This window comes from Sturnus vulgaris, chromosome 13 (genome assembly GCF_052056855.1).
Source record: "Sturnus vulgaris isolate bStuVul1 chromosome 13, bStuVul1.hap1, whole genome shotgun sequence".
NCBI lineage: Eukaryota > Metazoa > Chordata > Aves > Passeriformes > Sturnidae > Sturnus > Sturnus vulgaris.
This window is the reverse complement of record NC_142255.1, coordinates 7,618,783-7,745,491: the sequence shown is the minus strand read 5'-3', so window position 1 is coordinate 7,745,491 and position 126,709 is coordinate 7,618,783. Positions and strand designations below refer to the sequence as shown.

Sequence of the window (126,709 nt, the reverse complement as noted above, 5' to 3'; positions counted from 1 at the left end):
AGCGCGGCCCCTCCCGGGCAGCACCGGCACCCGACGGCAGCTCCGCCGAGCCGGGCGGGCTGAACCTTCCAGCCGCGGCTGGAGCTGTGCCGGCCATGCCTTCCCCCGAGACGCCGGGCTCTCCCGGGACACCGCTCGGCTCACCGGCATGGCGAGCATCGGCAGCACGTGCGCTGGATCGGCCCGGCGTTACCGAAGGGCTGCGCCAAACGCAGAGCTCCGTGCCCAGAGCACCGAACCAGGGCAGGTGCTGAGCCCTGGACCCCGCACTGCTCGGCGCAGGTGCAGCACTGTCCAGGTGTGCCAGAGCATCCTCACACCCAGATAAAACAAGCCTTCCCACACATGCAGACAAACGTTGACTTGAGGATGGAGAGTTGATCAAAATAAAAAGCCAGTTTTGTTAGTGATTCTCACTGAACCCCTGCTACAGCACCAATAAAACCACTTCCAGCTGGCCACATGGGACAGCGCTGTGCTGTCGAGGATGAGCTGCCCTTTACTTACATCCTCAGAAAACAGCCTTAGCTTTACATCTGCCTCAAACTAACTTGAAAAATGCAACCTAAACTGCAAACACGGCTTGAGAATTTATGCTATCAGCACCCTCTGGATAATGCGTGTGGGAGATACCATCAAATGCCGCAGCTATCATTTAAGCTTTCAGTTCCACCCCTGATTTCACTCCATGCTTGCAGCCAGCAATTTCTAGTCTCTTTTTTTGTCTGTTCAGATTTCTAAAGTTACCGCGTAGGAAGGCATCTTCTTACTCAGCAGATTTGCCCTATGTTTGCATTCATTGTGAGAGCTGCTGACTTCAGTGACAGGCAAGTTTTTACTGCTTTTTGTTCCTGCCAGCGCTGCAAAGCTCACAGAGCTGAGAGCTGGCAGCCAAACCAGTCCTTTCTGCTGCATCATCACCGGCACTGGCTGCAGCCTGAGTCAGTGACTCCTCTGAAAGTCTTCGGGAGAAAATCAGAACTACCAAAATGTGATGTAAAGTTGACCTACATCACCTTCCTCACTTGTCAAAAATACACAAGCAGACTTTTCAGGGAAGATAATTAGGAAATATTTGCTTTACATGCAAATTACTTACCAAAAAAGCATCCAGACAGTTTCACAGTCGCTTTGCAGAGCAGAACTGCACATGCACTGCTTTGGTGTCCAAATACAACCAAATACAGCAATAGGATCCACTTGACCCAATATTTTAAAATTTTTCTCTGTGTTTTAATTTATCTTACCAGAAAAGTATAAACCATGAAAAAAAAATCACAAGCAGTTTTGTTTATATTATTTTTGAGCATTCATGCCTAAATATTCCTTCTTTCTTGTGGTAAACTCACAACTTTCATCTGCACCTCATGCTGGCACTGTACTCTCTCCTGCTAAACACTGTTTCATCAGTGTGACCTGCATTTGAAATTGGCTAGAGGAGCTCAGCACACCTAGAAAGAAAAACAATAGAAATGCAATATCCAGTAACATTTCTATGCCAGATGCCTTGGTCAGTTGGTGCAGTGGCTGGAGCTGTCCCTGGGAAATGGAAGGTCGTTTCCTTGCAGACATGAGTAGGTGGCTGAGCTGTACTGCCCAGCACTGGACACTATCCCACCTGCCCAGGGGGAACATCTTGCCCAATTCACTAGCCTTTTGTGAAGGAAGAGTTGGTCTGAGTTGACCAGGGGACAAAAAAAAAGCGAACAGAGAGAGTTTTAGTCCTGTCCTGCTTGTGGGCTCAAATGCAATATTTGTCTTTAAATGGCTTAACCAAGAAAGTGCTTCCCTCTGCAATGCTCCTTGTGCCTGTGTCTAGGCAGCTACAAACACCAATATTTTCATTTTGACATTTCTTTTAAACAAAATAAGTAATACAATTCCTACTAGAACTAAGCAGTTCAATAACTAGATGAGTATAAACTCTCCCTCTTTAATTTGTCAGGATTCATTATTTTAACACATTTCCCAGTAATTAATTGGGTAAGAGATAATGCAGACTTGCGATAACATATCTAAATTCATGCATAACTGATAAACTCACTGAACCACAGTTTAAAGGTCCTGCCAGTTGTAACTTTCTCAAATACACTGTATTTGTAAATATGCAGCCAATGAACACAATTATCTACTTGGCCAACCATTTTAGAAGCATTATCTTGAGAAAGAAAGGCAGTCCAGGAGTACAAGATCTTGCCAGCCAACATAAACAAAGCCGTGCCTACTTTGCTGCAAGGCAGCAATTTTTCTTCTGTCACCAACACAGACTTTTTTTTGCTTGACTCGAGCTGTGTTTTTGGTTATCCAAACTTCCCCAGTTTTTGTGGTTCTTTTCATCCATATAAACCCTTTTCTATGTAAGAGCTCTCTTTGAAGTGCTATCAACAGCTGGAACAACAGTATGCTGTCGAGGTTGCTGTCTGTAAATAACCTAATTTACCTTATGCTGCATTTCAGCCTCAGCCCTGGCCAGACCAATCTATATGCTTCCTAGAAAGAAAGATTTTAAAAATCAGATGGACTTGAACAGATCAACGTTTTCCTCCATGGGCAGCTGACAATACATCTGCTAAACTGAGCTAGGGCTAGAACATCCAGAATTTTGATACTATTATGAACCAAAGAGAGGAATTTTCCAAACATGAATGAAATCTCATGATCGTGGTGCTTATACGCTTTGTCTCAAGTGTTACCAACATCTCTAGGAAGGAAAATTATAGCTAGGAGTCTTCCCTGGGATGGAATGTAGCAGTCTCAGAAAAAGGAAAGAAGCTGAAAATTCATTAATTGGACCTTCCCAACGTGAACTCTGTATTTATGAGATCACTGCCCCAAAGCCAGGATGAGAGAATGCAGTTTCTTTCCACATTACAATAAGATTTTTCTGGTGTTAGAACATTTACATCTCATTCAGTTTAAACTAGAAACAGTCCTGCTTGGTCTGTCGTGAGTTTTGCACTGAGCATTTCACCCCTATCTGAGAAAATGAATAGCATCATGTTAGTGCTTTCATCCCGGTGGTCTGGAAAAAGCTGTCACAGCAGCATGGATGGTGTTTGGCATGGCCACAAATGGCCTGAGCTGGATTCCCACATGCTGATGTGTCCCACCTGACCTAACAAGCTCAGAAATGGGAAAGTGGTTTTGTGCACATGATGATTTCTCTCATTTTGGCTTCATATGCTGTGTTCTAACACCGTAATGTCATGGAACAGAAAAGAAGGGGAATGAGCACCTCTGAGTGGGAAACAGGAGAGCTGGGGAGACAGTTATTTACAGCAGTTTAAAGTGTCCCCATTGGAATATGTGCAATCACTACCCTCAATTAGCTGTAGCTCATAAGATGTGGTAGTGGGGTCCCAAAGCCCAAATCCATTTTCAAATGGACATATAATCATTATCCTGGTCCCTCACAAGCTCAGCCCTCCCCAGCTCCCAGTGCCAGGTCCCAGCTCATCCTCCAGCTCTGCTGGCAGAAGCTGCTTGGTGTCACTGCTGGTGTGAAGGAAGCTGGAGCTCCAGACACCGCAGGGCAGCTGAGGGTGGCTGTGGCAGTACAGGAGCTGCAGCCCAGGGCAGGCCGGGATCAGTGGTAATTAACTGCAGGGGAATTACAGCAATTTGCACCAGCCAGCTCTGCCTTCAGACAGGAATCCCCAAAGCCCAGCTAAGGGGCTGCCACAACACTGCACTCCTGGCAGGGTGTCATTAACTCTTCTGCTCAGGGTAGCCCCTTTTGTCCTTATACTTCTTGCTCCAAGTGTTTTTGATCTGGTGTCACTGTAAGCATGTTCAGTCACTTTCTTGTTTCTCATGCCAAACTCCTGACCCAATTAAAACCGTATTCCCAGATTTTAAGTACATTACACTAACTATTAAGACCCACCATAAAAATGTTTACTTTTGGCACATTTGGTCACTTAGTAGATTCTTGTTTCATTCTAAACCTGTGTACAGTTACCATCTCCATTGCCTTCTCAGAGGAGATTCACTCCTTCCTTGAGCAGATGGGCAAGCACACTTCGGGCTGAGGCCTTGGGATGCTAATGAACTTTCTCTCCAGGGAGCCTTCCTGTAGAGTAAAAGCATACCTTGACAAAGGGATTTTAACACAGATATCATCTTGTCATTAAGCAACAACTTCAAAGTGAAAGCAATAAAATTATTTGCTATATTAGCATTTTTTCCCCTTCCAGCCACCTTCCAGTGTTTCACTGGCCCAGATCAGTGGTGTACCTTTGCCAGGTTGTTTCACAGTGCCCCAGAGGCAGCCTCCAGATGTTTACCCCCACCCTTGAAGGCTCATCACACCAGAATGAAGAGGAATCCTGCCATGAATTTCAGCAGGAGATGGATGACACCCCAACATCCTCTCCCCTGCTGCCGGAGGTAACCACAGGCAGTTTGGAAGAGCAACCTCACAGAGATTTGGAAAATGCATTCCCTTGCTCTCTCATGCCCATTTTCTGCTACTGGAAGGTCTGAAAAATACCTAAATATTTTTGCTTAGTCAGCCTGCTGTTTCCTAGATGCTAGCCACCAGATCTTGCTGGAACTTTTAACAAACCACACAGCTACAGAGAAAACAGCCTACCTGATCCCAGATGCACTCTTGCTCTCACATACAGTGTAAAGACTTCATGGTGTGGAGTTTGGATTTATTGCAGCTCCAAGCTCTCTCTTCTGGCCTTCATGCCACAGCTGATGTTCCTCTGCTTCAGTGAATTTCTCTGAACACATAACCTGCCAGAAAATCCTTTCTGTTTTTCAATAGGGCTTGTTGTCTTCTGGTTAATCTCCCTAGCCTGGCTCTTAGATGTAGAAACACCAAGGGCTGCAACATGGAGCAGAAGATATGGCAGTAGCATGGGACAGTGGCTCAGATCAGCCAAACCACCATAAACATTTCCCAGGCCAGGGAGCCTGCACACTTCTGCCCTGGGCTCCCAAAGGAACTAAGCACCATTTACTTCCTCTGAGCTCAGTGGTGCTCAGCACTCCTGGAAGGAAAGTCCTCACCACTTGGCTGGCATGGGACCAAAGTGACATCAGACTGGCAACAGCAGCTAGAATTTGCACACTGAAACACACAGAATATTTTCATAAAGGTTTTATGCATATGTAGAAATCGTGAGGCACAGGAAGAGCCAGCAAGTGGGGACTCTCATTTTATGGGAGCTGTCCCATAAAATGCATTTGCAATGTATATATTTTTAATTGGCTCAGTACAGTCCCCTCTCTCAACCCTTTCCCCAATATGGAAACAAACAAAATCCTGGAAATGCTGCAGTACTGTACTCTGATTTTATCTTCCATAAATAAAAGTGTTTAGGCAGTGGGTCAATACAATAAGTATCAGACCAAGAATAACTAAACAGAAAGAAAATATCTCCTAGGTTACCCTTTTCTGTGTTTGAATCTACAAAGGAATCTCTCAGAGGCAGCTTTTTGTTAGTCTGTCCTGCTTATCATGATAACCCACTGTTCTGCAGCTATTTGTTTTGCAACAGGCATGAAATATGGTCTCCTTTCATCCCTATATAAGTTACCTTCATTCTGCTGTTACGACAGGAAACAGGCAAATTATTTCCTCCTCTTTTCCTTTATATGTTTACAATGATAAAACAAATATTATAAATAAAATAAATGAAAAACAAGGCAAGTCAGAGGCTAGCTGAGCCATTTGAACATAATGCTGGATATACCGTGCTACAGATACCTATTTATTTTTGCTGTAAAAGATTGCCTTTCCTTTGTCTTTGCATTCTCAGCATGTTAACAATGCGGTCTCTCCTCTTATCTACAATTTATCCCAAAGAACTATTAAAAAGAAGGATTGGAGGAGGCTTCCTGCTGCTCTTGTCCCATTTCATCTCACAGAGACATAAGGGATTGCTGGTCAGGGAGAGGCCACTTGGCCGAAGCAGGCTGTGCCCCCTCGGTTTATCTTGGTGCTGCCAGCGCTGCTCGGCCAGCGCACTGCGCTGTCACGGGAGAGCGATCGCCCCTCAGCAGTGTGAAGATAAACAGATTGGAAACCTTCAAGGCATGTTCCCAGCACCTCCTCCCCCTCACATGCACACAGAGGCTTGGCCTGCAAATGCCCCTGTGCACAAGGTGGCTTTAGGGATGGAAGCCGAGATGTTTTTGCAGGGCCACACGGAGCTGTGACTTGCACCAAAACGGCTTTGCCAAGATTTTGGGCTGACCCGCTAAAGGCAACACCGTGGTGCAAGGAGCGAGCTAAGGGGGGTGAACCCAGGGGAGCCAAAAGCTGGGCATTGCAAGGCTGGTTTCTTTTGATGCCCAAATTGCTGCCTCCATCAGCTGCAGTTGCTGGGATTTTATCTCAGCTGGGCTGCAGGAATCACAGGGGGCCTGTGGGGATCTGCCCTGTCTAAAGGCTCTGTCAGAACTGTCTGCCCGGTGCTAGACAGGAATATGAAGGCTGGACACACAGCTGGATCACAGTGCCCTGCATGGCCCAAGGGGCAGCAAAGCAGCCCACACCAATTCCTCCTTCCCCTGCACTGTTACCGACCTGGCTTAGGTCTCCACCCGGCCTCTGCCCAGGCACAGCAGAGCAGGAGGAGATCAGAAGCCCTGTTGGAAGCACATCCACAGGTGTCCTCAGTTTAATGCAATACAGCACTAGCCAAGCCAGCATAGGCACTGCCAGCTGCAAAGAGGTTGTGTGGTCAAGCGAGGAATGAAGAGAACTAATCCTGATGGAAATAACTTGGGGGGGGCAAATTACAACTGTCTTTTTGTTTTGCTGGAATTAATTCCCTGGTTCAATTTAGTGTGTGGCATACACAGGTATGGCTGCATAATGCATCAGAAGAGCAATAAGCTCATAGTATAACTACTCATAGTAAAACTGTGCTCTATCCAGCTATCTGTGCTGCTAATCGTTGTCCAGGATTATGTTTGCTAAATGCTAAATAACATTTTGCTGTCATTTGTGTTCAGATATCTCTAGAAGATCACAGTGGCCAGATGCTGGCACATGACAGAACTTGTATTGTGTAAATAATACACATATGGAATACATACCAAAATGTTCCAAGTAAGCAGGGGAAAAATGTATGTGTGCCATGTGTGTGGGGCAGTTATGACAAGTTAGGGAGTTAAATTGGTTTAATGTGCTCAACTAAGGAGCAGGCCACCACAAATCACTGGGTAGAAGTCCCATCTGGAGTAACTGGGGCCACCCCACCCAGCCTCAGCAAGCTGCAGCACCCAAAGCATGATGCCTAACCAGAGCAAACCTGCAAGAGACAGCAGCCCTCCAGAGCCTGCCGGGTTTTCCAACTCCTGCTGGCTTCAGGAGGAGCCTGCCCCGTTAACACCTCCAGTGCAGGACACCCCAGTCATGCTGGAGCCCACTCCCCAGCATGGCCCAGCCCTGCAGCCCCACACCAACTGATTGAGCTGTTTCAATTCAATACAGTGTGATCAGGATTAATTTCTTTCTCCAGTGAGAGATCAACTGATCCATCCTGTTTGCACCTTATGAGTCAATTAAATAGCTGGACCTTTTCCAGTACAGAAAAGCATTTATGTGACTGAAATGTTGTTAGTTTTTCAAATTCAGGTCTATGTAAGCATGCAAAATTTCGGTTCCACCTCTTATCTTTACAAAATTGTAAACATTTATATAGATGAAAATCTGATCTTAGAAAGGCTTACAGTCAGACTCCAAATTCTCAGTGTGGAGAATAGCAAAATCAATTAATTTGCAAAATAATAATTTTTAGCTACATGTTAATAGAGCTCAATTATATTACATTGGATGAACCAGCATCTCACATTTTGATAGCTAGTTTTTAATTATGCTAAGAAAAGCATTTCTAACAATATGATAAAACACAGAGTGTTACTTTTTACTAACCTGTGAAATAATTATTCTGTGAGTCTTCAGCACAGGATGCCTATAACTACTGGACTGAGACCCAAAATAGGAATGAACAGCTTCTCAGTCCCCTGGTTTTGGGCCCATTTCTGTAGGTCTACATAGAAAATCAGGCATTTATTTAAAACTCGGCATTACAGCAAGCAATAGTGCATGAACAACTAATTAGGAATAAATCTATTAAGGATGGACAACTAATTGCTGGGCAGCAATACACAGAATGGGGGGGCTCATAACTCTGTCAAACACTTTCTGAAACTGAATTTATTATGTATTTATCATAACTAGAAAATAATGTGTTGCAGCTTTTCACAGTAAATAAAATATATTCACATCAACCACAGTTTCAGCTAGTGAATAATTTCTAATATCTTCTGTAAGGAAATTCCTTTACTTGGGCAAAGGAAGAAAGCAGATTTTCCAAACAAAGGGATGGCATGACATGGCCTGGCCAGGGTAACTTCTATTAAAGTGGCATAGTTTGTCATATCTGACAACCCACTGAAGAAAGTTATCACTAGTTAAGGGCCTGACCCTGCATTCCTTAAGCAGACAAAAATCCCTTTGAAGTCAATGAAGCATCCTGCTCAGATAACTATATCAAGATTCGGCAATTAATGAAAACTTCTAATTTCTTAAGTAGATTATAAAAAATTTTCCCTGAAAAATAGCTATTACATGTTACTCACAGTAACTCCTCCACAGTTTGGGTTTGCTTCCAGCAGCTCTTGCAGCACAGGAACTGTTTTTCACTAACTAGGAATTACCAAAAGTCAAACCCACATTGTTTTCTATTTGCATTGATCTGCCTTAAGTGTTCTTCTCTAGCTGATGTCTAGTTGAAGGTTTTGACAGCTTTGCATTCAAAAGGTCAGTAAGCAGTCCTAAGGGCAATTTGATTTAAACCTTTAGCATTTTGCATACTCCCAAGCAGCAGTGCATAGAAGGAGGTGTATTTAGAGCCTCTAAAAGGTCATACTTCCCAGCCCTCAAAACAAAACCCCAATCAGAAATATTTTAGCTTGTAGAAAATATCAGAAAAGCAAACAAACAATTATGGAAACATTTGCCATTAAATTAAACTCAAAATGGGTTAAGAAAAACAAATTGTAATGTATGTTTTTAGACTGTGGTGTATTTCAATGGGAAGTTTTACATTCTGTCACATTTGGGAAGGCTGCCTTATCTGTCTTTCCTCAAGAGGCAGGCTCACTTACTTAATGTCTGTTTCGGTTTTCCAAGCTGCTTGGCCTCCCCCCCTCCCCAAAATCCTAAGCCTCTCTCTGGGATGAGAATCTGAAACCTACAATGCAAAATTTGTTTGAAGTCTCATTAAGCAAGAAACCTCAAATTAAGGACAGCTCAGCAAAACAAAACATTTTTCTACAGAATCACGTGGACCTAAACCAAGCATTACATGGAAGTTCTCACAAAGGGGATAATGAGGGAGTTGTTTGTATTCTGATTAGCGTGCTAATGATATATGTTCCACAGAGAAAAAGCAATTAAGTCTCCACTTCAAAGAAAAATGATTTAGTGTAAGAGCACCAAAGCTTGTGCTTACATCTCCTACTGATTCTGTGATGCTGCAAAGCAAAATGGCAGCTGTTAAATGCTTAATTCCCATTTATAACCATGGAAGATGGTAGGTGTGGGTTGTCTTTTAAATGTATAGATATTTCAAAAACATGCTTCTATGCCACCAGAGGAATGGATCCTTGGTGGTGGTCAGATGAGTTCCTCTCAGTTTACATCATAAGAACTGCACAGTGAATTTTTAACAGTTGATTAAAAAGGGGACATAATAAAATAAACAAAATGCCTGATAAAAAGCAGAATCTCATAGAAAAATAATGTCATAAAACCCTATGTAAAGAACTCAAGCACCACAACAAACTAATTATTGAGAAACAAAGGAAAACACATATGAGCAGACAGCAGGAAAAATGACAGAAGAGTTTAGTCTCCCAATGGCTGACATTATTTTTGACCACATAAGAAATTAGTAAAATGAAGACAATACTTAAAAGTACACATATTCAGTTTTAAGCATTTCATATGTTCTAGCATGTTACCATTGTCACAATGCAGTGCCCACCCTAGGGAATTGATGAGTATCATATATTTGGTAAGTAATGCTGAAAAAAGTAGACAAGAAAAGGAAATCTGTGCTGATCCAGGACACACGTTCCACATTGAAAGTATGCCAGAGGCAGCTGTGGATTTCAAGGACACATGTGCAGATTTTTGCAAAAAAGTAATCAATTAATGAAATACAACCAAACTGTGCCATGGATCTAGAGAACAAATCAAATGTCAAGGCACTAGGTAGCTTACAAAATAAGTGCATGTACAAAATAGTGAGGCTGGAGGAAGAGAAACAGGACAAAGAAAGAAAATTAGTAGCTTACACTCCTGTATTTTGCCCAGGTTTGATGCATTAGTCCTAGTCACTAATAAAAAAAAAAAACGCACACAAACTTGTTTGATACAATACAGATTTAATTTTTGTGATTTTTAAATAGTAACTTAAAAGAATTTAAGTCGTGTCCTTAAAACTGTGTAAGTGAGGAGTCAATGGCACTTTCTATAGAAATTATTTTTAACTTCCTCTTAACCTACAGCTCTACTTCATGATGCAGCCAGAATGCTGAAGAATCATCTGTACCACTTTGAGAAGTGAGAGACTTGAGACAAGTAACACTCAGCCTAAAAACCTATCTGTTGAGAGAAATTAATTTTGAAAGGAAAAACCCAGAGCATCCACTGCCCCAAGCCTCCAAGTGAGTGTTGAATGTGTCTCGTTCATGCCTAAAGTCTCATTTCCCTACCAGCAGGCTGCAGAGTGGTTACACAGACAGAACCTTCAGAGTAAAGGGGCAACTTTAAAGTTTCCACTACAAGTCTTTGTTGAGGTTAATCTATATACTTACCTTTTTTAGGCTAAATAAATTCTTTTCTTCAAAAGCACCATAACCGTTTACTATATACACTATGTACTGTACTTTACTATATAACTGTAATAATTAACACACAAATAAACACCACCACCAGCCTTGCTAAACATGCAACAGAAATAGTTGAACTTCCCTAGGAAGTTCAGCCCTTGAAGTGTTTTCAGAGGTTTCACACCATCCTAACACATGTAACCCCTGTGCCAGCAGCTCACATCCCTGCTGTGCCCCATCACCCACTGACCCCAGGGGACCTGGCCCAGGGAGGCCCTGCAGCCACTCCCAGCCCAGCCAAGAGTCCAAATCCTGGCAGAGCCTCCACTGGAGTCTCCATGTTCTACACAAGATGGCTGGAATCACTACCAGGCTGCAGAAACCACAACCAACAGGAGGAAACTGTTTTGCTTACAGCTCTCCAGCTTGGAGCAGCCCAGAAAACTGCAACCACAAACTCCCCTAAATTTTCAGTGTGATGTTTTTAAAGCTGAGGAAAGCAATGCTATTCCTGTTGCAGTCATCCTCTCACTCCCATTGTGATCCATCCCCTGTCCTAGAATGTACATTCTTCTCAAGATCTTTCTCATCTCAGTCTCTTCATAAATCAATGTTTCTTAACCAGATCTGCACAAAATCTCTTATCAAACATCAACCCATTTCCCCCCCACCAGATTAGCTCTTATCTACCTAAGAAACTTTTCTTCCTTACCCCTTACCTGGCACTGCTGGGTGGTAAGAGCAATGAAATCAGTGGGACAGAGCTGGTTGTTGGCTCACAAGGAAGCAGCTGTTAACCTCTCCTCTGCAGTGCCACAGTAAGAAGGCTGCAGCTGGCATTAAGAACTGTTTCTGGTGGAAAAAAAATTGGCATTCATGGGAGCATCTCTGGAGTTCCTCCTCTCTCTGCTTCAGGGAATACAGAGGTTGATGTGCAGAAAATACAAGTACAAAGGAACATGCAGCAGATCCCAAAGAGCATCTCCCTGGTTGCCCAAGACCGTACCGGTGTTTGGCTTTCATGACCCCCCCACAGAAGCCTCCCGGGTTGCTCCCCCTTGCACTGCCCTGCCCACAGATGTGAGGGAATTCAGTCTCCCCTAAGAGCCAGGGTTTACAATTCTAGAATTCCTTTAGAAGCTACAAAAACCACCCTGCTCCCTTCCTCATGACGAACAGCAGCCTAGGGCAGGTCCTGACCAGGATGTTCCCACAAGGGTCTGCACCAGCCTCTTGGCCCCTTCTGCAGTCCCCCCTTCAGCCAGCAATAGGAGCCACATCTTTCACTCCTCCCTAGCTTTTCCCTGGCTGCCTCTGTGTTCAGGCACACCAGGCAGGCCCCCTTCAGCCTGTGGCAACCTCCACAAAGGCTGCCTCACTCGACCAGAGAGTTGGAGCACCTCTCCTCTAAAGAAAGGCTGAGAGAATTGGGATTGTTCTGGAAAAGGGAAAGCTTCAAGGTGACCTAATTGTGGCCTTCCAATACCTAAAGGGAACTTACAGCATAGATGGGGCAAGGCATGCAGTGACATAACAAGGAGGAATGGGTTCAAATTGAAAGAAAGTAGGTTTAGATTATATATTAGGAAAAACTTGTTTACTGTGAGGATGGTGAGTCACTGGCACAGGTTGCCCAGAGAAGCTGTGGCTGCCCCATCCCTGGAGCTGTTCACAGCCAGGTTGGATGGGGCTTTGAGCAGCCTGGTCTAGTGTAAGGTGACCTTGCCAATGGCAGGGGCTTGGAACAGGATGATCTTCAAAGTGCCCTCCCCACCTCGGCCATCCTGATACTCAGCACCACCAACCTCTCCTTTACTTAAGCACAAGCTGCTATCACCACTCGCCCACAAACCCAGTTTAAAGCCCATGGAAAGGACGTGCTGCTGGGCACTCCCTGCTGCTGGTGCAGGGTTTCAGAGCCCCTGTCCCACTCCCCAGCAGCTGTTCTGGCTGTGCACCTGCTGGGAGGGTTCCCAGAGCAGGAGCCTGGCCCTGCCTCACCTGCTCAGTGGCCTTGCTGAGGGGCCTCCCCACAGCCTCTCTAGCTGGCCATGCACTGAAGGCTGACAGTGACCCAGAGCTTCTATAAAAACACAATGTGTGTTTTTCCAAGGGTGCATGTCTCGGCAACAGAACACCAGGGAACAGCACTGCTGCATCTTCACAGCTCTGCAGAAGTATGCAACATGTTGTGGTGGAATTACTGCTGTGGCCTACCAAAGAGTACAAAAATTACTCAATTCTTGCTATTTCAAGATTACTGATTTGCACTTCAAAAAACTGAATCACAACTTATTAGAATAAACTTTTATTTACTGCTCTCAGGATCCTTATTTTATACTTTAAAGTATGCAACAAAACCTGCTACATTCAAATCTATACAGATTTACTGATATATCATTCACGTTTTACAAAACTGCATATAGATTTGGGAAATTTGTATAAGTTACCTTTATTTACATGTAATACTCTCAGTCCTAATGACCTAGTCAAAGGATAAAACAAACCGGGATTTGAAATATCCCTTAAGACCCATTAACATTTGTTACATAATTTACATATCTTCAGAGAGAGATGTGCTACACTTCCTTCTTGCATATTTATAAAGACTGTGACTAAACAGAAATTTGCTGGCCAAAGCTAGGTACTGTCATTTCCTCAGATCATATTGGTAAATAAAATGTTAAAATTTGAGCAAGTCAGGCATAAAAACCAATTTTTTTCTTTCAGAACCAACTTTGCTAATAATTTTAACCAGCACTTGCTCAAAAAAAGTGTTAACATTAATACAAAAAATACCCACATTTACAAAAGGAATCAAACTAATATTTATATATGACAAGTTGATCTACAATAAATTGCACATTGTTGGTTATGACTTTGGTTATACTGTATTAACAAATTTGGTTTCTAGACTAACACTGGAGGAAAAAATACAAAAATGCAGCTGTAGAAACTAGCAACCTGTAAACATATCACAGAACCAAATTCTGCACCTGATCACATGTGCACAACCTCCACACAGTTCAGAGGAGTTTGCACATAACAGACTGCTGAATTTGGCCCAGAAAACCCTGTAAACATGTTCTTTATTGTTATGTAGTGCAATACTGCAAGAATGGATAATAAAGGCCTCTAACTATCAGTAAATACTGAGTGATATCCATACAAATTTCACTTGAAGATTGATTTGTTGCAAAAGGCTGAATTGAAAATATTATCGTTCAACTACAAATTTATCAAAAACAGTGATGAACACTCAATAAATCAACATCAGTATACAAATTCAAACAAAAAAATTGATACAATGTCTCATTAAAACTCAGAATTATGCTGCTTATCTGTTTCATATAAAAATTTTGGGTTTGTTACACTGTTTTAGCAAAAGCAAGTTAGAAACAGAAGTCTAAACTGTGTCATCAAGTCAGTGTTCTGCAAACAAATGTTTCCCAATGTTTCATCTAATATGCTGAATTATAAGGTGCTTTGAGCAGATTTGTTGCAAAGAGCCTGAAGCAGCACAGATTATGATACTGTAATGCATGAAGTTTGTTAGGTTTTTTTGTTTAGCTGGGTTTTTTTTAAAAACAGTTTAACAATTTCAGTTGTTCATCTTAAAGCAGAAAATCAAATTTAAATCCTCTGCAAAGATTTCTTCCCAGCTTTACTTCAGTAGTTCACTGCAGGACAGTCTCAAATATTGTACAAGAGGCAATTGCTAAAAACATTTCAGTTTTTTACTCACTTGGCACTGGTTGATCCAATGTGTATATTGCATGTATCAGCAAATACACAAAACTATGGAAATGACAAAATACATTTTCAAAAGTTAGTGATTTTTAATACTTAGTTATTTTACACGTGATACTATGAAGATTCAATAGCCATGTGACTATATACAATGGTAGTCCCTGGAAAATCCAAATTTGTTTGTAAACCCTTGAAATGAAATTGCAGCACTGGACCAACATAATTTTTGTCTGTGTCTTAATCAACCCCATCAAAACCCTGAGTGTTTTCAATCGCTAGAAGAAGTTTGTCCCATAAATCTTCAAACGAGTCATATGGAGGCAAATCCAAGCGATTAAAGCTGAAAAACAGATGAAAACTTTTAAGTATTTTATAACTTTTAGTAGAGATCATAATTTATGTGAATTAAATACTCACCAGGTATGAGCTCTTGGCAGTTTTTCAGGGGTACCCCACTGTTCAACTGTGAACAACTGTGGTCCATTTGAACCTGAAGAAAAGAACACATCAATTTTCACCCTATTATGAAATCCTTTTATAATCAGATTCAAATTATGACATATTTGGGGGTTTTGTAATCCAGTTCTGGCATTAGGAGCTATCTATATGAATAAAACACATAGGCAGTAATAGTCAATAATCCCAATTCACTTGTATTTTAATTATTTCTTGCAATACCTCAGTTTCAAGAGACGTTTACGCCTTAAGCTCAGAAGCCTAAGATCTAAATGTATATGCACAGTAGCTGGCATTAAAGTTTTCTGGACAAGACAATTTTATACTGTTATAAATTTTGCATAAAAACTTATATACGTTTATCACCATGTGCCAAGTTTTATAACCTGGTAGAAAATAGTAAAAGTCCACCTTGACCCATGCAACAACAAAGCAGAGTAACTGAGAACTTCTAGAAATATGACAATCATATGTGCACTCCCAGGATGTTCTTATGCACCTGAGAACATTTTTTGGCTAGCAAAGGCAGCCCCAGCTGGCTCCCTCTATATTTCAACAACTGTCTTACAGAATCTCATCTCTAAGTTTCTTGGACTTTATTGATTTTTATCTTTTTTTTTGCTAGGGTTGGGATTAATAGAGCCAGATAGTATTTCTTGTTCGGACTCAGATTTTTATTAGTTCTTATTTATATTACAGTCTCACAAACCTTGAGTTCTACAGTACTTCAAGTTAAACAAACTAAAAATGGAGTCGTATCTCTTTTTTTACAAGGCCTTTTAAAGATAAACTGTCCAATTAAGAAACGATACTTAAATTATTTTTACTTTTAACTCAATAACCAACCACCTGTGGCCCACAATGTGAACTTTTTTATCCAATTATACAATATCACCCAAACCCATGAAGAAGGTGAAGAAGGACTAGCTTTCACCCTAAAACCTCCCTCTTGCTTTACATATATAACTGTACTCTGAACCTTAAACTCTAAGTTTTCCACTGTGTGATATTACACAATTCTATTCAAACCACACCCATAATCCCAGTTCTATTATTCAATTTTGGAAGCCTTCTCCACGGCCTCAGGTCAAATACAGTGTTCTTCTGGGGATCAGTGCCTGTCAGTACAGAGTCTAACATTGTCAGTTGCCAGAGTTCCAATAGGACTTCTCAAGTCTCATCAAGTAGCTACAAAGAGTATTTCCTATCCGTTTCCTTAAGCTGGGAGAAGACCGTGAAGTTGAGAAAAAAGACAAAACAAATTGCCTGTCTTGTCAGAGAGTATCTGTTCAGTGTCCCAGTGCTCCAGCACGGGTGGGTTTGCTCCCAGCCTCCGAGCGCTGGTGCTGGAGGAGCAGGAACGCCCGGCTGTGCCACGAGAGGGAGATCTGCGCTAGGAAGCGGCTCCAGGGCTGCAGAGCAGGCGGGAGGAGGGAACAGCCCCGCAGCAGCAAAGAGCCACAAAACGCTGAAAAACCGCTACAGCTCTTTGAACACAAGGTACAGGAAATAGAATTGTTATCGGGGCTTAGTAAGTTTACGAGAAACAAAGCACTGTGCAAGACAACTCTAGTTGAATTTTTCATTGAGTGAATACAACTACAGAAGACTGTCCAAGGATATCCTAATCCCTGGGCAGAAGGACGCCAAGAACTTCAGCAGTTTCTTTCCCTGTATCAATTCTTAGTTCTGTCCCTAGTAGTGCTCTTAGACAAACAGCAGAGCTCCTGAGGCAGCAGAATTCTGACTGGGTCCCCCTGTGATGAGCATGTGCTGTAATATGCCAAGGCTCAAGAGCAGCAGCAGACACTTGGCTAAGCCTGCTGAGCACACTGTTCTCACTGGAACTCAACTCATTTACTGATGGAACAGAAAAAAATAAACCAAGTGTTTACGTTGAAAATTAAGACATGGAGAAATAGGAACACATGATGGGTGGTTTTGTTCACAATCCTTTTGTTTTGTAAATGAATTAATGTCTTGTTTATAAAAAAGGAAATGTTTAATCAAAGAGGCAAGTTAGGCTATTCAGTCATTTGCACAGCATCTCAAGCACTTTTAGCCTTAATAAAGTAGTCTAGCAGAAAACCTAATAGCTGATGGCAGCTGAGAACAGACTTGCCCTAAGCCAAGCATCCCCACCCTTTGTGGGCTGCTCTATCTGCTTGCCCCCAGTCTGCCCACAGTGGCTTTTTTGACTCTGCTATTGAAATTGGCTCCCTGCTGTCCTCTGCCTGTTTCAGCCTTTGCCTTGTAAGTTCAGTACTTTTCTTCTGACTTTATGTTTAACTCGTGATATTTCAGTGGTCCCCTTTGGAGTATATCCTTACAAACAACTGCATCTGTACAACCGTGCCCTGTGAGCAGATAAAAGCAGTTGTGGAACTGAAGTTAACTGCTGATGCCAGCACGTCTTTGTAATCAGATCTTGGATAACTGAGAATTTTCTTCAAGCTCAATCATGTGTTAAACAGGGATTTTTGCAGCTCCCGAGGACTTTAAAAATCCACATTCATTTGAGAACTTCTATACATTTAAAAACTTCCAAAGCCAGAATTAAAACAATATGCTCCCATATAGAACATGGGAAATGTGATATAAGTGATTCATCTCTTTGTTTCTTATAACTGCCAGTACATACTAAATTTTAAAATTTGAAAAATAATTTGACAATGCCTGAAGTCAAACATCAGGACAATGCTGGCATCGGGGTCTTTGTTACTTAATTGTGAAGATAATCTTAAGTACTCACCATACAGCTCAGCAAAGCCATTCATGGGAACACGTGATGTGCCAGTAACAAACTGAAGTAATCTTATTCTCTTTTCAGAGTCCATCATTAAGACTGCCTATGTATGATAAGGATTACAATTAACGATTTATTTTTAAATTAAGGTTTTAAGCTAGTAGACTTATGCAACAAGGTATCTACCTCTAAATCATTATCTATGATACACGTGCATTTTTTTTAGTGACACACAATCAACTCTCTGCCTATTGCTTAAAGCTATGAAGTCAATTTTTTAATGGCACTGTAACAAGAGTATGGTTACTGGCTTAGCAGGCTGTTAAAATGCTTCCCTTGAAGAACTGGCCCCCTACTTTCTTTGAAGTTTCTTGATGTTATGAACTAGAAACCAAATTCCTGTAATTTATTAAACAGAAGAGTTTAACACCTCTTTAGTGTAACCATGCCAGGAAAACCTACACAAATATTTTTAACCCCAGTCAGACTGGGATTTTTTTGAAAAAGCAAGCATCAGTATTGCATTTACATTCTTACCATGCATCTCATCTTTAGTTTTCTCATTTTCTCAGGAATTTTAATGGTCAAATAATATTTACTTAAACTTTTAATGAATCAAACTATAAACTAGCAGAAAGGCAGCAGCTTTTGAACATGTTTTCAATCAGAATATATTAGAACTTCATTATACCTTCCAGAACCACTGTATTACTTGATGGTTTATGTTGTAGCCATTTTTGTATTTTGTGTGTAGTTTCCAATCAGCCACGTCCACATCTCCCAATCCGCACATTAATAACTAAACAGATAAAAAAAACCAAAACACAACACCAAAGGTTAAGTGAGTAAACTAAAGTTTCAACGTAATTTCTTTTCCATGATACACCTACCTCTAGCTCATTTTCATCAAAAATTTTAATCAGATCCTGTGGTATTAGTTCAAAAAAGCCCTAAAAAAGATGAAGGAAGTTTTTTTAAAAAAATCAAGGCAACATTATTTTAGCATTTTTAACTATGGAAAAGGATATTTAGAGACTTTGGTAAACACAGCCAAAGAAATATATCAAATACAGATGTTTGGATACCAGTAGACCTCAGTTTTGTTATAGTACTTTTAATTTATTTCTCACATCTTTATTGTGCCACATTGAGTGATGAGTATGGAAGTCTCAATATCATCTACATAATATAATTTGTACAAAAAAGGGTAAATTGCCCAGTTTAAATCAAACTAATATAATTAAATTAAGTTTAATTTCTGAAGAGGTCATTAAATAATTTGCTCTACAGCTAAAGCTGTCAGTCAGGATTGAGAAAGAAGTAAATTTTTCAAGATGAATTAAACACCTCAGTAAAGACATACTGAGATATTTTAAACTCTGAAATTATTTAAAGCTGACACCACAAACAGTATCACTGCCTTTTTTATATACTTTTAACAAAATTATTAGTGGTTCTTCAGGGTGTCCAAAAAAACCTTACTATCAGATGCAACAAACTCTTAAAAGCATTTATGATGTAATTAAAACTATACCTCTTTAAAGGCTGTCATTTGTTTCTGTACTCGGCTCACAAATCTCCACTGAATTACAAGACTGTAAAAAAACAAAAAAAGAAACCCAAACACAAATCACATTTAAAATAAGTGATTTATATACAAAGCAACAACTTCCTTTTATAAATAAAGCTAACACAGAGCCCCTGTAGTAGAGGACAATGCAGTGAGGTACATTGCACAGCAGTCACTACTCACTGAATGTAGTCTCTCTTGTTCTTGTTGGTGACAACTATTTCTGATCCACCACTTTTCAGTTCATGTTGATGGGTCTAAATGCAATGCACAGAACAGGTCTTAAATAAGGTGAATATATAACAGAATTCCTATGTTAATATTAGGCAACTCATGTAACTCTTGAAGATGGCATAATTTAAGAACTATGAGAAACAGATCCAGTCACATAGGTCACCTAATAAATAAATGTGGTACATTTTTTTCTTTAAACCAGATGTATTATTGAGGGGTGCAATGGGAAACCTCCATTTTTTCTGCTACAACACATCACCCAAGACTGCACACAGGTTCAGAGTAAGGCACACTTCTCTAATTGCATATTCCATGACCCAGCCCTCATTCCAAATCTCAAGGAAAAACAATTACAGAAACCACTTCAGCAATGATCCCAGTAAGTGAATCAATATACATCTCTCTTACAAACTGAGTTATACTACTAGAACCTCAGAAGAAAAATCACATTTTCAATTATCATGGATGTACATTTTCATTGCCTCTCCTTAGGATCACTGCTGTTACACAAGACCACGAAGGTTATTATTCTTAATCTAGCTGGCAGCTGTAATTTGGAAGTTTTATTCAAGACCTGTGGTATTTCTACATGACTTATCTTAAATAGCTCTGTATGCAATAACAAACTTATTATTCTAAAGGTTTCTAGTACATCTTAAGAGAAAGGAAACGTTATCTCCCAGTGATTCCAGCCAGTTCCAAAGGAGCTCATCCTTTGCAGCCAATCACATAAACCCAACCTCTACTCCAGATCAAATAATGGACTGTGGATATCTGAGCCTAGGTTGCCTTACAGCAACAGCTACATTTCAAGTAGTATTCAACAAAAAAGCACAAGCAATTTTTTTAAAGCTCTGCTTATTTCCAAGTCCTTTATCACACCACATTGAAAGCACTGCATGACTGGAAAGAGCTGAGTGAGCTAAGGGGTTTTCTTAACACCATACATATAAAATCCCCTAATTTCACAGGTCAAGTATTTTCTTTCATGTTTTGTCTATTCTGCATTACATGAATATACTAACCTGACCAAAAAGTTCTTCATCAACTATGAATCTGAGGTCCAGTTCTGCTGGATCATTTTCAAGAATCCATCTCAGAGAATTGTAATATTCACTATCCTAATAGGGAAGTACAAAATAGTAAGCACTAAATAAAGTAGAGCACCTTTCAGTATCAATACAGGAGCTACAGAACAGATGATGAGGGACTTTGTATTGGGGAGTGTAGTGATAGGATCAGGAGAGCAGATTTAGCTTGGATATTAACAAATTATTCCCTGTGAGGATGGTGAGTCACTGGCACAGGTTGCCCAGAGAAGCTGTGGCTGCCCCATCCCTGGAAGTGTTCAAGGCCAGGTTGGACAGGGCTTGGAACAACCCAGTATAGTGGAAGGTGTCCCTGCCTTGCAACCCAAAGCACTCCATCCTTCTAGAGTACTGAACAAAAACCAAATCAAAACAAAAACAAAACAAAAAGCAAACAAAAAAACCCCAACAAGCAAGCAAAAAAATCAGGACACATCTATAAATTTATTACTCAGAAACAGATAGCAACTACATGCTGTAATCTTAAAGGGCAGCAAAACCAGTAACAGATTAAAAAGATAGAATAACAATCACTTTGTCCATGATTATTCTAGATAAGAGCCGTTATCAGGGAGCCAACCAAACAAGAAAAAAGTCTAAGGGACACATTTTTCCTCTAAAAATGGTACAATGTATCACTCAAATATTTTCAGTTCCTGAAATTATTAATTAAAAAAAACAGGTTAAGGTAGGAATCCTAAAAGCATTTATATTCAATTTTAACAACCTCAGTGTCTAAAATATTTTAAGAAAACATCACAGAAAGTTTAGGTTCAAGTTTCCAGTACAGCTTAACTGACTTGAACCTGAGTCTAGGTCTTTGATTTTCATTGAAAGTTGTAATTCCTATACAATTTACATATTATAAAAGATGTAGCCTAAGATACCTTTGAATAATGCATTTTAGACCTTCAAAATGTCATTAAAGATATATACATAAAAATTATAAGTTAACATGAAATTTATCTACATGATAAAGCAAATTACATACCACAGATTCCATATCATGTAGTGTTATTGGTTTTTGGAGCATCATCTTGTAAAAAGGACGAATAAAAAAGGCTTGAAAGAAGAAGAAATAAATTTAACAGATGTAACTTAGGACTCAAAAGACGAGCAATATTAATCTGAATATCACATTTACATAAGATAAATACTAACCATCCAAAAGTTTGCCATGGTAAACAGCCATTCCAGCCACACGACCTATAAACTTGAAATAAGAGAGATGATCTTCATTGCAAAGTCCAGAGTTTGGATTGATCTGCAGAGTATAGTTATCTCTGAAGTTGAAGGAGAGAGCAGGGAAGAGAAAGAAAAACAAAACTTGTACTATTGGTTGCACTACTGGAACAGTCTCACATTTGTAGATCTGAAAGATATCACTTATTAAATCAGTTATTGCTGCTCATGATGATATCTAATATTAAACAATACACAATGGAATATTATTAGCATATCAGAAACAACCACCACAAACTACCTTGGTAAGAGATAAACCAAAGAGAAGGGATTAATTCCCATTCATTTTCAATTAGAATTACATTCTCTGCATTACTGGGTACATACTGCCTCTTCTGTATGCAGGAGATGGTTGCAAGCATACGCTCATCCATGCAAAAATGCCATGGCTTACGTTAGACTGCTGTTAAAAAACCCCACAAGGACTGTCTCCACATTACTCTTCTGTCAAACAACTGTGTGCAGATTGTGGCAGTTATTCTCAAATAAACCCTCCCATACATTTGCAAGGGTGGCAGGAACCCCATTTTTAAAGAAGGTATGAGAAATACAATTTCTTTTCCTAAGTCTTCACGTCATCCAGAGCGGTACTACTTACGTAGCTGAATACTCAAACAATCCATAGTAAGGATTAAACATTTCTTTAGAGAGAAGGAAGAACCATTCCCTGGCTACTCCTCCATAGTCTAAGCCTTTTTCACCATCAAATTCAATCCAAAGTCTTGCTTTAAGGAAATCTGCTCTCTTTACAGCTATAATTCTTCTGTAAGAATCTTCAAGGATTGTTGTGCGATGAATTTTCATTTCAAACCTATTTGGAATATCACTCTAAAAAAGAGAATATGAAAACAAAGAATAATAAAACAAAACCCAGCATCTTACAGTTTTGCAGAATATGCAGATTCTGAAAATAGACAAAGAGGGCACAGAAACCTTTTCCTTACATAATCTGAAAACATAACACAATATGATTGAAAAGAGGCTCTATCTGCCTACAATTCAACTAGCAAAGAATTTCAGATACTAACTTCTATTTCATGCTAAGAAAATACAGTTAAAGTAAGTTCTTACTAGTAACAGTGTATGGGCAGTTGTTCTGCATGCAGCATGGCATGGAGTCTCTTCTGACACTGAACGTTTATCATATTACACACTTGATTAAAAACAGCTCACAGTTGACACAAAGTTATCTGGAACCGTTTTACCTGACTTATTTCACCTTCTAGTTCAATATTCTATGAGCCTAGGTGTCCTGTTCTCTTACTTAAGACAAAATCTACAGTTGTATTTAATTCCTAAACTACCTTAATTGTATTGTGTGGCTGAGCTCTCTATCACTTCTCAGATTAAGATACTGACATTTGAATGAATGTCAATCTTGTTTGACTAGGAACACAAAAAATGAGGTGCATATATAATTGTGTGCAATTTCCATGTCAGCTCAAAATACATAGGCAGACTTGGAAAGTAGAAGGTAAAGCATGGATCTAAACTCAAAGGCTACTATTATATATGTAAAATATCTCCCAAGGATGTAAAATGTGATTGAACTTGTGCAGACTCATTGTTATCTGGCTGTCCAGATGCTATTTACAGTCTTTTATGCTACATGTTATAAATATACCTGGCACTGCCACTTCAAATTAGAGCTTGGAAACAAGATTCATAAACTTCAGATTTTAAGGCTGTAGCAATTTATTGCAGTCATCCAGCTTGATCATTATGACAGTAGAGATTTCTACATAGATTAAAATCTGAGACTTTCTATATTCTGACTTCCAAAAACTATTCTGTGCTTGATCAGTGATTTCCAGACTTCGCTGTTGCCAGTCTTATTTTCAGGTTCACGACGTTTTAACCTCTGAGAATTTCTACTTTTTAAATTAGATTCCTTGCAGTCTCATCTATGCATAAAGTCACAAACCCTGCTGTTAAGAGTAAATGCTAATTGTTACCAAGCTGCTGCTTCACAAACACGTTTGTGATCAGACAGTAAATTTACCTTCCCTGTAACCTAAAAGTTTCCCATGTCTAGGGGCCTAAGTTTCAAAACTTTCTGCTGGATTCCTGTTGATTACTAACCTGTTTCTTCAATTTCTTCCTGAAGAATTCATACTTCCGCTTATAGTCCCTGGAGTAAGGCACAGCCTTTGGGGGGAAAAAAAAGAAAAAACCTCTTGTGTGTCTTGTGAAGCACAGACAACCCATTCAAATTCTGAGATAACAGGAGTGCATGCTTTACTGAGTGCCAGGGGAGACTTCCAATTTATAAACACCAGGAATGAAAAGCACTTCTCTGTCCAGATCAGATCCACAGAATCCATGCAGTACTTCCCCAGGAGCTGATGTAACTGCCTGAGATCCCTGAGTGGCCCAGATCAAAGTGACCAAAATGCCTTTGGTGACGTCCATAACACGTCCATTTCCCTGCTGTATCATCAGAGACCTGGCTACAAACCCCTCTATTTTCCATGGCCAGGGAAGGTTGTTTACATACGCAGGCTATTAATAGACACAGATATCAGCTGGACACTAAAACCCATCTATAATTATAATGCAAACCATCTTTGCAATTAGTTCTGGTAATTTTGCACTTCAGTTTAAGTATTGAGGCTGGATAATTATTTTTCAGTTGAAAATTAATTCCTCTTTAAGCGCTTTTTTTCTTTTTCTTCTTTTTTCTCAAATTTACTTCATGAATTGAGCTAGTGTGGACAAAAAATAAAGACTTTTTACCCACTTCAAAGCCCTCCCCCCAGTCTATAAAGAAACTTTCTTACTACCATGGGAACTGCTTTTTCTTTCTGGCATTTAAAGACCATTTCCCCAGAAAGCTTTCTAAACAGTCTTTAAAAAAAAAAAAAATGTTTTGCTCAGACACCCTGAAAGTTGCACCTTTTAGAGCGACTAACTGATAAATGACAAGAGTTTGTTTATATTCTATTAACAGTACTCCTGAAAAACATGAAAATCTACATTAGGAAAGCTTACTGGTCCAGTTATTGCCACATTCTGCAGTCGAGGATCCTCCCATTGTGTTCTCTTCGTATCTGCAAGACATTTTTTAATTAGTTCCATTAATTTAAATAATGCTCACAAATAAAATGATGAGCCAGGAAGAATACTACACTGTACATACTGTGGTTTATGAAGAATATTCTTCCATCTGTGTGAGTTCTCTCTTCCCATCCTGGCTGTAAAAAGGCAACATTTTTATTACACATTTTTATGAAATTTTTACTATAAACTTCTGATCATATAGTGTGCATAGAACTCAAATGAGCTGCAGTTGTGGACATTCGTCCCCCATCTACTGTCAGCAGTGAAATTCAGAAGAGTATTTTTTGTAGGAAAAAAGCAGGCTGCATTTTCTCATGTGCAAATTTTAATAATGCTAACTTAACTAGCTAAATTGTTTCATCTGCAAAAGAATGTACAAGTACAGAATGGTTTACTTACTGGTAATGGGCCCAGATCAACTGGATCTAGGGAAGTCTTTCTCCTCGGATGAGCAGAAATTTTCAGTCTTGGATCTTCCTTTGAAAAGAAAACAAGCAGCATGTTAAAATCCTTTAGCTGTTTTTGCTTTTAATTTTTTCTTGGCTTTTATTAATGATTTTGTAAAGACTATGCCTAGTACCAATTAGGCAATGGTTGCATATTCTGCAGCCAGAGGAATCCTTGTGGATTCTCAGTCCTCCAGTAATTACAATCACCTTCTAGTAACCTTTCACTCCATTTTATTTACATACATATAAATATAAATCCCTCATTCAACTCAATTTTTGTGTAATTGAGTTGAATTACTCCTTCTACACAATTTCTGACACACCTTACACTTTTTGGATTTGGTGAGGTTGTTTGGTTGGGGCTTTTTGTGGGAGCTAGGATGATGGTGGTTGTGTTAAATGAGTTCTTTTCATCTACCTGGAGAATAGAACACCCATTTTGAATCAATTTAATGCATTTCTCTTTCCCTTTCACCTGACAGTAACACTGACTTAGTCTTGAGATGCTTAAGTCCATCTAATAGCAGTGCCAAGGGGTGTGCAGTGCCCCTCTGTGGAACTGCAGCTGTACAGCTCTCTCCCCCATATGGTGCTTGCAGCTGGTCTGCTTTTCTAAGCATTCACAGAAATTTCTGTTGCACCCTGTGATAAATTGAAGGGAATGGATTTCCTGTTGAAGGTATGCTTACAGAACTCATTTCTGTGAACAGCTCCTATAAGCTACCACAGTTCTGCAATGTCATTTAGGAGGGGCTTTACATCTGCAAAGCAGATTCCTGTTTTCCTCCTTCCAAGCTAAACTTTCAAGTACCAATACAATTAGTAAAATTGATACTCTTCTACTCATGACAGGTATTATAACTTGGCATTTTTACTACATATCACGAGACTCACACAGAATATTCAGGGTTGGAAGGGACCTACTAGGATCTTGGAGTCCATCTCCATGACCTATATAGGGATTAAATGCCCCATCTCAGCTTTATTAGCACCATGCTCTGGCCATGCTCCTGAACAGACAGACACAGCCACCTTGGCACTAAAGTAACATACAGAAGCTTGCTGAAAGCAGCAATGTTTTGATTCAAGAGGAACCAGAATTCCAGTTCATGAGAACAGTTTTCCATTACCCATGTTGTGGTTTTGGTATTGTGGTCAATAAAGAATGGTCTCCCATTGGGTGCATGTCGGACTTCCCAGCCTTTAGGAAGAAATCCTTGCTCCATTTCAGGCTGCTGCTGAGAAGACTGTTGTGATGAATCACTTGATGCTGCCTGTGGCTGCCTTCCTATAGAAATACCTTGTGCAGCTGACACCTGACTTGCTTCTGCAGCAATCTATGGTAAATGACAAAAAAAACATTGTATCAAATCAAAGCCCTGTAAAGCACTATCTTTTTTTCTATTAACCTATATTCATGAAAGCTGTTTCATAAAGCAAGTCCCTGACAGATTTCATAACATCAACCACATTGACTAACAATCACTGATTGTGCTGAAGGTTTACAGAAGGGTGAATGCCTTGCCATAAACATTATTCCTGTTCCTAACTCTCCATGCAGTGTCTCAGATATTTTATGTGGTACTTTACAGTTTATGCCTTTTGCACATTCTATTTCAAAGCCGTCTCTCCACTTCTATTACACAAGATGTTTAAAAGGTTCAGTGAATACAAACATCAGTAAATTGAAGACAGGCAGTACCTGTACAACTGGTTTTATCCAGGTAGTGGTTCTAGAATTGTGATCTATATAATATGATCTTCCTTTTTCATCTTGTCGTTCTTCCCAGCCTGGGGGCAATCCAGATGAAGTAGGCAGTAACTAAATATTAGTGATAACAGATGAAAAGCAATTAAGGAAACTATGAAACTTACTGTGAAAAAGTTTTCCTCTGTCAAACTAAAATAGCAAAACTATATTCCAGAAGGTTCATCACTTTTATGAATTGGATAAAGTAGATAAGAAGTATTTAAGTCCTTCCTGAATAGTATGACGTGACAGATTTTTATTTGTTTTTTGTTATTTGTTTCAAACAAAATTCAAACTCTTCATGTAAAGGATGCATTTACACACCAGGTTTAGGCTGATCCAGCCTTGTATTTCTGGCTATTAGATCACAGTTTGCAGTGTCACCATAAAAAGCATAATGGAATGTGGTATAGCTTTTAATTCTAAGTAAGTAATTACACAAACCATTTGAAAAACGGAACTCATATCAGGGCAAGACTACTTCCTTCTGCAGGCTATGCATCAAGCTAATGCTAAACAAAGCTGAAATGTGAAAGCTTTACAGCTGAACTAGACCCATAATTGCCATTTTGTCAGGACAGCTGCTGGGCAAGGAAGGCCAAATCTCATTTAAAATGTCAGCACTTAACACAGCTAAAAGCCCATGTTTTTTGAAAAATGACTTACCACTGGATGTGCAGGCTGCTCTTCAGGTCTGTATGTTTGCAGACTACCTCTTCTGCTGGAATGGTTCTTGAAGGAATGGAAAGAAATGACACATTAGCTATTACTGCAGCTTAAGGATGGCAACAAACAGCCAACAATGGTTATCCATCCTGAGCAAAGTGATGCATTTGTTTTAAAACACGATTTAATATATTTTTCAAACTCTCATTTTAACAGCTAAAAATATCAAGTTCACAGAGTCTATTATAATCTTAGGATGACAGAGGCTTGTTAAAGTTCAGAAAACCCTAGCAAGAGATGTTTTGGCATGTAAAACATTAATTACAAATAGTTACAGTACAATTGAGTTTACAGTATACAACTTCTTGTGTTGTCAGTAAAGTATGTGATAGAGAAGAGCTAAGACAACTTTCCAGAGAGTAGATTAGGCCAATGATGAGAAGACATGAGAGTGTAAGATAACCAGTTTGAGAAGAGCAATTCAATCCTTGGACTTCGAATAAATGTCCACCTTCCTGCCTAAAGGCACATTTAGATCTCACTTGCTACAATTCGCTTCAGAATTTCCCCAAGTATTTGAAGGATTTTTCCCTATCCACATACTGTTTGAGTACTTCAAAGAAAAAGCTGATTAACTTTTAATTTTTTTTTTTTTAGTGGAGGCAGGGTGGGGTATAATGCAGGTATAGGAAGGCAAGACTGCCATTCTAGCTGACTCCTGCAAATAATTTGAACATCTGCCTCTTTCTTTGCTCCAGCCACCCAAGCAAGCTGAAATAACAGTTTCCTTGCTCTCCATCCGATGCTGAACAGCAGAGATCGAGTAAATTCTTGTTACTCTCACTTGACTGTTTCCAGCAACACCAGTGATACATTTGTACAAACTCAGATAAACATTGTCAATTCCAAATTTACATTTGGAAGGGCATTCTTAACATCACAAAAACTAATGATTATTTCAATACCAAAATCTAACAGACTAGATGGCCTGGGTCACCTCTACAGGCTTTCCTCAATGGACAGTGGATTTTTCACATCATGTGTCAGGTTACAAAGCTGTTTGTGGAGCTCGGGTTTCACAGGACAGCTGAGCTTATTTAATTGCTTGCTACCATCAAAAAGTCGAGTTTCACCCTGGCTACATACTCCTGCTGTTTTCCCTGCTACTGCAGCATTTGTCAGACAACCTAGCATGCTGTCTCAGTTGCTCAAAGTGCAAAAAAGCAGTTGAGGAAAAGAGAGTAGTTTTCTGCTGGGTTAGCAAGCTGAACAGACTCACACAGAGGTCAGGCAAGTTTCACAGCTGGCACAAGGGCTATGGAACTGCAAGCTCCCTTTTTTGCTGCTAATGAAGCAGCAGGTTTACTCAACCCAATCATAAAACCTTATCCCAATACCCACAAAGCAAAATGGTTAATCTTAAAACTTGTTCTAATGAGAAAAGTAAACTTTCAGGATACAGATTTTTTTAATTCATGCTTTTCAGCACTTGACGACACCACACTAAGAGGTAGATTTACAGACTGAATAATAGTTCACACAAATCTGTATTCACCTCAGACAGAAATCCATATAAGCAAAGCAGTGAGCAAGAAAATGCTTGCTTAGATGGGATTCTACAGTAAAAAGGCTATTCTTAAAGTCTGTGCATTTGAGATAAAACTAAAAATATAATTCCTAAATAAAGTATTTATGGATCTAATTCTATCAGAACAAGGAGAAAAATAATTTACGGTGTAGGCTGTTGACTGGCCAGCAGCTGGACTTCCAGAGGTAGTAAGTCTGTTACTCAATTCTTCTGCAAGATGACTCTGTATATCACAGCTACTCTGTGAGAGAGGTATTTGAACATTCTGATTGCTGTACATTGTTGCCTCATCCTCAGTTATAATTTCCCAGCTCTTTAAAAGGAAAATAAAGGAAAAACATTTTAAAAAAGTAGTTCCAAGTTACAATTAGTTAAGACAAGCTTTTTGAGTAGTCTAGATTAAAAAATCACTTGTTGCACTTCAGCAACATTTCGAGATTTATTGTTTTACCTCGGGGGAATCTCTGTTGTCTGTGTTTTCTGTATCCTCTGATATCTGTCGCCGGTGAGTGAACACATGCTGGGCCTCCAGCTGCACACTGCCAAGATCTGCAACAGCCACGCTGTCCCTGGTGGGGCAGGGGGGGACAAGTCAGCAAACAGCAGCCAGAGTTTATCTTTCAACAGTAAGCCAGGCTAACAGCAAAAACATACATCACAGTCATTTTGACAGAAGAAAAAGAAACAGTCTGGACTATATAAATGAATGTAAACTGTTTCAAATGAATAAGCATTCATGTCAATGTGAAGTGTAAGCTGAAGAACCAGGTACCATTCTGGGGGGGGGAAGGGGAAGCCCAATGAAAAAAGTAAGGCAAACAATTTAACGAAGGCCCTGATGGGAAGAAAAAAACCAGGGTGAAAAAGGAAAGATTTACTTCCATTCCTACAGTTATCTCTCCAACTGCAACCAGTTTCTATTTGAACACATACCTCCAGAGCACAGTACAGTCAAAATGATCACTGGCCAGTGACCACTGCACGAGGGCTTCTAAATTAAGCAAGGGAAAGCTCTCTACTAATTTTCAAGCTGTTCACTTTTTATTTCTCCTTGCTTTCAATCTAACTAGGGTGAATGACACTCGCTAATATAAGACTTGAATTTTCAGGCTAAAAGACATACTGTGCAGTTGGTCTTTTCCACTGTGTTCTTCTGAACTCATGATTGACATAGTAGGTCCTGCCGAGGATGTCTTGTCTTTCTTCCCAGCCTGAAGGCAGAGGAGGAGATTCCTGCTGCTGCTGTTGTGGCTGGCTAGCAGCCTCTGGTTGGTCCAATATAATCCACCCAGGCTGAAAGACATAATATAACTACCTTTAATACTACAGAAGTTGAAAAACATATCTTATCAAGCCACTTTTAAGGTGCAGTTCCATTATATCTTAAGTCACTAAATTTGACTCTGGCTTTAGTGTGTTTATTTCTAAAAAATGACAGGGCATATTTTGCATGCAGAAATCTTATTTTAAAGTCAAAATACTTAAATATATTAGTACCAGAAGCTGTTCATTCCAGGAAAATAAACAGCATTCACAGAATACATTAAAAGCTTAAATACTGTAATTTTGTACATATGCTGCAAATATATCAGGCAGATGAACACACCCTTCTGTAATAAAGTTTAATTACAGCAAAGGTGGTAATGTTGAGTAGAGTTAAATCTGGAAAAGAAATCCATGAATCTATGTTAGATGTGCTTAAAAAGATTACATATATATGGTAGGTAAGATCAAAATATCCCTATGGATTGGAGAGAGTTGGAATTCTAAAACCAGAGAGATGTTAGTGTCTGTCTGGGGTCAAACAACATTAAACAGTACCTACAACAGAAACTTAACACTTTAAATTGTATGCACAACACAAGCAATCACTTTTAACTGGTTTGTTTCTAAAACACTATTTATAGCTTAGTGATTCCTAACATTCATTTTTCAGCAATAAACGTATTTTTTCCCCACCTCTAATTCTTCAGCCTGTTCTGTGGTTTCTTCTTCAGACCCATTGTTTTTAGGTAAATAAGTCATTTTTAATCTAAGGTGGCCTTTAACTCTTGATTTATGGCTGCAGAAGAGAAAATAAAATTATTTTATTGTGCACTTGTAAAACAAAATAGCTGAAAAAGCACAGCTAGAGGATTATTCTTAAGTGTTCCAACACAAACTTGACTTTTAATAAACTAAATTAAGTTCTATAATGGCACTGAGGCTTTGGATTTCTGAATACAGTAAATATTTAAAATAATGCTGACTTTTTAGTAGAACATCAATATCTCAGAAATGGCTGCTCAAATTTCTTTGATGGAAACAAATGTTGAGAAAATGCATACATATTTACAACAAATTACATAAGACCATTGTGTAGATATAAAAATTAGAATTTCCATGTGGTGTTTACTAACCTTCTTGGATGAAGAACAAAATCCTTAAATGTATATGGTCTCTCCATACTTGGATTTTCTGTCTACAATAAGAATTTTTTTCAAGAAAAATCTTTATCAAGCACTTGAAATCAAAGGAAACTATTAGAAATTTACATCTGATTTCTTTACAGGTCTTATAACATTTTAAAACTTAAATTAAACAGGTTCAGGTACAGTAACAGCAATACTAGCTTTAATCTTAGCAGTAAGACCAGTACTCTGGTTCAAGAAAATAAAAGTTACCTCTCAAGTATCTATGCATATTACAGAATGAAAGAGCTGCTCTTGGAAAGGGCTTGCCATGCTTGCTACCCTGTTTTTAAGACAGTTTCTGATAAATCTGTTAGTATCTGCTAATGTTTTGAGACTTCAGAAGAAAATGAAAAAGCTTATTTATTTCAATGTTCTTGGTGATATTTCTTTAAAACTAATTATCTGCTGTGCAAAAGGAATACAAGAAACAGAAAAAAAATTGACCAAAGCAACAGTAGCTCTATTTCCCACTCACTCTCCTTTTTGTCTCTATGTGAATAAGGAACAGTAAAAATAAATTTACAGACGTGAAAGAAATATTTTAAGACATGACAATAATTACAATCTCTGCTTATCTTTAAGACTGTAAAGCCATGGAAAAACTAAAAGCACTCCAGTATTGAAAAACAAGGTAACCTACATTGTTCTATAAATAACAGCACTGAAAAATCCCAAACAAATGTACAAAATAAAACAAAGAACCCACAGAGCAGGAGAGTTTAATTGCTTTATTATCAGTATTGTTAACTTACTTAGATGACTAATAGAGTGCATATAGAAATATTTTTTCTCTTTTGTAGTCTTAAAAACAAACAAAAAATACAAACCGGTAACTGATAAAGAGGAATATCCACTTGTCCAAGGAAATCATCTCGAGTCTACAGAAAAGAAAAACAAACACCACAGAAAGTTGAAAGCTGCAAAGTTTTAAAAACATTATCCCCACATCCTGATAGCATAGCAATGCTTCCTTAGAACCTGAAGGCACTTTTGAATAATAGGCAATAACTTGTCCTGTACAGAGAGCAAGTTCTGACTGATCCAACACCCAGCCTTGGATGTTCTGCCTTCCTCAAAACAAAATTTGAGCGAGTTGGGGTGGAGATTCAGACTGTTTACTAAATTATACAGACTAATGTTAACCAAACAGGAGAGTTGTTCAGTCTCAGTCCTGATGCTGTTAGCATCCCCAGCAGAAACATTGTCCTAAAGGACCCTCCTCCCAGGAGGACCCAACAATTTCCATAAACCTAGACAGCTGGTTAAAATAGGCATGTATCAATATTTTTTTATTTTCCAAATCATACAGCTACTGTCAAAGATAACAAGAAGCTAAAGTAAGTGTAATCTGTGGTAAGTGCTTTGGAAGTTCCAGCAGTTCCACTGGTCCCAAGCTTGGCATGAAAACCTGTTAGAACTATGAAAAAATACCTTCTGTATACACACATTGCAGAGTTTAGTTTTAATAACCATAAGATTTAACCCTGGCTTGGACATCTGGACTGTCCAGCTGAGACCAGACTATGAACACAGTGGCTGTCAGGCCAGGGCAGGGGTTGACAATACACAGTAATGCTGCACACTTCACTTTTCATCATGGATTTTTGCTTGCCAAATAAATTAAAATTTCAGTAATCTACATAGGTAATTTCAGTATTCACCAATAATCACCACCAGCAGTACTTCACTTTACTTCCTGCTGGATTACTGGAGCGTGTGCTAAATTGCTTCAAATTAATTCATGATTTGAAATCTTTGTGGACCTCCATAAAAACAGGAAAATATATTATAAGGGTCATTTAACATGAAGACATATCAGTGCCTATGGAATAAACTCAGGTCAGCATGGAATTTTTTGAAGGTATGTTTAAGCTTATGGCTTAAAAAAACCCAAACATACACTACAATAAGACTACACTTTTTTGCACAGACTGAGTAAGGAGCTGTAAAAGTCTTCAACTCTGGCTCTGCAACCTCAGAAATTCCAGGCTTCCTGATTTCTCCAGCTAACAATAGATTTGGGGCCTATTCTTTGCTAAATCTGTTGTTCACATATTCAAAGTAATCACCCCAGAACTTTAATGTTTGTCCATAAAACTTTTCACCACAAGGCTCTGCAGCTTGCTGACATCTATTTCCTTCACCTCAGGGCAAAACCACGTATTTCAATTTTCTCTTGGAAAACTTACTTTAATTTTCAATTCAAATGTTTTACAGCATTAAAACTCCAGTCCAATTCTATCCATTTTCTGGTCCCTCTGACATTAAAGTATAAGTATTTCTGGAAGTAGATCTTTTTGCCTTAGTAATTCTGGTACTTTTTTTTCTTAGCCCTGTTGTCCTAAGTTCATCCATTAACCTTTAAGTCATATATGTATTTGGAGAAACAGTGTCTTACATGGGCCTCTAATTTTCACATCTGCAAAAAGCACAACCAGATTGTCATAGATGATAAAATGCTAGAAATTTGGAGATATGTCACTTGAAATTCAATTTTCAGCGTGGATGCCATTTTCAGATCTGAAGAGGACAAAAAGGAACATATATACAAAAATCCACCTTTTTAGTCCACAAACTCATTTGAGATAGAAAGTTACAATAGGTTTCATACCTGAGGAAGCTTCCCTGAACTATTGAAGGAAAACTTTCTGTGCTGTTATAGACCACAGGAGTCTGGAAAAAATAGGTTATCATTTTTGCCTGTGAGGTTCTTTTTAAAATGGCACAGCACATACCTCAGACATGTTAAAAGGCTTAGTATTTGTAAAGTTCTTGGCAATCCTGAAGTGGAACATGCCTTCCAAATAAATTATTGGAATGTGGGACAAAAGTTTGCTCTATTTTAGAAACCCTCAGAACATTGTGTTTGTTACCAGCATAATTTAAGTATGGGCTCCTGTTATTCACTTTATTATTCTGCTGTCTCTCCTGCTATTTTTAGCAGAGTTAGAGTTGATAACCACCTCTTTAACAGTACTTTCTCCTCCAGCTAGAAAGCAAAACTCTGAGTGGAGATTTTTGTTGACCTCCAAACAACTAACACATAAATCAGATAGCAGGAATGATGTGCAGTGATGTGCCCCACTGTGACAAGCTGACTTACTGCCTGCCAAGAGGTGCCAAAGCAGCTTCGCAACAGACACCGCACACATGAACAACCAAACTGCCAGTGGAGCTGAAACTGTTTGGATCTCTGCTTCATCAGAGCAGGCAACACACACAAGTGGGTCAGTTGTTCTTGTCAACTTCTAATTTCTTACAGCCAGAGAACTCAAACTTGCTGTTTGGCATCAACCTCAATTAATGATATATACTGCACTAACAGAGAGGCCTTGTATTTTACTGATTCACTGGTTTAGTCTATAGAAGGTTATTAAAAACAGGTGAGGACAGACAGCTGCTGTACACAATTCATTTGAAGAACTCCAGTGCAATGCCAAAGCATTCAAAGAAAAGCACCAAAAGACAGTAGTTCTGTTCAAAGCTCATTTTCATCTATTTTATGAATATATGATTAATAAGTTTTAGATTTTTGACCTGTTTTTCTGCAACTCCCATCAGAAATTGCAGTAGATTTTAAACAGACACGCTTATCTGAGTTATACGTTTAAGAGCAGCACTGACAACATAACCCAAGATTTACCAGGTTTGAAAATGGGTCACTGAATTTAATGTCCTTCTTAATTGCTGGATTCACCACACAGCCTTTTGAAACAGATCTTGTATAAGACTAGGGTGTTGAAATAACAAGTATTTTACGTGTTTGGTAGTATTAGCGCATTAATTAGAATCCAAGTGTATTCCAGTCTTTTTCTGAATAAACTGGCAGCTAGTTGTACACAGGTTGGTCTTTGCACAGAAACCCACAGCTGTATGGCAAAACAAGAAAGCATACAGCTTTTATTGGAGGGAACATAAGTATCAATTCAAATTGAAAAAACAAACAGTGATCTGGACTATCGCTGCTTAAGAAAACATGAGCTCAATAGATGCCTTATAAAACCAACATTCTTCTTGCTTAAACACCCAAACATCAACATTACTTACAAGCTTGATGAGAATGAAAAAAACTTTCCTGAGCTACACTAGCAAATTCAAGTATTTTTCTTTTCATGCCGCACTGAGAGTATTATTTTGTTCTCTTAAACTCTAAATTGAAAAAAGTGAGCCCTTTTTTCTTCCATAAAATACTGCCAGCATATGCTATTCATCATGGAAAAGTAACAGTTTCAAAAAAACAAGATTCAATTATGACATTAAGATTGTACCAAATTCACAGATTCCACAAGTAATGTTTTCTCTATCTTGCAATGCAATAAATACTTGGTTGCATGGAATTCATTACAGTCCCAGTCTTCTGTATTTTTAAGGGGGACCTGTGGATTGTGAGATTTTTTTTTTTTAATGACACATAGGCCACGTAGGCATTTCTTTAGAGTTGGCATCTATGACAGATGTAAGATCCTATCAGCATTTTCAAAATAGGGAGAATACATACCGTTAGATCAAGGGTTATTACACAAGATGTATTTCTGCAGGACCTTCAGCCCTGCTGGCTGTTTCAACAGCAAGGTGTCAGCACAACGTGCCTCAGCAATTTTACCATCTGCTTAACAGACAGCATTTAGAAATGACACTGAGGTTATTTTCACTAATTCTCACTCACTTCCAAAGATATTTTCAGACTACTGCTTATCTAAAGACCAGCGAAAAAGCATCTTCTGTTTCTCCATTTATAGCTTACACATTTTATATGGCACCAAAATCTTACCACTTCCCTAAGAGTTCATGTTTAGTTTACGGTACTTTTACAACATTCATATATTAGTCCACTCTATGTGTGCTGCTTTGAGAACTTGTCCTTAAAAGTTAATTAACAATGCAATTTAATATAGCTTTGTTTTTTTTTTTACACAGTTCACAGGAAGGCAAGTTGTCTAATATAACCAAAGCATACTTCAGAACAACATAAACAAAGAACACGCCAAAAGTTATTAATACATTGATTTTATTCATCAGGACTTCCGAGTTCCTTTGGTTTGATGTATACATGTGCCAAACAAACTATCATATAAAAAGCAGATGTATTACATTTTATGAAAAGTTGAAAGCCAATCCAGACTTGTCCTCCTGTGTTAAATCTGCCAATATTCACCACAAAAGATTTAGAAAACAGTACCAAATATTTAATTAGGTACTATTTCAACAAGTCATTCTTGACATCAAGTCAGTTAGCTTCATAATAGTATAAAAACATAAAACTCTTGCCTCTATTTGTGAAAGCTTTTTCTCTAAGTCTTAAGACTTTAAAGAAAGTTTAAAAACCAAACTCTCATAGTAACAATTCCAGGCTCACTTTCACCTCCTCCATTTAACACTATAAAGTTTAAAGCACAGAAATGTAAAACTTCACCAAATGTTAAAACTGCATGTGTAATTTGCTCCCAGAAGTAACAACATATAAACCAAATATTGCAGATGTTTGCCACAGTGGCTAATTAACACATCCAGCTGAAGGACTTGATAAAGTCAATCAACTTTTTGCTTTTGAGAGCAAAACTTCCCATGAAGTTCACTTGATCCAGGTCAGGATCACCCAGAGGCATAAAGCCAGGTTGAACCTGGAAGTTGCTTTTCAGCCCTAAATTAAATTAGTTGGCCAGGGCTGTATAGGTACCCGGCCACTTCCTAGAGAACAAGCAGGGCTGGATTCAGGCTGCATGGCCTCACCCTGCTGCAAACTCAGTCCAGCAGTTTTCAAAAGCATTAAGTGTACTGTTGGTGCAAGTGCAGCATCAACACTAACTCGGGACTGCCCGGTGCCTTTGCATCAGCACACAGCTGGCAGCCAGTGCCAGCCCCAGGGCAGCTTTCCCTGCTCTTCCACACTCAGCTTCAGTCCTCAGCCATGGCTGAACACGAGTCTCAAACCCCACCTGTGGAGAGACCTCTCCCAGCCCCAAGCCCAAAGCTCCTGCTGCCAGGTGTAAAGGCAGACACAGGACCTGGCTAGAGCAGAACACACTGGGTGGGTTTGTCTTAAGGTCTGCTGTGCTCAAGCTATAAATCCCACCTGTCCAAAACCAGTCTGCATGAACTGGCCTTGGATGTGTCAAACTCTAATGACAAAAGGTGACCACAACACAAATAATCCAACCACAACTACTTTTCCAACAAAAAAGCATTACAGTTTATTTCAGACAAGCTCAACGACACTACCAAAGCTATATTACACTTCCCACCTCAGACATGGTTTTATTAGCCTATAATTTGCCAGATGTTAACCACTTTAGATTTCTCATTAATAAGCTAAATATTTGTCCAAAACCAAACTTAATAGAAACGATTATTAGAATAACTGGCTAATGTAGAAACTCTATTGAAAAATGAGTAATGTTCATAAGAAATACTGAAATTCCTTTTCCTTCAAAAAGCCCTTGTACTTTCATGTTACCAAGCAGGCTGTCTCCCTTATGCTAGGAAAATCACTGATGGCCAGAAAAATCATCTAGGCCTGAAAGAATCCAGTTCTGCGTTTCTTACCACATTCCTGTTACTGAGTAGCTGGAGTGTCTCATTTGCATTTTAATACGCCCTAACTTCAATGACTCCAATTCAAGTTTGTATGTAATTTCAGCCAGGAACTTGCTGATGTCCTTCTTAAATTGTGTTTGCTTATGTTACACTTGATACAGCTGAAAGCAGCCCAAGGTCTCAGACAATAATTGCATCTATCTGTAGACTTTTTGGTTTATTGTAAACTATCATGACAGAAAAAATGATGCAGTCTCTTGAAACAGAGATGATTACAGATCCATAAACTAACACTGCAATGAGCTACAAACATTTTGCTGGCTGCATTCCCAAATCAGCATGTTCCGTTTGTCACAGGGAATAAGGAAAAAAGTACACTTGAAACAGAGACACTTAACAGAAATGCAGGGCAGTACCCTTCAGACAAGGGTGAAAGTCAGTCATAAGCAAGTGACTTGACTGAAAAGGCCACTCAGTTTTGCTTACTTGCTTAATCTGTGAAATTCATCCACTTCTGGAAGTTGAGAAAACATGTGTTAGAACACAGAAGACAACTCTCTGCCAAAAGTGAGGGGAGAGATTTCTACCATTTGATCCTCTGTGGCTGCAAGGGCTGAGCAGGCACCAGAGAGCCTGGGGGTCAGATTAACACTCTGCCTACCCTTGTACCCTTTCCATGTAATGGCCAAGAGCAGATGCTTAAGGAATAATAATAGTGGCAATTAAGAACAGTACTTCCTTTGATACAACCCCCATTTTCTAATGAATAAGTGGTCATGGGCCTCTTGATCTTGACATTAAAATATATATTGAAAATGTAATACCCTTTTGATGGACTTTTCCTCAACTTAACTTCTTAAAATCTATTTCTACTTTTGATATGCAGATCTTGAGACAATTTGCTCAGCAACACATAAAAGAACACCTTTTTTAAAAAGTGGAATGGAAAAATTCCTCCCCTAAAGTATACTTTTATAAACTCCGCCTATACCACCTTTTTTTTCCAAAGCTGAAAATGTCTTGGCCTACTTAGTGTTTCTCCTCACACAAAACTCACCCCAATCTTGCAACTCTTCTTTTTTTAGTTCTGTTATCCATGCTTCCTGAAAAAGGACAACCAGAAATATACATGCCATGCACCAATGTGGATTTGTAAAATTCCACTATGGTGGTTTTAACTTTGTTTGCTTATTTCTTCCCTAATAAATCCTAAGTTTTTATTTGCCTGTCACCAAGATCTCAGCTGACATTTTTAGCTAGTCTTTCCCCATGACACAAACCATTTCCTGGCCAGTATAGGAGGCCATCACCAAGTGTGCATCATTAGCTGCTTTTCATGCGTGCAATACTTGGCATTTTTCAACACAGATTTCCAAATTGTCTATTTGGGGAAAAAAAAAAATAAAGCAAGGATCATGATCTCGTATCTGAAAGCCTGCACATTCTTCAGCTAGTGAGGAGTAAAGCAAGAATGTCTCAAGCTTGTCCTGTGAACAAGTTTTACTTTAACACATTCTTGTAGGTATAACATGTTTTAAACAGAAAAACTATAGCTTGTGGCAACATTAAAGAAGCCACAGCATCAACGCTTCCCACTCTCTCGTGGCAGATTAAAAGGACATGAATCACCCTGAAGGCTGGATAATTACATATTTACATAAGCTGTTTCAGGAGGCCTGCTCTACATGGTTTTGCAGTTCTAGTTTCCCCATTTTTTTCTGGCATGAGAAACCTGCCCAAATTCAGTTCAGCTGCAGACTATAAACAGAATTAGGCTAATCAATCTCCACAGAGCACAATCAAATAAAACTTCTCCTTAATACATACATGTAATGTTTGCTGAGGACTACAAAGCACTAGAGCTTTAATATACTGGTATATTCAACTATCTGCTTCCTTACAGTACGATGATTTTCTCAAAGTTACATATGGGTCATGGTTGCCAAATACAACCTGCGAAACCTGAAAAACTTCAGGGATCAAGTTGTTACCAAATATTATTTGATCACTTCCTTTGCTAATGCATCCACATTTTCACAGCCAGGCTGTAAGATCTATCCCATCCTTTGTGTGCCATCTTTTTCTTCCCCCAAAGGACTGCTAATCCAAAGCTAAAGCACGAAGAAAGGTAGAGGAGGTATAACTAAACTCTGCATTTCAAGCAACATGAAAACCAGAAGAAATTAGTACCAACTATTAAAGCACTACAGGTCACTGCCACTTAAAGCACAGAAGCATGAAATTACCTACAACTAATTATAAATGGTTCATTTTTGTGATTAACACAGTTTCCACTGTCTTCCCTTCAATGTATTGAGGTATACTTCAGCTACTAAAACTTGTCTGAGACACAACTCTTATGTGATTTAAGTCTAATGTGGCCATCCCAGGATTGCTCAGGAAGATACCACCTTCCTCCCAAGCCCAACTCTCCCTGACAGACCATGACACAGCAATGCACCACATGGTCCTGCAATAGGATCCCTCAAGATACACGATACTGAATGAAAGTTAGGAGATTATGAGGCTACCATGGTGCACTAGCATCAAGTGATGCCAGTTTGTGCTTTGCCTGGTATTGGCTCCATAATCTGCTTCTGCTGTTTCTTTTCCACCTCCCTTCCTTGCACAGATGTGGGACACTGATACACACGCAGCCCTTTGCTCCATGTGCAAAGCTGGAGCTAAGTCACAGCTACCCTTCCCTTGTCCTGGTGCTTCTCCCTGGCTGGATCACTATTTTCTGAGAGGGAGTTACACTATGACAGGAGCTCTATGCCTAAGGAGAGTGCAAGACAGAAGACAGCCTCGGAATATTCAGCACTGACTCGTGGTGCAGCACTTAGCAAGGGAATCACAATCTTCCAGACACAGGTTCTGGTCCCCTCAGCATGTTCAGATCAGCTGGAAAGTTATTTAAGAGAGAAATCCTCACACACAGCCCCCTTAAATTACTGTTTTACTAAAATTATATTTAGTACAGCAAGATTCAAATAGCATCTCTTATGAAGGCAAAGTTCCAGAGTTTGGTGAAAAAAGCTTGAGAGCTCCAACTAAAAGGTTTCCCTTACATGAATCTGACAGTAGAAAAACAGTTTGGTTATTTTACAACATCTCTCAGGTTTGGGGTTTTATTTTTTGCTTCAAAACATGTCATTTTCAGTAACTAGAGACAAAACTTGAGCAAAATGACTTGTAAACAAAAGGTCTATAACACAAGTGATTCCCTCAATTGTATAAGAAATTATTTTAAAGGTATACAGCTGCTGAAACAGATTTGCAAGTACATTTACAATATTCACATTATCCAATAGAGTGATACTGATGGGGAAGGAATAGCTAATGTCAACAGGAATGTCAATGTGATATTCTTGTGGAAGAGATTAACAGAACTCTTATTTTTTTAGAGGTTTATGTTCTACAAGAACTGGAACTGCATTCACTGTTTCTGCCTTTCTCTGTACCCCTTGGAGTTTATGTATGTATGACGACAAGTAACCTGTTCCCTTACTCACTCCTACCCTCTCAATCCACACCTGTGATGTCAAAGTTCTTTAGTTGCAGATTTATTTCTACCCTAAGCAGAGACAGATGCACTGAAAAAAAACCCAACATCAAAACAATAATGAAAAAACCCCAAAACATTAAAGCAGAAATACACAGTCAAGGACAACCTTCAATGCTGTAACCACGGACTTATCTCTTCCTCCTGCTTCACATAAATGAAATTCTAATATCTACTACAGAACCTATTCAATAAGTTGCCAGTAAAGACCAGCAGTGGCACACCGGCCAGCATCATTCCCCATTTTGTAGCTTAATTAAAAATAATCCAAGGCCAGTTGTCATAGAAATGGTGTTGATTTTTTTTTTTTTAAGCCAGCCTTTAACAAGCTGTTGATTATGGAAAGCAGGAAATGTGATCCGAGGTGGCTGAAGGCTGGTAGCAAGGCACGGAAGAAAAGAATGCACAGACCTTTTGCTGCTTCAGCCTCGGGAGTCTCTGAGCACAGCACTGATTTGATTTCATGGCTGCCCTGTACAGATAGCTGACATTACTAAATGCTACTCCAGTATCAACTTGTTAAATTTGAACCCAGACTCAGCATATCAATATACTAGGCCAGACTAACTGGAGTCAAGAGAAATATTTTGGGAGTTGTTTATTTTTAAATGAGTCACAATACACCATGATAATTAACTGGACTATGTAATTAAATGATTGCCATTGAATCTGTTATATTGGTCACAAAGATTAATAACAAATACAATGGCATTTATCTATTTTATTACAGTGTATTGCTGAACTGCTGTGAAATCAACTATGTTTTTTGCTTGGTTTGGTGGGGGAAGCTTTTAAATTTTTTGATGTTTTATAGAATATTTACCTATTTACTGGTTTTACATAAAAACTGAAAAGAGCCATTTGAGGACTGAAAGGTTCCTGTACCTGGTGTTTGTGTCAATCCATTGTAAACACTGCTCCTGGGAACTGAAACCAACTATTACCAGTCCAGTGTCCTAGAAGGTTTTCTGGAAATGTTAGCTAACAGTCTAATCCTGAACTTGGATTAAAATACAGAATATCTTTCATATCAGCTGCCATTAAACACAAAGACCAGCAGTGCAAGTTGATGAGAAATGTACTTTAAGTTCATGACTCAACTTTTTTTACAATATACTTTCAAAATAACTGACACATTTTAATTAGTCTGAATCTTATCTGTTTGTGCTTAGTGTGGATTTACCCATCAAATTACAGTGTGATTTTGGGAAGAAGATTCACCAAATAACATATATATAAACATATATATATACAGTGTTTATCTGTGATCCATGGTGAGTTTTATAAGGAAGTTTAAGCATAAATCACAGTTTCCCATGAAGGAAAGAGCATTTTTCTTTAAACTCTAACCAAAAAGCACTAAGGAAGTCAGAAAGTGCAGAATCATCAGGCACCACTCTAAGGGCAACAAAAGACAGAAAATTCCAGGCTAACACCTCCAAGGTAACTGTCTTACTAGTTTAGAAAGTGACTGTCATAATAATATGGTCTTTGGCTAAAGCCCTTTGCTTAAACAATCATGTTAGTTATATGGCAATAGTGTCAAATCAATGAGAATGAGTTCTTAAAACAATTTTAGGAACCATCAATTGTTGCACTTTTATCAGCATTCATAACTAAAAATATTCAGATAATTTAAGTCCTCACAATGTTATTTAAACAAGGCTTAAAATCCACCTTTCATCTGGCCTTATGCTTTACTAACTGCCTTAAGAGTTAATAAGAGTAGACATCTCTGCAGTTTAGCTGGACATGAATTTAATTACAAAAAAATATATATTTAATATAAGCCTTCCAGACCCAAGTACTATAATTTGAACAGCAATGTTGTTGGGAGAGGTATTAAGTTTCTCTGTACTTCTCAGGCTGAAATAGTAGTTGGAGGGAGGAAAAAAAAAGAGCAAGAGGAAACTCTGAAAATTCCTGTGGTTCAGGGTGTATACAGAAACAAATGGTATTTACAGTTTCTCTGTTCAAATATGACTTATCTTTAATTCTGCATGCAACAAACTGTTCTGGAAAATGAAGCCTATCTGAACTAAAACTAAAAGATCACTCTTTTACCCATTTTTTTATGCAAACAACTTCAGTAATTACTATTAATTTACTGAAAAGTTAAGTGTTTATAACTACAAAGTTCAATCTGAAATTTAAATTACTCCCATGTCTTGATAACTATACAAGAAAATCCCTCTGAGTTAATGTAAACAGCCAACTATTGTTTAAAATCTGTTAAATACATGCATTTCACAGTAACATCTATTCACCTATGCTATTGTACATACCATATTCTAAGAAACTAATCTAATACCCAAATGGTACAGATAATTAAAAAATTAACTTCCTAATGGTGGCAACTTGACATCATTAGGAAACTCTGAAATCACTGCGCTTAAGTCTTGGCTGCAAACTTTTATTACTTTCCAGATAAATTTCAACTGTAAAATACCATCACATTTTTCTATAAACCACAACACTCACCTTATGGGGCCTCCACAAAGTGCTAGACATTTCCCTTTTAGAGGTTCCACATCTTTTCCTAACACCAGTTGTTTTTCCTTCATTCCCAGCTTTGAACTGTATGTGCAACTGAGACGTCCTTGCACTATGACACTTGTATTTAAGGCTGGATAAGCAGCAAGAAACTTTTTGACGTGATCCTTCCAAGGAAACGCTTCTTTGCAAAATATGGTGAGTTTTGCTCATCTGTGCATTTGGTCTTCCTAGTTCATTTATATTAATCTGATATTCTGAATCTGCTTTTGAGGGCAGACATGCAGATGTGCTACGTTCCAGTTTTAAATGAGGGTATTTTGTACCAGAGTTCAGATTTAACTCTGGACTGCAAGAGACATTAACCATTTCACTGCTTGATCCAAATACTCTTTGTGTAAGATGAACTGACACACGTGAGAAGCCATCAGGCACTTCCTCACCAGTTGCCTGCTGAGGACCATTCAAAATTTGACTTTTGTCCTGTAATGATGCATTCAAATAAAGCGGTCGGATGTCTCTGACCTCGCCAGAAGAGCAAATTGTTTTAGACAGTCTAAGTCCATTGACTGCCGTTGAAAGGAATCCCTTGGAAATGGTCTGATCTTCTTTTGGTGACAGCTCACTAGGAGAAATAATTAATTTATGAGATGTTTGATAGGTGCCTCTGTGTGGTAGCTGACCGGAGCTTACTGGAGAAGCTGGAGGAGTACTGGAAGGACTCCTCGGAAAAATAACCAGTGATGAACAACGTCGCAATGGAATTTTAGTTTTCTTCCTCACTGACAAACCATCTTGGTCAAAAGCAGTATTACTTCTATACAGTGTTTCCTGAGATGAGTTGCTCCTGGAGGGATTACATTTGTTTGCAGTGCTTCTGTATGAAGAGTCACCATGTGCAACACTACTATAGAAAGTACTGTCACTTGTCCAAAGCGTGCCACTGCCACTGTCACTGATGACACTGTTACTATACGAACCTCCATCACTTGTGGTACTTGCACATGATCCGTAGTCACTGCCAGCACTGCTGAACGAGCCACTGTCACTTGCTGCAATGCTGCTGAGGCTGCCTCTGCCCAGAGCAGCACTGCTCAGAAGGCTGTCATTAGATCGATGGTCAGCCACGGCTCCAGTGCCACAGCTCCCTTCGCTACCGATACCAATGAATGAAGGGTCTTCAGCAGCAGCCACGGCATCAACAAACCGAGGACATCCACTCTGCTTCCTGGACTGCAAGGAAATGTGCAGTGAACTGCTCTTTTTTATTGGCAGTGAAGAAATAGCTGTGCTCTTCTCTTGATTAATTACTTGTTGCACTACAGGTGCATAAGCAGCTTGTCTAGGAATTAGTTTCACTTGTGTAATGCTAGGTGCAGAACTCTGCGATTTTTTGAAGTACATGCAATTATTACTACCCAAAAAATCTTCAGAGGTCTCTGATAATGGATCTGTGTTGCTTCTCTGGGTAGCAAAATGCAATCTTAACCGTCGTGCCATTTGTTCTCATTTCCACGCATGTTAGCAAATGAAACCCACAAAAATCCTTCAGCAGAAAGGCTACAGGCAGCTGCACAGAACCCAGAGCTGGTACATGGCAACAGTAAAAGCCCATTAAAGTTGCAGTCTTTGTCCTAATTTCTACAAGATACTAGCATTTTAAAAGAAAGTACCTCTTGAAATAAGCCAGCCGTTCTTGAACTGTAGTTTCTAGATCGTCGCTGATTGCTTGCAGTCAGAAAGCCTTCATTTAGAAAGCTCTTATGTTCCAAGGACCTCAGCTGCAACAAACACTACTGACCTTGTTTCAATTACACCTTCTGGAATTTGCATAAATGAATACTATAATAGGCTTCCAGAACTTCCAAGTTCCAAACAGCAACGCCTGCAGCGGCTGCACGAGCTGAGTCAATGTGTCCGTACTTTCCTCAGCAGCGTATGACTACTAATATTTTTACCCATAGGTTTAGAATTACAGGAAGTTGGTAGGAATGAAGTCCCATATAATTGAGTATCAAGTCCAGGATTGAATTTCCAAATAGTAACTATGCTAGCAAACTGCTGAGGTCTGAATTATGCACAAACTAGTGAAATAAACCTCCTCTCCCTTAAGAAAATGTTTTTCTGCACTATTTAAAATAAAACTTGAAAGAAATCTGGCATTATCTTGCAATCCACATGCTGCTAAGTAATCACAGTTTCTGAAGATCTGCACATAGTAGAACTCTGTGTTTATTAATTCATAATTTCAAATGAGGTGCAACTGAATAGGAGCCAAAAGAAGTTTTTCTAGTTAATAATCTGGCATTTGTTTTTATTTCTAGTTTGACCTTTTCTAACTACAGCTGTTAAAGGTAGAAAGAAACAAAATTATTCTTACAAATTAAACTACCTCATCTTGTTTGCTGGAAGCCCAGAGTAAGGACACATTCATTACAGTTCAATGTGATTCGCAGGTATGTGACCAGCTACACAAACTTTAGAACAGTGAACTAAGTATGCACAGAGATAAAAAGCATTACCAAACAGAATTACAGAAGAAAGCTATTCTGCATAATTATATACAAACTGCCTCATATATTCATAACTAATTATTATTTTTTAAATTTTCATTTTAAAAATAAAATTATCAGCACGTCAAAAAGTTAATATACTGTCAATTCTTCCAAGAGTAAAGGGATTGAGAATTTCCTACAAGATGTTTCAGTGGCTCATCTGATCTGTAGAGGTCCTTTGCTGGCACCTAGTGGGACTTTTGATAAAAGACAATCTTGAATCTTGCTGTTAAGTGGGATTTCTGTTGTGGGATTTGCTTTGAAAAACACCAACATTTGGCTCTGAATGTACTTTTGAATGCATAAGCCATATATGATGCAGTACTGAATGCTACTGCACTAACATGAAATTACTTAGTGCTGCTGAAAGAGTACAAACAGAAGAGAACACTAGGCCATTTATACTTTTATAGGTCATACTACTAGGAGTTTTTTCTGCTTCATATTTATTTAACCTTTACTGTATTTTAAGCTAGAAGGCAGTAAAATTAACATTTATACCTCCTTCCCAAAAAAGGGCCAAGAATCAAATTCACAGTACCTTGTTTGCAAGCAACAAATTTGTTTTCTAATTATACTCCAGGGCTTACTTAACCTCTATTACCTGAATTCCATTATTAGAATGCAGCAATAAATGAATACTAGCTTATTCATAAAAAGCCAACAAATACAACACTTCATTTAGTTCATTATAACCAACAGAACTTCTTCTAAAGTTATATGTTGGTGGGGGACTGGGATGGGGACAGAAGAGGAAAGGAAAATACCATAAAAGATTCTTTTGGTCAGTTTCAAAAAGTTACATTTGAACTTCAAGCAATACAGTAAAAAATACCTATAAAACCAAACAAACCAAACACAAACCAAAAGCATCAGCAAGTGACCCTAAGATATATGAGCAAAATGCAAAAAATGCATTTCTTAAAGCTTCTTCTCTCCCCAAGAACAAATGTATTAGTGGAACAGTTTGTAACATGTTGGTGTGACACAAAGTGCAGCCATTGGAGGTGCTGGTTTCTTTTAGTAAAAGCATTGCTTTCTCCCCCCGCTGGATGATCTGCAATGTTTTGTTCAATTTTACTAAAGAAATCCTAAGAAAACAATAACTGACATAACTTGGTAACTCAAGATTCCAGCAAAATTTCTCAACATGTCTCTCTTCCTTAGCTGTACCAGCATAGGTACTGCCAGCCAACTACAGCTTTGTCAGGTGATATAAAATGGCTTTTAAAGTGTTCAATGTTGCTGATTTCAAGTTGGCATAAAAATAAACTAAAACTTAGTATTTTTTTAAAATACCAGTGGTTCCATTCTAAGCTTAATATCATTGATTTCTTCAGCATCAATAACAGATTTAGACATTTAGTTTGCAATATACTTAAATTACAAGATATTGTAAGACAAATAGCAAGAGGTGTGGTTCCTTTACTGATTCATCTCCTATGTGATCTCAATGTTCTTGACATTTTTCTAGTGTGTTTTTGAAGACAACCATAATTAAAGACTCTACAAACCCTTTATTCTACAAAGGGTTTGCAAGTCAGAACAACAAACTAGATTTAGCACTCCTTTACCAAATCCAAGACAAGTGAATTTTTAAACTCTTGAAGCTATTACAGGAAGATTTCTAAACTCTGACTATTGGTGATATAACCAATGCAGCAAAACTCAAAATTTAAGCTAAACTCTGAGGAAAGTTTTTGAGGCTGGTATTTAAGAACACAACATTTCTTAAAAACAAGCAAGTATTTCTGGCTTCCATTTATCCCTAAAAGTTAAAGGGAATAAAAGCACTTGGGGTAAAATATAAGAATATTTCAGTTTTATCAGATTGCTCATATTTAGATTTTAAACAGTCATCCAATAGGTAGATGAAAGAACACTGAAAATAACAGAATAAAATACTAAAATAACAGGAGATGAAACACCTTTTGATCATAGCTACTTAGCAAGGCACCTAAGATTTTTGATATGTGAGGATGAATTAATAGGAGTGGGGGAGTTTGTCAATGCTAAATAACAATCATAGCTAAGGCACCAATTTGTCTTACTTAAAACCACTCAAGACATGTGGGATAAAAACATTGTTTCTGAGAGCAAGCTAAAGAGAAATAGGAAGAAGGCGTCTTCCATTCACTAAGTGAGACAGAAGCAATGAAAAATATAGAGATTTTATTATAGAACTATAGAGTGACTGATGAGGTCATGATACTTTGATCTCTAAATATAATCATTCATAGGAAACAAAGCACCATTTCCTAGCTGATACCAACAAAATGTTTAATTGGTTCCTCTCCATAAGCACACATATTAAACAACATATATTCCAGATTAGAGAAAAAAATATGAAGGAGTTCTCCTGGTGGAAAATACAAAGAAAGCACTGGCCTTCTGCTTCTCAAAAATCAAGGACCCTACATTCTAATCATGCCTTGTGGCTTCCAGGTGGTGGCAGCAATGCTCTAACGAGACGTGCAATGGACAGAGTACACTGACCTCCTGAGGGATATGCTGTAGCCCATAATATTATATCCAGATGAAAATCTGAGCATCTTGAAAACCACGTTTAGCCTCCCACGTGGGCCACAAGTGCTCGTGATCCCTTTTAGCATTGCTTTTAAATAAATCAGACACCGTATTTGAAATATTTGGGACAGGTAGTATCACTAATTCAGTAGTAAATGGGGGGACTGTGTAATGCCTATAATCAAGAAACAAGCCTCCTTCTTTCTTAAATCTCATAATTCTAGGCTGTTTGTACTTATATTTACACACATTTTCACTCTTCCCAACCTTGGAAGAGTAGTACTTTGATAAAAGATACAATGGTTTACTGAACACATGCAGAAAGCTTTAGGAAAAAAGAATGTTTTTCATGGCCAACACACTACTCAAGCACAAAGAGATCCTTTCTTTGGAATGAAGCTGTGTTTGGTGTGCAAGAGCACTCAATCCCTCCTATTAGTTAAAAACTCCTTGGAAGGGAAAGGTATTTATTCCAGTGACAAGGAACTTCAGTGAAATTGATCCAAGTGTCATGACTGTACTGCTACAAGCTTACTCACAATGAAACACACAAACAAATACAGGTAATTGGACATCTGGACACCAAATGAGAGCTTGGGTAAGAGGAGGAATTTCGATTTCGCTGAGATAAAAGCACAAGCTGCCCTATCTCACCAGTGACCTGCCATTCAGAGTTACATTTATCTACAAGATTACAATCCACTGTTCACTTCTTGAGCTTTCCAAAGAAAATCCATGTATGCTTTCTTTCATGCTACTCCTCACACACTGAAGAAGCTTCTCACACCACATATCAACAGTGCTTTGTTTGTATGGAAAAAATAAATATCCAATGTACAGCTCTCAGTATCACCAAAGAATTTGGTCCTATCACATGAACAGCACTATAAAAGAATGATGCTTTCATGAGTTAAAGCACATTAGAAATTTACAGTAATAATGCAACTGCTTCAGAGGTTCAGGAGTGTGGTAATGTCAAATAAATAAACGAATCAGGTCTGCCTTTAGTTTTAGGTTTCATTACAGAAATTAAGGTTGTTTGGAGTGGGTTTTTTATCCACATTGAATCCTAATGGACTTGCTTTCATTCAAGTCTTTAATACACTGCAAAATTAATAAAAAAGACCTACCAAACGATTTTCATCAAATACTTCAAAAAGGAGTCTGTGCTTCTGAGGATTAACCTATGAAAAAGAAGTGTAGTGATAATTAACATATATACTGAATTCCAGCACTTGTCTTCAGCAAAATCTCAGTGTGTATGCAGGAGAAAAGAAATACCAAAGCTCTCTATTAAACAGCAAATTTATACCTTGCTGCCATTCTACTATGCAATGCATTTCTATTAGAACCAATAAGCCATAATTGGTAGTATCCCAAACTGCTTCTAAATCCATGCACATGCTTTTAAACATTCACAGAACAAAGAAGGCAAAATCAAGACTAAAAATGTAACATTTGTGCCAGAGTTAACAAATAGAAAGAAAACTGGTATTAGAAATTAGAACATTTAAGAATATTAATTGTAGAGTTATTTCTGAATTAGGGAAGAGTTCTGAAGTAGGGAGAGTAGTGAGTAGTTTTTTATGTGCCAGCATAATATCCAACAGGTAATAAGGCTATAAACAAAATCACTTACTCTAAATAAGAGTTCTTCATTCCATTTTGGGTTTAAGGACTATGCATGGAGGAAGAAAAAAAAAAAAAGAAGACAGTACTGGTTATACTGATAATTCTGTACAAGTGTACATAATTTTTCATGTATTACACATTTTATTCCATGTAATAATCCACTTAAGACAAAAGTAACCTTTAAACTTGATATTACTGGTAAAAGTGAAAGAAGTCTTGTACTGTTTAATGCAGTGCAGAATGGAGACAACTTATGCAGGTATTGTGAGATGTTGGCTATGCCATGGATGCAGAGGAGGTGCATTAGACCCTTGAAAACAGTTAATTTAGACTATGTCCCTTCAATAATAATCACTGCCTTCCTCTCAGTTCAACACCCACATTACTTACATGCAAATTCTTAAATGCCAAATCTCTAAGCAACATAAACTACACAGACCAGGCACAGATGGGCCAAACACAGCATAACACCCAACTAAACTCATCTTTGAATTGTGATTATTTAAAAAAATACTACAGAGAGTTTAGCTACAAAGAGAGTAATGTAACAATTACCCACATGGAAGGAAAAATGCACTCTCATAATAGAAATCACAGCCACTATCTGAGAACAACAATTTGGAGGAGTGCTTTCCCTCTCATATATAAAGTTCTTCCTTTTTAGTTCAACTAAGTTAGCAGTACTGACTTTTTCCTGCATGTATTCCAGAAAAACAAGTAGTATCATGATTCAGGCGAATGGTGCAATTTGATGTTTAAACAGAACACATTGTGTTTGTGTTTTAACATAAAAAGATAAAAGTTGTACAAGAAAGACCTCTGAAATGTACAACATTAAAGATGTCAGAAAATCCAGAACAATCCAGTACTTCCATTAAATGATGTAGTTTTAAATCAGTACTCACCTTATATTCCTCAGTTTTTCCTCCACCTTTCAATAAAATTTTTGCAGAGAAAATACAACAATAATGCCATAAACAGAGAAGCTGAGCAGACCATGAAACATTTCTTCCCATTCACTCAAAAGACATGAACTCTCATATTTCCTAGAGCTTTAACTTTTCCTCTGGAGTTTGATTTTAAAAAAAACCTCAACACAATACCACAAACCCCAAACAAACCCCACCACACCCACAGAGATAAGATGACTAACCTTTCTAATAGTTTTTGTCTGAATGCTGGTAAGGACTCCATTCACTGGATCATACAATGTCACTTTCACATATGGGTCACTGGTAGGGAAGAAAACCAAACAAATAATATGCTGCTCTATGCCCTTTTTTGGTCACCATTATCAGCAGTCAAGTTTCAAAAAGCTTAAATTAATAGCAGTTATGTAACTGGGGTTACAATTACTTTACAAATACCACAGACATTTGTAATTACAATCATTTCCTACACAGTTTTAGAGATAAAACTAATACAAACACTAGTAGTGATAATGATCATATCAGTACAATGTGACTCTGTCCTCTTGCACAGTTATTTCAGGAGAACAGATTTAATAAATCCTCTCATATTTCAACACGACATGCATGAAAAATATCAGTTGTGACTGAAAAATCTTGAAGTAATATATATCTTAATGCTTTAGAACACCTGGAATTTGAGGTACTTCCTCAAACATGCAACAATTTTGTAAAATGTTCTATCATCTTGACAGAGTTTGAACTTAACCTGATTTTTTCTGTTAATGAAGATGTCCTAATATTGTTGCTTCTAATGTCCTACTGCCTTTTCCCTTCCTGTGGTATTAAAACCCAATATATTATATGAATATCTACTTTTCATGAACAATCAATTGCTCAGAGTAGTAACAAAAGGTGACCAAGATTGTCTGCCATACAGCAAAAGAGCATAAGGTTTTCACATATTTAAGTTATGATGAGAAAAGCTGATCTGTTTTTGCTTGAGGTTAAAAAAAAATGTACATGAACAAAAAATTTAAGGGAGACTGTCTGGCTTTAGGGAAAATATGAATTTCACAAGAGAAATTTTTCTATTGCTAAACTGATATCACACAGTGCAATTTTGCTAGTGCTAAAATAACAATATTTCTGCACATATGCCAAAGCAGCTGACAGCAGAACTTGTACTAAACCCAGCAATACTTTTTTTTCAGCACAAAATGCATTCTGCCACTTGCCAACTCTACAAGATCCTAAAAGCATTTCCATTACCAACTCAAAAGTCTGATCATTGCTTCACTAGACGTTAAGCCACTGTTCCTCTCTGCACATACTTGGAGCTGGAACAGTCACAGCTACCAGAGTTGAGCACTATGTTCACTCCAAGTCTTGCAAGCACAGATGAGAACTCTGACTACAATTAAAATGCAGTCATTTTAGCTGCAGCCCTACCTGAAGTGAAATAGAGACATGGATCTACCCTCCACAGCAGAGTTATTTTACCACGCACAGAATAAAACATTCCTCTACTTTGTTTTGCATAATACATAAGATCTGTCCAAGTCACTCTTGGACAAGAAAGCAGATATCTTCATGTTTATGTAGTCTCTAATAATTTTATAAAGTTGCCAGTTGAAAGATTTTTTTTTTTTTGCAAGAGGCACAGAAGAACTTACTGAGAACTAAAGAGCTGTAGAAAGAAAATAAAAAAGCAGCTGTCCCTTAATACATTAACAACATATTCTTACCTGGCTCCTAAGATATCCTTCTTGGCCAGGCCAATTCCAGCTATAACCTTCACTCTGACAATTCTTGTGTTCTCCTTAAAAACAAAGTAACATATTCAAGATGCAATTTGATGTATTTTTCAGGTCTATTTTCAGTTAATAAAGCTAAAAGAAATTATGGGCATAATTTTGAATTCACACTGAAAACTATAGACTAAATGATGCATTTACTTTGTCTGACAGAAATAGCTCTATTAGTAACACTCAGATAAATCTCCATGGACCACAGAAGTTTTCACCTAATGGTATCTTGGCATTCATCAGAGGGAGGGAAATAGACTGGGACAATATTTATTTCCTGGGCAGAATGAAAAGGATATCAAATTTATCAAAATAGATTAAAGCAATATGAACTGGAAAGAAATGCAAGAATAAAAAATTCTTGCATCTATTTTTAGTTAACAGCACAGAGAGGTCACACTTAAAATAACGGGATTTCTGGTATTACCTGCCAGCAGGGTATGAGTTTTCTAAGAAACCAAAAAATATTTTAATTACACATTATACAAATTGGTTTCACAGGAGTGACATAAGTAATTGCATTTCTCCTGTTCATTAATACAGCTGCACAGTCCTACATGGCTCATCTGATAAGGCACTGAATTCAAGAGTGGGAAAAAAAAAAATCCCAACAGCTGTGACCATATCAGAGGAGAAAGACAAATGAGCATTGTTTCTCTGGAAAGCAAAAAGCTTTCCAGACGAAGGATTGTTTGTAGGAGACGGTGGGCCAGAGACACTTGTGAGAAAAGCTGATCCAGTCTAGGTTAAGGAGTTAGACAGATACAGGAGCAATGGGTGGAGACTCCGAGGAAGCACTAAGAATGCTTTATCATTGGTCTCCTGTATAGCCACAGGGCTAGAGTCCCTAACCAATCCCAACTGGAATGGTTCTCAAAGCTAATGGAGAGAACTGCATCCTAATCCTGAGGCAGGAACTACTGGCTAAAAATGTAAAACTGAGAACAGACCACTAAAAAAAAGTAAAGTAATAAAGTAAGCAGGTTTCTCCCACCCTCTACAGTTAGAGGTGATTGCCTGGGAACTGAGATGAACATCTACAATGTCCACCCACTGACAAAACAATCGATTGTCCAAGTCAATTCCAGACAAGTCACAAGTCTCTCTTCGGCCTTCACCTCAAAGGAAATTATCTCCTACTAGAAACCCTAAGAGTTCAGAAAAGGAAGACCAACAAGCAATCCCTCCTAGCACTGACCACTAGAAAGTGGCCTAAGCTTTCAAAATTCCTAGTCATGATCAGGTTTTTAAGGTACATAACATTATCATGTCTTTTATGACAACAACACACCTGACCAGATTTAAGAAAACATAAGCAAAAAACTGTTTTATCAAATTAAGAAGAGCTATTTGTTAACATTTTTATGTATCACAAATATCCTAACATATCCAATCCATTTTACATTCTAAAGCAATGTCCAATTTATCATCTATCAATTCCTTGGCTTCAGTGATATTGAACATCAGTGAGCTCCTGTGATGATTCAAGAAGAGCCCCATGTGTGCATTTTCCCTCTCCCTGAGGAACTCTGCACTGCACCCAGAGCACCCTGACCCCCCTCCAACAGGAGGATGCTCCTCAGTCACAGCCCATGGGACCCAACTGACAGAAACCAGCTTGACAAACAACCCCACCTTTTCCTTCTCAGGAAAGGACCAAGAGCCAATGCTGATGTAGGACACACAGCCCTAAAAGACAAGCAGGTTTTCTTTTATCTGCATTCAGTTGCTTAGACCACAAGATCTGCTCCATTACTCAAGCATGAGAAAAGCAAAGACAATTAGATGCTTTTGGGCACAGGCATCCCAGAATCAGGCTTAATAGTGCATCAATGCAGTCCACACAGGGAAGATCCCAAAATAGGATCCATGCTCCTGAGATTTTAAAGTTGGCTTTAATCACATGGTTTGTTTACTTGTATCATAATAGAGATATGAAAGCTATTTTACAGAAAAACAAATTGCTTTGCACATAGCCTCAGGAAGCTAGAAGCCACAAACTCAAATGCTGGCATGCTGAAGGTTGATTTAAACATGCCTTGCTGAAAGAAAGGTTATTATTTATTTGGGGTCAGTGCCAAACTAGGACAGCTACAGCATTTTAGTTAGCCGAGCAGAACAACTAACCAAACCACCATGAAGGCATGGAAAGGTATGTCCCTTAGAAATACCTTTCTAGATTAACAGGAAGTTTTAAAAAATTCCTGAACTGTTCACAACAAGCTTCCCAACAGATCTCCTTTTTCACTTTCATTTCTTCGACTAACCACTCTCACTGCCAAAAGCCACCACATCCCTTTTTGGTTTTTCTAAGCAGATAGGTGACACTGAAGGGTCCACTTCTTCCTTTCCCAAGCTATGGGGATTAGAAACTTCAGGAAAAAATCCATGCTAACATCCAAGGGTAATACATAATGGCAACAAAAGAGGTTCCCAATTCTCTGGTGACACCAGTGTGCAGTGAACATCAGGGAAAATTCAGACAGCTTGATCCAAACACAGTCAGGAGCCACTATGCCGTGACCCCACACATCCTGGAGAGGCAGAGCCTGCTGACAGGATACCGGGCAGGGCTGTGACCATCCGACCTTCCCTCCTCCCTCACTGATGGCAGAATTACTGAGGAACTGCTGCCACAGCTCAAAACAGCTGCCACAAACACACTGATCCCAGAAAGCAGTGAACAGCCAAAGAGCTCCAGGACCTTTTGAAGCTCATTTCATGCAGACAAAAATTAGGCCATGCAAGCTCTGCATGGAGACAAAGCATCAGATACTTGATTCCGGCACCCACAGGGAACAGATTCAAAATCAAAATTTCATGGTTTGAAAGGCAATTTTGAACCTCATCCTCTTCATTTACCTTTGCTCAGGAGATCCTTATTTGCCTCCTTCATAGCCACATCCAAGAAATTCTGGAATAGTAACTCCTGTAGATCCACAGGCAGCTGCAACCTGAGTGTTTTTGTGGTCCAAAAAATACACGGGCTGCAGCCTTTTACTCTTCCGTATTGACTACACTCTCAAGCTTGCCTTGCTACTCTTTTACACCACTGACTTGCTTCCAGTGGTTCTGGTGGCAGAGGAGGGGACAGGTACCTAGCCAGTGAACAGGAACACACCAGCTATGCCTAGACTGCTCTCTCAGCCCAATTTATCTCCTCAAGAGTCTCTTTCTGGATATAAATGTCTACCCTGGCTTCTGCAGTCCTGACATTAACTTCAACGGGTCAATCTGAATTTATTCTGTCTGTACAACTGAAGAAACTGAGCATTCTCTGCTGCTTTGCACACACAGGGAGTTTTAGAGGTTTAGTGCCTTTGTACCCAGCTGCTGTGTAACACAGACATGCACACAACAGCCCAGCAAAGGCAGCAGCTCTGGGCACGGACTTGTACAGGGATTGTTTGTACAGATGGAACAAGGACGTTCAGCTTCTTTTGACAACTTCTGACTGCCAGCCATTCCAGAGGCTGGAGGCAAAAAAACAAACAAAAAAAAAAGAATACCATAATGTTAAAACAGAATTGTTAAGCTGTTCCCTCGGACAATGTAAGTAAATCAGTAAGAATAAGGTAAAACCAGTGAATGGAAATAGAAGAAATATTGTTAAAACTACTGAATCTGTCAGGGAGTGGCTGCACACAGTGTTTGTATCAGTTAGGCTGCTCCCAACAAATTCAAGCTTAAATTGTTTTAAGGGAGTTTATATAGTATTTTAAAGCTGTGGAGTAGGGAAATAAGGCTAATAAGGATATATTACAGAGACTAAACTATCCAAAACATCTTGGTCTGAGTAAGTGAGACAAAACATCCTTTTCAGAGCTGAGTCAGCAAGATAGTTATCTTATTATCAACTTCCAGGTTTTATCATTACTCTATTGTTAATCATATTGGTATACTCTAAAGTACATGTTCAAGATGCTAGTCAAAACAGCTGGGACTACGAAACCATGCCATTTTCACCATCTCTAATAATTAATCTCTTTACTAACATATACTGTGTAACAAGGGATGAAATAGAAGGTTTCTGAGCCAGTATGTTGACAATCAGTAACTTAAAGCTTTAAAGGCAATGCTTTCCAGCTTGTGATTCTTTGAACTGATAATCAGGAATATGCATGCCTTAAAATAGTTGTAAAATGTGTTCTCAGAGCAGCAAAGCAAATGTCAAACTAATAAAGTGGCACTTGCAGAAGAAGACAGTTTCGTTTCCACAAAAGTCACTATGAAACTATCTATGTTCAATTAATATACATTAGGATGAGATGCTCTTGAGTTGCTCGTTTTGGACAAGAAAACAGCATTTGGAAAGAAATTTCAGCCTTATAAGGTGTTCAAAACTTGTTCACAACCTTGAGAATGGAATGGTCTTGCCTCCTTACAGTGGTTTGCAGTCAATAATTACAAAGGACAGGTATTAACAAACTGTTCATTCTTACCCCCATACTTTCCAAATTCACATGGCAGGAAAATAACACTAAAGACAACTGGGAGAATAAGTTCTGCCTTAGTGACAGAAGTCCAAGAGAGAGCAGAAGACAAAAAAAAATACATAAGCAAGAAGAAAGGGTGAGAAAAAAGGCACAGATCAAGAAATGGCGACATGGGGTTGACTATAGCCAAAGCCAGGATGGTTTATTTAATGCAAAATATAAAATGGTAGTAGTATCTGCTGGACTACTAGATAGCTTTTTTTTGAGGAAGCCAATATAAAAATGACTGAGCCATCTAACAGAGAACACTTGGTAGTAAACAATTCCTCTAGGCAATAACATCCTGTTATTCTTTTGTTCCTGTTAGACAGGTCAAGAATGAACTACCACTAAAGCCAAGATAAGAGCACCAAGGCTTATTACAACAATAAAACAGTACAGCAGCATCAGCTTTAAAGATCCGGGCAGTACCAGGAACTATATATTAAGGCTTTCTTAAGATTCATATCATGTCTGCATATAGTTCTCATTTGAAAGAAAGCATTTCCCACAGAATGGGGAGCCTTAGGTAGAGAATAGCATTTCCTGCAACAATCAGACCTCTCAAGTGAGGCAGTCATACATGTTAGGTGACATCTAAATTACAGCAAGTCTTTTTTAGCATCATCACTTCATTTGACCAGGAGATGGAAAATGGGAAGGAGACTTTCCTATTTGACCATTGCTTCACAACCCACAGAACACTGGCTATGAAAGACACGTATATAGATAATCATTGTCGTTTTATTGAATGCCATTCCAAAGCCCTACAGTGCAAGCAGGTATTATAACAGAAAACAGAAATAAATAACGGACAACTCTCTAGAAATTATATTTTTAACACAGCAAAACACTGAAAAAAATGTAATTCCTTCTGCAACCAAGGAAATAAAAGTGCATTAGCTAAGATATCAACAATTCTTCCTTCAGTCTTTGAAAGAGTATTCTTCAATCACTGTCAGAAAATATTGTATTTAGCACTGCAATCAATTGCCACATAAATACAATAAGTGGAAGTGAATACCTCGTCAGAAAATGCTTATTCAAAGGGATTAATCCATAGAAATCCAAGTCTTAACAACCAGAAAGTTTTGTATGAGAAAGCCCCACTTCCAAAACCCTGCTGTGACAAAGAAAGTAGCAGCAGTAGTGTCAGTCTGCTCCTGTGGCTGTGAACCAGCACCTGGCCCTGCATTCAAAGGAAGATGTGTCTGAGCATGGCAAGAGCAGCCAGGGCTCCCTCACCACGGGTCACGGCAAAGCCTGCACGGGGAGCACTGCCAGGGATGGCTCCAAGGAGCTGCGGCACAGTGCTGTGACAGGAGTCTGTCTGACCTGCTAGGAAGAAGGAAGTTCACTTTATTGCATCCTTTCCCCTTTAAACAAAGTTATTAGGAACGTAGAAAGCAACATGTTGTTCTTATTTCCATACTGTTCGAGATCTACTTTTCTACTGCCAAGACCTTGCTCTGAATACAAAGCTATTGTTTTTTTCCACACTGATCTTACTAGTGCTCATTATTTCAATACTCAGCTAAGCCACAAGTCCTGTGGGTGAGAGGATACTTCTACAGAAGAAAAACGGAACCAGAGAAATTAAGGACAACTGTACCTGCTAGATTCAGGTACTGCAACTCAGATACCTACATATAGCATATACACGAACCCACTGTATACACAATAACCTCAATTCTTTTTTATCCCAGTTTCTTTTTGTGTCAGCAACATCATATTAGCAATCCTTTATAAAGTCTAAGTGATTAATACACCATTAACAAAGAAATCAGTCATAAATGCCTAACTTGAGTTGTGATGGAACCCACACTCTAATACTGAATTCAACTGCCTCAACAATTATATCAACTTCTCCTCACCTGCCTTCCTGTTTAACAATTTACTCATAATTATTATATTTACCATATCCAAAAGCTGCAACAAGAGGTTTTGCAGCTAATATTGCTTTCTTTTATTAGACAATTCTGATTTACAGCCCAAGCAAATCCGTCTTACAGAACAGGCCCCAGAGCAGCCCTGGAGAAGCAGCAGTGTGCAGAGAAACTATGACAAGACTGCAAAACAATGCGGGGGGACAACAGAAAAGTCCTTGATGATACTTTCAATATGACTTGGGTTTCTAACCATGTTTTTCTTGTGCTTCTGTGTATACAGTCTTCCAGACTTAAACTCTGTGAAGACAGAAAAAGACCATCCAGGGAGGGAGAACTTTATTCTCCATTCTAGTATCACATGCAAAAGCAGCTAGCAGTTTTCTTGTAACCCTACTAAGATAATTTGTTTTGTCATTTGTGCATACAGAATCTCACATGAAAACCACGAAGATAACTGAGCAAGTTCTTTACATGCCAATCAGTATGCACTCATTGAATATTAAAGTCTCTGAGCATAACTGCACTTTTCACATGTGTCACTTGGACAAGTTTGGCTAAGCTTTTAAGTTATAGAAAAGGCTTGAGCTAATAGATTTTTAACATGCTTTCTCCCCCTTCCCCCAGTTGCTCCAAAGGAACATCTTTATGCTCAAAAAGACAGAGGGAAGATCAGAATTGTTCAATTTTAAGCAGATTTCAAAATATTTTCACCACATCAAGGGAGGCTACAAAGCAGCTAAACTGAACAAAGCTTAACAAAGTTAAAATAAAGAGACTAAGGCATGGAATCTTTTAGTACAACTACATAGCCCGAGAAAGTTACTAGCAACTGAAAACAGGATCTTGCAATAGGAAGTGTTACGCAACCCTTGCAGTATGCAGTGCTAATTTTGCATTAGAAATCCTATGTAATTCAAATACTACGATGAAGAAAAAAAGTAATTTAAGAGCTTTTTAGTTACCTTTCCAGAAATAACAACTTGAGAAAGAGAGTCATACTAACAAGATACGGAATAGTATTTTAGAGCTTTAACAAATTGAATTCCTATTAGGGATGCAACAAGTATGCATTGACACAGAGATCACCGCTGCCTGAACACAAAAAAGAGCTGATCAAAGACAAGCTAGGTAAAATATCCTGTTGGCTCAAAGACAACGTTACTGACATTTCACACAGGTCACCAAACAGCTTTCAGAGATACTGCTTTTAGTCTTCCTGTATCTGCAATTTAAAAAAAACCCTGACTTTCCTTCTTCTTGATAGAGTTAACTATACCACAATATTCTGCCGCATGCACAAGCCTTGGTTCCAATGCAAAAGCCACCCCCACCTGTCTGCCACTTACACCCAGTACAGGTACCCCAGCCTCAGCCACCTTCCAAAAGATCCACGTGCTCAGGAACTACGACCTCAGGACAGAGGCCACCGCAGGAGTCACTTTCAGTCACCCACGGCTTTACGGCAAAGCACACTGACACGCAGACAGAATGTCACCCTCCCGCTAACGGCAGCGCTGGGACGAGCCCCTTCGCTCAGGCACCGCACCGCCTTTTGTACCGCGCTAATCCACACACCGCCTGTGACAAAGCCTGGAACAAAGACGCGATTCTTCGGTACCGGGAAGAGAGCGAGGGGGAGAAGAAATCCCGCTTCACTCCGTCACGAGGAAGTTGCGAGCGCACGCGGGTCCCTCCGTGCATACAGGAGGCTCCACAGCTTCCAAAGGGAGAAGACAGGAATGCCGGTGCCAGCCGGTCCAGCAGCCGCTACTTGACGGCGGGTCGGGGCGCAGGGGAGCCGGCACCGGGGCGCCAGTCCCGCAGGAACCCCCCTCATCACCTCACCCCGCTCCCCCGCCCCGCGCCACACCGCAGCGGGTCCGCAGGGAACATCCGCCCGCAGGGGGTTCAGCCCCGAGTAGAAGCCAACGCCCGGCCTCCTCAGAGAGGGCAGCGGGAGGCGCGGGGGGCGGCGCGGGGCCTCGCTCACCTCCTCGCCCGGCAGCCCGAGCACCTCCGCAGGAGCCGCCGCCATGGCCGTACGGCGCGCGCCCCCCGCCGCCGTGTTTACCTCCGCCCCGCCCCGCGCCCCGCCCCGCGCCCCGCCCCGCCCCAGCCCCAGGCTCCGCCCCGCTCCCCGTCTCCATCGTCTGATTGGCACACGGGGCCTCGGCCCCGCCCACCCGGATGGCGGCGGCGCCTTCCGATTGGCTCTCGTTCCGCGCCCCGCCTGGAGACACGCGCCGCGCGGGCAGCCTGAGGGGGCGCGCGGCCACCGCCCTCAGCCCCGCCGCCCCTCACGGCGCCGCGGGAGCCGCTCCGTGCTCCGCCCTGCCCTCCTGACAGCCCTACCCAGGGCCTCGGCGGGATGATGCCGCCTTTCTAAAATTTTTCCCGGTGGTTTACACTGTCGAGGTCTTTCTTTACAGAATCACAGAATCGTTATGTTGAGAAAGACCCCTAAGATCATCGGGTACAACCTGCGACCCAACACTATCGTGTCAACTAGACCATGGCACCAAGTGTCCAGTCTTTTCTTAAACATCTCCACGAACGGTGACTCTACCACCTCCCTGGGCAGCCTGTTCCAATATCTAATCACCCTTTGTGTGAAGAAATTCTTCCTTATGTCCAAAACCTCTCCTGCTGCAGCTTAAGATTGTTTTTGCACTTCTGAGAGCCAGGCCCAAGCTATGGAACTCTTGCCTAACCCCTCGTACTCAGGAAACCTGAAATTGCAAAAATTTGGGAAAAACCGAGAGGAAAAAAGAACTTTGCCCGCCAGGATGAGGCAGTGCTGCCTTCCAGGGTGCTCTGAGGAGGAAGGAAGTCCCAGCTGTGTGAGGAGCTGACCTAACATCTAAGTGGGGAGAATGCCAGAGGACAGAAGAAAATAAACTGTAAAAGCCATGAAAATCAAAATAACGATGTTGTCAAGACTTTTCTCGAGAAAAAAAAAAATCTGCTTGTCCCCAAGGCCTGTTCAAGCCTGTGAATCAATCCCTCAGGAATCCCTCCCTGACCACCCGTCTTTCCAGCAGACAGGGGACAACAGCAAGAGCTGTGCTGTAAATGGAGTGGTTTAGTCTGAGCTTTGTAACCGTAAGCCTTTCTACAAGCCTAAATTAAACTCCTGCAGGCACTGCACAGTCTGGGAGTGCAGAGAACATACCCCTCTTAGGATGAACGTGTGGAAAATCATGGGTCACTAATAACAAACAAATGCAGCAGCACCTGTTCTGGCGAGGAACCAGGGTCTTTCATCACCTTTCAACTGATCCAGCCTGGCCCCTCGCAGCCTCAGTGACCTACTTCTGCCATCATCATCTGATGAGAAACTCTTTCCTTTCCAAAACAAACACAGACCCAGGCTCAGCTCTTTGGACTGTGCCCCAAGCAGACCACAGAACACCCGGGTAACACCTGCTCAGAAAGACTCAGGCAAACCTGAGCCATTATCACACACGCTCACATTCTCCTTGCAGAGGCTAACCAGATGCTCCAAGAAACGCAATCTCAATATCAACATCAGTTTGTGCATGTCCCAGAATCAATGTAGGGTATTACCTATGAAAATTTAGATGAGTGTCTTACAAACAGACCAAGTGGCATTTGGGCAAGTGGCTTCATATGAATTGGTAGATTTACCTGGGGAAACAATGTCTGTTATAAGACCAACCAAGAAAGTTTGGAAAATAAGACCCAGAAAAGTTTTGGGGTATTTCAAAATAAACAGTCCTCTTGTGTTTCTGAATTGACCCCCTGGACACCCATAATTTCCAATTCCTTTCGCTCAACTTTGCCTACATCAGTCTTCCAGCACAAGTTTAGAGATTTATCCAAATTTAAGTTTCTGGATGACAGCCAAGGAAGGAAAATCTGCCTAAGTGACAACAGGCATGATTTTCAGGTCCAGTCTTTTCTGGGATTGAGTATAACGATGATTAGTAAATCATTGTTACAGCTTGCTAGAAAAAGCATGTGGGTTTTTGGCTGTCAAACACGAACACTGGGTTTTGCAGTGCTGTCTCTCATACTCTGCTAGTGTACAAACCATATCAAAAAGAAAGCATCAGAGCCCCAAAAGCTCACAGCGGAGGCTTTGTGGTTTTTTGGTGGCTTTTTTTTTTCCCAGAATGGTATTGGTTACTCTAGTAAAAGATACTCTTTTATTTCTCCCTATAAATATCTTACTACACGTTACTGTCACTAGCCAGAACTCTGTCTGCCTTTCTGCAGTCTCAATCTCAGCTCTTCTGTACAGTAAAGGCTGTAAGAAGCAGCATCCTAAAGTCCTGTTTAATACAGGTTTTCATTGTGAATATTTTATTAGCACATTACTTATTGGGCTTTTCTGTAGGACATCAAAACTCAAGCATTAAATTTTAAGTAATGCGTCATTTCTATACTTCTGAAATTTAAAATAATGTCCTTTTGAAATTTACAACACAACATTAACATACTCATTTTGTTATATTACATTTTTTAAGTAGCAGAGTAACACAGCACTGACTCATATTTTGTGTGGAAAGATCACTGACTGTCCAGAAGAGGAGTTAGAACACAGTCAATGCCCAAATCCATAAGCAGATGACCTGCTATGAACAGGTCTGACACACAGAATTTGTGTTTCTGGGTTTGATACCCGGAGGCATCCACATAATAAGGTAAGGCCTATGTGCATTTTCAGTGGGATCAATAGTTATCTCCAATATTCCAGCAAGATATCTATCACTTCACCCAAATGACTCTTTTACTTAAAAGTGGGGGAACATAAACTACAATATGTTTGTTAACAAACATTCAGTTCTTATGTTAGATATATATATCTCCAGCATTTAATATTTTATGGTGTTATGCTATTACAAACTATTAGTGGAATAGAGCTCTTCTGAAAGCAAATAATTGATTTTCAGTTGCAAACAATAACCTGAATTTGGATCATCTAAGTGCAATGGAACACTTTGTATATCCACACCATTAAAAACCTGTTAATATTTTATCTCATTACTCCATCCTAATAGTGAGTTCTTATCTGGGAACAAATTTGACTTCCCTTGCCATCTAAATTAACCTTCAGTCCCATGAAAAAATAAAAAATTTATAAAGTTTTTTAAAAAATCCCAGCTCTAAGCTGATGGCATTCATCCTGATAGATCCAATTTGTGGTTTGAATTTGATATACATTTATGACACATGGTTTGTACCTTTCTTTATCACAAATGCTTTTCCTAGGCCAAAGAGAATCTATGCACAATGATACTGAACTGCTTTGAAAAAAACCCAAAACACAAAGCAGTGTTTGCTTTTAAAGGAGGAAATTATGTGGATAAAGGAGATCTGTTTCAAAATTCCAAAGAATTATCACAGTAGTCTTTCATTTAACAATATATGTTAACCATAATGGTTGTTAAGTGATAAAAGCTAGGACATCAAGTAAAACCAAAGTATGTTTTAACTTATTAAATGTAGGATACACTTTTGCTACAGAGGATTTTAAATCAAACTGGATGCATTATCTTTGCTGGTCTTCATTTAATCCAATGGAATAGAAGTAATTTTAACCGCAACTAAACAAAAAAGCAAGCAAAAAACAAACAAGCAAAACAAAAAAGCAAAAAACAAACAAACCTAAAAAAAATTTTAAAAACAAACAAAAAAACAACAAAACAGATACAAATGGCAGAAACAGATTTTTTCCTATTGTCTTTTGTTCTACTGAGTCATACAACAGAAAATGTTACGAACCACTCACAATGGTTCATAACAGTCACAGTGACAGGTAAATGGAAAACTGTGTACAACAGGGAATGAATAGAAAAAATTTATATTGGTCATGAGTCATTGCTATGACTAAGAGAAGTAAACACATATTGGTATCTTAATAATCTCTATTTCTTTACTATCAAGGTAATGTCTCAGTAAAGAGACTAATGCAGCAATGTAGTTAAGAGCCCAAGACTTAACACTACTGTTGTCTCTACTGTTAAAAACAGACTAGATCCTGGCAATTAATACTAGACTTCAAACACCATGACAACAAGATGCAAAACTGGTACAAATATGAAGGCTTAAATTTTGTAAGCAAGCACTTCAGTCTGGTAGTCACTCGAGGCTGGCAGCTGTGTCTGCATTGCATTGCAACTGGGCTGCTGTTAGCTCATTTGCAGCCTTTCACCAGCCCTTCCTTTTCACTCTCAGTTCTCCAAAGTCACAGGTTCTGTTTTCCTCAGCTCTTCTTTCCTCGAAAAGCATCATATCCTTGTTTGGATACATGTGCTTTCTGTGTTGTCTGAAGCCTCCAGCAGTCTCAAGCCCTGCAGTTCTACTTGCTCCTGCAGGATGACAGCGAGATGTGACCATCGCCCAGACGTGAGCCAGAAAATTCTCTGCTTAAGTAACTCCTTTCCAGGGCAACCTGCAGACAAAATTTAACACTGCTCTCCGAGCGTGGGCCTGTGTTCCCAAGGCACCAACAGCTGCTCTGGGCCAGCTCTCTTTTTCCCTGTCTCCCAGGAAAGATGCTGAACTCTCCAACTCACAGGGTAGAAGAGAAAGATATAAAAATTGTTTTTCCTAATTTTTGTGACTTGTTTAACAGCTTACAAGCAATTTCTTTTGGAAATGTCTCTGTCTTGATGAGCAAACCTGCATAGTAAGAAGAGCAACTGAAGTGGAGGTGGAAAGTCACACTCATTTTGTGCATATGCATTTGAATGAAATGGTAAACACTTGTCTGAATCACCACCACTCAGATGTCATCTTTTTCTCTCTATTTTCAGCTTGAGGGGGAGGAGGGCTGCCAGAACAGAAACCCGGAGGTGATGAGCTCCAGTCAACTGCTGTCACACTGTTCCCAGATTAATTATCCACCAGTGATCCCATGTTTAACACACTAATTGTGGGTATTTTTGCTAACAGCTCAACCCATCGCAATGTTAGAGAAGTAAGAATTTTCCAGGGATTACATATTTGGGCTTTTCTTCTTTAAATACCTTGAGATTATCCTTCTCCATATGTGTATGTAGTAGTATGTGCTATATGCTCTTTGCCAGTGCCTAAAACATTGCTAAGACCAGAAGCTGTGTTCTGATGTGGTGTGTGACTGAGCATCACTAATGCACTCCCATCTTCCCACATCTCAGTTTCACACAAGATGCTCCTTCTTATAGTGTTTCTCTCTTGTTTCATTAGGAAAATGGAAATAGTAAATAATTGCTGTTATGAGTTAGTTTGAATTACTCAGGTGTTTTTAACGTTCAAATACTTTTGAGTACACAGATTTTCAATGTGTTATCCTTGGTCCACTGATTGGCTTCCAATGCTCTTGAAAGGTTTGCACTGGGAATTAATTACCAATAATGCCAAACTACACTTAATAGCACATCTTTCAAAAAATGTCTACATATGTTCAGGTCTGGCTGGCTAGATAGAAAGTAATCCCACAAGAAGGTACTCCTAAAAACCAGATTTACTGACAAGAATGTAGGGCTTTGTGCATGCTGTAAAACTATATTTATTAATGGTTAGAGTATTACCTCTGCCAAAAGCAAAGGGAAATGCAAATATCCTCCTACTATTATATAGCTACTGTTTTTGATAAAAAGCTAACCTCAGATAATTCCTAAAACACTGAAGTAATTTAAAGTTATGTGCAGCATAACAGGTCTACAGCAATTCCTTATTAGTAAGCACTGAGATTTCCTATTTTGCTTTTTCAGAGGCAGCCATTTTAGGTCCCTGTGTTAGTTTTGTTGTCCACAACTAATCCTTGTCAGAGCAGATTTTAGTAATGCCATTGGTCCAAGAACCAAGAAGCTTTGAGCAGGGCCTCTTGGACACAGGCACTTCATCAACCTTCTCATCGCTACATATGTAGCAGGAGAGATGGTTTTAATTTTTCAAAGCAATTTGAAATAGAATCAAGGAGATTTTTTTTTCCAGTCAGAATTAATCATTGCTTATACACAGTTTTTTAAACAACATTCCAAAATGCCTCTTCTTGTCTCAGAGCAAGGAGGATTTGGGCATGATCTCTCTGGGAAATGATTATCATAGTCCTTGGAACAAGTGTCCTTTTGAAGTACTGATACAGAGCAGGCAAATAGAACACTCAAGGGTATTCCTGATAGGTAAAGAATATGACCAAATCCTTATCAGTTTATTTATAGTGTAGGATAACTTACAGTGCTGTTTTCCCATCCATACGAGAAACAAAAGGAGAATATTTGCAAAAAGAGAGCCCAACAGCTCTCTAAAATACGTTGAGAAGCACCAATTTGAAGCAATAGGTAGGTTGGCTACCTGAGGAAGGCTGCAAGGACAGCTTCTCTTCATTCCCACTAGCTACCTTCTCCACACAGTGCTTCAAAAATCTGAGGCTACAGATGGACTACTCAGCCCTAGCTGACCCAGCAGCAGTCAGGTATTGCCTGTTGTGTTTAGTCATCACAAAAATCCACTACCAACAAGTTAATAAGTGAACATAAGGTTATCAACCCCTGAAGAAATAAAAAATGTATTTTCAGCTTCCTGTGCATCTTCCTCTTCTGACCTTCACCATGTATGAAGGCTTTAAAAGCACATTTAGCTTATTTCTTATAATATATATATATATAACTTTAAAAACAGTTCCATAAAAAAGTGGCCCCTTTTATGCATATGTAGGCTAAAATGATGCTCACAAGCTGCTGAAGCTCATTTCAGTCCTTGGGCCAATTTTTCAAGTACAATTTTAACATTTGACTCAAAGCCCCCCTCTACAAACAGCAGTGTATGCTTTGGCTCAATAGCATACTGCTAACATTACTTGAACCAGCAGCTTGAGATCCCCTGAAAATTTTATTCTAATAGGCATCATCTAATTAGGTAGTGCAGATAGGCAAGGTTCCAATGATACATAACTTATCATAATCCATATAAAAGCAGTTTATTTAAAAGGAAGCTGACAGCAGAGAGATGAGCCACAGGGACAAAAATGGACCCTTTTAATGATTTCAGAACTGAGGTATTACCAGATATAGAAAATGGGTAGGCAGGCCCAGGAAGAACAGACTCAGGAGGAGGCACGACAAAGCCATTGGAGAACAGATATGCAAATGTTCCAACACATTTCAAGTGTTTACATCACTAGTAGGATATTTCCTACATATCCAAAGCACATGGCAGAAATGTTATGACCTATCACGAATAATCGTTCAGTTATGTATTCTGCATTATATCAAGGTAGTCTTTTACATGGGATATTTAAACACTGTAATCTGCAAGAAACAGCTGTCTTTTTAGCACTAAATGCTTTCTAAACCATTTTTTCCATGTCCTCAGTTCACTTCCGACTTAATTATCTGGCTTTCCTGAGTTTGTATTTCACTCTTTTCTCTTTGTTTAGCAAGTTGGGTAGGAAAAGCAAAAGAGACTGAAAGATTTGCAATTTTATCAGGTAATATTAACTATGCACTAGAAGGTGTTGGTTTGTTGCAACAGCAGTAACAAAGGCAACTCAGATCCTATGAAGTAATGCTTAAAATGCCATTTGCTGGAGTGAGCACTACAAAGAGAGGACAGTACAGTCTTATATCCTTTCAGATCCCCCAACTGTGCAGCGTGGAACGGGCCTCCAATCCACACACACATCTGGCCCATGGAAGGCCACCTTATTTGAGCTGTTACAGGATTTTCCAACCAGTAAACAACTCTCTCACTACTTCAAAGGTCAAGCAGAAAGGATGTTCACATGAGAACTTCTAGCTGCACTTTCAGATAAAAGGCAAGGACACACAAGTGGCATCACTGCCAGCACTGAGTGGGAGCTGCCTGCAGGCTCCTTTGTTATGGCTACCTGGCCAAGGTTTCCCTGCAGCCAGACAACAAACACAGCACAGCACAGCGACAGCATAGCCCAGGCCTGGGCACATTCTGGTTAATTGTTACCTATTTTGTGGATCCCCACCTCAGAAACATCTTAAGGATACAGTCAGGTCCTTGCTCTTTCCTTAAGTTGGGAATAACTTCCCAGTGTTGCTCCAATTTGTAAGCCTCACTATATATTTTTATTCTATTTTGTCTCCTTATCCAAGCTTAACTTGTACCATTTTTAAGAGAGGGAAGAGAGCAGCAAGATAATCAGCATTGGTTAACTGTGCCTGGCTTCAGATAGAGCTTCTGTTTCTTGAGTCTAGAGCAATTTCCAAAGAGGCCATTTATTCTGTGACCACGGAATAACACAGCTCTGCTCCAGAGAAGAGGTATCAGTTGCCAGAGACACTGTATGGACTACATGAACCACCACCTCCTTTGACACAGCAACCCTCAACCCCAGAGGTGGAATTCTGTTTACTGGAATACCAGCTGCATTCACACATACAGATTTCTAGTTCTGGAGATGTAAAAATATTTCAAAGCAATTGTTTAGGACTTACTCTGGACGTCTTTATTAAGCATGTAAGCATCTAATAATCTGAAACCTACAAAGCTCGTGACTTCAGTTCCAAGATTTCTACCTTAAATCTTTCCTGTTAGGACATTTCCATTCACAGATGTTTGTTCTCTTGATCCTTTTTATTAACCATTAAGACAAATTCTCTCAAATTTACAGCTGTGAGGTTCCAATTAAAACCTGTTATTACTTCAGATGAACTATCAATTTCTAAAGTATCCTTCTATTATCTCCTACATTATATTCCATCACATACTTTAGGAGTTTTTAGTTTGCATTTTTTCTGTGGAACATAAAGTGTGTCTGTCAATTGTTTGAGAACTCTTTCTAAAGCATGTTTAGAATTCAGTGAGATATATTAATAGTATTTCCTCCCATGAAATGTTAAAATTAATCTATTTCTGATTCTCTTTCATTTATGTAGTCTTATGTTTCCCTGACAATTCTTCTTCTTTGTTGATGAGCCTAAATGATTTTGTGCCACCATCAAATCTTGCCACCCATCAGCTTATTTCAACACCTCTACAGTCTGGGATGTAGCCTATCAATCAGTGCTATTTCTTTGGCATGAAAACCTGAATATTCATCCTCTCCTTTTTTTGTAGCCAGCTCCTGCTCTGTGGCAATACCTTTCCATCCTGTTCACACAGACTGTGCTGGGTACATTGATGGGTTGACATGCAATTTTACAATCCAAATACAGGAATACATAGAACAAAGCACACACTTTCACCTTTATGTCAGCAATCAAACCATGTTAACACCATCATGTAAGAGCACCTTACAAATATGGGAAAGGAAAAGCAGGCAAGCACCAATACAGTGCATGGCAACATCAGCAATGGGATGTCATGTGTCACAGCAAGAGCTGCCACCCAGGCATGAAACCAACACTTGGACTAAGACTGACCAAGGCACCCCAGCAAGGAAGATTCACCTTCACACTCAGCTTTACCAGGCTTAGCAACTGCAGCAAGGTTCAACTAAACAGCTGTCATCAGTCTCTGCATAAACTGCAAAGTTCTGTATTTTAGGGCAGCCCTAAAGCACATTTTCCATATAAAGAAAAGACTCCGGAAATAATTTTAATATAAAATGTTTTTATTGTTTTTGAAAACATTTAAAAAACAATTTTTGAGCACTTTCAATAAAAAAAATAACTGAAATGCTACTGCAATATTCAACTACTGTAGTTTCAGCAGTACAACAGACAACAAAACACTGGGGAAGAGGGGAGAAACTGGATTTCCTGCACTAAATGAAAATGTGGAACAGGGATTTTTCTTTCCTTACGGTGCAGTAAATAAAGCACAGTATAGTACAAGACTATTATATGATCCTCAGATGCACTGCACAAGAAACACTTTCCTTCTTTTCAGTTCGGAAGTCAGTGCTTATTGCAATTATTTGCAAATTATTTACTTCATGAATTCTTATCATGATAAAATGATGCAAAAATGTCTTTCAACACCAGAACAATAAAAAATAATCCAAGAAAGGAACATATTCAACAATAACTAAGCTGAATTAGTTAACATAAAAAAGTAAATAACTTGTGAATAACTATGCTCACCTGGTTAACACTGAACCAGCTTCAATACAGCAAAAGAATAAAAAAAATAAAAGTGGTTACAGGAATATATCTAGTACTGTACAAGATTAAGTCATTAACACTCATGCACGTTTTGTGATCATGTATTAACATGGTGAAGCAAACTAAACTTAATTTTTCCTGCTGCAATATTCTCATGTAAGAGAATCAAAAATAGAAATATCTCATTGAGATCAATGCACATTGCTACATAAGACAATTTCACCTGTCACTTTCAATGACATTTTGCCTTTTTAATAATGAAACACATTAAAAAGTTTTTTTTTTTTGTTTTGACTTTTTTTTTTAATCTGTGGGCCGTATTTGTTGCATTTATCCTAAGGAATGTGCCTGCCACAGGTTCAACAGAATTTTAGTGCAATATATGAACCCAGAAAGTTTGCTGGACTAACCAAGCAATCAAATTTAAAGTGTTTGCTGCAATACTGTACACAGGGTACAAATTCACTAGTTTGTATACTTTAGCAAAAACTGCTATCAAAATAATTTATTTCTTATGTTAGTAGGAAGCCAATAATGTAAACAAGGGGTCAGAACTGTCTCAAATTCATAGTTTTGGAGTATCTGACAAAGACAGGCTTCCATTTGTTAGGATCACAGAATTTTCCTTTGGGTATTGCATACTTTGGTGTGCAGTAGTGCTCTGTCTCAATGTATCATAAAGAACTAACTAGCACTAAGTACAGGGACCTAACATTAATTATAACACCAACACACAAACATCTCTAAAATGATACATACCAATGTACAAAGCTGTGCCTGTGCCTTGGATTTTACTTGAAACAATTCTTATCGAATTTAATACTTTTAAAAATTAAACATATATTTGCTTTAAATCCACTGATTATAGAATATTTCTGCTAAATAAGTCACATGTTAGGCCCAATGTAATGCTTGCATTTAAAGATAATTTTAAATGCACTTTTAAAATCCTTTGGTGATGGCTGCATAATTTAGAATGCATCAACTTTAAATCTACTCTTGCTTTTGTGAGAAATCTCCTTAAAACCCCCTAGCAGTCAGGCTGAGCCGTCCTTCCCCCAGGTTCCCTGGGTGGCAGTGTCCGTGCCCGAGGTGAGGCCAGCCTGCCATGGAGCCCCTGCAGCGCCTCCCGCAGCTGCCACCGAGTCACAGTCACACAACGGCTCAGCTGGACGGGACCCTCCCCGCTCCATCCAAACACGTTTCACCTATTCACAGTAGTGCTGGCACTTCACACAGGGTCAGAAAAACAGAAACAAAAAGGTGCTGAGTGTCTCTCAGACCCATCCTCCCACCAGGGTGAGAGGATGTTCAGCACATCTCTGTCAAAAGGCCATGGGCAAGTACAGGATTCCAGCCCTGCCTTCAGCAACTTTAGTCTACAAGGAAAATGGTTCAAGTCTTACTGACAGACACCTGGCAGGACAACAAGCAGAAGGTTACTATGCAGCTTTCAGTCTCCTCCCCATTGCCTTGGAAGAGTCACTTGGTCTTAAAGCAAACCACATTATCACAACATCCTTGTGCTTCAAGGAGGGACCACAACTCTCCCAGTTTGTCCCTGATGAAGTGGCAAAACTTCTGATGCAAGCACAGTGAAATCAGGCCCCCATAAGGTGCTATAGCTTGGCACAACTGTTTGTCCCTGCAGAAGAAGCCATAAACTGGTGATGAATTGGGGCAAGGGCAAGAGAAGCCATGATATACCAGCACCTCCAGTGCCAATGCAGCAGCACAAGCTCAATCAGCACTGCCAAAAAAAATTGACCAGTACTGGGATCTCAAGTCATTTTCAAAAACTGAAGAAACAGAAGACCACCAAGACACCTAAAGAAAAACACTAATCACATGAAAAATCTGAGTATCTTCCCCTTACAGAAATCTAGAGGGGGTTTACTGAACCTCTCCCTTCATAAACTCATGACCATTCATCAAAGAAATGCGAAAGAAGAAAAATTTTCCTTCTCTATTTTCTGCTTTGTGTCAGACCACAAGAAAAGCAATAAATTTTTTACTAGGCTTAAGGGATAGTATTGTAGCATATTCAGTGCACCACTTCTTTTATAAAAATTTGCCTCTGCAAGTCCTCTTTCTAGCATCAAGGCCATAGCTGGGTAAATACCTCTCTCTTTTGACCATTACAGATCCATGTATGCCATGCAGATAAAATAAAAGGTCTTTTTAGTTTGACTGAACCAGTGGGACAGAAGTCTAATTCTCATTTTCCAGAGGGGCATCATTTTTTGTCCTTCAAAAAAAAAAATTTGGATTCATCAACCCTGTCAAATCACTTTTCAAAACAGAATTCAGGCTTCTAAAACAGTAAGTACTTTTAAAAGAAGTTTTACCAAAAGAAAGATCACGTGTCTTACTGTGTATCTGTAAAGTGCCTGGCAGTATTATGGCTCTATATGAAGTATTTTTAGATTAACCACATTTTTCTAATATTTTAATAATCTTTTGTTTCAGAGAAAGAGAACGAGCAAGAAAGACAGAAAGGCTCAACCTACTGAAATAGAGAGAAAATAACATCTTCCTACGCCCTCCACTAGGTTAGGAAAGAGCAAACTTTAAAAAAAAGAGGAACCTTTAGAAACAGTATTTTAATGAGCTCCAGCAGCTCTCTATAAAAAAAAAAAAAAGAAAAAAGGAGGGAAAATATCATGTTCCTTCTCTAGTATTGATAAACAGTACCTATCACTTTAAAATTGGGGGTTATGCCTAGATTAAATCTCAGTGCTCAAAATCTTTTTGCATTAATTTTACCTAATATAAAAACATTGACATGAGAACTAAAATATCAAGTATGTCATGAATATTAATGGATAAAATAACTACATAGATTTATTTCCCTTAAATAAAAAAATTTAGTGCATCTTCTTCCTTGATCATTCTTGTTAGCTTTTCCCATCTCTGTGTTTTACTGGAGATACCAATGGCACCAGTGCTACAGAGATTTCCCAAAGTTCACCATCGAGCAGTGCTGCAGACAGCTACACAATGATCAGGCATCTGCATGTCACCTGGTCCACTTGTACCCACTCCCCACCACTTACCTACCTGCAGGCACCCTGCATTTCAAACCTGGATGACAAAGTAAAGATCACCTACTAAGAAGTAATAACCAATACAAAGTATGGAAAGCTTACTAACGAGCTTGAATTAAAACCCTCCCAAAGCATCAACCATAGCTGTTATTACTGGCTGCCATTAACCACTTCTTTATTTGCTAAAACAAGAAATGTTGAATGGGAAACACTCCAAAATTCAAATTTTAATACTGGCTCTTTGATAGCCCATCACCTTCAGAGGTTTGTTTAAAATTGGTTAGACTGCCTTTTCCTTACTGAAGAATGAGCAACAGGTACAGCAAACTTTTTTTAAAAATGCCACAATACATAGCAAGTGTTTCTGCTGTGGGAGGCACTTCCATTAAGACAAATACAATACGTCTGTCTTTTAGATACAGTGTGCTACATACATATTATAAAACAAGATTAACCCAACATTTCAACAGCAGGATGATCCTTACTCTCCATCCACTCAAAACCTGATGCAGTCATTGAGTTAATGGATTCATTGCAGATTTGTTGAAATAAGGGGTCATTTTTTAATTCCTCCAGTGTAGCATCATCGTCTTGTCCCTGCTGACGACCTGGATCAAACAGTAGATTTGTGTCTAAAGTGTTCAGATCGTTAATGCTGCCTGAGAGCTCGGAAGACAACCTGATGTCGCTGGGAAAGACAGATGCAACGTTATTGAGATCTGATGCCACCTGATTCACCAGCTGCTGGTTTGTTGGCAGACTGTCCTCCCCTAAAAGGTCTTTTACAGTGCTGCTAAAATCTAATTGCTGCTCTCCGATGTCTGATTGTGCTTGGTTATCTCCAGAAGAAAAACTGATCTGATCGGTGCTGCTATTTTTTGTGAGGTAATTTGGTGTTTGGAATTCATAAACTGAAGTGCTGGAATTGATCATACTTTGTGGGTTGGCACTAGGAAAAGCGGTGGATGTCTCCAAAATCTGAGTGAGATTCATCCTGGCTGTGTAATTTGAGGGCATGTTGTTCATTCCCAAACCTCTCACTGCATCATCACTATCAGAATCAAGTTTGTTTAACAACACATTGGTTATTTTTTTAGTGTTTGTTTGTTTCTGAAGAGACGGGAAGGCCGTCTGCATCATCACAGTCAACGGGACTGACTGGCTTCTCTGTGCTATGTTATTGGCACTGGTGTCTGCATGGATATTAGCAAATACATTGTGAACTTCGGGAGTCACTGGACTTCCAAAAGGTGTCAGATTAGAGCGTGGTATATTTGACACAGGGTAAACAGTGCTTCCACTGAGATTACGCTGGCGATGGACAGCAGGACTCACACTCCGGCATCTCAGACTGTTGTTGAGAGATGAACCAGTTCCTTTGTTGTCCAAAGGAGCAGGAACAGCAAAGCCCTCCTGCTTGGTAGTGCTACTGACAGGGGCTGCCTGGTGCTGCACAGGTGAAACAGGGGTCACACGGCCGAAGTGAGTGTCGTGGTGGCGCGGCTGAGACTGGTACGACTGGCCGGGAACCGCAAAAGCGTGAGGTTTCCTGAAGCGATCTTCCACCAGCTCCTGGTAGCTTGTAAGGATGCCATGGTTTGCAACTGAGGAATTACTAACCCCACTGTAGCCATTATTCATCCACTCGAGCTTGGTTTTGTCAGGATGGGTAGCCATAGGCCGCTGCATTGGCTTCACAGGGCTACTTGATATGATGCTGGCATCGTGGTAAGCCATACTAGAGCTGATGGGAGTAAATGCAAATGGGTTGCGGCATTCCACAGGACTTGGAGGGACACTGCTGCTGCAGTTGGAATGGGGTGTGCCAATGGGCGTGTGCCGGCTGCTTCCTAGGGCACTGTCTACAGGAGTCGTCTGAGCCAGCCTTGAACAAGGGCTCTCTCGAGACATGTTCTGAGATCCAGCAATCATTTCAGAGGTGGGTGTTGGAGTCGGGGTGGGGGTGGGAGTCGGGGTGGGGGTAGGGGTGGGAGTGTGAATTGGAGTGCTGTTGTTATGGATCGAATGGTAAAAGTGCGTGCTGCTTGGATGAGATGACACGGGAGCTCCTTGAGCTGCAGCCTGACTCTGAAGTGCCATTCCTAGACAACCACCATAAGGATGGGAATTATTCATGGACATTTGCTCCTCCATGAGCACCAGCTCCTCCACAATGCTGTCCTGGGTAAGGTCATCATCAAATGAAAAGAAGTTTTCATTTGACTGAGGGACTGTATGCTCAAACTCTTTCAGCTCAGACTGCAGAGGTAACTGATTTGAAGACTGTGCTTGTATTTGATCCAAGGAGTCCTGGATCTGGCTCTGTAGCTGCTGGCTGTACACATCCTGCTGTATACCTTCACAGTGCACCGGCTCCCACGTGGATTCCTGTAAGTCACTAGAGCCAGAGTGCCCAGCAATAGTCATAACACTGATATCTTGCTGTTGATCACAATTCACAGATGCAAAGTCAGAGGTTTTGGTGATATGGTGCCACGTATTTGGGTTAAAGCTGCCATCAGATTTTGAATCATTTTCTATGATAAACAAGTTTCCTTCCAATTTTACCTTTATATCTGGAGATGATGCTGATGCAAGCTGCTGTTCTAAAGCAGGATCACAGGTGTTTAAACTGGCGCTCAAAGAAAGGTCTGTTGCTAAGTTTGCAGCAGCTGCAGAAGGTACAGGTACCGTCACAGGTACCTTGCTGGGAACTTGAGCAAGTGTCGCCGTATTGTCACTGTTAGCTAATGATCCAACCTTCAGAGCCTTCTTAACATTGTTAGCTTTTTGACCCTCCACAGCATTACCAGCTGCAAACTGCTCCACTAGTGGTTTCTTTACAGGTGGTAATTGGGAATCCTGAAGTGTGGAAGGTTGTCGCTTTCTTGGACTTTTAGTGCATGTTTTGTCTTTAATCATAGCCTCACCAGTAGGAGGTGAATTGATGCTGGTGCTGGACAAGTTTTGACTGGCAACTGTGATCTTAAGAGTGCTTTGATTATTGCCTGCTGAAGAAACTGGTGTGATTTCATCAGACTGTGTCTTATATTTGGTCCCTGCTTCTTCAGCTTCCTGATCACAGCTCTTACCTGGTTTTAGCTCCATGACATCATCCGTTGAAACCTTCAAGGCTGCAACCTCAAAATTAATTAGCTGTGCAGGAGGCAGGTCAGGGGTTGCCTTTATCGATTTAGATATGTCAGAGCTCTCTTGGCCCTGTGCAGAGTTCTCATCCAGCAATGCTTCTGGTTCCGTTTTGATCTTGACTGCAGGTGTAGCAACAGCAGTGCTAGGCTTGGATCCTGGAGACTGAAGTGAAACAACAGACCCATTTTTGATCTGTGGACCAGTCCTCCCTTCTTCCACTGCTCCTGCACTAGTGCTAACTGAAGGCGTCTGTTTGACGGGCACACTGCTGCTGCTCGGGGCAAGAGATATTGCTGTCATTTTTACCACATTTAAGGAATTCACATGTGGAGCTGGCACAACAGTCTTGATTGGGCTACTGGTAAATAGCACCGTGGTGGGAGAGCGGATGGTGAGAGCACTGGTGTTTGCTGGCTTGGGCAGGATCTGCGGGTAGCGATGCCGGGCAGAGCGGTCACCAACGGGGCTAGCAGGAACGTTCTGGGGAGTCTTTGGCGGCTGCTTGACTGATTGCATGTGCTGAGTGACCACCTGAACATTGAGAGGCAGGACCTTGCTCTCAGACGATCCCATAGGACTTGGAGATGTCACCAACTGCCTGGTCCTTGGCACCTGTAAAGAGAGAAAAAGAAAAGGTGTGGCAATGAAGCAAGAAGTCCCCAAAGCCCATACATGACCTTAGCTCCAAGCATTTTAAAGGTGAAAGACAACATAGCTCAATACACCAAAGCTAGCAAACGTCAGTTTGAAACAAAATAAGCTCTTCTACTTGTCCAAGACAATTTCTATTTCTCAGTCTAAGGACTGGTAGAAGATATGTGCCTTCTATTTCTAAGGCATGAGGCACTGGTGTACACACTAGTTTGCTCTTCTGCTAATGAAAGGGTCATTCTCATACAATCCTTTACCACCTGGGACAAAAAGACAGACATACAAAGGCTAAAGAGGATGTGTTCAAAATACTGCTTATTGTTAAGGTTTCAAAACTGTGTTAAATACAAACTCACTATCAGTCAGAAAAACTGGCTTACCTATCAAAACGAACAGCACAGCAAACATCTTGAAACCAAATAACCTTCTGTACTCCCTAGCCCAATTTTATATGGCTGAAAGACAAAAACATTCTGTACTACAGACATCCATTCAAAATGAAATTGTATCTGTCACTAAATGCACTGGGCCAATAAAAGGCAATTTAGATTCCATATTAGGGCCTCAGTAACCCACACAACTGGTGTCAGCTCTCTCATCTGGTTAAACTTCATGTCAAGGCTCACTTCAACGACTTCAAAGATGAACTTGGCCTACATTACATGATGAGAATTCTGCTGCCTCTGTATCAACCCTGTAATTAACGTGGTATAACATAGCCCAGGCAAAAAAGCATCAAGGCACCCAAGCCTCTGAATGGAAACTGTTCTAATCCACTGACACCACTGCCTCATTACTGGCAATGTAGAATTCTCTAGACAATTGCTGGAGAGCATTACCGGTATGGGGCTGGGGACAGCAGCCACAACAATGCCAATAGGTGGAGGGGACAGAATGGCAGGACTTCCATTAGATATACTGGTCACACCATTGGTTGCAGTGCCTTCTGTTTTCTTTACTGGAGACTCTCCTGGCAAAGGAGACTGGAGTTTCTGTTCTTGCTGCTTCTTCTGGATCTTACGCTGCAGCTGCTGCTTAGCATCAACAGGAGATGGCAGAGTTTTCACTTGTGGTTGAAAAGAATTGCTTTCAGCAGTAGGTATAAAAGCTGAGGGCTGGGGGATCCCTTTTATTCCTGAAAACAAAAGAAGGAGAACGAATAACAACCAAACATACTCTGTCTATTGTGGTGCCACTTCTGTATCTAACCAAGAATATATGGCAGGCATCTCCAAAGCCATTCTGAGAACACCTCCTCCATGAGTTGCTCCCATCCACTTCGTGCTTAAATCTATTCAGCTTCAGTTTATTTCCACATTTGTGGAGAAATCTCTGTCTGTTAGACAAGCTGGGCATTAGCTACTGAAATACTCTGCATGAGCCTCTTGTTTCTATTAATGTCAAATGGCAACTTGTGTGTCAGCACCATCTCAGCCCAGCGCACTTCACTGAACCGGCAGCAGAGGGCGGCGGGCACGCTTCACATGAGCCTTCAAAATCCAAACACTCCGCGGTTTGGTTTTGTTACCTGTTCTAAGGCAGCTTTAAATGAAAAATGTTTCCAGAAAGCTGTGGGTCTGTGTCACAGAGGAGCAGTTCTGAGAAGATGACATTATCTAATGGCAAAGGCATTAAATATTGTGCATCTAGTATCAGAATTTTTTTCTGGAGAAATTACTTCGCTAATCACAAAGCAAGCAAGTGCTGCTTTCAGAGAGAAAACAGCCTTAGTGTCCTCAGTGCAGCTAGTACTAATTTCCCTTACAAAATCACACTTATGATCTTCTGTTTATTAACAGTCAAGAGGATTAGCATGCTCCTTAGAGATCAAATAACCTTGCTGAACTACCCCTTTAGAAATGCTTTAACATTGTTTCATTTACACTTCGAGGTTACACAGCTTTAAAACAACTCCTTATTACGTATTAATCAACACCATTTTACTACTTTACTAGTTTCACTGATACTAATTTTACAACACTAAAGCAAAGTATTTGGCTTTGATGCCCAGCACATGCTTAGGAACTGTGACCTGGGAGCCCACTCTGGCAGCAGCAGTCAGCATGTACCACCAGAGGTTAAATGTCGCAACATGTATCCACTTTCACAATTTCTTCTTCACAGAGCAGTGAAATGCCCAAATGTATTGCAATTACTGGCACACAATACTTCTATATGGGCAAGCAATATTGATAAGAAAAACATCCTCAAAGTTTTCTTTGAGGGTAAAAGTTGTTTTTTTCTCAGTTAATGAACAGAGAAATTGTAGTTCCCTGCAAGAGGAATGGAAATATTTTTGTCATATCATGCTAGGAAGAACCCCTTGTAAAATGACTATCCAAGCCACACAGGCATGCACTGGAAGTAATTGCCCTTTTCCTTGAAGGAAACCATCTTGTCTTGAAGGAAGTGAGGGGGAGAAGCTACGTGAGTTGAAGGACTCAACTGAGTGTCCCTTCTAGCAGCACAGCAAGCAGAAACAATGTAGGTCACAATGGAGCATACAAGTAGCAAAACCCACCACTGCCACCTGTCAAGTCCAAGTTGGAATAAAGGAAAAAGAGCTGGAAGGAAAAAGAACATGATCTAGAAGGGGATCACCTTCACACCACTTTCCATTTAAAACTGTCTGTCTCAAGAGGCTGGCCTTGATCTGAAGACATTTTGCTTCATAGGCCTAGTCAGAACTTCTCAGAGACAAGTCTAGGGGCATGTTGTGCACCTGCATTTGCCTTCTCATCCTTCATTTTTCTAATTTACTTTATCCATGGTCACCAAAACATACTTTAAATGATTAAGTGACTGATTTCGAGCATCCTTTTCGAGAAGGAAATAAACCACAGAAAATCTGCTCTTGACAGAAACTGTTTCCAAATTAGGGCAAGCTAGCAGATAGAAACACAGCTACACCAGCAGTCTATCTACAAACCAGCATTGAGGCAGCACCAACGCCTGTTCTAGCCAAGTATATAAGTTCAGCACAAGTACTTGCTCACAAGTGCTTTAAAAGACCAGGGTCCTCACCAGAGCAATGAGAGGATCACCATCTAAACCTGACATCAGTGCTGATTTTCAGATCTTTACCCAGACTACCAGCAAGAACAGGAATTAGCAGCAATGTGACTAAAATCACACAAGTGAATGCTCAGTGCTCAGAGTCAGTGTTAAAGTTTGCCCTGAACAGAAGAGCTTCCTCAAACCAAGCTGTTACTTCTCCCAGTAGTAAGATCCCCCATTTCAACATTCAGCATTATCTCATTACCTGCTGGTGCCCCTGCCATTACTGTTAAAGCTGCCATGGACTTGGTAGCAATATAGTGACTTTTGACAAGGAAACGAGCCAATTCCAAGACAGTATCAAAAGGCTGGCTCAGCACTTTCTGGGCCCATTCACAAACAAGCCGGCAGGCTGCAGAGACGACCTCCTCATCAGCACTTTGCAGCTGCCCCGATGGCTCTGCTCCATCCAACTACATCAAACAAACAAAGGAGGAAAGGTTACTTTCATTAATAAGGGTCATTAAGGCATGAAAACAAAAATAAAAGCAAATTATCAGAATCACACCAAAAGTTGGGAGTAGTATGTTCACAGTTTTACATGAAGTTATGTGAATGAGATCACAACATCAGTACCTTTCAAAATTAAATGTCTTAATCTATGGGTTGTTTCCAAAGGCATTATATGGAATTGACATTTCTGGAAGAAAATCACAGACAGAATCCTAATACTTGGACCATCTGCATCCAGAGTCTTGTCAACTCAGCAGTCACTATTACCCAGGAACTGCTTCTTCACTGGGGTATCTCTTCCCTAGCACTGACTTAAAAAAATACAGTAAAAGTGAAACAGAATCAGAGTTAAAAATATATATACAGTGGATAGGAACAGTGTGGAAGTCTACTTCACCTCCTAAATTAGTTCAAGAGTATTGCAATTCATCGTGAACTTTACAGAAAAAAAAACATTAAACAATGATTCAGAATATAAGAATCATAAAGAAAAATCTTAAGAGCTGCACAGATCTTCACTTTGTTTTGAAATGTTCTGACAGAAAAACGGCATAATAAATGTTAACATGCAGAAATATATAAAAATAACCAAATATATAGCATACCCCATCTCCAGTTTTATGAAAGTCAAGGTTGGGCAGTGTTGGCATATGCACAAAAGCCTTCTTCCTCAGTCCACTGTAGCAATATGTGAACAACAATTAAGGTCTAAATTGTCTGCTTGGTAGCTGGTGGATAGAAGAGTAGTAATTCCTCTGATAACCCTCATAAGCCTCAAAAGCAAACGCATCACAGAACTAAGAAATCCTGTCACTGGCATGATCTCACAGCCAGCCAGAATCAAAAGTCTATCAATGGTTGCATTCTTGGCCAGGTCATTGGGTTTCTCAATCTATGCAGAGATGCTGGGTATGATGAATTTCATTTGATGACTTAGAACAAGCACTAAACCATGCCAGGCAGCTTCAATGAGCTACTCAATATTGAAATCATCAACATAAATTTTGACTAAACTCTCTTTCTAAAACAAAATGAGAGAACAAATAAAAAAAGAAAAAACGTTAATCACTATTAAAAAATGTATTCTCCAATTTAGGTTCTACTTTGTTTCCTTCTCCTGAAGGACTTCCTAAAACTGAAGTTTCCCAGGACAAGACAAAATGCCCGATGAGTGCATTTCTTCCCAAGATTTCACACCATTTTTGAGGAACCCTCTCCTCAACCATGATAATTTTTCTGTAAAAATCTAAAGACACAGACTTTTTCTTACACTGATCTCAAATTGGTACACAAAAATATCCTCCCTTTATTACTCATAATCACCTGTTTAGAGGTCTAAAAATCAAATCAGCCTTTTTTTTTTCCTCTCCACAGCATTAGTCAGGGAGTTCACACACAATGTCTTCACGACACACAAATACTTTCCAGGATCACTAATTTTTCACATTCTGTAAATATGTCTATATTCTTTCCTAGGCCACGGAGTTTTCAAGTGTTTGCATTAACCTGGATGGAGCATAATTACAGTAAAAGAAATCTAAGGAGCCTGGGAATTACAGTAGGTGTGAGACAAGGTCACATTTTGATCATTCTAAATTAGAAACATTGGAAATAGAACTTAAAGAGATCCCCAGGGTCAAGCTACAATTACATTGTATGATTCCATCCTTAACACTTCTCTAGCTCTATCCAAACAGAAGTACTAAGCTTCAGATTTCACTCCTAGATAATCTAACACTGTATTTTATGAAACAGTTTGACCCATAACTTCTCCTTTTACTACAACATGAAGGTTTTTTCGCTCAATGGAAGACAAGCAATTCTGGGCTGCTGGCTAGCATTTAATTCTCTAAGTGCATGCTTCAAGTGAGCCCTGGCAGAGGCCAGTATCACAGCACATCCATATCATTACTGTTACTTGAGTGTCTTTTAATTAGGGTCTACAAGTGCCTCAGTGCCTTCTAGCCTTTTCATGCTCTCCCTCCCCTGCTTACTGCAGGAGCTTTGCCTACCCAGCAAAGGATGCAGTGAGAGCCAGCCCTGGGGAATGCAGCAGGTAGGACATTACTTCATCATGGTTTCTAAGGGTTCTCATGGGAAGACGTAATCCTCAGCTCAGAAAAGAAAATATTCTGACTGATGAAAAAGCTGGTTTGAAAATCCCTAACAGCTTTGGTTCCTTTATTTCCAGTATCTCTCTTTCCACTAAATTATAAAAATTTTTGATGTCTTGCTGCTGCGACAACTAAGTGTCAGAACCTAAATTAAAATACTTGTTTCCAAAGTTATATCTTGCAACCTAACACTACTGCAACTAATAATTTTTAAAGAACGTTGGAAAAGTGTCGGCATTTTTTATTCAACATGACTTCTACATTTAGCCAGTAGTTAAGCCACAACGACAGATGTTCTCCAGGCAAGTGCAGAAGAAGTTACTGAGAAGAGTTCTAGCAAAGGATATTTTGATTTGCCTCTTGTGCCTAGACGACGGGCCTTCATATTTGGAAAGACATTTTTCATGATCTTTCCAAAGTCAGCAGCACTTAATGGGTGGTAGCCAAGATTGTCACAATAGCTCCTGCAACAAAGAGAAAGACAGCGTGAATGGAATCGTCGTTAATACAAGAGGCCAGCCTACACGCTAGACTCCAAAGGTTTTCAAAAGAAAACACTTATTCCCGTCCATATTTAGAACCACATTTAACATTAATGAAGCTATCCACAACGAATTGAATGCATTAAAAATGTATAAACAGAGCTATTAATATCATAGTTTTAGCCTTGTTCTCTGCTGAGTTCAAAGACAAGTCATGTGGAGACATAACAAGCAGTGGCACTATCTAGAGCACAGTTAAGATTTACTCCACAACTCAGTTTGAAGCATATGTTTCAATTCATGTATTCCAGGACATAATAAAGCAGAGACCCTGCTCTAGCCAGAAGCACAGCTTGAGTATGGTAAGGCCTGAAGTCCTGTAGGAATATTTGAAAAGCAGTAGGTAAGAGATGTGCCAGTGTCCACAGAAAGATTTTGCATATACAATTACTATTTAACAGACCTTAACAGAACTAAATTTAAAAGATGCCTTCCCAGGGAACCAGCTTTATAGGTGTAACATAAGCACATATTGAGGACCCAGTCCTCCGACCACTCTGGCTCTGCTGAACTATGAGAGCTGCTTGATTACAGACAGCCCTATTTAACAGTCCTAAATTAACAGAGATTCCAACTGCTGCTGCAAGTGAAGATCATCATACAACTCAGTATACAACCTGATGATATAGGGGAATAAAGAAACAAAACTTAATTATTTTGCCATCTTTACTTGTTCTAGTAAAATGGGCACTGTTATCTGTCTTCAGTTCTCAAAAACAGCAAAAGGAATTCTGTTTTGGCATACGAGACATTTAAAAAATACGTTCTTGAGGCAGAGAACAAGAATTGTTGGTTTTGCTGCAAAAAGTGAATGTTCTGGAAAATTGGAAACATAAAGCAAAGGAGAAAACCAGGACCTGCTCTGGAAGTGCTTAAGGCTGCACAAAGACAGCAATTCCCTGTGCTGCCGCACAGACATTTATGTGGCCTAAAATGTACCAGTATAAAACCTTCTCAGTGAGCTTCCCAACAGCCACAGCATCAGCACAAGATAGCAATGACCTCCTTTCCCGTGAGAAGTCCTATCAGCAATACACAAAAACAACCTGCCTCTGAAAAGGTGACTGTACATGATCATCAGTATGGTTATCAGCAAGAGAACAGAAAAACAATGACTTCACACTCCATAGTTACCTGCTACTCTAATCAGGTACATACACACAAACAAACCCCTGGAAACTCAGGCAGATGCAAAGAAAAAGCAGCAGTCTGAAACAGATGCTTCACCCCAGCATTACCTAGTAACAGTCTGCATCTAAGTGGGCCAGTCAAAATGTCTTCTCTTCAAGTTGTAGCTCTGTAGAAAGCTGTAGGTATTTCTTGAGATGGTTCCACTGCCTTTACTTTCTCAGTAAAAATATTAGATGCTACAGAGCAAGTATCTACCAACATACAGCCAGGGTAAAAGCAGCATTCTCCACTTTGAAAGCACCACCACAGATGTAATGATTTTGATGATGAGAAACAGCAACATTTACATTCTTTGGTTCTGACACTCTCCTGCAGAGCCATCCCCCATGTCTAGGGCCACCTTGTCCAAACCAGGAGACATTGCCTATGACTGGTACACAGTCAGGCATCAGTCTACTTTCTGTGTGGAGCATCAAGAAGTTTTATATTCAATTTATATACCAACACATTTCATTTCAATGTGTGTCACCTACAGAAGCTGGTTTCTAGATATGTCCCTTTGAAGTTATTGCAAAGGAATTCTTTCCTGCCTCACTATACCCTCATAGGAATCAGACATTGCTCTATGTGTAATAAATAGATCTCTGTTTGCTTCTAGTCCCTTCCATCTGGCCAGGCTTCAATGGATTCAAACTTTAGTCTGAAAATTCCTGAATGCAGGGTCTTTGTTGCCTACTGATGCTGATTATAAAATTTTAAGTCTCAAATATCATTCAAAGGAGGACTCTCCTAATTTCTCTGCCAGAGTTAGCAGTATCTTTGATTGAAACTCAACAGTGTCAGCAAAATAAAGTAAAAAAAAAAACAAAACAAAAACAAGCTAGCAAAACACCTGGATTGGGGACCTACCAATCTCTTAACTTCAAAGCTGAAGTTATTCCCTCCTTATGAGAAAATAAATAAACAAAAAAGGGAATAAAATTATCCATTCCTCAAGTCTAGCACATCTGGTTTAAGACAACCACTTGCTAGCAGCAAAAAACTACAGTCTAAATGGTCCCCTCGTATCCATAGTGGCAGCTTCTGCAAGCTTGTTATATCTGAGCTATCAGTATTATCATGGAATTTCAGTTTCCAGACAGATCATCCTACATGGCCCCTCCCCCCCCCGGCTTGGCCCAGAACCCTCCGTGTCCATCTGTGGTCTCTCATTGACTTGACAGGACATACCAGGAGTCTCTCCCCTGAAGCTCTTCTCCCTGCTACTCGCACTCTTGGCACATCACTGAGCCCAGGAGCTGTTTTGCTCTCTCAAGGGTGGGTGGGAAACAGACGGGGGGGAGGGAAGGTCTAGGCTGAGACAGGAATGACAACGGACACGCGGCTGCTTTGTTCCTTTGTACAGAGCTCCCTTACGTGGTAAGCAGAAAAAGCTTTTTTCGGTTTGGTTTTTTTTGTTAAATCTTCGAATTTAATGTACTCCAGACATAAAATGCACTGGCAGTGCACCTGAATTAAAAAACGCACACACCAAAAAAAAAAAAATTAACCAAAAAACGGATGAAGATAGGCTATGCAGCCCAGCTTCCTGGAAGAAAAAAACCAGCATGAATAGTAAATGATAAAGAACCTATTGAATGAAACAAAACAGAGTTCTTGGTTTATCCAATCCCCAAAACAACTGGACTCCAAAAATGGGTTAGAGTCATGACCCTCAGAAAGACATAGGCTCTCACTAAGTTGACAAACAATGCTGGCACATAAATGAGCCCTTCTAATCAGGTAGGACGGGAACCAGATGTCTGAAAACCACTAGAGAAATGAAATTGCAGGTCAGTCTCCCAAAAGCAGCACCAGAGGTGAGAAACAACTGCTTTAAATTGAGTTTGATTTGCTTTCAAAGGAATTATATGGGTAGTTGCTTATGACACGGGACTAGACTTTGCAACACAATAGGTCCCATCCTATTCCTATTAGGGAATTTTATATAAAAACCTTGGAAAAGCACTACCCAGCAAGATTAGTATGTACCTTGTGTTCTTTATGTGTTCAACAGACATAATATATACCTATACCTACTGCCCTCTTCTGTGTTAGCTCCTGAATATTCTTCTAACTTGTTGGTTAATATTCGTAACACTTAGTGTATATAATCTATGCATCAGGTAGTGCCAAGTGGCCTAGCAGCTAGTAAAGCAAGGATTAATGATTTACAGACTAAAGAAAACAGATACAGGATGATTCAAAGACCTAATCCATATTAAGCATATCAAGTGAATCTTCAGGACACCAAACTTAAATATGAATGACTTTTGTCCCTTGCATCACAGAAGTAGAAGCCAGGTAAGAGGACTCAAGTGTTTACTGAAGGCTGAACAAATAATTTTGTGGGCAAGTAAGGATTTTGCCTGCATAAGTACTGCAGGGCTGCATGTAGATTTGAAATCCTAGTTCTTTAAACTCAGCTAACTCTACACATGGCTGTGTGCAGAAGGATGTTCTCTAATAGGGACAAGATATCCAAGTAAAATTGACTTACAAGAAAACATTGAAAGGATGTAATGGGAAGCAGCATCCATTCACTGCAGGCTGGGTAACATGCTGGACACCTCCCCTTGAGCTCCCATACTGTCCAGCCTGTATTCCCACATAACTTCCAGAGGAAGCTGGCAGAAGAACTGTGAGCATCCAACAGAAAGCCAGCTTCTCACAGCTCAATGTATTCTGTCAGTACAAGTAGCATCACAGCACCAACAAGAAAGAGGTGAACCAGCTCTCATCTACCTCCTTTGTAAAATTCAGCTGCAAGCTCTTAGCCTTCCCAAGTGTTACTGCCTTATATTGTGATGCATTTTTAACTTATTTTTTCCCTTTCAAAAGCAAGATGAATCCACTCACTTTTATTCAGTTAGAAACATGTATTCACACTTAAATTGAAGAGTAATAAACCAGAAAGAAGAGTCACTGTATTGAATAAGCCCAGTGAGAACGGGCTACTGAAATGTGGAAGAGCTGAAAACACTATCAGCACTTGCCAATGGTGAACTTGTGTGGAGTGTAAGCTTCTGTCTTTCCCTCTTCATAGAAAGAAAACCATGGAAGGTGATGCAGAAGGCTGGTAGTTTTGCAAGATTTATTTTGACCAAAATTTACAGCAGGAATGAAGATGCTGGTAGGATGCAGCACTCTTCTGAAGCCTTGCACTTTCAATTTACACATGCAGAGTGCATAAGCTTGCTTATGTGAGCTCATACAAGATCCATCTCTGCACATAGAAGAGAAAAATGGTAACTGGTTAATATAACAGGACTAAGTTTTGAGAGGTCTTAGTACCCTCAGGTAAGGAAAAAGGACTTAACAAAACTAACTCACATATTTATATGCCTCTTCCCCACATCCCACTCCAAGACTACTTCTCCTTTGGTGTGCAAGAATAGCTCATGAAAATATTCAAAGAAACCGAATGTTTTAAAAACAGAACAGAAGCTTTCAAAGGAGAACACATTCCAAACATTTGATATTTTCCTGAATATTTGCTTATCACCCTTATTTTGTTAGGGAAAAAGAATACAATACACAAATACTTGATGCAGCTACATACAAAGCCATCCAAATTTCACACTCCACAATCTGTAGATGATGATATTTCCGGGCATCTGCAGCTTGGCACAGCATGGAAGCCAAGCAGATTTGTTGCTGAAGCAGGCCATAAATTATTTAATAAGAAATATATTTAAGAATAAGGCTCCCATCTCTCTCCCGCACAGCAGCTGCCGCTGTTGCTGTGTCTGCGCAGCGGCTGCTGCTCGGGGATTGGCCACCCGGGCCCGTCTGAGCCATTGGCTGCGCTGCCAGGCTGCGTCACCGCCCGGCCGAGCAGCAGCTCACCAATAGGTGTGTGCATGGTTATCAACCCCGGGCAAGCCAATGCCATCGTGCTTCAGCTCAATCAGACTAAAACACTTCAGCAGAGAGAGTTAATTAAAAGGAGGTATTTGCAGAAGGCAGCCCGCAATAACAATTACTATGGGGTGAATCCTGTAGGCACTTAGGAGGTGAAGGGATTCAGCTCCCTGCAAATTACTGTAATCGTTCAGATTATGGAAATACTCATACTAGATCATAAATCTGTTATTCATCTTCAGGCAACTGGGCTGAGGATGATTATTTCTTTCCCCCTCCCCCATGGGGTATGTTCTGTAAATGAATTCAAATCCAACTTTCATCAGACAGCTCCCTCTCCCTTGCTTCTAATCGCTTTCTCATTACACGGTAGCTTTGAGACTTGACAACACAGACTCACAGTGGCCTTGGTTACTGGTTTCATACATATTCAGATATATTGTGCCTCTGTAGGAATCAGGTTTGCTGCAGGAAGGTCCAATATTTATGCATTATTCTGGAAAGAAAGGTGCGATGGGCAAGATCGTATGTGCAAAACAGCTGCATCTACAGGGAACAATTCAACCCCTCACCCTCATTCAGGCAGTCATACATGTATGTGAACAAGCAGACCAACACATATTTTAAGATAGTAACTGATGCTTTTTACCTGTACTACTCTGCACAAAACAAACCCAATATTTATTCATTCACCCAACACTGATATTTACTTGTTAAGAAATACTTGTACCTTTCCTTCAGCAATTGTACATGTAATGCACAATTTAAACATCATAGTAGTAATGAATATAGTTTGCCACAGAGTAGCTACTGCATTCTCAGGTACAGCAGCATGGTCCATCAGGTGTCCACACACCAGCGGGGTGCCTGTAGAGTCAGTGTCACAGAACACTGCACTGGCTAAAGCTGCACGTATGGCACTCACTTGTACTCATCATAAACCTCCTGCTTGGGAAGGGATGTCTCGGGGTGCTCTTCCAGGGTGTTGCGTATCCAGGAGAAGGCGTGCATCTGCTGGGCACGGCTGGATGACATGGAGAGCTGATCACTGCGGAGAGAACGAGCACTGCTGATGAGGACGTGGCTCTACAGCTCCTCCTCACTTAACAAGACTTCAGAACTGTCTGTCTATACAGGTGGAGAGATACCAGAGACAAAGAGGGCCTGCACCTCATTGATTTACCTATTCCTTGAGCCATGGGCAGCAGTTTCCCCCTCTTCCATTCACATTTAACAGAGACTCCACACTCCAGTTCTTGACTGATACACAGCTGTGAGTACACAGTGACTCTTGAATTTATTATTCCTTACTGGCCACCTCTAAGCTTTTGCCCAATTAGTTTGCCAGCTGTACTTTGGGAACACCCAGTTTTCCCAGGAGATACTCAGTGTGCTTTCTGTAGGCACCTGCCTGCCTATAACCATCCTACCGGGAACAGGTTTATTTTGTGACACTGATCTGTGGGTTGGTTTTCTAGAACTTCCTTTAGTCAAACAAGAGTTACCAGAAATACCACCAGCTTCTTCTTTCACCCACCATCACATTGGTGTTGCTATTTTATGACTTCATACATAAACAGTGAAGGAACAATTACACAGACTGTGAAACGCTTTCTCTGATTTTAGGATATTTATAATCACAAGCTTTTCAAGCAATAGGAGATTCTAAACTTTAAAAAAAACCCCAACATCTGATCTTTAGGAAAACAAGAGGACTTAACATTTAATAAAGGTTGCTTCTGCTACCAACATCATGTCAATGATTCTCAGCAGTTAAGTGCTGCAGAAAGTAAAGCAAGTTTTCAGTACTAGCTGCTCACCTTTACACTCACACACATACCTTTTGTCTCCATTGTTGGGACCCGAAGGCAGCTGAAGGTAGAGGTAGAGTTTCTCTAGGTCTGTAAACTTCTCAACTTCTTGCTAGATAAGGTGTTTTGGTTTGGGGAAAAAAATGGAGAGAGGGAGGGAAAAAGCAAATAAGAATAGTTGAGCTTGACAGCTAAAAACTATCATCTGACAGTGTATTCCTAAATAATATAATTTCAAACAAGAATATATTTACTAATGTGAAATAACATGACTCTGAGCACTATGTGACTAGAAATGTGATTTCCTATTTTATTTGCACATCATCACCCACCAGAAAGCACTTGTTACAATTACAAAATTCACATGCAATAAAAGTAGAATCTGGAAAAATGTTAACAATGGATCACTTCTGTAACCAGACATGTAACACGAAAACTTGGTCTTGTCAGAGTACACATGAAGCACCTTTGAGAATCCAACATCACAACCAGCTATGCTGTAACAGCACAGAATGCCAGACCTCATCCTGCAATCCACTATATTTACTAATAGTTAAGTGTCACAGACTTTAATGAAGCAATTTAGAAACCTATCTAGGTACATTTTCTTTTTGTTACCTTTGGAAATCAGTTCTTGGAACTGTTACTGAACACAAGCCCTTCGGTTAACATTCACCTCAGTTATGTCAGACTCCTCCTTCAGGGGATACGAGCTGAGGATCAGACAGGAGGGGCAGTTTTACTGGGTGTATGCAGACAGTGACTGCTACACAGAGACCAGCTTTTGGTCATCTCAAACCAGCTACGTGGACTTAGAAACAGAAGGAAGGCCAATTGTGGTAACATGCTCAGGGCCTGCTCAGCAGCAATGCAAAGAAAGCCAGGCAGCAGGAAGCACAGGCAGTTTCCTTCAGGAAGAGGCTACAGAAGCACTGCCTAAGGTGGTGCACCATCAGTACAGAGCTGGAGACTAACATGATCCTTTTTAAAATCAAAATATAGCTTCTGGATTACTCCTAATTCTCTTTCTCTTTACTGGTGTCTTACTGCCCATGTAACATTTTCCAGGAGGAAGAGAAAAGAGGAGGAACCAACATGCAGTGAGACCTGGCTCACTTCAGCAGTGAGCAAAATGGAGAGTGGGGAAACCAAAAACTTAAACTTCACTTCAAACTGGGGCTCCCTACCAGACCCAGTTATGTCCACACCAACCGTGTTGGCACAAAACTGACAGGAGCACCCGAAAGAGGAGGTTCCACTTCCTCCTCCCTGACCCCAGGCCCTGTGCAAGGACTGGTGGGACAAGGTATCCAGGGCAGGGTGCTGGGAGAGCACGGGGTCTCAATAATCCTGGCCAGCAAACCCCACCCCACAACTGCTGCACAGAACGGGGCCACCAGTGATGCAACAGACCTGCCCAGAGCCAAGAGAAACACTTCCAGCAGCACACAGGTAACACACACTGGATGTGCTGCCTTTATAATCTGCAGCAAACCACAACATTTGGTTGGGGATTTTTCCTCTGACAAACTCCTGAAATTTGCTGATGCCAATTTCTGTGTGGCTCTAGAGCAGCTTACACAGCAATGGTGCTCAGACTGCCAAGTATCCAGAGAGATATTTCTTAATAATGGGTGCATTTTGTCAAATTCTCTGTTCTTCCTCTCCTATATGAATCACAGCATTTAAATTGGTGGGTTTTCCATTAGAAAGCTCATTATTGCAAAGTCAACGTTCTCCAAAGAAATAATTTACAGAAAATTAATAACTTTCGAGAAGACAGAAATTTAACATGAAAATTTGTACTTCATTATTAGACATCCTCTTGTCCAAGGAACTTAGCTCTTTTTGTTACAAATGACAAAAGCCCAAGCAGCACACCAAAGGGCACTGTCTGCGTGGGATTACCTTGCATGGTAAGCACTAATCCATGAGACAAAAGCATCCCAGGCAAAACAAATCCCCCCCTCCTCTTCCCACGAATCTTGACACTGAAATGGAAGACAAGGTCTCCCTTCCAAATCTAATGTGCCCAAGTGCAACACAGAAGGCAAGGTTTTAGAAGAAATATTAAACCCTGCATCAAAATACACTGCAGTAATCTCAGTGCCCACTGCAGCTGAAGCCATTTCTGTGTCATGGTAGGAGGAAGGGGATGTGTGGAAGGGCCCTGTCTGAGCCACTCTGCTACACAGGTCCCATCTGTCAACCCCCCTAACTAAAGAAAAACAAAACAACAAAAAACCCCAATAACAAAGGAAAAAATATGACTGGGATTGTGCTAGCAGAACCTTTTCCAAAGGATGTAATGAGCTAGTGACTCTCCCATGAGCAAAACTGCATCCCTACATCTGAGGTGGCTGAGGATTATGGCTTCCTCACATCCTTGGCAGAGGCAGCTGGAGAGTGATGTTACCTTGCTGTTTGCACTCAAACCCCACTCCTCTCCATGCAGCACATTCTGCACAACTCCCTGAGCTTCCAGCAACAGTAGCAGGGAAGCCCTGGAAGGCAGGAACTCCTCAGAATGGGAGAGTTAAAAGAAGTCACAGGCAGTTCACAGAGGTAATCCCACCTGGGTGATAATTAGATAAACCTAAGCTTATTAGATGAGACTGAATCTATTTAGAGAAAATCATCTTAAAACTGAAGAAGTGCCAGCAAGGAGATGGAGTGTGACAGTCAGTGCAAGTAGATTTGGGAAAGACTGCATTTTGTTTAGTTAAAATTCGTTAAACATTGTTTTGTTTAGGCTGTTTTCTCTACACATTTCTGAAACCCTCAAAACTTGGTTGCAGTCTTGGTAAGTACTGTCTCTTCTTCAATCTCAGCTGACATCCACCAGTTTTCAATGCTAAAGGTCAGGTGAATCCAGTAATAACTCCAGTTGCTGTTACTGCAAATGTTCAAAGCATCAAAACTTCACAATTTTTTAATGCAATCACAGAATTACAGAATCAGGCAAACTAGAGGAGCACTTCAGCTGGCTTACTAACTGACCAAGAAGAAAAAGGTTCATTCATTCTGAGATTTTCTTTGTGCTAGGTTGGATGCATATGGAAATAATAAATAAAAAGAAACAAGAACACAAAATATTCTATAAATTCCCACCCCAATCCCCAAATAGGTCAATAGTGTGGAAAAAATAGGTCATTAGAGTCACAGCATCAAAAGGAAGAATGTGATGCTGGCACCATCTTGGACAAACTCTCCTTTGTGCAGTCTGTTAAAGCTTATGCTGCTGCTGTTCTAAAAACCACAGAGCCTGTGCAACGTCTGGGGAATCCTTTTCTGCTACTTAAAAGGATGTAAGTAAAAATCCTGCTTGAAGTATCCTGACCTTGATTGACTGGTTCTATCACATCAGATGAAGATGGTCTAATTCTCCAAAGGCTATTTATAAATCATATTTCTTGGAGTTGCATTAGAAAAATGCACAAGCATGCTTGAAGGACTGAGCAGTAAAGCCAGCACAAGGCATCACTCTGATACTCTTGCTCTTCACACATCACCCTTATCTCCTGCTGGAGACCATATAAAACAAAGGAAGATTCAATGAAGATGGGGAGCAGGCAGTGTTCATACTAATTTTCACAACCGGGCTTCAATTTAATAAAAAAAAAAAAAAAAATCTATCAAGCACTCAAAATACCTCTGTGATCTTATATTCTGAGACAGAAAAACTAAGGACAAAGAATTAAAAACCTCAAGTCACAGCTAAGCCAAGACTTTCAGTACACATAAAGGAATAGAAATCTTTGCTACAAGTTTTGACAGTTACCAAACAGATAGGTAACTACAGAAAAGCACAAAATAAAGAGCAAACAAATTAAACCAGATATCAGTGCCCACACAGATCTGCTCCAAATGAATCCGTCCTTTTGCTGCCTAAGATAGATACAGAACAAGATTTTCATTGAAATAGATGCAGCTTTTTCATTCTAACAGGCATTTTGATTGAGCAAAATAAACACTTGTGAAATAAAACAGGATAACAAAAATTATGTGGGGTAGAGTTTTTAAAAATGAAAATAGCAGGTTTTGATATCTTTTTCCATTCTGGGAGACACTAACTTGCCACTGCAAGTTTCTACAGCAAAAAGAGACAAAGATCTGTTCAGCATAGAATGAGGTTAAGGACTTACTCTGCGCTGTAGGAAACAGTTTATTCATATTTCTACTTCAACAGAGAACCTAGAGATTTGACCACGAGTCCCCAAAACCAAAGAATATCTTCCAGGTTTCCTGACCTTGCTGGATTGGTTCTCTCCTTCTGGTTTTCTCTGATTGCTGATCTACTGTCAGGTCACAAACATTAGTCAAGCTTCATTTCAAAGTTGTCAAAAGGGATTACCATAGGAAAACTCCAAGCAAAAAAACCATGTGCTTTTTCTGGATCGTTTACTTAGTCAGGCCAAACTTTAAATAAGATAAAAGAAGAATATAGTAAGGAACAATAAGAAGAGCTGCTACCTCTGTAATGTATACAGTGCAAATATCATTCAAATTTGAACTATTTCAAATTTCCATAATGAAAGCAGAATTACAGACAGAATTATTTCTGTCCTCAAGTTTGGATAAGGAGAGCTGAAGGCCAGGGGCACCCTGCAAGCTTTATGCAAGATTACTGTTTTAGAGTGCATGGACTGCTCTCAGTATTTCTTTCCAGATTCTGAGTATTTATAGACAACTATACTCTAATCAAAGTGAAAAAGGCTGTGCCAGTGGCAATGTAACCTGCACCTACCGGCAGAAAGGCCCTAAAATTTGTCATACTTCAGCAGAACAAACATCTATTATTTAACAACCAGAACTAAAAATAGCAAAGTTGTCAAGCAATCATTTCCCTACTCTGTGACTAGAGAAACAAAAAGCAAAGGTTAAATAAGTTACTCTAGGTGAGATGTTTTGTTGGAAATATCACCAAGATAGCAAACAACTAATACTAAAAACATCCTTTTATTCTGGAAAGCAGCTAGTAAATACATCTGATATGCTTTATCTGAGCAGAAGCACGAGCATATTTCAGGTGCTAAATATCCCAAAAGCCCTGAAAACACATGGCAGCTTTGTTCTGCCAGTGCCCCAGCACAGCTGCCAAGGCTTTGTGGAGCTCCTGCCTTGTCTCCTGTAGGGCCCAACAGACAAGAGGCACCCGCAGGACCGACGGACACTGCCCCAGCACACCCCACACCACCAGCAGCTCCAGTTCCCGTGGCCATCCATCCAGCACTGAGTCACCAACACTGACCTCTTTTCAGAGGACTAAGGAAAGAAACATTGGCCTTCTTGCTGAGTGATTATTTGGAGCAAATAATTTTAAAAATCGGGTTCAAAAGTTCACTTAGCATGTGGCTACAAATATAACAAGAGAAGTCATAAGAGAATCTACTGCTAGACATGTTTACTACAGTTAAAAAGATGTTATAATGAATTTTTAATGACTGTTTACACCACAATTCTTGCTAATTATCTTTTTTGGATTGCACAGTATACAATGATTTTCTTATGATCTCCCAGAAACTGACAGTATGTTGGAATGAGTGGTGAAGTGTAACAAGTCAAGTTGAAGGCAGATGACTCTGGACTCTTGCATGAGCAGTTGCAGTCTCAGTGCCCTTACACTGGCTGCTTTCCACAGCCCTCTGCTATGAGCAGCCTCCAGAGCAGACTATTGCCATCACCTCTGCTCCTTCCTGCTCCCTCCCTGCTGAACTGTGTGGATCTTGGCAGCAGACGAACATTTGTGTATGGCTCTGCACACCGGGGCTGTGCCTGCTGCTACCAAAGGAGGGATTCAGAGCCACACAGACACAGCCTTTCAGTTCAACATGCTTTTTTAGATCCTGTCTTGCAGCTCACAGCTTTCCAAAGCACCTAAAACCACAAAAACCATTTTGCCAGAATTCAGCTGAATTCTGATTTCCTCAAACTATTCTGATCTGGGATTTTTTTTTAAACTCGAACAGCATTAGATCTACCTTTGCTAACCTAGAGTGGCTTTTCCACTGTTGACACCACTCCTCTGAACTCATCACCAGGACAGACAAGGAGGCATCTGGAACAGAAAATCAGACCATCAGGACACTCTTGCTCCATTGCATGCCAAGCCATGGAGACTGCTTTGTGTCCAAGACTTCTCTGTCAATCCAATGGATGAGACTACCCAATACCCTCAAACAAACTGATAATCTCTACCTCAGTACATAAATCTCTACTCAGTCCATAAATCTGCAGAATTTAATGCAAAAATAGTCCTAATGTAATTCCATTTTGTTAAAACAGATTGCCAAAAGCAGATGACTGGTTAACCTCCTACTTATTTACTCCCTCTCCAGTACATCTTAGAAACACCTACCCCAATTCCCATTTTTTTCTATAGAAATACCTGGTGTTAAAAGAGTTTTACAAATGTAGCTTTGCAACTTTTTGCAGTCCTTTTACCACTGAAGACTCACATACAAAATTAAGATCTTAAGACTCCTGTTCGGCGTTCATGAATGTCAGTAAGTAACACAGAGGACAAAAATTACATTCTGCATCCCTATTCACATTGGGTGCATCCAAGAACTTTTAAACAGAGGTTAAATGGGGTCCAGAGTTTGTTTGCAACATGATACGGCTTTAAATCTTATACAACAATAAATTACAACATTTTAAGACAAGACAATTCAGTACCACCTGAATTAGCTTTTGATAATGTGTCTTTGAGAAGTATTCTTTGTTAGCTCAGCCATACTATTAGATAGTATCCAGATGGCTGTCTAGGACACTTTTTTATCTTATCCTCTGGTACTTCTGGATGAAGTGCTGAAGGTAGGAAGTCAGGATAAGCAATCCCTTCCAGTCCTAAGATTTATGAACTCAAGACGGATTAAAAAAAACTCGCAACTTGCTCACTACTAAAAGCAAATAAAACCTCTTTCTGAACCAGTGCTTCCCAAAAATAATCTCTTATCACTGCCTAGATCCTGTTATTTTAATGCATAGATGAAGATGATGTTTTTGGATTTCAAGGGCCTCTCCTGCTTCAAAAAATAATCTCTCTTCCCTAAGCAGCACAGCAGAGCTAACAGGACCTGTAGTGTTGCACATTTCTGGGGAGGTACCTGAGATGGCAACTAATTTTGATCACATTTAGTGGTAGTACCTCGAAGTACTGCTAAGAAAAGGCTTCATAATAGCTGTCAGTCTCCAGAGTCATCTATTTTGGTCTGGCAGCTCATTAAATATTGGAAAGAATTCTGGAGTTGTACTTACCAAAATGCAGTCCACTTTAGATTGCACAGTTTTGCTAGATGTGAGGGAAGAAAGAGAAGAGAAATACTGAATTAGTCTAAAATCAATGACAAAAACATTACATATTAGAATTTCTATCACTGCACTACAGGCTTTATATCTCGCTCTGAAATATCCTGCTAGTCTATGGAATAATACTCAGTTATTTTTCTACAGAAAGTCACCCAAAACTTAACTGCTTACCAGAATTCTTGCTGCTCCGTTATTTTACATAAGAACTGTATTTTTTTAATGAAATACCATTCCAACTATTATCCCAAGCTATAATGCAGCCAGGATGGATGTCACTACTTTTATTGTAGCTCTTACACAATTCAAATGCATTTGACTTGTTTATCTGTAAACACAATCAACATCCCCCTCTCCCCATGCTTCAGTAAATCCCATCACTTCAAGGCATGTATTTCCAGCATTCCAAAGAGCTGCTAGAAGGCACACAGCTGTTATTCCACCGGCAACTCTGCAGTTTTCCAAGTTAGTGTCTCTACCTCCCAGCTGGCTTATTAAGACTACACTGGGTGGGGACTCAATTGAAATATGCCAGGAATGACCTCAGTGCATGTGCCAAGGCGGGCAACAGTATGGAACTTATTATACTTCCTATAAACACACCCATGAGCAGCTTTTGTGTTTCTTAAGGGTGCTGTACTTCACATGCTTTGTCTGACAGCATTAGTTGAAGGCATTTTATCACTGCTCTGAAGAGGATACAGAAAACCCCAGTCTGAACACCTACTGAACAAGCATCAAACAATCATTTTTTTGAGTTCAGAGAGCAATTCTTTTCCTAGTAAAATAAAACATAATTCAATCTCCTCACATAACAAAACATTTCGTGGAAGTTATTTTACTTTTGTACAGATGCTATCACATACAAAGCTAGATCAAGTCAGCAGCTGATGGATCTACTCAAACTGTAAGTAAGAAACAAGCAAAAAGAACAGCTCTAGTGTCTGGTGGTGATAGGAACCAGCATCTACTGATCCATCAGATGCCCAGAGGCAGGAGTTTGGTTGCCCTGCTTGTTACACCACTTCCACTTTGAAACAGGACAGTCTAATCTGTTTTGTAGAGGCTGCCAACACTGATTGCCCTTCCCATACAAAAACTGCTCAGGTTACTGTGACAGAATACAATAAAAGATTTCAACAGGTAAGAATATTCGACAAGTTCACTGAAGCAGATCCATCAGCAGACATCCACTTCAGCTGACTTTGTGCAGGAGAAGCCATCAGGTGGGTAGAGGAGCACCAAGGAGACAGTAAAGCAGAGCTGCTGGGGATTTTTAAGAACAGAGAGTGCTAAGAATGGTAAAATGGAAGCTTTGCCTTGCCTCACATATACTACATCAACTGAAGACAGGGACCTAAAAGTCCTCTCACTCATCAAAAACCACCATCTTACCAAGAAAAGTCAAAGGACACCAAGCACAGAAACCTGCTGCTGCATGTTACCAGTGCATCTGACCCAAAGCTGAGCAAATTGATGGGGACACAGCTGCCCCAGCAGCACTTCTCAACCCCAGACTCCACCTATCCACTGCCTCCAACCCTGAGCAAGGTCTCACAGTCCCCCATGCTGCTACAGATCAACAGCCACTCCTACAAAGCAGCAGGCAAGGAATCAGGCATATGTACCCGTTCTGGTACCCAAACCTCTTGTATGGCTTCACATGACAGCTTATGCAGAAAGGGTGCAGAAAGGGCAAGGGGATGCAGGGTACAGACATAGCAAACTTAGCCCAAATACAGCCTCGACAGACTTGCAGACAACACCATGCACTGGGCTTTCCAGCCAACACAGCTTCCCTTCTGCCAACCTGAGCATCAGCATGCCCATTTGAATTAACATCTTCTTCTTGCAAAGAGAAAGAAGCAAGTTGCCAGGAGGCAGCTGGGCAGGAGATCCCTAGAGCCATCCTTTTATCTTCAAATATCAGTCTGAGTCGGGAAATGTAAACTCTCAAATTTAATTCAGGCTCTTCCAGTACTGACCTCTGCTCCTACAGCACAGTGTTGAGAAGCTGCAGCAGAGGAGCAATAAAAGGGTCAGTAAATACAGCTCCACTAGATTTCCTTTTCATCAACTGGTGGCACAAAAAGGACAGTCAAGTTCATGTCCTCCAATCTGCAAGCAGATGTTGTGACATTTTAAAAGGCAAAGGTCTCACTGCTAGAGCAGAGGTAAGTGTGATCTCTATTTAAAAAGCAGTATTTTCCATCTCCTGCTCCACGCTCTTGAGTACACTGGGAGGAAATCATTAAAATTTGTTAGTGGTAAACTAAGATTTCTTTCTTCCTAACCGCAGCACAGGTTAATGTTGCTTTCTTTTATAAAGCTTGCACCTAAGGACAGAAACGCTTACTACCCTTCAAGTGGAGGCTGTCCACATCAAAGTGGCAGCCCTGAGGAATGAGCCCTTTGACTGGGACAGTAGTGGGAGTGACCTCACGGTCCTGAGCACAGAAACACTCCATTTGGTGACACTTCAGGACCCATCCCCATCATGAGATAAAAAGACAAGTGACAAAGGTCGCAAAGGGACAGACACCCCAGTTACACCTGCCATCTTTGTTTATTTTGCCCCACTTCTTCTCTAGGACATACATGCTCTGAAAGTTGAAGTTTCATTTACATGTAAGCCTGCTTCTGTCCCTGTCAAATACATCCCTTACCTAATTACCACTGCAATTACAGTGCCTGCAACCAGAAATCCCAACAACCAGGCTGAATCAGGCCCTACACAGAGCCATTTCTAACATCTGGAGGCCATCACCCACATATTTTGCTGCAAGCCACGGAGTAGCTGCAGAAGAGCAAGGGAATGATGTTCTTTCTAATGAAATAACCATTTGAATCTATTTGGAATCTAAGCCCATTGGAAACTCAGAAACTGCACCTAAAGCCCAGAGCCACATTGCTCCTCCTGGAGCTGCTTCTACAGGCACTGTGATTCACCCCCATCTAGAAGCACAACTGGTGTTACTCAAAAGAGCTCTTGGTGAGCTCTTTTGTATCTCTTCACAATGACAGTCTCCCTCAAGTTAAACTAGTCCACTTACTTGATCCAAAAATTAATTCAAGCTACTTCACGCTGTTTTATCCAGGACAAGATTTGTGATTCTGGGGGTAGCTGTCTCTTGTGAGCAACAAAAAATGTGGCTGTTTTTACCTGCCTTGGATTGTGCCCAATGACCCAACACAAGAACTGTGGAGCAGAAAATTTTATATCAAAACTTTATATGTGCTCCTCTCCAATCAAAAACTAGAGACACTATCACAACCAACAAAGAGACAGTTATTCTGAGGGTACCATCCTACTGACTGTTTCATAGTTAACACACACTGAGGACACCCTGTTGTACTGTCTACAGCAATACTCCTCAAAAATGTCAGCTCTGCTCTGAACACCACCAATACAGATCAATCTGGTCACCAGCCACTCAAAAACATGCACCCAGCTTCTACTAATTAGTAAAACAGCAGAGAAAAGGAGGTTTCTTAGGCTGTGCTTGGAAAAGCTGCACAGTGCAGCTCCCTGCAAAAGCTGCTTTGTTTCATGGAGAACACCAGACCCTACAACTTACAAGGGAACATGTGTTGGCTGCTTTGGGTCTACAGCAAAAACCCTTACAGGAAAGCCTCTGGCCCACCCTAACAGCCTCAGCTTTTGACTCTTAGGGCTAAGACCTTTGAAGGATTCTTGAACGTAAATTTCAAAGGCTGTAGCAATTGAAGCTTCTAAAGGCTGAAGACAAACTCCTGAAATTATCTTCGGAAGAATGAGACGGGGAGAAATCAGATGAAAGCATTTCCTCAAACTGCTCTTCTATCTTCTGCCAAAGTAAGTTTTCCCTGACCTATTTATGTATTTCTGCTCAAAACAGCTCTGACTTGGCATGGGCAGAATGAGGAGTGTGCTCTCTTCCCAGGTGAGCAGCTGAGTTTACTTTGCACTGAGGGAGACAGAGGGGAAAAAAGTAGAATAAGGCAAGGAGACGCAATTTTTTTTCCTAAGTGGCATAAAACCAGATGCTGCCAACCTTCCTCTAATTAAGCAATACTTCACTTTCAGGAAGAGGCAGCTGGATTGCACTGAGAAATATGGGACTATTGTATTACCAGAAGTGGCAGAATTCAGTTGCTCTGAGCACTCCTTAATGTTGTTAACAGGAGAAGCCATATAAACATCTGGGATAAGAGAAGCCTTATGTCTGTGAGACCAGAAAAAGGGAGGTGGTTGGGAGAAATAAAGAAAGCCCTCGAATTTATCAGCTACTGCGTGGTTAACCCTGAGCCTTCCCAAAGCCTGCACAGCAGTAAAACCAACCCTTAGCAGCTTTGCAGCTGAGAGCATTCAGCCCCTATGAAAGGCAGCAGCGTGACCAGCACTGGGAGCACCCACCCTGCAGCACAGCTCCTCTCCTGAGGCACATATCCACAGCAGGATGCTGCCAAAGGGTGTCCAGGCTGAGTCCCTGACAGAAGAAGGACAGCAGCACTTGCAGGACATGGCTGTTCTGCTCAGTCAGGGGAGATCTCCCAGCCCCCAAAGTCACAGGACATGGCTCTCACCATTCAGGCACTGGCAGTGGACCCACTCCTCAAACAGAGGAGGATGTCAACAACAGACCCAGTTTAACCAAACTCAGCAGACAAGTGGAGCTACAATTTGTTGTGCAAAATTTAGTAATGGTTTGAGTAGGTGGTCACATGTGGGAAGCCCAGAGTGATTTTTTCATCAAAAGTTTGGTGCATTCATTGAAATTGCCACAGTCTGTATCCCATTCAGCCCAAGACTGCAAATATTTGCATGAACTGAAACATCCTCCCAAAACCAGCCTCTGTATAGCTGTTTCATGTGCTTGGCACTTATTGGACAGTCTAGAGAAAACATTATTTCTGCCAAACCATAATGCAATTGATGAAAAGAAACTACTTTCCATCACTGCTCATAGCTGAGCCATACATCAAGAAGGCAGGGCATAACTCCTGACCAGACAGCAAGGGTTCCCCTCTGCAGGTTCCCAGTTTCCAGTACTGGTGTATTAAGTTACATTATTACCCAACATGCAGGACTTAAGAGCAAACAGTTGCAACTAAAATAGAAAACCCCAGTGTGCAGTTACTTACCATGGGCACAGTTACCTAGTTATTCACCTCAGACTGCAAACTACCCTCTCAGCCATCTGAGAGAGAAAATGTTTACAAATTATAAAATAAACTTTCTTTGGAAAAACGGTAAAACCAAAACAAAACCAAAAACCCACCAAGGACTGTTCAGGCCACAGGAAAGTTCTGAGTGGCTCACAGGCAGCACACACAACCCTGACAGTGCACGGTGAGACTGCTGCCCCGGTGTTTTACTCACACCTGAAAACAAGCCTTCCACAAGAGAAGGATACCCCAAGCCAGCAGTTAGAGCTGTCTGCCAAAGAAGGAGTGTCTTGGCCACAAAGCCTATCAAAAATCACTGGGATCTGAAAAGCCTCCATTTCCCACTGCATCAGTTGCTCCCCCACGCCATCCCCACAGGCTGTTTGTCAAAGTGCTCAGCAACAGGGCCCAGGGCAGTCTGCAAGGGCTGCTCCCGCTGGAGCAGTAGCACATGAGCAGCACTGCCAGCCATGTGTCTCCAGGCACAGGAGGCATCTGGGTGTTGACAGCAACCCCGGGACTCTTTGTCCTGTGCAGTGTCCTGCTGCCCCTTTGCCTCTTGCAAAAACCCACTGCAGCTCCCAAGGAAAACAAGACAGACTCCACTACTAAGTACCAACAGGCAACAGTTTTGCCAAAGCCATCTTTCTGAAAGCCATGTTAAAATAGGGAAGGTCACTATTAAATTGACCACGTACCCTTTTAGAAAGATTCAATCTGAATTCCACAACTCTGATGACATCAGGTGACATTTTAAAAAAATTAAAAAGAAATCTCTATTTACTCTGTGTGCTGTGAGGAACCACTCAATAAAAGGATTACCAAGCCCATTACAGTAAGTGGTACTATCAGAAAGGTACTATTATCACATCCTTACCACGACAAGCACTATGTCCCAGCAGTGCCTGCAGCAATCAGCCCTTAATTCTTAATCTTACTGAATTAATGCTTCTCTTTCTTAGACTAACAGCTCTAAATATATCTTTATATAACCTTCCACTCAGAAGCACAAAGAAATGTTAAACTGGAGCCAAGGATCATCTAAGGAGAAAATTATGAAACAGCCGCCTATGTGTGCTGCTACTCAATTAACAACTTAACATATGCCATGTTACATTGTCTGGCTTGGCTCACAGTGATAAAGAAGTAAAATGGCTGTAAAAGCATTTCAATTAAATATTTAGAAAGCAGAGCTGCACAAGGTTGAAATTTGTTTGAATTAGCAAAATGACGACTATCCATACTGCTGAGCTGATGGTGTCGGGGCTCTAGCACAGGGCACTGAGCAAGGACAGCCCAGCCCAGGCGGGCATGGCAGGGTCAGGAATCCCCCCCATCCTCACCGCTCACCCTCGGGCAGCAGCAGCCAAAAATCAGGTGGCTTCTGATGCCACCTAGGGGCTCTGTCCCTGCCTGCACTGCTGCCTCCCCCGGGAGAATCCAGAGTCCTGCCCCGGACACCAGGCACCTGAGCCCAGCACAAACACGGGCAAACAGCGGCAAAACATCGAACACAAGACAAATCAGATCTTTCAGGATTCAAATGCAGATATATTTTTATTCCATATAAAAGGCACGGGGACCACAGTTGCATCCTAAAAGCACATAAATTATCGCTATTTCCCTAAAGTATAAAAATAGAGCAGTGTCCACTGGAAATGTAGAAAAGTGTCCAACTCTCAGGCCTCAAAAAGTAAATAAAGCAAGTATTCACCAACTGCTAAATATTGTCTCTTTCAGTCTGAAGGCAAATTCAGTCTCAATCCCAGGCAAACCACCCTTCTCAGCAAAATCAGGAGGCAAATGCTCAGCAAGCCAATAAAAGAGTGCAACTAAAGGGTGAGCTGCAACTACTTCATCCTCCCTGTAACCTAATCCACCTCCTTCCACTCACCAGGGAGAATAAGCCAAACCAGTTTTCCATCAGACACAAGAAGGAGCAATGCTACATCACAATGCTGAAAAACTTAGTGCTTCAGCATTCCTTGAAGTCAATGCAGGTTAAAATGTGTCAAACACGTGACTTCAACACCCGTTACTAAAATAAACGCAATTAAAATAGTTCATAGAGGATAAAAATTTAATGCCTCCACCATTTCTGACACTATCACCATTTTATGAGTATAAATAAAGCCAACTATACAAACGGCTGAACAAAGAAGGAAGATAAGGCTGCTAATGAAATGCCCAAGTCTCAAAGGTAGCCCATTGTAAAGAACTGCCAAGAAATAATTAGCCAGCAGACATCAGAATACCTGTGTCTGAAATGTAGGTCTATAAACATCTCTTTCAGCTCCCTGAAGAAATCTAGTTGTATTCAATGCTACAGGCTTGTTCCACTACTCTTAAAATAACTGGGAAGAACTTGCAACAACCACACACTGCCAGGTGCTCTATTCCAACACGACAGTCATTTAAGTTCCTGGAGCTGAGGTTTTTTTTACATTTATTTAAATTCACTATATTGCCACAAGTTACTGTAATGAACTCTGAGAAGAGACAAAGAAAATGCTTTTACACAGCTCTCACCCTGGTTCTTTCAGCACTGCTCTGAATTAAAATCAGTGCATATTGTTACATTCAGGCAGGAGATTCTGTTCCAAGGATGCAGTGCCCTCTGCACAGGATGTGGGAAGATAATATGACTTCAGAGGAGCTGCATCCTGTATTTATTACTAACAATCTACAATCTCAAAAAAGCATCATGAAAAAAGATTGTTTCAGTAGAAATTTTATCTCAGGAATGTCCCACTGAAAGCAGAAAGATGGAAACAGTCACCAGACATGCAGGTTTGTGGCTAAGCAGCAAACCATCCATTGAAACAACTTACATATTCCACAGTGAAAACTGCTGGGTTTAAAACTAATTAGGAAAAAAACAAATCAACTTTTTGTTGCTTCAGAATGCAGTCTATAGATAGCTAAGAGATCTGCTGTGCTATTTTCAGCCGAGGTCATCAGAAGCCCCACCACAACATTATTACTGAAGGGTCTGAACTGGAGGCACTCTAAAACCAACCATGAGAGACACTGGGATTTTTCTCCACTTTGTCCCACATGGCTCCAAGAAAGGATGCCTAGTGAAATTAGGGGGGTGACACTCCTCAGCAGCACTTAAAAACTAAACAGGAAATTAAGTGCATCTATAAAACACATGCACAAAATTGTTTCTCTTCCATGCCTGCAGAGCCAACAAGCTGAGGAGGAGGAGGAAGGCAGCACCTTGCTGTGCATCACAGCCTGCCACAGGTCACACACCTGGTCCTCTGCTGCCTTTCCCTTGGGAAATGGTGCCTACAGACAGCTGGTGGCAAAGCAAAACAGTATTCATGTGAGAAAGTAAGAGGAGTTCTACACTCTGCTTACATGTAACACACGCCCAGAAATGCACAAATCTGCATAGGGCTGTGTTTACTGTACACAGCTCAGAGCTCAGCTGAGGTGAACAGAACAGCTCCCAGTGTCTGCAGCAAGGCTTTCCCACCACTCTGCGTCCCAGTGCTGGCACACGTGCCTGCTGATACAAACTGTGTTTCTTCTTCCTCACTTCACCTTATTTCCTGCAACATATTCAAGACCCACAGCTATCATGGTTATATTCTATTAACAGAGAGATTTGCTGCTACGGGTTGTACCTCTTTATTTCCCTATTCATTTGATACCCAGGGGCTGTCACAGGGTTTGCAGTGCCACACCCCAGTCCCGTCCAAGCTCTTCTGTGGCTTTATCTTGAGGGAGCACATGAGACCTCCCTGCCCTGCAGAGCCCCACAAACCACTCAAGTCACAACAAGCCAGCATCACACACAGCCATCCCCTCCCCAAAACCTACAGGTGGTCCCACCATGAGCCTGGAAAGCGAGCCCCAGCCTTCCCAGCACGCTGCCATCCCCATGCTCCCTGGGCTTGGCACACACTGGGAAGCAGAGAAGCAATCCAGGGGCTGCCCTTGGCCTTTCACAGACACTGCACTGAGCAGGCCCAGCCTAACCCACAGGGCTTCCCTGGCACACTCTTTGTCCCTCCTCCACGCCACAGATATCCTTCTCTCCCCTCCACACTGAAAGCTCCCCCATAGGCATCAGCCTGTCTTTTTGCAAACAAATCCAGCTTTTACCCAGCCCTCTGCTCCCAATGCTTGCAACATCCTATTACCCCTGCTTCTGCCCTGATTTCTGCACACATGCATTCCTCCTTCTCCTTGCTCCCTTTTCTCTCATGGCTGCCCACCACATAACTCCTCTGCACCTTTTTTTCCACTTGAGGGACCTGTACCCGATTGCTGACTCCCAGGGAATGCAATTCTTGCAGCCTCTTAGGTTTCCCTGTGCTGAGCAATGCCCTGAATATCTACGTGCACTCTCCAAGCACCTGCCTACTAAGAGGGTCGCTCATTTCTTTCCTGCTAGATGGGCATGGTTTCGCTGCCACAGGAAAGGAAACTTCTCTCCAACTTGTGCCATGTTGCTCACTGGAACATTTCAGAAGCCTCTCCTGTCCTTGACTTTACCATCAGGTGAAAATTTAAAGCTGAACACAGGATGAACAGCAGGATGAACATGGCACGGCTGCCTGATGGTGACCATACAACCTCCCATCTCAGAGGACTCCCCCTTGTTCAGCTCCCACAGGTTCCTTCAGGCATCCAGCCTTGCACCTGCACAGAGGCACTTCTCACTCACCTCTGCTTATCAGCTGCAACCCACTCTAGGCACAGAAGCTGTCTGGTCTCTGCAAATAAAGAGCTGCAATTAGCCAAAAGACTCTTGCCTATCTCAAAGGTCAGTTCACTGAATGCTGAAGCAGTGTAACTCATCAGCTTTCCATCCTCTGCTTCTGGGCATAGAAAAAATAATCTAGGTGGCACCTTTTAAAATGGCTTTAAATCTTAAACTAGGATCTTCAGAAGAGTTACAAACATGCTACATGCTACTCCAATTCTTAAGGATTTATTTTGAAACGTTTGAGTTTCCCCAGCCTACCAAGTAAACTTTCGTTTACTTGCAGACTCAAAAGCCTGTCTAAACCTGTAAGCTGCACTTGCTTAAAATTAAAGCTGCACAAAATTTAATTAAGCTAAAGCCGTGTAAGTTCATACGTGCAGGCATCTATTTCAGTTTGCACCTACAAAGCTGAGTTTAAACACACAGAGTTGAAGCCCTCACTCCTAGGTGCCAAATTAACTCTGTCCAACAGAGTCACACGGCTCTGCACAGCAGGACTGGCTGCTCCCACCTGGATCCTGTCTGCAGCTCTGGGGCTGCCACCAGCAGGCCAGCCCAGCTCTGCAGCAGCAGCACAGAGCTGCAGGGCAGCACTGCAGAGCCTGCAGCGTGGGGCAGGCCAGCAAACACCATGCACTGCACCCTCACACTGCCTCCTTCCCTGCCTGCCTGCCCCTGCAGCTGTGATGACTGAACTAGTGACTCTATCAGAATACTTCATCTAAAACCTGCTCATGAATGGAAATCATCAACAGCAAGCATCTGACCAGCATTTAATAGCCCACAACTTCAGGGTTCAGTTCTCTGTCCTCAGAACAGGCAACAATGTGTGCAGCCACTTTGCTGCCCTGCAATCCTACTTCTACAGGCAACCAGGGGGTCAGACCGCAAAAACCTAACAACTTAGCCGTTTTCTTCTCAATCAACACATCTGCTTTGCAGGCACAGCATCATCCATAAGCATTCTGATACCTATTTCAGAAGTTTTCATATTGTCATGGTTTTCTTTAGAAAGTGCAACATAGGGCATGTGACCTGTCCTAGTACAAAGTACTGAAGCCACAGCCACACAGGCCACAGAGTTTACCACCCTATTCAGACAATTTACAGAATACCTGCATGGATTCATTATTCATAGCATGTACATTCCAAACATCCTCAGGAGCTGCACAGTTACACCACAACTTACTTAGTAAAAGAGTAAAACCCAGAAAAGGCTGTCCTTGATTAAATCCAGATCAGATTTCAGAAAAGCTGCATTAAACTTCTGACTTTCCAAAAATCCTTGCACCAGAGAATTATATTTCAGATGTATGTAGACAGCTCTAAAGCAATACCCACCAGGATAACAGTGCTGTTGTCATTCACCTGCAGGCTACTGCACGTGTTCAGATCTAACAATGCACTGAATGATGCGTCTGTGTAAGTGTCACGCTAATGTTACCCACATTACTTGTCTGAGGAGTCCTTCCAGGAGACACTGCTTAAGAGCACTACAGAACCGATCTGGATCTTCATCCCTGTGAATCACATCATGTGTAAACATTCCAGTGGGAGAGCAGATGTCTGCATTACGAGAATGAAAATGTCCTTTCCTGATTATTAGCATAATTTGATTTCAATTTTCACAGTGAACTATATGCTGCTTTGCCACTCCTTTGCTCAGGAGCTGAACTGATTAAGCCAAAACTGCAACTCACCTTTCTGAATTTGACAAATTCCACAAGAATACAACACACTCGAGCTAACTCCTGATCCTACTGGGCCTCACTTACTACAAAGCTACTGCTACTTAAAGGAATGTCAGCAGTAATTAAGAACTTGAGTAAAGTGACAAATAACAATCATTAGTTCTGCACTGCAAACACTTACCCATTGCAATGTATTTTCACCTTAAACAGCTGGAGCTGTTCACCAACAGCACCCAGTGCATACATGAGTGACTAAGTGTTCACAGGGAGGCTTCCACACACAGAACCATGGCACACATGAGCTAAACTGTGTTTTTCAATTAAGTTACAAGTTTCATCAACTTGATAATATAAACCATGGTGATATATGGACCCACATTCCTACCCCCTCCAAGAGAAGTAAGCTGCTAGCAAAAAGATGCAGTCCATGCAGAGACGTTCCATGAAAGCCAAGTGGGGACTGCCTAAACTCACTGGTACTGAACAAAGTATTTTGTTTCATGTTTATTCTTAGCCATAGAGCTCAAGGCTATGACCATTTTTTTAGCTGCTATTAACAGAAAACTGACTACTCACACTATATAGAGGATCTACAGGGTAATCAGACACCTGGCTTCTACTCAGAAGTAATCAATAAAAGAGGTGTGTGGATATCTTCATGGATCACAGGTTAATTATACAGGTTACCAAATCTTAACGGTCAGCATTTTAGCATTTTTTTGCATGATAAAATGATGCTCAAGATTAATTTTTAACTGAAGATTCACCATGAACTGCGTTTAGACAAACCTTTGTCCAGTGTAATTAAACACACACAAACCACCAGCATTTCCAAGTATTTTATTTGATTCAGCAAGCTATCTCCCAACAACTAATAGATTATGTTCAAAATAGCCTTTTACAGAGATAATTCTCGCATTTTGAAACTATATCTATCATTCCCATTTCACTCACTTTTTGAATGGAACAGGCAAATACTTCTCCCTCAGCTGCCGTTTCATTTCGCAACTTTTTAGGAGTCAGTGATTGAACTACACCACTGGAATCCAGCATAATGAAGGTAATGTTGCAGAGCAGGCTCCTGGAGCCAAAAGTTGCCTTAGCTCTTCAGCAAAATGTGGTTCCAGGTGTGCAGCTTCCGATTACTGCCAGTGACTAACTTGACTGTCTTCTAAATATCAACTAATTCATTTAGTTTATATGACCTCTATTAGCAACTGTAGGCCCCTCATCATTTATCGTGCCAAAAGGCTTAATACAGAAAGAAAATCAAACCATAAAGAAAACCTTTTATACTCCTTTAATGAAAAGAAATTTGTCACACTTTGTCAGAGCTTGGATAAAAAGTTTCTGTGGCAGAGTCTGACTCCTGCAAAAATAGATCAAAATTATTTTTAGCCTTTTCTTCAGACAGTCCCATCAGAGCAGAAGGAGCTGCAGCTTTCACCAAGGGCTGAAGCAGCACACGGACCACGGAGCAATCCTGTCCTCACACAAAGCACTGGAGCCAGCACGGTGCAGGAGATGGGAGCTCTGAGTGGATGATGCCGAGCACCATGAGCACAGCTCTCCTTGGCAGGGCATCATCCTCTTCCCAAGAAACTACTGCCCACACACCCTCAGCATGCACAACAAACTGCTCCTGCCTGGGGATGGCCAGCCCTGAAGTAGAAGCCTCCAGTCCGAATTTCACATTGCCTCCAGACACCGCATTGACACAGGATCCAGAATCCCCCTGCAGAATCCTCCCCTCAGTTTAATAAACCCCCAAAGCCTCTCGAGTACTTTCCTCCACTGAACTAGCAATAAAACTAAAGTGGTTCTGGAAGAAGGAGGTGTCATATTTTTTTCAGAGCAGATTAAAAAACAAGACTAAAATTCCATCCACAAAATATTAAATAAATGTTAAAGCTTTTCAATTTAGAGGCCTTCAGAGTTACCACTTGTGGTACTGAGTAGCTGCCTTTCCAGTCTCTATCTTAATGCAGCAGTGATTCTGAAGAAGAAGAGAGAAGGCACACAGGAATATTTCCACTGAAGTCACAAAGACTATTCCAGATATTTTCAAGCGATTTCTAAACAAGGGCAAGAAGGTGGTAAGGCAAAAACAGGAGAACAAACTATCCACTCTATTATCCAGCACAATTTTCTTATACACTAATTTTTGTTTGTCCAAAGGACGCTTGTGGTAGATACTTACAAGGCAACCTCATTCTTACTGAGAAAAAGTTCCAACAGTTTATACTGCTGATCACTTTAAAAACAGTATAATTCACTGCTTTATATGCAAAGTCATGAACTGTAATTCCTGCTTTCCAGTGCAATCTAACTTTTTCACCCACAGGTGTCCCAACAACCTTATGATGGCACTTAGGAATTTCTGACTAAGAAATACAGATGGGCTGCATGCCTGTGAGGCCATCCATCAGAAAGGACAGCCATTGATCACGGATCTTGACATTTAACCACAAACTGCCTCTCGGGGAGAGATACAAATATGCCTCATTTAATAAAGGAGTTCTCCCCAGGAACAAGACTTTCTTCCCAAACTCGAAGTACCTAACAATGGGCAAAGGACAGCACTCCCAGCCAGCAGCAGGGAAGAGCTGAGTGGGACTCATCACAGTGGAGGAACACAGGTACCCCCAGACAGGCAGGGACACACCTGGAAGCCAGGGCTGTCCTGGAACAGCCAGGGCTGTCCTTGCAGGGGTCTGTGGGTCACAGCTGGGGAGGGACAGCAGCTCACGGGGTGCAGGTCCCACCAGAGCCACCCCCAGCCCCAGCCCTGCAGCAACACCCGGCCTTCCCCACCCTTTGACACGCACAACGCCACCACAGCAACCACAAGCAATCAAAAAGAAGCAATAAGGAAAATATTTGGAAAGTTTTGAATTTTTTTTTCCCACTGTCTTAATGATTAAACATTCAACAACACAAAACACTGGGCAGCTTACTGAAAGCCTGTTGATGGCACAGCAGCTGATAACAAGCATCCTACTTGATGAGAGATAATCCTTTTTCCATTAAATCAAGAAAGCATTAAAATTGAGATACTGGCTAACTCCATTTAGAACAAAACAAAACAAACCCTCAAAATTCCTAAAGATCTAATGGAGCACCACAAAATATCCCACCACTTCCAGAATTTTTAGATTTAGTGGATTCTTCTCACTGGCTAGAAAGCACCAATTTGTGCTGGCCTTTTGCTCAGGCTCTTTCTGGGTGACAGTGCACTCACTGCTTTTTCACCTATTCAATTTACCTTTCGAGTCAACTTTGTATATAGCTTTGTAACACACAGTCCAACATTCGACCTGGACTGCTCTAGAGGGAAGTGAGGAAGCTACTTCCCTGTCCTTGTCACCACAGTTTAAAAATAAAGAGCTCCTTATTTATATATGAGGTTTTGTAATATTAGATATTAGAAAGGCTTGTACCAAAAATCCAAATTTGGATCCTGATCTGAATTTTGCAGCTCTGGCCCTTCTCCAAATACTTCTGTTTGGCAAGCAGCTGAGCAGAGTAACAAGAGAAGGCAACATACATAAGTTATGGGATCTGTATAAAAACATTAAGCTCAACCCCTGCTCTCAAAACTACACACATACACAGAGAAAATGACTAACAAAACCACTCCAAGCTCCAATTAAAAGATTAATCAGTGCTTCAGTACAAGTCTGATCACCCCAACCTAAGCAGTACTGTCATCTCACCCAATTATATGATTTTTTGTGATTAATTTGTACAGTACCCAGAAATTTTCAGGGGAGTTTCCAAGTGCTCTTTCAGGTAGAGATTTGGATTCCTACTTGCCAGTGGCATACAAACACACGTAAATAACAAAGAACTCTTCCAAACAGCAAGCAACCCAGCTATAGAGGCCTGGGACGACAATCCTGCGACTCTGTGCTTACTAAGGCCTCATTAGATCTGCTGCTCTGAACCACAACGTCACACCATCTGACCTGCTTCAATGAGGAAACTCCTGCAGTGGAAAGTAAAATGTTTATGAAACAAGGAATTGCGTATGTTTGACGCTGTGAAGTCAACAATTCCATGCACTCCAAATGAATAACAGTAAAACTTATGCAAATCTTTTATCACTTCAATAGTGCTTTCCCCCATACAGTTTTTAGATTCTATTGTTTCAAGAAAAAAGACAAAACCCACAAACAAGAGCGAAAAATCCACTCTTCCTAAAAGCAGGTTTATAAAGACCTTTTTTCTGCAAAGCTATTCCCTCCAACTCAAAGCCAGGATATTCAATAAAACCTCAGCTCCATTCTCCAAAGGTTACATAAAGGTCACCATTCATTTTACTCAGGTTTATTTTCTAACCTTGTAAAAACGCCTGCAGTCCAAATTGGCTTCCACACCTGCTGACCTAGAAACTCCAGCACTGTGGTGGCCGTGCCCCGTTTTGGAAAGTTGCTTCTCCTGCCACGCCTGTGCCCTGGCACTGATTGCTGAGCCTTTCCCAAGAGCACAGGATGCACTGCAGCAAGGAACAGTGAAAGCTTTCAAACCCTGCTTGGGTGAGAAGGAATCCTAGGGGGCTTCCCCACAAAAGGAGTTTCCTGCACACAGGAATGTGCAGTAGCAGATAAAGCATATACCTGGCCCTTGTTCAGAGTGGAAGGTCTCCAAACAACCCACAGGGGCCATCTCCAGGAGAGGCCAAGCTGAGAAAGGGACAAACAGTATAGGATGTATTTTTTCTAATTCATAAGTTCTGCACCATAGATGGTTACACCCTGGTTTAAAATTTGTTTGTAGTAAGAGAATTAGGCACATGAAGTGATCAGATGGAATGTTTTATGGAAACATCTTTCCTAGGAGCTGGCCCTCACCTCAGAAATATATTTTTTTCCTCCACAATAACTATATGGGAACTTGTACAGAGCCAGGTATGAAATGAAACAAATTCCACTTTCTGTTCCCATCCATTTGGGGAAGCAGAATGTGAAGGAGAATGACAAACTGCTAAATGCTTTGCCCAAGGAGGGGTGACCTTCCCTGAAATCACCACAAACTACTCTAAAACATGGTCCACGGTTCGATTTTTTTGTATCTGACTGCTTATACATCATATCAGGCAACACATTCAGGACAGGCAAACCTTACCATCACCTGGGAACACTGGAACAAAGAAGCCAGGGAAAACTGAGTCGGTGACAAGAAATCTTGGCAGTTTTACACATCATCTCTCAGCTGAGGGGCTCAAGTACTTTTTGAAAGGAGGTAAACACACTTCTGATGCTGCATAGATTAAGTGAAATGAGTGCAGCCTGTACACCTGTCAATGATAATTATTTGATTTTCCTCACAGTAATCAGTAATCTATAATTGAAGCATTATAACCTGTGTTTCCCACCTCCAACAATGAATTAATCAGGAGGAAGGAGGGAACTACTGCCACTACATTTTGGGCTGGGGGCACAGAATAAACACAAGTACTCCGTAAACAGAGGAAATGTTGAGCTCTCTCAATTTTGACAGGCTACTTAACAAAATACTGAAGGTTATGTCCGAGTTTTTTTCTCTTATTTCCTGTCTCTCTCTCCCAAGTTACAAAAAAAAAGAGAAAATGCAGATGGATTGGTTTACATGTTAATACAACCTGACTCAAGAAATACTTGTTTTAAAAATATACACACAGAAATTTCAACTGCAGAAGAAAACTACCAAAAAGGTATGTCCATCTGCATTTGCTAAAAGCCTGAAACACATACCCCTCAAGCTTCCCTCTTCATTGCCAGGCATTTTATTAAAAATATCAAGACTGTCAATCAGTTTTTCTGCTGACCTAACTATACAAATGAGTAGCAATTCCTATTATGAAAAACCTCAATGGCATTTCCCAAGTTGCAGAACATTTGCTCTGCCAACAGCTAAGTGACGATCCACGCTTGCTGACAATGCCTAATGAGGAGTGATGGATGCAACTGCAGGAGGGAGAAGCAATGTTTTAAGTCATAAAAAAGAATGGAGCTTTCCAAAGATTAGAACACACTGGTGTTAAAATCAGCTAATCTGGTTCTCTAGCACAATACCAAGAGACCAAAAGTAATAAGGGCACAATTCACCTCCTACTCTTTCTTCAACATGAGACAAACTGGGCATCAGGACACATAATTTAGGCACTGCCCAGACTCACTCATGTGGTTTTCCAATACAACTTCTAGCTAGAAGACCAATTTGAGGACAAAAATTATGGGTCTGAAACCCACACCCTCGTCCAGCTGAAATGGCTGCAAATGCAGTGCTTTGTGTTTGTCACTCCACACTGCCTGGTCCTCAGCTTGGTTTACGCACGAGACACTGGGGCGGAGAAGCAGAGAAATTAATCTCTCAAGCAGAATTGCTATATTCAAATCCCAGCAGATGCCTTTAGGACAAAAAGAGCTGAGATGCAGGCAAGGTGAAAGAAGCCGGGGCCAACCCATGCCCAGATGCAAGCACCAGGTTATTATTTCCAATGGCAAACAAGCGCTCATTGCAGAACCATCCCCAGTTATTCACAACAGCGAACAAGAAAGCAAACCCGCCCATTCCTTCAGTGTTCACAGCTACTGAATTTTGGATTAATACAGTGAGTGGAGGGATTAAATTGCCTAAAACTGTTGGTCTTTTTCTTTTATGCCAGTGATGACAGACCCTCAGCTGACACCATCCTCCCTTGGCCATCTTTGCATCTCAATCCTCATGCCACGCTGCTTTTACATCCGTACTTTGCTGGCTGTCTTCAGCTGTAAGATATTCCTTGGCAAGTCAACGTGATACTGAGTAGACTCAGTCTTCACCACCATATGTTTGGGTACAGAAACATCATATACAAATAGACACATTTGGTAATACAGTACCCTCACCCGAAGAAAAAAGTGAAACCCCATTAGTCTATATGCTCAGACAGCTGACTAGGGAGGTTTTCCCGCCTCGGGCTCCAACGTCTGGACAAAAAGCTATTAATAAATATGAAAGCTTTAACGAATCTAAAGAGAAATAAAAACAGGCAGATTAAGGTCCAGTGTCCAGCGAAGACCAAGGCAATTTACAAACCCGCCCATGCTGACACTAATCAGCCAGGCTGGGCTCCCAAAGACGTGTTCTCTCTGTCTAGACTTCTAATCCGTCAATGGGAAAAGACATCCAGCATTATTTCTGCCCGCTTCACCCACACCGTAAGAACACATCCAACCACCCCAGCAACTCACACACAGAGCACAGAACAAAACCAGACACCACTTTGTTCAATGCATGCGTTCAAGTGGGGCAGGCAGGACACAAACACAGATAGACAGTGATGAGCTTCTATTACTGTAACCAAAGAGCACTTAAATACCTGTATGTGATGTTGTATTGCAAATAAATACTTCCTGATTTGTTTATAAACACAGCTAAGTCACTCTTTTATCTTCCCCTCCTCAGCTCAAACTAGTGGTCACCTTATATGCCAAAAAACACCCCTCAAAAAAAAAAAAAAAAAAACCAAACAAAAAAAACCCCAACAGGCTGGACACCTAAAAAGCGTATTTTTCAGTTTTCAGTACCTTTACTGACCATGCCTGCAAATGTAACCAGCGAGGTTTAAACTATTGTTTCAATATAAGGGACTCTACATGTACACAATTACTTAATATGTTTTTACATATTTGACATATTTTACATTTTAATTTAATAAACAGAATAAAATAAATACGAATTGAGATAATGAATAGCTCATTGTCCTACTCGTGGCCTGCATCACTCTCTATATTTGTCTGTAAAGTGGAGGGACAAGCACAGACTTGTTTGTGATCCTCAAGTCCAGTATTTACATAGCTGCTATATTTTGCTATACTACTATTTTCATTGACAATCTGAAGACTGAAACCTTTAAAAAAACCCAGACAAACAAACAAACAAAAACCTTGTAACAAACACAACCAACAAAAAGCCTCCATCCACTATGCACAAACACGTGTAGGAAAAAAGGAGGTAGGGGGAAAACAACAGAGAAGAGCAGAGCTGGATGTGCTAAACCTGCTGGGAAGCAAAGGGGAAACTGGATGCACCAACCTGCCAGCACATGCAACTGGCACAGCAGGGCAAGAGAGGAGGAAGAGGAGGGAAAGGGAAAGGAGGAAGAAGCTCTGCTCTGCACATTACACCTCGTTCTGTTAACAGCAGTGCACTGCTGTTTTCACAACCTCTCCCACTGTTTATCCATCTCCAGCACCCACTGAACAGAGAGCAAACCCCAGAGTGCCAGCACAGGAGACTTTCCACTGTTCATTGGGGAGCAGTGGGCACAACGTCCCTGGCTGTGCTCCTCATCCTTGCCACGCCAAAACAACCACTGCATCTCCAGAAGATGCAAACTGACATTAAACTCCAACCTCAAATGAAGATTGCTTGATCACAATAAAGAAATGTAAGATTTGAAGACATCAAAATAAAAGGTTTTCTTATAAAAAATAACCTTATCTTGAAATACTGCACTTCAACAGCACAACCTGCAGGAACGGATGCTGCCTGAGAGCAGCAGGGAAGTTGAAGCCTGGTGCAGGAAACAGGTAGCCAAGAGGAACACTGTGAGAAGGGGAGGAATGCCTGTGAAAGGACCAGGAGACAGGGCTGCAAGGTGCTGGCAAAACCTCTGCTGGTCACAGGCACTTGGCACCAGGCGAGCCACTCACCCCGAGCAAATTGCTTCATTCCTTTGTACCAAACATGGGCTTGGGCTATTCACCAAGTTCACCTGAATCAAACAAGCAGTTTTCATTTCAGAAGCTAACATATGTGCTCTTTTTCCTAGAAAAGAAAACCCACAATAAAAGCAGAGGTTTTACTTAGTAGCCATTTTGTCTTCAACTTGGACATGATACCTAATCTGAATGCAATGTAAACATGCTCTCCGAGGCTCATTTCCAAACAGCATGTTCATGCAAAGAGAAGGAAATGTGAAAAGACCATCACTAAATATCATAATAAATTAGGAAGGTGTGAAGATTTTATGATCCAAAAAGAGAAAATTCAGCAGTTCACATTCCATCTCTAGGTCACATTGCAGAGAAGACCAAAACAAAAGGTAGCAAGTGTGGATGAAGGAGAATGAACTATTATTTACTGTTTAAATAAATAAAAACAACGACCATCCCAATAATAAATGCAATTTCAGTATGCCATATAATAAAAAAATCTGAAGGTAAAATTATATTTAGAGTCCCTTTATTTTCGAGTGACAACCATTCAAAGCACATAATTTATCTGTACTATGACGTAATATGCAAGCTAGATCAGTATGTTTTTATTGGGATGAGTATATGTATAAAATACACATGGTGTGTGTGTGTATAAAGGAAAACACTACATGAGTAACCTGTACTTACAACTCCCAACTTTCACTACTCCTTATCAGTGCCCTCAGCCAAAAGCAGCTTTTAAAAATATATATAAAATACAAATGCTGCAGGTGACAGACTCTTGCAGATATTAAAAAAAACAAAACAAAAAAACCCAAAGAACAACAAAGTGCTTTATTTGCAGCAGGCTAAACTCGATCCACCTCGTTCCCCCAATACACATAAAATAAAATCCTTAAATAAAATGCTGGTTTACTAAGAAATTGAATTTGTGGGGGAAAAAAAAGAATCAACAAAAAATAACCTGGATTCCTATGCAGAAACTTGAAAGCCATCGTGGGTTCCAGCCGAAACTGCATTTGAACTGCCTGACTGGAGCTCAGAAGAGCAGAGGTTTACAGAGGCTGGACGATCGCACCCTTCCTGCCCGGCTCCGCATCCCCCGCCGTGCCGGGGGCTCAATGTGCGCGCTACAAGCACGGCCGGCAGCGCAGCGGCCGCGCAAGAAGCGCCCGTTGGTAGCGCCTGCGGCAGGTGAGCGGAGCCCGCCGCCCATCGCAGCCGGGCAGCGCCGCCGCCCGCCCGCACACGGGGCTGGTCCTGCCCGGGCGGCACCGCCCGCGGCCACGGCCCGGCCGCGACCCCCGCCCGCGGCCACGCGTGTGCTCCGCGCTGCCCGCACAAAGGGGCCGCGCCTCCCCCGCACCCGCGCAGCCCCCCGGCCCTTCCCCCGCTCCCCCGGCCCGGGGCCCGGCCCTTACCAGATGGAGCTGCGGATCTTGTGCTGCAGCGCGCTGGCCTCGCCGCCCTGCAGCCCCGGCACCAGGGCCGGCAGGGCCCCGCCGGGCGCGGGGGTGCCGGCGAGCCGCCGCGGCGGCTGCCCCCCCTCCGGCTGCTGCTCCTCGGCCATGGGACGCGAGCGGCGCTGGCCGCACTAGGCCTCTGCCGCAGCGCTCGAGTGAGTCGCCTTCCCCCGCTGCCCGGGGGACATCACGGGCGGAACCCGTCCCGCCGCTACGCCGCAGGATGGCGAGCCCGGCCCGCGGCTCGGCGCATGGCGCCCGGCCCCCGCCGCCCCCGCGCAGGGTCGCTCCGCGCTCCCCCGCCCCGCAGCAGCAGCACCTGGCCCGGCCCGGCCCGCCCCGCGCCGCTCCTCGCCCCGCGGCCGCCGTGCCCGCCCGGCCGCCGAGTGCGCAGGCTCGGCGTGCCCGACACTCGGGCCGCCCCGCGCCGCCGCCGCCGCCGCCGCCGCCGCCGGGGAGGGGGCCGGGGCCGGGGCCGGGGCCGGGGCCGCGGCTGGGGCCGGGGGCGGCGAGCGCAGCCGGAGCTGGGGGGGGGCGGCCCCTCCGTCAGCCCCGGGACCCCCGCCGCGGTGGGGAGGGGGATGGGCTGCACCCGGAGCGGCCCCGCGGCGCAAACAACACGTGTGTGTGTGTGTGTGTCTGTGTGTGTGTGCGTGTGTGTGTGCGCGTTCCCCGTGTGTCACAGCGCACACCGCGCGGCACACGCCGCTGCCCCGCCGGCCGGGCGCGCCGCAGACACGTGAAGGCGCTGCGGCGGCAGCAGCATTACATCAGCTGCGGCACCGCGGCCGGCAGCGCCCGCAGCCCCCGCGCCCGGCCCGCCCTCCGCCGCGGCTCGTAACAAAATAACAAGTGCTGCCGTGCTCACATGGCCCTGGGGGAGCCAGACAGCGGCACGGGCGGCGGTAGGCCGGGCCATCGCTCGCCCTCGGGCTTCCTCTGTGTCCTCCGCACATAAGCGGGGCCGGGCTGCCATTAGTTCCACCGGCCTTTGCCCACAATCTTTCTGTGAAAACACTTTCCCAAAATTTAAATCGTGCAGCTACCACAGCTGCTTTCTCTGCCATATTTCTGCTCCTTGGGATCATGGCTTTTAATGAAAAAAACCCGAAAAAAACAGAGAAACTGTCCAGCCTGGGATAGTGGGCAGGTAAATACCTAAATTCAGGGACGATGATACAAGGTGACCATTATTAAAGTCATTATTGGGAGTTGGACTCGATGACCCATGAGGGTCCCTTCCCACTCCGGATATTCCATGGTTATTGTTTCTCTTCCCTCTAGGGCTATGGTAACAAAGCCTGCTCAGGCTGCCCCCCTGTTGCCCCTCTTTTTCCAGCCACTCCAATTCTGGTCTGTTCCCACTGGAATTCACAACTTGGACACTCAGCCCTCTTGGCAGGGCCATGGACATGCGGGTACCTCTGTGACACAAGGATGTGGTGACTCCCTAGCCTGTGCTGATCACTGAAAATGTGGGCTTAAAGGTGACTAATAATATAAATATACACATGGAGACACAGCATTACTAAATTTAGGAGATGAGCATTTTGTCATCAACCGAAGCTAAGGCCTTTCAAAAATAAGTATTTGCTTACGTCTCCACTGCTCCAAAATCAGAACATTAATGGCTATGACAACGATGGTGATCTTCCCCTTACAAAACCTCTCATCAGAACCAAAAAAACTAAGCTTTCTTGTTCCTGCCTCTTATTAAAAATGTTTTTTAATGATAATTGAAAATTTGTGAAGGTCATTTAAAAAATAAGGAAAAAATATACAAGTGAAAATTATAATCAAAAGTAAACATAAAATTAATCAATTTTAAATCCTAACTGTTAACGCTTTTTGCAAGAAAACTACATTAGTATGCAGGTAAACTGGCACGGGAAGACAAGGGTGAATGTCCTTGGTGATATTTCCTTGGTGGCAATTTCCACTTAACAGCAACTGTATCAACATAGCCAGGGTTGCTTCTGTTGAGATCTTTTGTTGGACTCTGTCCCATCTCCCTGGTCAGAATTTAACCCACAGGGATCCAAGCCATAAAATCACTCTGGCCAATGCCTGTATATTATCCTAGATTGAAATTGATGGCCCTACACCTCAGAATAAAGTTCAACAGATGTGCATCATGTTTGCAGGATCACAGACCAATACAATAAATTGTAAAAAATACACATCATTTCCATGTCACTTTTATTCTAAACCAGCAGCTGGAAGACAAGTTTATTATCTAGTTCCCTATTAATTTAGTTCCCAGACATGTCCTTTTAATCATGTTTATTTACAGCTGCATGGGCATCATGTGACACCAAAAAAAAAAAAAAAAAAAGTCACTTATCTTCTGCAAAATCTGCAATACCATGCCAGGCTGGCACCCAAGGGCCACCAGGGCCACCCTGAAATCACACCAGGTATTTTAGGGCAGAACAGGATTAAACTAGCACAGAGATTAAACAAGTGAGCCAGACTCCCAGCTTGCATTTCTGTGGTCAAAATGGTCCATGGGCTTCAAAAGCTATGCTTATGCTCTCATATCTCACTATCAATCAATTGTTCTATAAAAAAAAACTTCTTTTTTTTTTTTCTGTGACTTTTTGTGTGAAGCCTTTCAAGTATAAGCCTATTACTGCTGGCTTTGAGCATCAGGCCCAAAATAAGATTTGAGAAAAGCCCAGAACGAGACTGAGGTTCTGTGTAAAGAAGAGATTTCCATCTCAGGCAGAGCAGTAAATAAAAAATTAACTTTTTTTCACAGTGTGATACTTAGAAGAAATGGGCTGTGTTGTGTGTAAGTACAGCAGAGAAGCTCACACTCTGCTCTCCACAAGCCTTTTCTTGTTAGAAGTAATTCTCTCTCAGTGCTTTCCTGGCCTTGGCACAGGTCTGAGTGGGGACTCTCGCCCTACACTCACAGGCTCATAAATGGCTGCCTATTTTGGCTGCCTCCCACACAACCAGCTGAATTTTCCTCGTGTTTCATATAGTCTCATACACTGGTGCAAAATGGGCAAAGATGGTGGCAACTCATACACAGTTTACCTGGCCATGTGTAGCTACAGCAAAGAACAAATAGATCCAGAATTACTGTGTCGACAAAGAGCTCATGCTAACAGAATGAATTTGAAGATACTGAAGGGAATTATTTAACCACTATGAGATGAACAACTATGAGATGAAGTGACCAAACATCTCCAGGGATTATCCACCAAAGACCACTACAACCATCTGCTGGAGTTCTTGTACCTAATGGTTCTGAAAACCTTCATTTGATGCAGAGTTAGCTCCTGGTCAGCACTGTATAAGAAACACACCAAAAGTAATACAAAGGAGTTAATTTTAAGCCCCATTACCATAAAGAAAGACATGTGTGAAAGTTTTAAGCATGTCAGAAACCAGACTAGTGTTGGCAGGACCAGGATCTTTCCTCTTCTTTCCCATTTTCCAAACATCTGGCTTTGTTGAAGAGCACAGCAGCTGAACTGTGAGTAGGTGGGGGCTTCCTCTCTCCTTCTGCAGGCAGATTTTACTTGTCTAGAAACTGATGTTCCTGTACTAGTGCTAAAATTCCTCCTTTCTAACTCAAAAGCACTGCAAGTCTCCTGTGCTGGATAGACATATCCATCTGAGGGTGATTTTCAAAGGAGAATGAAAGCTGTTTTGGAGAAGGAGCTGGCTGTCTGCAGGAGGACAATCTCCACTGTGCAGTCCTGTGACAGGTGGGAGCCAACTCCATTTTGTCAGGTTAATTCCAAAAGCTCTGTTTATTTTCCTTCCATTTCTGGAGATTCGGATCTAACGCAAGCCCTCTCTGTGGGGAAAAGTTGTGCTTAAGTACTGTCTAACCTATTTTCTAGGATTTTCTCTGCTGTACTTTAGCATGGCTTTGTTTGTTTTTTTGGGTAATGAATTGTGTGTGACAGTTGGGGAATACAGTGTCTCTCACTTTCAAGGAGGAATGCCTGGCTGCCCTTTTTCCAGCTCGCAGCCAGCGCCGAGGGGAAGGCGCTTTTCCCACTGTCCTGTCCACAGAGAGGGATCTGCTGCCTCTTGTCTCACACAGGGCCAGGGACCTGCACGCTCAGAGGTATGAGCCTGATAAATTATGAAATCTCACTATCTGTATCCTCAAAACAAACATGAAGCACATTCTCTGAGGATAATTGACTCTAAAGGCTTGCTAAAAAAAGACACTTCCCAAAAGCTTTAAACGCCAGTTCAGTGAACTCCATTTTGATGCCTTTTTGCAACTCTCCTTCCCTAGGGATGTCTGTCTCTGTATATCCTGAGCCATGCCCAAGACATTTCGCTCTGGTTCTGTTTATTATCTCCATTCATGTGTTGTATCTGTAAAATCAAAGTGCAATAACTAGGAATTCACCTAACAAATTTTAATGAAAACATGAACTTTTATGGTTTCAATTATTAAAAAAAAAAAAAAACAAAACAAAAAAAAGCCAATTACCCCAGCTTCAAACTCACATCATCCCAGCTGACAGAAGAAACTGCTCTGTGTTCAAACCAGCTGCTTTAATTACAATGAAAGCCTACTTGACCAGAAATTTTCTAAGCTTTGCTGGATCTTGCAGCATCTGTTTGGAGTGGGAATGAGCTTTGTGTGGTGCATGATATGGCCACCTGGAAAATAACAGGAAAAGTCTGGAAAGTCTGAGGTAGGCCTTGTGATCATGAGTCCTTCTCCAGCAAAGGAAGAGCATTAACCACCCCTCTGCCTAGTGATGGAAACGGGCTGCAGACCTCTGCATGGAAGCTTTGGGGTGCTAATGGACAGGATATGAGCCCTTCCTCGGTGCAGATGTGGATGATCATGAGGTCCAAGACAGCAAGGCCCAGGTTCCCAGCCTGGCTATGACTCACCACGGCTGCCCAGAGGAGGATGTGACATTTTGCATCTTGGGTAGGACACAGACTGCTTACATTCCGTAAGTTATGATGACCAGATTAAATTCCCAAGGTATATATCTGTTCTTTGATGATACTTTGAAACTTCATTTCTGTAGATAGTCTTCTCTGTACAGTACAAAAAAATCTTTGTCCCAGTGTAAAGTCAAATGGGCTCAGTTGCTGAGCTGTTAAAAATGGCATGTGGTGTTCCTAGATACTGCACTCTTGTCTTCAGGTTGAAAGAAGTCAATAACGTAGAAAAAGGCAGCAACTACTGCAGGCTAAGAAAACTACATAGAAGAGGACAGTGGGTCGTGAATGATGATGATTCAGACTGTCCTGTACAAGACTGATAAGTAGGAAGGAAGGGCTCTCACTGAAATAAATACCAAAGTTTGGTACTTGGCTGAATGAGGTTTTTAAACAATTTTTTCCCCATTTTTGGGGTCGAATGCTGATGCTCTGCAGGTAGAAGCTTGGGGAAAAAACATTTTCAGTCAGACCCCTATGCAGCTGCCTGATCTTCTCAGTTGTCTCTTATGCTGACCCAGAGACTCAGTTCTGGGGAGATCCTGAGTGAATAATGGCCAAGG

General features: G+C 40.9%; 2 protein-coding genes across 4 annotated transcripts; both read right to left on the bottom strand.

Annotated features, from left to right (window-relative positions):
* Positions 1-13,155: 13,155 nt before the first annotated feature.
* Positions 13,156-62,370, bottom strand: NEDD4 (NEDD4 E3 ubiquitin protein ligase). Of its 3 annotated transcripts, none has more exons than XM_014874091.2 (29): positions 62,291-62,370; positions 53,877-53,950; positions 52,374-52,452; positions 51,228-51,266; positions 50,719-50,772; positions 32,743-32,793; positions 31,862-31,923; positions 31,422-31,524; positions 30,586-30,755; positions 29,914-30,031; positions 29,608-29,775; positions 27,875-27,940; positions 27,161-27,280; positions 26,589-26,795; positions 25,409-25,486; positions 25,089-25,143; positions 24,941-24,999; positions 24,032-24,097; positions 22,548-22,777; positions 21,869-21,990; positions 21,699-21,769; positions 20,645-20,740; positions 19,569-19,642; positions 19,350-19,410; positions 18,706-18,765; positions 18,507-18,614; positions 17,822-17,918; positions 15,031-15,103; positions 13,156-14,953 (listed from the first exon to the last, which is right to left on the bottom strand). In XM_014874091.2, the coding sequence occupies exons 1-29, from the start codon at positions 62,333-62,335 to the stop codon at positions 14,851-14,853; spliced, it is 2,709 nt and encodes a 902-aa protein (XP_014729577.2). In that variant the 5' UTR covers positions 62,336-62,370; the 3' UTR covers positions 13,156-14,850. The 3 variants fall into 3 exon arrangements, with proteins under 3 accessions (XP_014729577.2, XP_088028632.1, XP_014729578.2); XM_088172506.1 differs by lacking the exon at positions 62,291-62,370 and adding an exon at positions 61,647-61,856; XM_014874092.2 differs by lacking the exons at positions 50,719-50,772; positions 51,228-51,266; positions 52,374-52,452; positions 53,877-53,950; positions 62,291-62,370 and adding an exon at positions 44,496-46,065.
* A 9,445-nt stretch (positions 62,371-71,815) lies between these two features.
* RFX7 (regulatory factor X7) lies at positions 71,816-121,527 on the bottom strand. The gene is made up of 9 exons (XM_014874083.2): positions 121,167-121,527; positions 99,449-99,482; positions 92,218-92,300; positions 91,303-91,425; positions 85,149-85,265; positions 83,293-83,377; positions 82,440-82,647; positions 80,017-80,312; positions 71,816-79,138 (listed from the first exon to the last, which is right to left on the bottom strand). Exons 1-9 carry the CDS (start codon positions 121,313-121,315, stop codon positions 75,827-75,829), a joined length of 4,407 nt encoding a protein of 1,468 aa, XP_014729569.1. The 5' UTR covers positions 121,316-121,527; the 3' UTR covers positions 71,816-75,826.
* Between the last annotated feature and the right edge of the window lie 5,182 nt (positions 121,528-126,709).

Bases quoted from the DNA above. Each gene is read 5' to 3' on its own strand.
- NEDD4 (XM_014874092.2), bottom strand. From the start codon at position 46,007: ATGGCACGACGGTTAAGATTGCATTTTGCTACCCAGAGAAGCAACACA. The intron at 26,796-27,160 runs GTACTGCCTGTC...CATTTACCATAG, and splicing joins GGATAAAACCAGTTGTACAG to ATTGCTGCAGAAGCAAGTCA. The intron at 24,098-24,940 runs GTAAGCTTTCCT...TTCCCCCCAAAG, and splicing joins ATGTGGCAATAACTGGACCA to GCTGTGCCTTACTCCAGGGA.
- RFX7 (XM_014874083.2), bottom strand. From the start codon at position 121,315: ATGGCCGAGGAGCAGCAGCCGGAGGGGGGGCAGCCGCCGCGGCGGCTC. The intron at 80,313-82,439 runs GTAATGAGATAA...TTTTGTTTTCAG, and splicing joins AATGGCAGGGGCACCAGCAG to GAATAAAAGGGATCCCCCAG. The intron at 79,139-80,016 runs GTAATGCTCTCC...CTCTCTTTACAG, and splicing joins CTGTCCCCAGCCCCATACCG to GTGCCAAGGACCAGGCAGTT.